Below are 143,334 nucleotides of genomic sequence, written 5' to 3'. Positions count from 1 at the left end.
AGAGAGGTGTCGACAATATTTTAAAAATATATTTTTCTTCTTATGTCGCTCTCCCTCTCTTTTCACAACTTCCCTGCCTCTGTAATTGAAGTGAGATCAAACACAGCCCACAGCTTGGCTGGATTACAGCAGCCTCAGATTCAAGTCAAACTGCACTGACGGACAAGTCTTTAAAAAAAAAAAATTAAAGATAATTTGTCCATTTTTTTTCTATTATTCTCACAACATCTACACTGAACCATCACAGTTTATCCACCTTGTGAACAATATTATCAACCTGACAGAGCTAACAGTTGGCTGGATCTTCAAGCACGCACAACGCTGCTGACTGACACATCGGCTGACAATTGAGGCTGTTGAATACAGCTCGGCCTGTCATACACCCAGGCTGCGCTACCGCTGGATCGCACGCAAGCAGCAGACCGTCTGTCGATCTTTGCTCGGCCTTCAGGGAGGTAACATCTGCGTTAAAGGGTGCCATCAGTCTCATCTTCGCCTGATGTCTAAATACTGTGCAATGTTGCATGTCACTGGCACTTCCATAGAAGAAAGTTAAGTTACTGACCAACATGTTTAACAGGCATGAAAGGAGGAGTCCGTTTTGCTTTTGTAATGAGAAACTGCCTTTGTCAGAGTGAAATTAGAGGAGACAGAGTAGGGTTTCTTACTCATGCATAGATTTTTCTACAAAAATGAAAAAAAGAGAGAAAACAATAGTTGGAGAGAACAACCTGCACCATGGAGCAAAACAAAAACCATCTGAAAAACAAGCCTGTGGCTAAGATCGTGTCTGAACTCACGCCACAGGAAAGGCCAGACACAAAAACAGGGGCAGAACTCTGGCAGAGACGCCTGGCTTTTACTGAAACGGCTCCGTAGTCTGCAAGCTCTGGCAAAGCAGAAGCAGACACACAAACCAGACAAGCAAGTAAAAGGCAGAGAAACCATTGAGACTGACTGCAAGGGGAGAAAAAAAAACAGAAGAAGTGGACACAAACTCTCTGTGATGCTCACATCACAGAAAGAGATCAAGGATATTCATGAACCAGCTCTTATGTCCAAGCAGCTTCGTCTGAGGCTAAAAACAATGAAGCCAATATAGTTAAAATTGTCACTTAAGGAGTGAATACTCATAGGATCCCATGTTATTACTTTATAGGATTAATGACCATGTTTACCGCCTGAATCAAAAAAACTGTTACAACATTAATGGAAATTGTCTGGGAGTGACTTGTTTTTTTTAAACACTGCATTTCCTTCACCAAAAGGATCTGTATTAAAGCTTAAAAGGTACACATTATTAGGGGTGTGGTCACTTTGATCAACTAGCAGGTGGCCAGAAGTCAAACAGCTTCTCGTTGTGTTATGCTGCCATACAGTGTAGTGACACACCTAGGGTCCACCTAGCTAGCAGAGCTTGCTAGTATTAGCTGATAACAGCACAGCACACCAAGCAAAGTCAGGTACACCTGTCCACATCTAATCAGTCAATCACATGGCAGTAAGTAGTGTATTTAGGCATGTGAACACAGTCAGGACAAGCTGCTGAAGTTCAAACTGAGCGTCAGAAAGGAGAAGAAAGGTTACTCAAGTAACTTTGAACATAGCATGATTGCTGGTGACAGATGGACTGGTCTGAGTTAGGGCTGGGCGATATGGCCTAAAATTCATATCGCGATATAATTTGAAGCATGTGCGATAACGATATATATCACGATATAATCTTTTCTTCTGTATAACGTATTTTCCACACTATAAAGCACACTTAAAATCCTTAAATTTTCTCAAAAATCGAGAGTGTGCCTTATGTATGAATTCTGGTTGTGCTCACTGACCTTGAACCGATTTTGGCGTATAGAAATCTGTTAAAAAATGTTTTAGTACAACTTTGGTAAGCCTGCTGATGGACTGCTTGATGGATTGTCAGAGCATTACGGCTGCCGTAGTGAGGAGTAATCTGTGTCCAAAACTCTGTCCCCTTGAGGTCCCAAAGTCAAACGAACACTGAGAGTTAAAAACAGTCTAAATTCTTTCATCTTTAATTAAATCATCAGCGTTGCTGCTTTATCGGGTGTAACAATTAAGTTTAACATCCATGCATCCATGAAAACAGAATTTATTAATTTTAACAGGGTTAGAAGTTAACAGGAAGTTAGCTCGCTAGTTTACACCTAAACCTTTTTTACCATGTTCTGACAGAGATTTTTGAAACTAATTAAAACGTACAGCTCTGCTACCACTTCCAACATAAGTGAAGACAGAAACACTAAACAGCAGTGGTGTTTGCAGGGTTACCGAAGTTGGACTACCTGGTATATAATGTTGTGCTACGTGATTGCTAGCGACACAGCTATGTTAGCATAACACTAGCACAATGAAGCTGGAGGATGAACGTCAACTTTTTTTCCACTCAATAAAAGTTAACGTGAGGGATTCTGGTGGTTAGGGACAAATGCAATCGCATAGCAGGATGCTATACACGGGCCAAACTTCAGTCAGGAGAACATAATTTACTGATGATAATGGTTGTAGCCGCTGTGATACTTTCTACCAAAACAGGCGCAGCTTGATGACATCATCAACATGCGATATCGCGATATAGTCAAAATCTCTATCGTTGGCCAAATCTATATCGTTTCTATCGTATATCGTTTATATCGCCCACCCCTAGTCTGAGTATTTCAGAAACTACTGATTTACTGGAATTTTCCAACACAACCATCTCTAGGGTTTACAGAGAATGGTCTGTCCAGTGAGCAGCAGTTCTCTGTGAGAAAATGCCTCGGTGTAAGAGGTTTGAGGAGAATGACCAGACTGCTGACATAGGCAACAGTAAGTCAAATAACCACTCGTTACAATCAGGGTACGCAGAAGAGCATCTCTGAATGCAAAACATGTAAAATGTTGAAGCAGCAGAAGATCACACCAGGTACTGCTTCTGTGGGCTAAGATCATGAAACAGTGGCTGCAGCTCACCAAAATTGGAGAAAACAAGAAAAGTAAAAGTGCTGCCTTGTCCTAATGTCTGCTGCAACATTCAGATGGTAAAGACAGAATTTGACATCAATAACATGAAAACATGTTTATACAAGGCAGGATGGATCCAAGTGTACCCATTCAGGTGGTGGTTTTATTACCTTCCTTTCACCCAATAGTAGATTCCTGACTGCTCTGACCACTAAGGAGGAAAGAATATGAAGGAAGGAAGGAAGCAAGCTAGCGTGAGGTGGTGTGTATAAGGATATGTTTCAGAATCAGAGCACAGTGTGCTGCCCTGAGGTTGCCTATGATGTAAGAATGCCCCCTCTGATTTATACACACAGACAAGTGCTCAGACTGTAAATAAAAAGGCACACATACGCACACTCATGCGCCCACCATTACCGTGCATACACTTGGCAGCTACTGAGACAACATGCAATTACCAATGGGCTAGCACGTGCCCACACACACAGTATGTATATGTTGGTAGAGGCTTTGTGCCAGGCAGAGCTTCATTAGGCTCAGTGCAGCCACGTCAGCAGCAGAGAAAGCCATCTTAAGCTCTTCACTCAAGCCTATTTGCAGCATCAGCACATACTGTGTCCAAAAAATTAAAAAACATGTAAAGATGCATTATGTAGAAGAACAGCTAGCAGCTACGTACCTGGTACTTTAGCAAATTGTTGTCCTTTTTTTAAAATTTGTTAATCAGTTGTATTAAAATTGATATGAACACAAATGTCTGTACAAAATGTTAGTTTAATCCATTGCAAAAGGAGATGTTTGAGTCTAGACTCCATCAGGGGACCAACTCACTTCTCGCTCTTTTTCTTTTTTTTTTCAAAAATGGAAATATTAAAATAAAAAGCACCCAGAGACAACTCTTACTGTGGATTGGTTCTACAGAAACAAAACTGAATGGACTTGAACTGTAACTCAAAGTTTTCACCAGGATGAAACTGTACAAGAGTAGAGGGAGCTGTGGGTATTTTCGGTCTGGGTGCATCTTTAAGAGGGACATGTAGTGCTTATTCAATTGTTTCTAATGACAGTGCCTCATTGGTATATAAGCTACACGCACCAACAGTGCAATGAAGCATTGTGTGTCTTTTCTGTTGCAAGCTTTTACTGCCCCACCCCCCAGGTCCTAAAGAGGGGGGAAATGTCCTTTGTCTGGACAGACACTGACCTAGCTGTCCAATCACTTTGGAGAAATGAGGGACAAACGCTACATACATCACCTGTGAGAACCAACTTGTAGCTGTATAACAATGGAAAACTTATTCTGCAACTCTCCAAACATTCCCACATGCCAACTGACACCCCAGGATTACCACAAGAATTATATCATTACAGTACTGTTTGGGAGAACATTTTGTTTGCTGTGGATCTGGAGCAGCACTTAGATAGTACTCATATCACTGACAGGGGATGTTCTGTATTAAAGCAATCCAAGTTTCTTAGTTTAAAAAAAAAAAAAAGAATAATTATTATGTCCTCAAAGTTAAGTGTTATCAATACATTTCATCTATGTTTTATCTAATGATATAACATTATATTTATAACACACCAACACTGTCACTAAATGTCATAAATGCTGCCATAAGATGGAGTCTGTCTGCTATCAGTCTGCGATTGAATGGGATCAAGCTGGCAATTTTGCAAGCAATCCATTTGTGATAATACAGCAATTGACAGATAAATCATTAAAAAAAAAAAAAAAAAAAAAAAAAAAATCACACACCTTTTGCTGTCTGCATAGACTGAAATTCACATTTTGGCTAAACAAGCTTTGCAGAAATTGCTGTCAGGCAGTGGAAAGCTCTGGTTTGCTCTCCAAGTGCAACATGACATGAAAAAAATGTTTTTTTCTATTGCCTACAAACTGTGTGTGAGAATCAGAATTCAAATCTTAAAAAATAAAATACCATAAAAAACAAATAATAATAATAATAATACTAATAATAAAGGGGGGATTACTGAATGAGCCTACTTCCTTTTGAATGCCTCTCTCTTACTGCTACTGCCTGAAATGATCCCAGTGCTGCTATAAAACTATGGAAAGTATGCAGGGCCATCTACACCGAGCACTCCCCACTAAAACAATCGCTGTCCTTCTGATATGGTCTGATAGTCACAGTAAAAGTGATACTGGAGGAGAACAGGCAATGAATGATGGGGCTTAGTGACAGATTAAACCCTACCTGCTTACTTAACAGAGACGGGGGAGAGAGGACACATGCAGGCCTTTCTGGAACTTATTTCTTCTTTCACATGACTCTTCCTTCTTATTCTGAGTGGGGGTGGTGGTGGTGGTGGGGGGGGGGGGGGGGGGGGGGGGGGGGGGGGCTTTCACATGTCCTTTAAAGAAACGTTTTGCTGTGTCGCTGATTTTAAATGCCACATTTGACTTGCAGTGACCACCAGAAACATTACCGATAAACTTTTGAGTCTTCAGCCCAAAGTGACAAAGCAAAATATTCTGATTAAAAAATAAATAAATAAAAAAAACAAGAAACAAAAAAACTTTGTTAATTAAAAACAAGCAGGCAAATTCAAATCATTTCTAATTAAGAGAAGAAATACTGTATTGATCCAAAAGTTGCTAAATTACTGTGTCATAGCAGGAGCCCATTAAACAGAAAAGACACAAAAATGAATACTTAGATAAATCAAAATCTTTAGAATTAAACTAAACTAAACACAGGCATTGTGGCATTAAATAGAAAAGATTTTCTATTATTAGAAAATCTCACTGAGTCTAATTATAGTCTTTATCTATCTCACATGCACAGTCCCAAAATTCAGTTGTGTAACAGGGTCTTTTTTCCCCCACTACGTCAATCAAACTAGGGTACGGTTTGGTGCCCAAAGGCTTCACACTCCCATTCAATGGCTGTGGTCAAATAACCTTCATTCACAGAGATGACCAAGCCATCAATATTACTATTGATCAGCTCATTTAATAATCAATTGTTTCTACTCTGACTATGTGGCTCTCACATCTGAGAGAAAACAAACCGCAACAATCAACAAATGATGACTAAGTGATGCATCAAAACTTTGTCTGTGGCCTTTTTAGCAAATTGAAGAGCAAACTGTATCTGCTGCCTTTATACAGATCCATCTCCAGTCTACTTTTTTTAAGCCACTGCAGGGTCAATAAATGCCACCATTAGAAAGAAACATAATTTAACATTAACCAATAATCAATTAAGTAATTATATATAATAATTTTTTCCACGAGCTTGAAAGCAACACCACACACTTTTAGAATACGCCGCAACAAATCTCAAAAATTAAGTGATTCGTCTCTGGAAATGTGTGTTTGTGTTTTGTCTTCCCTCTTTTTGAAATGCTAAAAATAGCAGCAGCTCCCTGTGGGGAAGGTATAATTACATCAAAAGCGCACAGTCGGGGGTGGTGGTGCTGCTCTATTTTTGAATAAACCCATTATGGGGGTCGATGATCTATGTTTAATTAGGATTGTGGAGCAATTTCTTCATTGGTTATTAGGCTGGATTTGTCTTTATAAATTAATCCCACTAACAACAAAACCTGCACAGCAGCAAACAACATGAAATATGAGGAAAGCTGGTGTTTAAAGCTACTCCAAGAAGGAGGGTTTTTTCCCTATGCAAATAATTATCATATGACTCTGTAGTTTCCCCGAGCTATAGGTAACATTTTAGCATCATTCAGCTTATTGTTTGGGTTTTACACCCTGGAGTTTTGCCATTTTAGTCAATGATTGCTAAAAGACCACAAATCAAATACTAAAACACAACTGTGAAGAGGGATGTCTGTTCAAACAGTACTACTCAAACAGCAGTTTGTTAGCAATACCATCTTTACATGATGTGCCTGACTTAACTAAGTAAAGAACATTACTTCTGCTGATATCAATGAAATTTCCTTAGCTCAAATGTAATAAAGTGTACATCTAGAAGTGGATTTATACATCCATTATCCAGCTCCAAGGTGATTCAAGCTTTAGCAGCCATTGTCTCTCTCTCTGCCAAGAGTTGATGGTTTTGCCTAACTAATAGGAAGCTGGATAGACAGATGGGTGTGTAGGGGCTCATTTCAGGCTTTGTGAAGGCCTTTTGTGAGGCAGCACTTTTTGAGCACAATGTTGTTCCTTTGTTCACTTGCAATGCTCAAGTACAGAGCATTCGCTGTATTGCTGGGAGGTGCAACCAGAAATGTACACTACTGATTTTGTTTTTGTTAGTTTAAATTAGTGCTGTAACAAAAGGAGATTTTCATTTTGATATTACTGTATGATCAGCAAAATAACAATATTTTCACAGAGTCAACATAAAATTAAAGGGAAGTAGTGGTTTCATGTCTTTAAGCATGCCTGGGTTCTTCGACACAGCCTGAACTCTCTTAGAAAGCTTTCTTCTAAGATCCCACGCTGCTTCAATAATGGTGAGGTCTGGGCTTTGCTGAGGCCAATCCATCACTGATGGTACATTTTTCTACCCAGCATAGGCAGTTTGTTTGGAATCACTGTCATGGTGAAAAATCAAGCATCTATAGACATTCGCTGTTATACCAGTTTCCTGATCTCTTCTGTACATATTAATGATGATTTGAACCAAAATGTTCAAAAATCTGGATTCATCACTCCACAAGAACTGCTGCCACTGAGTCAGTCCAGTTCCAGGGTAATTTGGTATACCTTTGTGTCTTTTCTCAGTTTCCCTTCATTAAGAATGGCTTGTTCACAGACACCCTTCAGCTAAGACCATTTCTGACGAGCATTCAATAAAGAGCAGCTTGATCAACTAAATGACCAGATCTCAGATAGTTCTGCACTCCATGGCGAGATACACCAAGTTTTTGAACAACAGCTTTTTGGGAATCACCTTGTTGGTGCAAAATACTACTTTATGCCTGTCAAACGTTTTCATCTTTGGTATTTTCAGTTAAAGAATTGGAACAAGTGAAGTGTTTTGTCAGTTATGTGTAGACAACAATGGTTCATCCCTTGAATTAGGTTCCTTTTTTATGCTTGAATGATTCATGGGTCAGTGTTAAGTGGCTTAAAGACAGACAAAAAAAATTCCAATGAGAATTGTCATCTGAAACTCAGCGAAAAAGTAGCTAATGTGCAAACAAAGAACAATTGCTCAATATCTCTTTAAAGGTGACAAGAAAGTCTGGCTTTCTTGCAATATATCAAGAAATGACAGGTGACTCGGACAACATTTTCTTTTTTTTTTTTAAACCACTGTACAGTTCCTTATACTACTGCTTAGGGCTGTTCGATATAACGATATAAAAACGTCTATCGTTTCCTATTATGCTATCGTTTGTTTCGTGGTGTCGTAAAATAAACTGTTTACAGCAATATTTTTTCATCGTTTTGATGGTCACTGTAGTGGCTATATTAATTTCTTAAAGTTCTCTCTTTCTCTTATATTTAAACCACACTATGGACGGACAAGCGCCTGTTTTTACGTGTTGTCGTTAGCAGCAATGACGGTAAAACCATCGCGTGGCTCCGCTGTCCGCTTGTTTGTTTTCCACGTAAACCTTTCACAATAAAGCTCAAGATCCTGTTGAGACTTTTCAAAATAAACTGAATCACGTGAAAGAGTATGCAGAGAGTTTACGGATGAGAAGCAAAAAAGAGCCGTCAGGTGCTAAAAAATAAACCTTAAGAGTGAAACTTTGAAAGAAAATGGTGGCCGTTACAACTTATGTCTAAAAATGTATAGTTTCATGCATCGGTTAAAACACTCGACTCCAGGTAAAGGCCCAGCTGGAAACACTTCACGCAAGTTGAGTTGCCCGAGATTCACAGAATTTACAGAAAATGTTACATTTTTGTGATTTATATCGTTGTCAGGACGATAAATGTGTTATATCAGGATATGAGATTTTGGTCATATCGCACAGCCCTACTACTGCTTCTTATAACAGAATTAAAATAAAAAATAACAAAATAAAAACACTAAATAACAAAAACAGACTCTTGGATTCAATATTTATATTGTTAGTTTGCCTTTCCCCCCCCCCCCCTTCTCTTTAAAACTAAGTAAATCATACAGCATAGAAAGCTCCCGAATTTAGTGATGAAGCCTCTCTCAGCTCCTAACAGGTTGTTTTTGTCTAGCCACCATTACCCAGCATGCCCCTGTTGTTTAATTTTGAAAACATACAATTATAGGTGTTACAAAGTGTCTGCCATGGTGTTTGTTCTGTTACAGTTTTACTTGTATGTGACTGACTGTAGTGTTAAAGTTAGAACCATAAGTAAGAAAGTTTACATAGTCGACAATATTACAGATTTCTGTTTTTCCATTAAAGAGCCACAAGAACCTTGCATAATTTATATTGTATGGGGAAATTGAAACAAGCACAGCCCAACACCATTTTCTTCTCATGCTTGGCGACTTGTCTGTTAATGTCCACAGATTCTCATGTGTACTCAGCATTGTAGGCTGGAGGTCGCACATACTTGTAACACACACACACACACACACACACACACACACAAACAAAAAGCCTGGGCTCCCTCGCTGGTTCAACAGTAACTAAAGTAAGGGGTTTAAAATTTCACACTATGCTGGTTGTTTATGAACATGGGTTCCAGGAAAAGTGAGTGCTCTTCTTTTCCCTTCATTATGTTCACTCCTCTGTGCCAAGGATCTGAGGCTTGTAAAAAGCCTATTGATGGAAAGATGTGTAACTCAATCAGCTGTACATGCTCAGTGATACCAAGCTGGGATGACGAGGCAGGAAATGAGTTTCAACTGGGGAGTTGCAGATGTGTATGTGTGGGTGGTACACTCATTAGGGGGGATGCAAAGACTCTTAAAGTGCCAGTCTCAAACCAGACCCACGGGCAAGAAAAGGGGGAAAACCTTCATGAATTGTCCAAGGACAGGTGTTCAGATCCCCATCTATACTGAGCACTAGATGTCAAGGCCAGTAAAGTCAGCATCATCTGCCAGTGGAAGGTGATACATGTAGGTGCAACCTAATTTAGAAATTAATGTGTGCTGTAAGAACAGCAGGAGACTGGGAGGTTAAATGCAAGTGATCAGTGATTCTTTTCCTCCCCAGTCTGACAGCTGCACATCCTTAATGCCAAGGTAACCCTGTATAATCACGGTGCTAAAATGTCACAGACAGTCTACCGTGACAATGTGTTCTCATCCCAGGGTGCAAAATACTGCCATTTCACCAGAAGACACTGCATCAGATACAGGCATAGCTGAATGGCTCTCTTATAAAGGTGGGCAAACTTTTGTGCCCGTAAGATGGTGGGAAGTTTCAAACTTGGCAGAGAGTGCTGTCCCATTCAGGAACTTTAAGTGCTGCAATTTGTTTATTTTTCACTTGCCAATTAGTTCCCTTTTCCATTAAAGAAACATTAGGCATCCATTGTGATTATCTATTGTGTTTATTCTTTATAATAACCAGAGACACCAACAGCATTTGGATTGTTGGCCTATAATTTTTATTTTAGTGCTACCACCAGCCTCACACTAGGCTGGAATTTTCCTGTGCCAAACCAGATTTACTTTACAACAAAGAGGAAGTATGTTAGCAAATTGCACAAATAAACCCAGAAGCTTACGCTTGATTTCGCTTCAGCTCTTTGTATGTTATTAGGTCGCCCTTCCCCGCAGCTGGCTGAAGGACCAACGGCACAAACAAAAGTATCGCAGAGTTTGTGATACTGCCACCGCTGATCATAAACACCTACAACGCGTAAACGATGGTCTGCAAAGCTGTCCACACGACCACCACAAAACCATCTTTTACCCATAAGACCATAAGCAGCCTGTGTCCCTACCAAATGTTGGCTGTACAACCGCATAGTTCTATCAAGCAGTGTAGCCACTGCCCGCAGAACAGGTATCCATTGAGGGACTGCCAATAGAAACAAAGAACGCATTCACAGATTCTCTTTCTATGTGGCTGTAGATACACTGAATCTTTAACAATGCCTCTAGGTAGTGAACCTAGTTATTTCTTCTATGTTGATGGCTGTTGCTAGATTACAAAGAAAAGTAATACTACCTACTTTGTGACAGTACTACATAATACCATTCAGCATTGCTACAGGGCCAAAAACTAGTAGATGTTAGGGGTTCAATTTGTTACTTTACTGGGGAAGAGTGCACCTTGAGCATATTATTTTTTCTTCTGGTCCCTGCCCCGAATTCAGAGGCTGCAAGGCATCTTTCAACTGGTTGCTTCATTTAGGTTCCCCAGCCTGGACAGCTTTGCCACATTCGTGAAAAACAATAATCCAAATTAGTTGATTCTGTAATCATTTTTCCCAAAAGCAAGTATGTGAGTGTGGGTATGGAGAAGACCTCAGGACTAACTGTTTAAAGATTTTTACATTATGCCCACTCTATTCTATTACATTTATTACAGCTCACAGTTTTGTCTAATGTTTGCTTGACTTCACCTCTCAGCCAGTCCACAGTTAATGGAAGTACAGCAAGAGCTGTGTGTATTCATACGTGAATAAAACACTATATAAATAAAGCTGGTTGTGGCATTTTACTTTAATGCATTACATAATGAAAGCAGCCATTATTTATCAACTGCACAACTGGGATTTAATGGCCAGGCTGCTGGTTAGTTTTATTTAGTTTTGAGAATATTGTAACAAATATGTTGACCACGTGACCACCTTTTCAGTGTGAAAATTCTGATTCTTATTTTATCCATCCATGCATGGAGCCCTACAGCAGAGCAGTCGCTACAACAACCCATCTGGACAGCGATGAAGGGCTAACTATTTGGCAACTTGGAGCGAGAGAAACTGTAACTGGTGTAAAGTACTAACAGTCCATTTCCTGATTTGGCCCGAGTGCCATGGATAAAGATGGTTAGGCAGGCATGATCTCACACATAGTGGTGCTGGGATTCGCGCTGGGAAAAGGTCTTGTGCTGTACGGGAACACCAAGACTGTGAGAAAGTGAGACACGGCTTGAAAGCTAAATAATAAAAAAACGACAGAGGAAGCGGTATCCTGTGGTGTGGGTAGTTTGTAACTCAGACTGTTTTGGGGGTTATTTTAAGAAGTCTGCTGATCCACTGTTTGGAAAGTATTGTTGAGCAGGCTGACATGAGGCACACAGCCTGAGCAGAACCAGAGGGGAGATGAAGCAAAAATAAAAAGTGGTGTGACATGGTAATTAGAGCAAGAGGAGAGTGAGAGCACCAGAGAAAGATCAGATAAATCCGGGGGTTTCACTCATAGGCCATTAAAAAGAGCGATAAACCTCAGCTAAGTGCACTGAGGGCAAAGCTGCCCAAATATACACCCTCTACCATGAGTGGAAGAGGCAGTTCAGATTTGCCAAATCACACAACAGTACCATTCAGTTCCTATAAGCATTTATTTTGAGATATATTACTTGGTCTCTTGCCTGGTAGTATTTCACAGTAATCCACAGATATAGCTCTTTGATCTTTTAAGTTATTATTACATACACATATAACCAATCAGGCTTACCAGTGACTAACTGATTAATCAATCATTTACATTCAAGCTATGCACTCAAACACACACATTAAAACCCCAACCACTTACTACAGCCATTAAAGCTCTACCCAGGTCTGATTAACTAGTGGATCCCATGCAGGGCTGCCTGGGCCTCTCCACCACTCCTTACAACTGGGTTTGTTCTTTTTAAGACAGTCCACTCTGCTCAGGGCCAGGAACTTTCCCACTAAGGCAGGCCTTCAAACTACCATGAGGTTCAAGGTCTGGCCATGGGCTGTCGATCATTCTTAATGCTTCTCCGGTGACCTCTGACAATGCGTTAAAGCTTGCTGGGACCTCACAACTCCTGTGAGCTTTTTAGTCCTGTCATCGAGTTTCCAAATCAGCATTTAAGGGCACTTGTGAAGCTGGGAAGCTGTCACGTTGTTAGACAGATATAAAAATGACAGTAGAAATACGGTTCTTTGTGCTGTATCTGTAGTAGAGACGTGCTAGCCAACAAAAAGATAATTATAGCAATTAATTTGTATTAAATTCAAGACTCAATAGTTCATGTCAAAGTGGAACCATAACAGTTTTCTTTTAAGGAGTCGCCAGCAAAAAGTAAAACTGTATTTATACAGCACCTTCAAGATGCTCATATTAAACATGCCCAAAGTTTCAGATAATGAGGTCAAGGTGTGTTCAAGTAACCACAGGCTTCAGACTGCTCTAAACATTAAGGGTCAGATTCAGCCCTACCTTCAAACCTTCTGTTTTGGAGGGACAGCCAATCAGAAGAAGGTTGGCAAATTGATGTGCTGCACCATGGCCCAGTATAAGATAAATAAGGATTATTTTGAACTTCGACTCATTCTACTAGAGTCCAAAAAGAATAGAGTTGGCAATGAGCTCAATAAGGTCTAGCCAAGAGTCTAGCCAGTATATCAGTGGGGCCCATGCATCAGCCGATATTAGCTCCTTACCGATATATTGGTACTGGTATTTATAACAGTCAAAATATAAATATTAAGTAATAAAGTAGATGTGAGAAAGATGTACATATATGTGTGTGTGTGTGTGTGTAGTGCGCCACAAATACAACCAGCAGAGTCGAGCAGAGCATATTGTAACCCTTGACGTTTGACAATAAAACTGCATTGTTATATTATCTTAATAGTGACTCATAAATAACACGCACAACAAAATGTTAGGGAGATCTGTTTGTGTTTTTGTGTGTTTAAAAAAAATATAATAAAAATTGTCCGATATTAGATATTTAAATAACTAAATATCTATCTCAAAAAATTTATATAGCTGTCAGGGTCTACAAGTTTATCTGAAGAGGGGACTTGAATAAATATATTTATTCCTATAATCTATTTGATGAATACAAAAGTAGGGGTAGGACATAATAATTTAACTTCAATCCCTTAGGAAGTGCATGTGATCACCATAATGCAGGCACTCCCCCACACACAGACCAGCTCAGTTGCCGAGGTGACTCACCAATCAGAGGGCGCAGGGGAAGGACAGTGACACACTCTCCTTTGTAGCTGAGAACAGTCACGGGGAGATGAAGATCAATGTGCTTACATGAAGATGGCCACGCTGAGAAACCACAGAGCAGCCACCTCATATCCTTCACCAGATGACTTGGAACAATCACGACAGCATGGAAGGAACTGATGAGCAAACAGGCTGCACAATCTTTAGCACAGCTGGCTTCAGCACATCGTTCTAGCTCCCTGCTTCATCTCACCATATTGACACCTGCATGAAACTGATCACAACAATAGTGCCTTTTACAGAGCAAGCTGGTGTAAATATAGTTACAGTTAATGATGAGTGGCATTAGAGTGGAAACTTATAGCACCATCGACACGTGGCAACAACAACTTGGGCTGATTTTTGACTTTGTGAAACACAACCCCACCTTCAAAATTGTTTTCGTCCTGAGCAGAGCAGCCACAGGTCACTAAGCCTGTTAACAAGTGAGCACTACCAGGAACATCAGCTTAGTAGGTGACATAACATTACAACAGAGAGGAATGATCCTGGTAGATCCTGCTGTTCTGTGAAGTCATTTAATAACATCACTATGCATGCTTGCCATAAACCTGTTAGGAAGTGCAATCCCTGCCAAATCAGGCAGGTGACACTACTGACCAAGCATGCAGCTAGAAAAATATCTGCCTGCCACACGAGTCTCGCACAGCAAACGTGATAGCAGCTAGGCCCGCTTCTTGAAGTACTCCACAGCTGGAGCCTTCACCCAGAACTTCCCAGAGGCTGGAGATATTCGAGCCGAGCTGGACGGGTTACAATCACACTCATCACTGACTCAGAAAGCTTACATCTGGGCTCACCTACAATAGCAAGCTGGCCTTTTAATCCCCTCATGTGGTGACATGATAGAGGCAAGGATTAAAAGCCAGCCAGCCATCCAGTCAGTCAGTCAACACCACTGCCCTGCCTGGCTGCGTACTTGCATCATCGTCCCCAGTGCTTCACTTAGCCTTTACTGCAACTGGGGAAGCACAGTTCAGCAGATGCTCGAGGCCAGGCTGTGGTCATATAAATCTATAATGCAGTACCATTACTCCTGCTATACTTCATCATCTATAAATAGGCTGCAAGCAACCTTCTGTGAATAAACACAAATACTGAAAAACAGTTGATCAGACAAATACAGTTCCAACACACTGCATAAATTTACATAACAGGCAGACTTCAGCCCTAAAAGTGTTCAGAATGGCATTCATCCTCAACTCAAGCTTTCTGGACTCTCTGCATCCCATGAACTTGAAACAAGACAACACACTTTCAATGAAAATTCAAAGACAGACATACATTTTAATCACACAAACTAAGCCATAACAACAGGATATAAAGATCAACATATAATGATCAGATATTTAATAGAGTGACTGCACTGATATTTGAAATAAATATTGATAAAGAGTTAACAAGTGTGACCAGAATGTTTACTTTCAAAGTAAAAAAAAAAAGAACTATTTTAAGTAAATTTTCACAACTACTTTTCCCCTTAATCAATAGTCTGTACCTTGCACCTGCATTCAAACTTGGCCTCCTCAGTAGCACAGATGTGGCTGTTGCTTTCCCATAGCTCTGGCTGCGCTTCCCCCTGCAAGCCCGGTGTTTCTGACTGCTCATTCTCTTCTAGATGCCGGCTCGCTTTGACAGTCTGAGGTACTTGAAGCCATCTGCTCTGTGCTGCTGTTGGTGTGCACTCCATTCTCTCACTTTACTACCAAACATTTGGCTAAAGGGTCTTTAAGCTGGGTTTCCTTCGGGGTTTGGTTTAATAGGATAGGATCACTGACGTAGTACAGGGTGTGGGTGGGGAGTGCATCCCACCCGACTTGTCCTTTCACCGGGTTTCACCCAATTTCGAGGCTTTCTGAAGCCAGAAAACACTAAAGTGGCATGTGTATTAGTGCAACAGCTGACCACTACTGATAAAGTCCACTACAAAGATAACAGGATATGCAACTGTTAATAAAGCTCCTGCAATCATTTTCTTATCAAATAAAAAATGTCCTTTCCTTGAACGTTGCCCTTTTTCTGTCCTAAAAAAGACCTTTTAAGGAGCAGAAAGATAAGACAACCACAGCTAAACAGTGCCTAAATCCACCTAAGGTATCAATTATAGGTGTTACAGACTCAAAGAGGTTTGTTTTTTATAAACCAGGTTACAGGGGTCACACATCGCTGACTACTGTTACAGCTAAGTTAGACCACACACCTGCATTAACTGCACAACTGCATAAATTTGACTAAACTAAAACGGCATGTCTGTTTTACAGGCAGTGAACTGTGAATAGTTTTAACATAATAATCTGAGGTCAAGCAAGGGTCATGAAGTGGCACAGAGGGACACCCAAGTGTCAATAATCAGAGCTTCTTCAAAAATAAGAAAGGTGTGTGCCACAATTAAACTATGACTGAAAACACCATATCCGAAAAATGGAAGCGGTCTGTGTTTTGCGTTTGCCACGTTGATGCTCAAGATAATGTGACACAAATATACACAAACCTACAAAAGCATGTGGGACCTCATGCTATGAGAGAGCTTTTAAATACCCAGTATCAGCACAACTTGTGAGAACAGTTGGATACTGTCGCCCACCTCCTGAGTCCTAAATATTTCACTTAAATGTCAGCCTTAGTGAAAACGGGTTTGAGAAAAAGAATAACATTCCTTCCCTTGTGTTATAAGCAGTGAAACGCATAATTTAAACCGTCAACGGCCGCCGCCGATTCAGCTTTGGTGCCAGCTAGCCTGTTAGCATCGTCACACAATGCCAGCTTTCCCAGCAAGCTCGCGCTGCGGCGAGGTCCTCAGTGGTGGTCCAGCAACAGCGAGGATATACAAAAGCACTTATGTGGAGGGGAGAAAAATGCCGCCTGGCTTACCTTTTTCATGCGAGGAGCCTCAGCAACGGTTCCGTCCCGGTTGACAAACGCCTCCCCGCCGTTCTGCTGCGGGTCCGAGCGTTTCATAGACGACGCTTGAGGCATCTTCGCCGGGTTTGGGGTGAGCAAGCCCGTGCCTCCTTCCCCGGCTTTCGCGGAAGGCTCCGCGGTAGGGGACGCGGCAGCCGCGGAACCGGCCTCGTGCGGGTCGTTTCTGGGGAGGTTCTTGCCCTCCGACGTGGGTGTCACCGGGGATTCAGCCGGCAGGTCTTTGCCGGTGGGGACGTCTTTGAGTTCGACCTCTGCCATTTTCGCTGCCACAACCTGGACTGACATCGCTGCAGTTTCTCAAAGTCCTTTTTCCAGCACGATAGCGAGTCAAGCGGATGTGAGCGGAGTAGCCACGACGGCCAAATGCATTGTGGCTCATGTAGTTCCACTAAGTAGCTCAATGGCCAACAGGACACCTCTCACACCAGTTATTCGTACATGAGTAACATTTTATTGGACGTCAATACATGCAGCAAAAGAACAATATCGTTACCTATTATTATAATACACTTAAATTAGCTAAAAAGAGAGTCCTAATAGACACAGACTACATTTCCCAATAGAGATAGCCGGGTTGTTAAATACACTCTGGGAAATGCAGTTTTTAATAAAAGAGGACGACAATAAACTACATAACAAACGTGAGCTTTGCAGATAATGCGGTTTCAAGAGAAATCTCATAAAATGCACACTTAGATCTTTTTTGTGAAAAATAGTCAATTTTCTTTCTAAAATAAAAGAATATTTACAACGTACAAAATCCACTTGTTTTGTCAAAGTAAGCAAGAGCAGGCTGTGCTATTACACTCTGTGTGTAGCGGAGTGTTCATCCACACTCTAGTCAATATACTGCATCACATCATGCGGTGGTACATAAGACGGGTACAAGACGAAGGTCAAATCACAAATAAGGAGCTGCACTGCCACCAAGTGGATGCCTAAGATATTAAAAAAAAAACAGATCCCAAGCACACTGCGTACAGTTCAAGGTAATGAAGAAACAAGTGTTTTTTATTATTATTAATATTTCAATTTAATTTCCAAGTCTCATTTGACACTTGTAAAACAGCTTTATCGAAAACAAACAAACATGTAGAGGGTGGTATAAAATCTAAGGAAAACAAATATTCACAGAAACAGACGTTGGTGACTTGAAGGCTTTTCATCTCTCCATCACATATAGTTCAACTGTTGTACATGTATGTGCAGCATTTCCGCAACTGTACATATACGTACAACTTCTTTCAGCATAGCTGCAATATCCACTGGTCTTTTTTTCCCTCCCCAGTAATTCAAGCGCATGACAGGAATAATCCGATTAATGCATTCTAAACTACAACAGGACAGGGGGCGAAAGCGACAAAAGGTTGCTATTTACATTCAAGCTGATGGGTCTGAGCCCTTGCTGTCCACCAGATAAATCTGAGGTATATTATTTACAAGGCTGCCATGCGGGTACATTCTTAAAGTACAAAATCAGAAACTCCAAACACTGTTAAAAAATACAGCTCTTTGTTGTATCATAAGCACTCTGTGGTGAAAAAGAAACATGTCTCTAAAAATGCAAACGAAAACACAGCAGGCTGTCAATCATGAAAATGTTCAGAGAACATGCATCTACTCTAACTGAAGTCTTGTGTGCTGTTTGTTTGTTGTTGTTTTTTTTGCTCATGTGCACCAGAAAGGGGACACACGTGTCCTCAAATCCACTTGGAGCTCCTTGTAACTTAATATTTGAGGATGACGCCTCAGTCCTCAAATATCCACAGGATGTTCACACCTGAGAGGCCCAGATTCACTCTCCTGAGGAGAATATGAGAACAATTTAACCACAGTACACAAGACAAGGTCAAAGTAGTCACTTAAAAAAATAAAATAAATAAAAGTAAATCTTAAATCTGCATCACTTCTATCGGGAAAATGAATCATCATTTCATGATTCTTTCTAATGGCTCTGTTCACGTTGGAGATTAAAATCTGACTAGCTTTGAATAAAGAGAAACACTCACCCCAGCATCCCTGACTCCTTGGTCTTGATAACATAGAGGAACATGAGGATTGTGTGGAACAGGTTGTTCCTGCCCTGTAACCGAAATCAACATAGGTTCACATCAGCGCAATAAAGTGTTACAAACAAGCAAGAAAACCTCAACTGTTACTGAACGATACGCCTGTTACATGTTGGCTCTTCCTCTAGGACGAGGAAGGCCCATGGATTTAATGTAAGTAACAAGAATTATTCTTTTATGAATAAAACATGGGTTTTTGATTTGCAAATCATTTTATTCAGCATCCCAACATTTGTGATAATGGCATTAGTATTTTAAGTTATCCTCCATGAAGGAGATTTTAATGTTTCCTTGGGAAAACAGAGGAATATGTAACAACTGCAAAATTATTGGCTACATTGTTAATTTAAACACTGCCTACAAATGGCCAACAATTTTACAACTGGTGCATTCCTAAAAAAAGAGAAGAAAATAAAAAGGAGTGAGAACCTTGGGAAGACTGTAGACATGTCCTTGGTAAATGAGCTGGTAGTGAGGAGGACTGGTGCTGCTTTGATGAATGCAGAAGAGGTTCTCCTTGGTAACATCTATGAGTTAATACAAAAAGGTGACACAAAAGGGAATAAAAAGCAATGCTGGATTTCAAGGAGGATCAAACAGTGGCCATCTTAAGTCTTTAAGTACTATTCTTCAAATCTTATCTAATGTTGTGCTCACCAGGTTTGTCTGGGGTGTGGCTAAAATGTTGAGAAGTGAAAGTCTTCCCATCTGGGTACTTTGGGTGCGGAGGCAGCCTGGAGTCCAGGTATGTGCAAAACACATGCATGAGGATCTGAGAAGACAGACACGTGGTTATTGTGACACAACTGAGCCACAGCGTGTGCAGTAAAAGAGCAAGGTCGCTTTGATCTGACGAGTAGAACAATTACGGTAATTATTCCAACCTTTGCTACTGACATTTACTTTTTAGCTCATTCACACCCCGTCCTTGTCCTTTAGAAGCATTAAAAAATCATTTATATGATGAGAACTGAACACTGGAGCAATTTAAACCCATTTTGAGTATACTCACATGTGACATTTATTAAATGCATATAATAAATAAATAAATTAAATAAATACAAGAGCTAGCATTTTATACTCAACATATGGAGATCTCTGTTGGTTCTGCTATCCTGATCTGATCTATCCTGATGTTCTTGTTGGGTTTGCAATAAACTGCATTTTAAGACAAATTGTTGCTCATTATGTCTGTGTGAATATCGCTGGGTGTGGTCATGTACACTCACAGCACAGTCAGTAGGAAGGTCTGTATCCCATTTCCTGTTCTTCAGGTCACCACCACCGTTCCAGCGAAAGGAGCTCATACAACCGCTGTGAGCCAGCTCTGACACAAAGAAGAAATAAAACACACAGCACATATGCAGTGAAGTCCAATCACAGGTCCACAGTGTTCATTTTTCATGGCTGAACATAACACATTTTATTTAGTTTGATGCAGGTATACCGGACTTTTTTTTATATATATATATATATATATATATATATATATATATATATATATATATATATATATATATATATATATATATATATATATATATATATAAATTAATGCCTATATGCTTTAATATTAAACGCACCCTTTATCCGGTCCACTAGATACTCCTGGTTGGGTGTGATATCCAAGTATTGGACAATAGAGTTCAAAGTAGGGATGGAGGAGGCTTTGGTCACTGCTGCCTGTTTCAGACTGCTTATGCTGGCCTCTGGTGGAGAAAAAAAGTGAAAAAGTAAAGTAGCTGGCATAACAGTGCCTACAGAGTGTCAATTTCAATTGATTTGGAAATATTTTGAGGCAACTCCTTACTACTCATCAGTCAATAGCAGATTTTAGAAGTTTACCTCCTATCTGGAGCTCTGGGCAGCCCATTCTCCTGAGCAGGCTATTAACCGAGTCTATTTCTTTGACCAAGGGGACCAAGATAGTATCACTGATCCACTGCAGACACACATATAATGATTTTTTAAAATTCAGATCAAATATTTCTGGACACCTGGAATTCATTAAATATATAGATAATCAAGTGAAGCCCTACTCACATTTCTAAGCTTGGCTGTCCAGCCATCAATGCGATCCAAAACCGGGCGACTGGTTGTGATTCTCGCCCACACCTACGTCAGAAAGGAGATAGAAAACATTTCCAAAAGAGCCAACTATAGTTTAAAGAAGAGACAAAAAAAAGGCTAATCTTTCAACTGATAAACCCCGCCCAAAAAACAAATACTGACACACAGACCTCCTCTGCAGCCTGTTTGGAGCCCAGGTCTGTCTCATCCTTGTGGGCAGAAGGCGCCTGAGAGCGGCATGCAGGCTGGTAAAGGAACTTCCTCAGGCTCTGCGCATAATCTCCCACCGAACGGTTGTAGTTCCAAAACGTAGGACTGTGGCTTGGAGACACAGACTCTGGACTTCCTACACAGGGAATGACGCCATCATGACATCAGAAGTGACCTACTATGTTAGAATGGGGAATGCTCATGCTAACCATACCCAAAGTTTCAAATAATGAGGATTTTCCACTCTTGGATCTGTACAATGTCCAAGAGAGGCGCTATCCTTCAAGGCTGTAGTTCAAAACTTGCTTGTGAGCATAAACCCAACTGTCTAATTGTATTCATTCATTCATTCATGCTTTAAAAATCGTGAATCAAACCTACAATTTCCTCTGTGATCTACTCTACTTTAGTTTAGCTACCTACCAAGCTGGCTCCGATGACTCCTTTCCTCCTCTGTTCGCAGAAACCTCTCCAGACTTTTCAGATCCTCCATGTAGTCCTCCTTGCTTCCAGGGGAGTTAAACACGGAGGGAGGTGTGCGGTAACGGGCCCTCAAGCTGGAGCCTTCTGCTGACCCAATAGTAGTGGGGTAAGGAGAGGAGCCAGAGGGTGGACTGTAGTTCAGCACCTGAAACAAGGAGAATCGTTAACGGAAAGGAAATGGAGTTATATAGTCAGCCATATTCAGTTTTCTTTTTTTCTCGTGTACTCATGTCACTCCTGGTTAAAAGTACCTTTCCAAAGGACACAGAAGGGGAAAAGGGGCCTCCTGCACTGTTTGTTGGGGATGGGTTGCTGAGTGTGGGGCTATATCCAGGAACACAGCTGGGGGAGAACTTGGGGCTGCTGGAGGCTGTACGAGAGGGACTAAAGCTAAGCACGCTCTGGCCCTGCAGAGGAGATGACTGGGCTGGAGCAGGAGCTTCCTTCTTTTCTGGCTTTTGGGGTGGAGATGCCTGAATACCTGCAAAACAAAAAACCAACTCTGGCTCATATGTTCATCTAACGATTGGGGGGGCTTCCTTTCTGCTACTTTACTTGCCACAAAGGGTCTTGAACATAGCGAGAACTGGACAAAAGGTGTGGAAAAATATAAACCATAAATTTGCGCCTCACTTGTGTTTCTCAGACCCAGAAGGTGATGCTGCTCAGGGCTTACAGCAATGGTGGACGGAGCCATTGTGTATTTGAAATACTTCCAGAAGTCAAAAAGAGCATTGAGGCTAAAAAGGGAGGCAAGCACCAGTTCTGTAAAAGAAGAAAAAAACTAAATAAAAGACTGTAGCAGAGCATGAACATGCAGGTGGCAAATTAAAAGACATTTCCCTGTATTCCTGGCATGATTCTTTTTAGCATTATATATGGCATTGTGCAAAATTCCTCTCATTTCTTCATATTTTACTAAGAAAATAGGTGCAGTGATCCATTAAGCATGTGCAAACGAATGGAAATACAGCATGAAAAACAAGTCTCTCAAGATACAATTTAAAGTTGTTGTAAAAGCAGCCAATGTCCAAAGAAAAACTTAAAGAACTTCAGAAAGTCAGGACAACTATAGCAAGAACACATTATAACCCTACAAGAAAGTCTGTTTGCTTGGAAGCAAAACATGAAGAAGTGAAGCCTGACTCAAGACTTTTCTACACTGTAAAGGTTACTTTAAGCACAGCTGAGAATAAATAAGGACTTATTCTGAACAGAGAAGCAAAACACAATTCTGATACGTAGCCTAATACGGTATATTAGGTCTGCGTTGCTGTTTGTGCAGTAGTGTAGAGGGGCCTCACCGATGTACCAGATAGGCCAGTAGGTAATGTTGTAGTATCGGCTCAGCAGCTTGCCTGACCTGACAGAAAAGTAAAAAATAAAACCAGACGAGTACATAACCACACCGCCAAGCACGCAGCATTATTTAACATTGAGGTATGTAACTTACATTTCAGTGTAAATCATGCCAGCAAGAGATACGTTTAGAACAGCCCAGGCAAGGACCACCTGGCGAGCCTGCTCCTCCCTCCTCATCCTCAGCGCCCTGTCTATCATGCTGGGCATCCCCTCCTTCGGCGGAGTGAACATGGTTTTATCCCACTGATCAGGCTGAGGGAAAGCATAAAGAAATAACTGTTCTCTGGCGCGGCAAGGAATAAAACCATGTGACAGTAATAGCTGTACTTGGCTCGCGACTACGGGTACCATAGCATAGTTTAGTTAGCCCGGCATACTAACAGGAAGGGCTAGCTAAAGTTAGCTAGCTTACAAGTAAAAACAGTTCTGAGTTAGAGGCTTGATTACACCTTATGCGCCCCTTCTCATTTTTAAATGTAACAACATTTGACCCAAACATGAATACAACCACAAAACAAACACAAAGCACAGGGAATTTAAGAAATTCATACCACGCTAAAGTGAATGACAAATGCGGCGCTGCATGATTTGTATTTCACCGGAAGTTGTAGGGTGCACTTCCGGTACCTTCTATATACGCAACAAAGCTGCTCAAATTTCCATCGTAAAAATAAAATATTATATTCTTATTATATATTAATGCAGGCACAATTAATTATTTGTTCATTTTCTGTAAGACTAAAGTAGCAGATTGCGCTTTAATCTTAGAAGATCACAGTTTGTTTCAGGTCATAAATATTGAAACATGTGATATTAATATGGCCAACTGGAGGCGCTGCCAATCTTGTTTTACGATTTTCATTCACGTTGAGTTGAAATAAGGCATTAATGGCTTAAACTAAGGTCTAATTTTGACAGACACACAGTCACAAAAAGACAAACACAACCCGAATAAAATATTAACAGAAGCTATTAGTTATAAAGTTATTCTATTTGTATTTAATATCTTGAACGACAGGGAGACAGGTGTAAGAGTGAAACTGCAAGGAGCAGAGGTGGTGAAGGTGGATGAGTTTAAATATGGGCTCAAAATGTGGTCATAAATATTTTGTACTTGTAAATCAGGATTTGTATTTGTAAAAAGAATTTGTGTGTGTGTAAAAAAGATTTGTATGTGTAAAAAAGATTTGTATGTGTAAAAAGAATTTGTGTGTGCGTAAAAAAGATTTGTATGTGTAAAAAGAATTTGTGTGTGCGTAAAAAAGATTTGTATGTGTAAAAAAGATTTGTGTGTGTGTAAAAAAGATTTGTGTGTGCGTAAAAAAGATTTGTGATAACCCTGCAAGTTACAAGTACGCATTTTGACCCTATTTTTCTTCCTTTCATCTGATTGGTCAATGTCATGTCAATCACAAATGTAACAATCCAATCAGAGAACAGATGGGTTTGCCTGTCGGAGGTGCGCTTTTTTTGAACTGCAGGTCTTTGAAGGGAATAAATGCCCTTTTACATGCCAACCCAGCGTTTTCCTTCATCACCACGAAGGAAAACAGTCTGTGGTCGTCCGAGTTTGGTGATTTTATGTGTCACAGGTCTACGTGTTTAATACAGGGACTTCCACAGCCTTTTCAACAGCGCTGCGGACCGCGGGGGGGTGTCAGTGTTTTGGAAATGACAGTCTTCATTCCAAAGCTTTCTTCGTTATGAATTAGCATACATGTTTTTATTGAACATTTGAAGAACTAGCAAAAAAACCCAGAAACTCTTGTAGAGGACAAAGTCAGAGATAGAAACGACAAGGAGCAGGTGCATCTAGTACAGGTAGAGCTGCTGCAAAAACCCACAGAGCCCAGCAGCCAGCGCAACAAATTCTGGATCCTTAGCTTTTAGTTAGCATTAGCAGCACATCCTGCGTCTGATGCATTGACTGTAGAAAACATGGACGACGCGACTCCGCCTCCTCCCATTGTGCAAAAATGAAGCCAAAATATCCCGCTTGTGGAGGCTGCCATCTTGCAAATTTGGAGCCAGAGTCTGCGCAGTAGTGACTTGAGGTGGAGCGACTGTGTAACGCTCCCGCCCACACACCCGCTGGACGTGACCGCAAACACGCCCCCCTACACTTTTTACGTAGCCCGGCTGCTCGAGTTTTTTGCTGGTTTACCGCGACTGACGACTCGTTTAATTAAGGTAAATACAACCATGTCACTGTTATAAAAAAAGACATACAGCTCATCATCTTATAGTTCTAAAATCACTTTGTTGTTAATTCGTTAGCTAGATTAGCCGCTAGCATACGCGCTGTGTTGGAGGCTTGTTGCTAGCTAGTTAGCGATGCTACACACCTGCTACTCTAATAGTCTGTGTTATTGAAGGATTCAGCACTTCTTATGTTTGTTTTTATCCATTTTTAGACAGCGATGAGATCAGCTGCACACTCTACAGAAGCCCAGAGTTACTGTTAATATCAAAAATATAATGCTGTCCTTTGAGATTTTAACATAAGACTGTGAGTGTAATGGATCTAAAACTGTTTAAATCTTCAGAGCCCTCTACAGCCTGGTAACATGGAAATTTTAAAAACATCAGCAGAACGTTTCAGTAGTGTGGTCTAATTTGTTCTTTTCATTTAAGAATAGAGTCCATATTATATCAACAGCTACATTCACCCTGGAGAGAAACTAGTGAGGGAGACCATCAGGACCAAGCTGGGTTTCCTGGGTGCAGAGGTTTGGAGAAACTTCTTCCTTTTCTTTCATCACAGCTGTCCTGTGCCAGATGTTCTGTTGACCGACTGAGAGAGACTTCATTTAAGAAACACCAGGAAGACTGAAGCTCATCGCATTGATCAAGCAGGACTCACGATCTTCACCAGCAGCTCCCTCATAGGGAAATCTTCAGCACTCCTCTGTAGGCCCGATCCAGGAGATGGATAAACCCAGCATTTCATGAACACTGTGATGGAGACCTTTGGTTTGTGTAATGTTATAAATACTCGGGTACTCCCCAGAGGCTCTGGATTTTTACATAAAGATATTATATTCAGTCCTGTAGAAAGTTATATATTTAAAAATATATGATCCTCTCTGGTTACTCTGGTATGAATAACTCTGAATCACTTTATGGTAAATAACACACTATCTGCAAAAAACTGTGAAAGAATTCCAGATGACAAGTTTGTAGTTCAACATACAAGTGACGACCTTTGACCTTCATCAGGTTTTATTTAATTGTGTCAGAGAAAATCTCATGTGCTCTTCATGCAGCTGAGTACATCAAGTGTTTAAAACAGAAGGTGTGCAGGTCTGAGATCAGCAGCTTTGTGAAACACCAAACTGAGGTCCTGTTAATGCTGATATATAGTGACACAGTTACATGAGTGATTAATCCTTTTGTTTTTTTGTCTTTAACTTTATCAATAAAGCTGCAGCTTTCACTACAGCACGTGTGGTACTTTAACCTTTGCACTGTTTTCATCAGTTCATTTTGCAGTTAACATGTGAACATGTTGGATGATCTGTCTGCTGTCACTGGGTGGTGCTGAGGTCTGAATCTGAGGGCAGCTCCTGTAATCACAAAGAGAACAGAACCATCACAAACTCAAATATAAATTTTATCCCTCAAAATTGAAATAAAGCTGATTCTTCTGTCCTCACACACTCAGCATCTGAAGTTCTCTTACATTTTTTCAGTATTACAGTACACTACAGTACTTTAATCCATAGTTCCTGATTAATGAGGAGTTACTGAAGTACAAGCTTTTAAAAAAGATGTTACTGTCTTTACAGATGTGGCAAGAGACTGAAAACATGCTGTTGTTTGCATATATTTAATATTCAGCTCTGCACAGGAGCTGAAGCAGAGTGCAGCCTGTTGCTTTTACAGTATAATACTTGTAATAAAAGTACAGTAACAGTAATTAGTGACTGATTAGCCCGGAACGTTTCTCTTGATTTCTTTAGTAAATTCATTCACCTGCACAGATTAGCTAAACGAACCCTGACAGCCGAGTGCTCGTCTTAGCTAGCTAGGTCTCAGGAGCTAGCTAAGGACGGTAGTTACGGATTAGCTTACAAACACGATTAACTTACCGAAAAAGTGCAGCGGGGCCTCGGGTCCTTCTGTCGGGTAGTCCAGTTTACTGAAGAACACCTCAGACTGTCAGGTTAAAACACTCGGTCGTGTTTTCGTAGCGTAAACGCTGGCCCGCCTCTCAGAGCCTACGCTCTATCTGCTATTCCCGAACAGAGATACGCAAGTTTCTCCGTGACTGCAGCTGTCAGTCAAAGCTGCTATGATGACGTTACACCCCAATTTAACATCACCGCGGTAGGAATTAGAATCAAACTTATGGGAAAGGAGACCCCTTGGACATCAATCAGCATGATGAGAACTATTGATAACAAAAGAAAGAATCTCTGGAAAAAAATTATCTAAGGAGAATAAATTTATTTTAGTCTGACCCCAGTCCCATCCGCTAACATGGAGGAGGCGGGGTTTATGACCTATACTGCAGCCAGACACCAGGGGGCGATAGAGACGTTTTGGCTTCATTTTTGGGGAGCTGTGGCGTCGTCCATGTTTTCTACAGTCAATGGTCTGATGTGAAAGGACTTTTATGCTGCGCACTGTGACTCACAGCAATGGTCCCGGGTCAGCCCTGACTTTGTGTTAAACTAATCCTAAAGTAATGATGGTATTTCTAACCACTGACATACCACAACTTTATCCTTTCAACAGCTGCTGAAAGTTAGCGACCTAGCTGCTATCGGAGATCCTCCAGCTTCAAACTGTATTACCCTTCAAGGACCTGCAGTTCAAAAAAGTGCCCCTCCGACAGCCAAACCCATCTGTTCTCTGATTGGATTATTACATTTGTGATTGACATGACATTGGTCAATCAGATGAAAGGAAGAAAAATAGGTTCAAAATGCGTACTTGTAACTTGCAGGGTTTTTTTGGCTAAGTCCACACACAAATCGTTTTTACACATACAAATCTTTTTTACACACACACAAATTCTTTTTACACATACAAATCCTGATTTACAAGTACAAAATATTTATGACCACATTTTGAGCCCATATTTGAGCCCATATTTAAAGACCTAATCCAAAGCAACGGAAAGGGAAGGTTTACAAAAGGCTTGAAACCCCATTAATAATTATAGGGAGAATCAGTCCCATACCATATACTGTCATGTTAAAATGTTTCAATGATCAACAACTCATGCAGGAGTAAAAAGTGTGACAACCAACCCCGGTCTACCCTACATCAGAGGGACAGCTAGGGATGAGCGGTTAAGAGACAGAGTGAGAGACGCAGGGCAGAAAATGTTTGTGCGAAGGAGCGACAGTGGATATACTGTACAATGGATGTTAAATATGGAGCTGTCAAATAGAAGGAAAAGAGAAAAAACGGCGAGAAGATTCCTGGATGTAGTGAAGCAGGACATGGTTGGTGTAACTGAAGGGATAGAAAAAACATGGTGAGATGGAGATAGATGATTCACTGTGATGATCCTAAAGGGAGTAGCTGATTAATTGTTCACAATGCAGACTTCTCAAAAAATCCACCTAGAATCAGATGTTCTTAGCATCACTTTACTAATAGTCTGCTGTTTAAGAAAGACTGATATTTGTGAATTCCAGCCAATATCTGGCAGTAAATCAAATCAATAAGGTCATATACTTTTATGAGTCGAACTACTTCGAGGCTTGTAGTTTAACTTTGATGAAGTACAAAACATTTGCTGTATGAAAATGTTAATCTGTGGTAAAATACAAAATATCAAGATGGTTTGCTGGTGGCGCAGTGTTTGCTTCCAACACCTAAGGTTAATCTCCATTTCTTTCTTTCCAGAAGGGCTTGTCGCAGGGTGTGCGGCATGCTGCTGGGAGCATGTAGATCATGCTGGGATGCAAAATCAGGCTGCACTTGTTCAAGTGACTAAAAGACAAAGAAATACACACGCAACACATGCAAAATAGACATGTTTTGATTCACTAAAGACAGTCACTTAACATTAAGGTGAATTATTCTCAACAAGAACTGTATACTATTCACAAACTCATGCAAACTGTTAGATGAGTGGTTAGAGAACTCCAGGCCTCAAGGCCAGGTGTCCTGCAGGTTTTGGATCTCATCCTTGGTCAACACACCTGAATCAAAGGATTAGTTCATTACCAGCCCTCTGGAGAACTTCAAGATATGTTGAGGAGGTAATTTATCCATTTAAATCAGCTGTGTTTGATCAAGGACAAGTAAAACCTGCAGGATACCGGTCCTTGAGGCCTGGAGTTCCCCACCCCTTTGTTAGAGTGTAGGTAGATCTAATGGCCTTCAGGCTGAGCATGAGGCTACCAGTATGGGTCATTAAAACTCATCCCACCTTTCTTTCATCCTGACCCTCTCTGGTAACTTTATTTTTTGATCCAATCACACAATTGTATTTGTACAGAGATAAGATGAACCAATCAAAGAATACTAGACTGCCCTAAACACTTTAAGAAAACAGTCTCTGATATTCAGAAAATCTTACCTCGCCTGTTGAGTTGGTGCTTATCTCCATGTTGACTAAACACAGACAGTGTAAAAGTACTAGTCAGAGTATTGTTGTAGTTCTGCTTCTAGTTTTGGTGCGTTTTCTGTTGTTTTCCTGGTTGTTTGCTGAGTTTCATCTGAGAAATGATTTTCTCTTGGACTTCAGATTAGAAATGAATCTACTAATCTAGAATTCTACAGTTTTATATCACAAACTGTATGCATACAAGAAGATAGAAGACAAAAATTCACATGTAAGTTAATGTATGTACACCACTACTTACATTACATTATGTGACCAGCAGTACCTACAGTGCACATATCCTACTACACGTATAAAATGTAGTGAACTACAGGACCTGGATTTTCCTGTGATGTCTAAAGGCCATATGTGGTGATTGTGCTTTAACTTTTGTCCATCTGTAAATGTGATGAAAAAAGAAATATAATATTTTACCTTTACTTACATAGTAAAACTGTATTACTATCCATTACATTCTCACATATCAATCACTTTAATGACCTGGATACGTGTGACTATAAATAAACCTTTTTTCTCTCAAAATGCAGTTTGAGATTGCAAATTAAGCATTGCATTTATTTCCCCCACTATACACTGACCAACCACTTTATTTAGAATGCATGTTCAACTGTTCAAATATCTTATCAGCCAGTCACATGGTATCAGCCAGTCACATGGGGCGTTTATCAATATGCGTACTTGTGCGTACTTGCGTTCTCGTGTACTCGTGATACGTCATCAGTCGGAGACCAAGTACTGTTCCAATTCGAAGTACGCATCAGGCCGAGAACACGAAAAAGTCCCGGATGTGTTCTCGATCCGCCCGTTTTATCGAGCATGCATCGGTGTAGACTTGGGACAGCTATATATCCCAGAATGCATTTCGTCCAAAACTCAACAGCGGACTCCCGGCACATCGTTTTCAACCCCCCCCCCACCGCTCGCGGACTTCTCACTACTCAGGTTAAAGAAACTCCAGCAGCTTCATAACATGTTACTCACAGTTAAATTAAGAGGGGACGGCAGTAAAAACTCCGGACCTGTGACATCATCACGTACGCAGGTGTTCCAATTGTACACATCGCGAGTCCGTGCTCGCGTTCTCGGCGGGTACGTACTCCCGTGCGTTCTCGGCGAGTACGTACTCACCGAGAACGCGAGTACGTACTCGCGTACTTGGGCATTGATAAACGGCCATGGTAGCAGCTCAGTGCTTTCATTTATGTAGTCACAGTCAAGATGACTTGCTGAAGATCAGCCTGAGCAGCAGAATGTGAAAAAAAAAAAGATGATTTAAGTGACTTTGAAGTGAACATCGCACGATTGTTGTTGCCAGACTGAGTATTTCAGAACATGTTGATTTACTGGGATTTTCCCACGTGACCATCTCTATGATCCCAAAATGAGAAACTGCCTTATTTAAAAGGCCAGAATACTTTGAGTTGTAGGAAGGCAACAATAACTGAAATAACCACTTATTAAAACTAGAGATGGCACGATACCACTTTTTTATGTCCGATACCGATATCATAAATTTGGATATCTGCCAATACTGATATGAATCCGATATAGTGTTTTTTAATCAATAAAACAGTTTTTTTTATATCTTGCTGCATTTTCTATAAGTTCATACTCAAGTTAAAAAAAAACAACAAAAATAAAGCTATTCTGTTGTACCTGTATGCAAAAAAAATAGTTCATAGTTTCGCAATACTGATCAATCAAATAAACGTAAACCTACACCATCCTCCCTATTCTGGTATTTTAAAGAGTACTTAGCGTAAATATTAAGCAACCTAACTAATAGGGTTCCAACTCCCAGCAACAACAACAACAAAAAAAAAAAAAAATAGGGAACCACCTCTCACGCTCCACCTCATGATGCTTAATCGACATAATCAACCTTAATTTGATGCAGTGTGGGGAAAAAAATGCACAGAAATCAATTATTTTTCAAGAAATTAAATAGATTCAACATCTTTCTTTAACAGAATTGCAGACTGCACAGCCTTCCCAAAGGAAAAAGTACTATAGCTTACTAGGGTATATTAGACTTAACAGCTACTATATACAGTAATGGACTTCTATTCATTTTACATCAAATTAAAACTTTGGGTGTAAGATTCAGATAATTATTTAATAAAAGCTAGACATTTTAAATGAGAATAAGAAAGAAAAGTATGTCTTTGTGCCCCCCTTTTCCCTGTTAATGCCCTATCGGCCCCCCTGGCTAAACTTTGCTAGATCCGCCCCTGCACAGTTACCAGCCGTCAGCTACGTAGAAAAGGATCCTGGTGTAGAAAGTAATATTAAATAAATTCTAACAACAGCTTATCAAGCTTAAACGTGCTGCTGTTGTTCAGCCGCTGGTTTCCTCTTTCTGGTGCAAAGTGTGCCAAAAACAAAGAATTGAGACGGACTCGCGACAGAAAAGCCGATCAGCTGATCATTAAGCAGTTTCACGATTGAAGTAGCAGCAGGAGAGGGAGAGAGAGAGAAGAGGCAGTCGCTCCATATATCGGTTGTTAAGCTTAACGTGGGAATGCTTTACAAACATTCAGAGATGAACTTACACACTTGCTTTTCTTCTCTCTGGGATAACTTTGTCGGAGATGAAATGCCGGGTTGTTAGCGAGGCTCCAAATGCTCAGCCAGAGCCGCTCTATCACGTGATGCACACTGCTCCGACGTGCTAACGTTATGAGGCGAGTTACGGCGTGTCGCAAGTTTTGTGAGGCGCTTTCGTGATATTTAATGGATCGGATTACATTTTTTATTTCTCTCCGATATCCGATCCAGTAATTTAGGTCAGTATCGGACCGATACCGATATGTAATATCGGATTGGTCCATCTCTAATTAAAACCAAGGTTATGAGAGTTAAATTAAACTAAAAATTAAAACCTGTTATGGAAACAAACATTTTAGTTAACTAAATAAAAATAAAAACTAGAGCTGTAAAAAATAAATTAAGATTAAATGAAATGATTTTTTGAATTTTGGAAGATTAACTAGAATAAATTAAAAACATGGAGGAACTATGCTTTGTTTTAGTCGTTGTAAGTTTGGTAAAATTTCTTATCACAACCTGCCTGATGAGGATTTGATTAACATGTTTGCAGAGACTTTGGATGTCTGCAAGATTGTGAGTTAACTGTCTTCAAAAAGTGTTTTGTATCACTTGATGATTCAGTGGCTTTTATTTTAATCTTGCCTTCAGCATATGCCCTCCATACTATATTAATAAAAGACTAAAACCATGACGCTAATAAATACTAAACTAAAACACTTTCAAACAATAAAACCTAAACTGTAATGGGCAAACCCACTCAAATAAAGTGAAAACAATTAGAAAGTAAAAAAATATTATAACTTGGTTCCCATCAAGATATGATAAAGAGCATATCTGAACACGCAACAAGGTAAACACTGAAGCAGATGTCAGAGGAGAATGGCCAGACTGCAGATTAGCATTGAGGCAGCTCGTCTGCTGCAGTAGCAGAAGACCATTCTTCTGCTTGGTGTGGTCTTCTGCCGTTGTAGCAGAAGACCACACCAGGTGCCACTCAGCAAAGAACAGGAAACTGCTCTTTACAATTTCCACAAGAAATGTTGTACATGAAAAAAAAAATACACATTTTGATGATGCCAGCAACATGTTTTAATAAATTGGGCTACATATAGCTCTGTGTTACATCACTGCTTCTTTTATCAACACTATGTCAGCTTTCAGAAAGCGAGGACATCAGTGCATTTGTAAGCCACATATGCTTCTTGATGTGGGATTACAGCAGATCAGTGTGTTCTTTATTTTTCATCTCAGAATGTGGTGAATGTTTTGAGAATTTGACAGGACATGAACTTTTACATTTGAGCCATGTTGTCAGAATGCACGCAAAGTGTGGTTTTGGCATTGTGTGCTGAAGTAAACAAAGCTTCCCCGGAAAAAAAAAGATGCAATCAGCATGGCGGCATATGTTGCTCCAAAACCTGTATAGATTATTCTGCATTAATGAGTCCTTCACAGATGGGGAAGTTACCCAAGACATGTGCACGAATGCTATCTCACACCATCACAGATGCAGGCTTTTCAACTGTCTAGCTATTTAAATGCAGGAGTTTTACAAAAGATTTTTTATGGTGTGGCATTACTGCTTTCAATAAAGTAAAGCAGCTCCTTCCCCCACTGCTGTAATAGTAATGATGAACTAATGCTGATAAACTTGCTTTGCCACAAACACATGCTCTTTCAAAACATGTTTTTTAAGTTGAGCTCCACTTGTGTTTTTATGCAGTTTGAGGAGGACACCTCAGCATCATTGCGTGCCCTGTTAGTCCCATTTCTTCCGTTTCCGTCCCCGGATGAGGGCTCTGTGTCTGAACATGCGGCTGCAATCTTTCCTGGTGGTCCCCTACTGATCTCACTGCAGCTGATAAACTTTATCGCACCCAGTCATCGCGAACGTTTGCAGGAATTCTCTCGCCATGCGCTGCACGAATGTGTAGCCTTGCGCAAACAGGAATAGATCAGCAGGCTTAATATAGAGTTTAAACTTGCTTGTCTGATTGTATTCTAATTTCCTTCCTCATTTTTCTTCCACGTGTTATTTTATTGATTGTTTTCATCTTTCTGTTTTTGTGACTACATAATTGAAATCTTGCTTAGGATGCTTTTCACCACATTGTAAGGGATATACCCAATTGTTCTGAAGCGTGTGTTTACTAAGGGCCCATGGTGGCCCTGTGTGACAAGATGTTTAAGGGACAACAATGTTTGTGCAGTTGTTTTTTGTTTTTTTTTAGTCCCTCAGATTCAAAAAACTGATTGTATAGGAGGTAAGCATATGGAACACAGTTTCCAAAAATAAAACACAATCCACATGATTCCTCACCACCCTTTCCTCTTTATTATGGGTTAAATCTCACGCACATATAGGCAACAAATTTCACACTGAATAAGAGAGGTGGCTCCAAGGAATCTGTGCAGGAATCCGATTAGAATCTGCCTGTGTACTTCAGGAAAGAAAACATCCATCATGGCAGAAGCTTTAGTAGCTTCAGTAGTAGCTTCATGTTTTCTATCTTCAGAGTGCCGCTGAACCATCAAGCGCAGAGTACCAGCACTTGGCTAATTATTGGGTCTAATTCACACACTGCACTACCAAACGCCTTTTGTTGAGGGTTTGTTATGCTTTAGTGGAAATCAATGCCATTCTCCCCTATCTGCACGGTTCAGTTGGCCTGCACTCTGCAGGGCTTTCCAAATCCCCTTTAACTGTATACAATATCGCTAATGTTTACTTTTTGGGGGTAAATTTGTGGTTTTGGTATTACAGAAAATGAGAAAGGGGCTGTTTCCATGCAGGCCAGCGGAGGTTGGAAGCATAAACATGCAAATAGTAGAAGTAGAGACGAATGTTTCTAGAGTTTCCTCTTATGAAGCTGAGGGTTCCCTGATAAATGCGTTCCTCAAGATATTAGAGGGCAAAAACTTCCTAAGTACCATGAGATATTAAGTAGGTAGGTGGTCTCTGAAGAACATTTAGGTGCAAAAAAAAAAGGAAGAAAGAGAGAGATACTTTCTTCTGAAGGGATGTTTCTTGCTTAAGGAGTGCTTGGGAAGCTGCTTGGGAAATGGTTTTGCAAACAACTGTTTAACACTGGCGAGAAATCAAGTGTGCTAATCTACAGCTGCACAAACTGCTTGACAATGCTGATTATTTATTACAAAAAATAAAAGTTAAATGCCAGAAAAAAAGCAAGGAGTACCTTGGTATTGTCAGATCATACATAAAGCAGTAAGATAAAACACTCAGAATGCACAGCTTACAAATGAGAAGCTAGATGTCATCATTGATTGCTGTTCATCTTCAGGCTTGGCTTAAGAAGGTTTTTGTCCACAGTGAAAACTGAGCAGCAAATGGCCTTTAGCACAAGATTCTCAGCAGTCAGGGTGGGAGAAAAGGGCTTATCAGAAGGGCTACAGTTACAACAGAGAAGCAACAGCAAAGTAAAAATCCTCGATTTTCTGTCATGGCCAAAAGCATTTTCATAGTTACAAATATATCAGGAAACTAACTGAATTCTTGAGCTCATATTAATGTGCGGCAAGTTCAAACGAAGTTAAATAACCACTTTAATGACAACTAAAGTGGTCAGTTGTTTTATATTTTCAACTTATTGTTTTATATTATTACTTAATTTTTATTTCTGGTTTTGTTGTGATTTTTATCTGTGAAAAGTGCTATATAAATAAATTTATTTACTTAACTAGTTCAGTAGCAGATTTGAGATTTCATTTCTCCCATTTTTTTATGACTATATCTATAGCCGCTCGTTCTTGAAACAAGATGAGACAGAGCATGTTGTTGTTAAATAACAAACCAAAGAGAATAAATTCCACTCAATAGAAATCTTGTGTGTCAAAGCAGAATGATAGCATCACCTTATTCCATTGATTAGAACAGATTTTCTGATTGCACAACCAAACTGCCCATGCGGGAGGCTCAGAAAAGTTCAAACAGCAGATTTTTTGAGTTGCTTAATCATTCAGTGCATGATTGTACATGCCACCTTAGACCTGTGCACGGGAAAGCCATTATTTTTTAACTTACATAATGGAAACTATTTATTTGTATCTATATCCAGCGCTTTAAAACTGAGGAAAACATTTCAAAGTAACCGGAGAGCAAAGAGACTGTCAACATGTGATGTGCACCCCGAGGTTCCACAGTAAAAGGTGAAATAAGCTCCAGCTCCTCCGTGACACTGAATTAAATAAGCAGTTAAGAAGGCAGAAGGATGGATAAAAATGGGACTCTGACACAGCGATGTTGAACCAGTGTTACATCATAGGCTACATACAGCTCGTTTTAATGTTAAGTAGGCTGGACCAGTTGAAATTTCCCTTTCCGTCAGTGGAAAGACATTTAGCTAAACATTTAATCCCTGAGATGTCTTAATATAACAAAAAAAGTGTTGACGATATTAAATTACAGAAAAAGTTCTGGTAACTATTACTGTTGACCCACTGTTTAAAAAAAACACAAGCAAACTTAAATTTCTATAGTGGATAAACAGGAACTTTTGTCACTGAATTGTTTATCTATTACATATCAATTGGCTGTGGTATGAATGATAATAGGGGAGGTTTTTAATCCAAAGAAAAAGCTATAAAAGTTATGAAAATACAGTTAAAAGTTCAAAATCTATGCACTTGCTTATAATTTCCAAAGCGTTCATTGGGCTGGACTGAGTCTTTGCCAGGCCAATTCTGGCCCCCTGGCCTCATGTATGACACCCTTGCTCTAAAGTCTCTCTAAAGAAGTTGCTTGTAAACATTTCGCACAGGGTTATGTTTTAGTTAAAAGTAAGCTCAGGAACCTTGTTGATACTTTTTAACCACAAGGAGCTTGTAACATGTGGCAAAAAAATAACTGAGCCTAATGATTTAAAAAACAACAACAACAACAACAACAACAACAACAACAAAAAAACCAACTCAATTTAATGATGAGATAAATGAGCTGGGATTATTTTGTAACATGTACCTTTTCCGAAAGTGAAGAAAGACATTATTATTGCATTGACTGCATGATATAAAAATAATATGACTCAATAATAATTACAGCTCATCTTTACTGTCCCTTTTTCCTTTTTACACTTTGATCATACACAGCAGGTCTGAGTGACAGGCAGGGCTATTTAAACAACATCCCCGCTTTCGCTTAGGCTGGTTTGGGTTTCTCCATCGCTGCTGCACTCCGAGCTCTGCTGTAGCCGCTCGAGTTTGCGCGCCCCTCCGAGTGATACCTCCACCCCGGGGACATTTACATCCAGCAGGCTCTGCAGGTGTTTGATATAGTCAATGGCCGCACGCAGCGTCTCCACTTTGCTGAGCCGTTTGTCGTCGAACTCGTGAGGCAGGTGCTCCCGGAGGCGCGCGTAACCCTCGTTTACGCAGCGCACTCGATGCCGTTCACGTTCGTTCCTTTTCCGGATAAACGCGGGCTCGAAAGAGTAATCGCACACACCGAGGGGTCCGTGAAAGGGGATGTAGGAGAATTGTCTGCAGGGTAATCTCTGTCCGTGCACGGGGTCAAAGTAGGCGTCCAGGTGGCAGGGCAGTCCGAAGCGAAGCGCGTCTTGACGGTGCGCTCCGCTGTTGTCCATGGAGATGCCGTGGAGAGCCAGCGGACGGACGAGTGAAATGTGCTCCATCATCCCCTGACTGTGGTAAGCCATTCTGCTGAAATAACAAGAAAATATATATATTTATCATAAAGTCAGAGGTTATTACATTGATTCAAACCATCCAGCACCAAATGAATCGTTTCAACTCACCTCGTCAGAGCCTCCTTACAACAACCATCACTGGTGTGTGTGCGAGTTTCTTTCTGAATTTTGCTGATGAAACGTGTTATCTTAAAAAAAAAGAAAAAGAAAAGAAAAGAAAACAACAACAAAGTCGGCTGCCCTCGATGTAGTCAGTGACAGCTTGTTTGTTGGGGGTTTTGAGGCTGCTGACATGGGTGGGTGTGATCCTGGGCGGAGATGAAGCCATGTAGCTTTTCTCATCAAGATAAAATTGTTTACACAACGTTTTCTTCCTTCCGCTAACAGCGTGAAGCAGTTCTCAGCAGGACAAAAAAAGATTGGAAAATTTTATTGGCTTATAAGTAATTTTCATTGTAAGTTATTCAACAATTAGCCTGATGGATGTTAATTAGGATTTATTTGGCATATTTTGGGATAAAATATCCCAAAGTCATCTATCTTTGTTTTCTTTTTTCTTTTTCAACAATGATAATAGCTGACTTTTGCAAGTGACTATATGTCCTTGAAATCCTAATCCAACAACAAAATATGAGTTGAAGTAGAGCTGGGCGATATAAGATTTTTTCATATCACAATATGTTTTTTTCATTTCAGGCGATAACGATATATATCACGATATAAGCCAAATAACTATATTTGTAAGATTTAAATGTGCCGTTGCTCACAAGTAAAATGTGAAATAATCAGCAGCTTGTCTTGATTTTGATATTTATTTCCCATAATAAGTTCAACAGGGTAGATGTACTTAAGGAACATGAGACTTTTTCAGATAAATAAAGGCAAATATTGCAAACTACACAAAAGGCAGCCGCTAAAGTGTTTACGTTTCAAAATAGAACAAACAAAACAGACTACTAAATTGTCAATTCCACTTAGAAACAAAATATTAATTCTAAAAATAAATCTTAGTTTGTTTTACAGAAGAACAGACAAAATTGACTAACTTTTGTCAATATCAAATAAACTGAGAACTAAAAGGAAATTTTCAATCTCTCCTTGTTGTATAGCTTTCTGAATCCTTTATCATCCGTAACTGAAAATAGTTGTGGATGATTACTATACCTTTCTAATATGACGTTGTTGTCCCTGGCTCTCTCTCTCTCTCTCTCCCTCCCGCTCTGTTCCTGTGCTACTGCGAGTGTAACTACCGCCCCTCCCCCCTCTTCCCAGCGCAAAGCACTCCGCACTCGTGTGCGGAGTGAAGCGGAAAAAAAAGTGCGAGAGAGAGGGTGAGAGAAAGAAAGAAAAAAAACCCCACGGCTCGCGATAAGGAGCCGGCTCGCGTCGTTCACGTCAAAGATCCGGCTCTTTCGTTCGCGACCGACACATCACTACGAAATACCTTCGCACTACGGAACTTCTATGGCCCTTCCGTTCGACAATCTCTCCGGCATTGGAAGCATCATCTGTTTTCTCTTCGGTAACCTGGTCACCCACGATCTCGGTTGATTTTTCTCTAGTCGGCACACTCATTTCCTCCATTACCGGGGCGGCACGGTGGCTGGCTACTTCCCAAACAACTACACGTGCAGCTTGGCACTTGTGCTGTACGTAACAAGTCACGTGACATGACGCTGCGGCTGTGATTGGTTCGGCTCTGCGCTACTTAATTTGGATTGGCTGTTCTTCTTTTCGTTTTCTTTTTTTTTTTTTAAGAGAGCAAGAGAGAGATGAGGTCTATCGCAATAGTTTAATTTTTCTATCGAGAAAAAGTTATTTCGCAATACATATCGTTATCGTTCTATCGCCCAGCTCTAAGTTGAAGGTAGCATTTGTAGGTAAAACCATCATGAAACATCATAACATGAAGTTATTTGTTCCATATGGTAGCATTCAATCTTTCAGTGCCAAAAAAAATTGGAAGAAATAAGGCCAACAACGCCACCTGGGGAATTGGACTCGTGGAAACTAATTTAATAATTGTGAAACTTATCACCAACTGGTAGTAAAAGCACACACACTCCTCAATGTCATGGCAGAGGAGTGTAAGATTAACTTCAAGTTTATCTGACAAATCAGTAAATCAAGAACAAGACTGGAGCAGCAATAGAAGAAGAAAAATCACAACCTAAACAAACCCCATAGAATTAGATAATTAAAATATTACCTTTTATAGTATTTTTTATTTAAAAGAAGAAGAATATGTCTCTTAGAATAGTGAAGAGTCTAAATAAGCTTTTACTAAACAGTAAAAAAGCAAGAACTTTTCTGTCATATCATTGTCTACTATTTACCTACTTTAGTGTATGAGTGGCTGTATGTGTGTGTGTGTGGGGGGGGGGCGTTCTTTATTAGCAGGAACAGCTGGAAATCTTATAAAAATGCAATTAAAAGAACAAAACTTTATACTCTCCACCATATCTTCCATCCAGCGTACCAGACTGGAGTCTTTGCCGGGCCGATTCTGGCCCCCGGGCCCTATGTTTGACACCTCCGAACTACAGCCTCTTTGCCGTGTTCCTACTCACCAACATCATTCCCTGGACAGCTAAACAAGCACCAAAGGAAACAAAATAAAGCAAACAAGCGTTTCCTAGTTACATTTTTCATTAAGAAACACCGCACAGATTTATGAAAACATTAAACAGCATCATATTATTAAAAACTAAAGGTAAATTAGGAGGAGGTTATCCCTCTTACTGACCTGTGATCAGCCGACGCGCCTCCATCCTTCTATGCTACGGCGCATGCGCTGGGAGGCAGTACTGTCATGGGCCAGGTCATGGAGGTATTGTGTTGGTATGTTGTTGTTTTCACGGCTTTTCCTTTTAAAATCATCAACGTTTCAGCAACAAAGCAACACTTACGGACGCGTCGAGTTACACGTGTAATACTGCCCAGCAGAAACAGCTCGAACAAAGCTAACAGTGCGGCCAGTTCGGAGATGTTGGGCTAACTAGCTAGCTAGTTGCAAAGCTTTTTTTTTTCTTTTAAAAAAAAAAAAAAAATCTGATAACGTTGACTTTAGTTTTAGCTTCTTTGTCAGTGTCATGCGCTTTAAGTTTATTTCAAGCCTGCTGTCTTTAATTCGCAGGGACAGACATGTAGGAGCACCACTCAGATGCACACGGCTACTGCAGGACCTCAGTTGTTAAATTCAGGTAAGTTTGTGCCCTTTGTACTTAATCTGTGTGCACATTGTGTGCTTTCTGTTTATTACTAAACGCTTTCCTTCAGAAAAAAAGACGGTCGCGAGGTTGATACAATAACCTTTTCACCCCCTCACCCTCCCAAAATCTGCTTATTTGTGTATGTTAGCTAGCTTTCTGGCTAAACGCTCAGGCTGCCTCTGATGTTGACTCTCCAGGATGAATGACATGAACCTCAGTCCTGTGGGCATGGACCAGCTCAGCGTGCCCTCAGTGAGTGCCAGCCACCTGGGTCTGCCCACCTCCCCCACGCACAATCCCATTCCCACTCCAGGTATGGAAGACGCTGTCTCCTGCTCTTATTGCTATAGCTGGTAACACATTAGACCGACTCGGTGATCTGTGAGGGTCGTCACATTTTGTCCTTTATAAACAAAACATACGCACTCCAGCTGTTCTGCTTTTAGTTCTGATTTCTGGAAGACCAAATAAGGGGAAAAAGTCACAAAGCATATTGTAATAATTATTTGTTATTGTTAAACAAAGTTATAATTATAAGAAATGTAGTTTTGTTTTCTAACTGATACTTGTAAAATACTGACAAATCATCAGAAGTTACACTTGCACTTAGATTTTTGTTAATGAAGGTATCAAGCTTGAAAACACCCTGACAATCCTCACATATTTACCTATATTTACAATATAGGTTGTGTAGAGGCCTGCTCAGACTCTTGGGGCATACACGACTGTGTCCAGATTTCTGTTGTCAGTATTAACCCGGTTTCATGTACTAATTAAACAGCTATTGACAGTTATTTTTCACTTTCTGGCTTGAGTATAAAATGTATATTTTTTACAGTTAGATCATATTTTTCGTTTGCATATTATTCTTTCTTGTCTCAAGCATCAGTGTGTATTTACCTGTTCTTTGGTTTGGGAGTTTAGGTATGCCAGTGGCCATCCCCAGTCTGGGTCCTTCCCTTGGTTCTCTCCCTTCAGCCTTGTCTCTGATGCTCCCCATGGGTCCACTGAGTGACAGAGGGGTGATGTGCGGCCTGCCTGAAAGGAATTACTCCTTGCCCCCTCCACCATACCCTCACCTGGAAAGCAGCTACTTCCGACACATACTGCCAGGTGGGTTAAGCTTTCACACTCGTCTAGAGGCGAGGCAATGTTTAATTTAAGTTAGTAAGTATAAGTATATCCCACACGGTCTCTGTCTTTGGTCTACAGGTATTCTTTCCTACCTGGCAGACCGTCCTCCACCTCAGTATATTCATCCCAGCAGCCTTAACATGGATGGGACCCTGTCTGTGCCCAGTAACAATTCCTCAGGTCTGGATCCCTACAGTGGCCCCGGAGGCCCACTGGAGCAGGGCCTGGTGCCCATGGACTCCAGACAAGTTAGTGGTCAGGCAGACCTTCACCAGACGGGTGCTCATGAGCTGGACTCTACAGGGCTGGCCATGGAGTCACGTGTCAGCAGTCCCATGTCTCCTGAGCGGATGGGGGAGGAATTGGCCTCAATGGATGGAGTCGGAGTAGTGCCGGTGCCTGACACCCAGCAGCAGCTCGGAGGGGGAAGGCAGCCCCAGCCTCACGAGGGCCTGACAGGGGTGGACTCTTCTGGTGGGGTGATGCCCCTGCATGGACCCCCTGTGCTTGAATTGCCAGTGGTAATGGAACAGGATCACATGGGGGGGCGAGTGGGCAACTCGGGGGGAGGGGGAGCAGGAGGACTTGGGGAGCAACTCCACACGAACGGGGAGCTAAACTCAGGCGTAGTAAGTGTGGTACTCACCGGCTCCATGGCCAACCAGAACCAGCTGGAGCCTGTGTCTCTGCATGGACATTCTGGGATGGGGCTGGAGGCCGTTAACGTGTCCCCCATAACTGCTGAGGTTTCTCTGGGGCCGGAAAACAACCTGGTGCTGGTGAACTCGACGCTGCAGCTCGAGGATTCCTCTTCCAACAAGGAGAACATGGTCAATGCTTACAGCATCTGTGAGTTTTTAACTTTAAGTCTCTTTTCTATAAAAAGATGGATGCAAGTAAAATCGATAGCTTATGGAGAAATCTTTAAAGCTAATGTGCATTTTTGCTTTAGGGTGCACACTGTGTGAGTGCTCATATACCTCAGACTGTCCTGAGCATGGCCCAGTCACTTTCATCCCAGATGCTCCCATCCAAAGCCGGGCTCGCCTCTCTCTCCCGCGTCCGCTGTGCCTGCGTATCTCTGTTGCCGACGAACCGCTCGGTAAGAAAAGAAACTCCTTTAAATATGGTTTTGGTGATTATTAATGAGGACAGACCTCAGATGTTACTCTAAGCTCATGTTTAAATGTGCATGTGGTCGCACTCATAGGAGTTTTTGCACGGGACGTCATTCCACCAAGGACCTGTTTTGGACCAATGGTTGGCCAGCATTGTAGCAACGTGGACCTCTCTGATTGGCCGGAAAAGGACACACCTCAAATATGGAAGGTTAATCTTGTGGCCCTTTGTTAGTAGTGCAGTTGCCACATTCAATACAAAACCACGATGAAAGCATGGGAACGCATGATAAACAAGCTTTTCTGTCACAGATGTACCACAACAATGTGCTAGAGTTCTGCATCGTGACAACAGATGAGAACGAATGCAATTGGATGATGTTCGTCCGCAAAGCTCGGTGAATGCTCGTGTTTTTATATGCCATTGTTGCCTACATTACCCACAATGCAAATTAAAATTAACACATTTTTGTTTGTGTGTCCAGGACACATGAAGAGCAGAATCTGGTGGCATACCCTGCTAACGGTAAACTCTTCTTCTGCACAACCACTGAGATCCACCCGGATCAGGAGCTGCTCTTCTATTACAGCAGAGACTACTGCAGGCTGATGGGTGAGCGGACATGACTAAATATGTCTAACCCTCTGTATAAAGTTAAGGAACCCTCATTTAGTACAACTGTGAGTAAACAGCTGGACCCATTGTCTGACCCTACACTGGTGCAGTGGGTCCTAGGTACCTCCTGGTACACAATAATCATATGGTGAGAGTATGCAGGCAGTTCCTGGAGGATGAAGAAATAGATGCCGTTGACTGGCCCACACGCTCAACTATCTAACTTCCTTTTCTTTGGTTTTCAGGTGTTACACAGGTACCCGAGGGTCAGATCTGCCAGTGTGGCAAAGAGTGCTCCTCCTTCTCTGACCTTAAGTCTCATCTTGGCAGCCATAACAGTAACCACAGCCATACCCAGCCTCCACACAGCCACAGCCCATCACAGCAGGACCACAATCAACAACAGCAACCACCAACTCAGCAGCAACAGCAACAGGAGCAGCAGCCACAGCAACACTCTCACCAGGAAGAGAAGTTGACAAATGAAACCTCTAGCTCCTCCTCTTCCCCGTGGCCCTGTCACAACCCTGCTGCAGGGCAGACAAACACTGACAACGGCGCCAGCAGCGGGGGCGGCAGTGATAGAAACTCTGATAACATTACCTCCAGGGCAAAAGGTCAGGGCCATGTGCGGGAGAAGAAATTCAAATGCAGCATGTGTACCCGGGCGTTCATTACATCCACTAAACTCAAGGTGCACTTCATGGGCCATGTGGGGATGAAACCTCACAAGTGCGAGTACTGTAGCAAAGCCTTCAGCGACCCCAGCAACCTCAGGATGCACCTGAAGATTCACACAGGTAGGTGTAGCGTAAATGGTGTAACTTCAAATGCTCGGCACACAGACTGATTAACACATGCACACATGTTTTCGCACTGACAGGTCAGAAGAACTACAGATGCACAGTCTGCGAGAAGTCGTTCACCCAGAAGTCCCACGTGGCGTCGCACATGCTCATCCACACCGGGGCGGAGAAGCTCAAGTGTGACCTCTGCGATCGAGCGTTCATCAGGAAACACGACCTGAAGCAGCACATGTTCTCTCACACTCAGTGCGTCACTTCATTGCTTTAAAAGTCAACAGATGGATTGTACTCTAAGAATCCAAAGTGTCTAATAGTTGTTTTTAAATCTCCTTCATTTCTCAATGACAGCGAGCGGCGGATTCAGTGCCCAAAGTGCAACAAACACTTCCTCAAGACCAACCACCTGAAGAAGCACATGAACTCTCACGAGGGCCGCCGAGACTTTGTGTGCGAGAAGTGCAACAAAGCCTTCCTCACCAAATACCACCTCACACGCCACCTCAAGATCTGCAAAGGGCCCAAGACAGAAAGGGGGTCCCGCAAGGAGCAGGACGCTGACGAAGACGAGGAAGAGGAGGAGGAGGATGACAGCAGAAGAGGAAGAGAGAGACTGGTTGACTCGGCCAATAGCGAAGACTGCGGTTTAGATGTCGGTGGATATGACTCTGAAAAGTCCCTGTCACCGCCTCAGTGACAACACTGTGCCTGTTGAGATGTTTTATTTATTTAAGTTCACAAAACTATCGATGTTTACCTCTCGTTTTTGCCAAATATAACTTTCTGAATATATAATAACATATTTGGCCATCAGTACAATTGAACTGCCACATTTTTGTCTAGTGTCTCACAAGAGCTGCTAAAATAATCTGAGATCTGACTGTATTTTCTTTCCTCTCATGACTCAGGCCTGTGTAATTACTGGTTTTCGGGTTTCATATAAGCTATCATTTATTCATTATTTTTCCCTTAATCTTAATTCTTTAGCTCACTCAGTAATGTGGCTGATAAGCCTTTTTTTGCTACACAGTAATATGGTAGGCATTTATGGTGCATTATCCCACACTGAGTGTTAAAGCAATGTTGCAGCTTTATACTGTGTAATGCATATTTTAATAAACGAACAACTGTGTTATAGAGCAGACTGATAATTTTTTTGTGTGTAATCTCATTAAGTTGCAAAGAAAATTTGGCAACTTTTTTTCAAAATCCTGCAAACCTGATAACTCAAGGACATCACCTAGGACTTTCAAATTAACACCATTCGCGCTTTACTGAGAGAGTAAAAGGTAGCACTGCTGACGTCAGCATTTTTTAGTACTGTTAACAAATTGTAGAGCATGTTTTTGTGACGTATGAAGTCGAGCATGCCAGCCAGGAAGTAATGGCTTAATTACACTTGAGTAAAACTAGGAATAAAAATAATGAGAACCATCAGTGCTGCCCCTCAGCCTCCTGGTAAATGCACCAGGAAATGATAAATACATTTGAAAGTCTTCTTGAGGATTTCCCTCTTATCAGATTTGCAAGATTTTCAGAAAAACGTTACCGTAAGGTCCAGGTCAATGAGATTTTAACACCTCTGAGATTTTTAGGTGATGCACCTATGGTATAGATTTGAAAATCCCTAATTGCATTGTTCTCAAGTTACCTTGTTCATGAAGTTGGGTGTCCATGCTACCCGTCTGCCCGCCTGCCAACAATACCTCATCAGCTTTCTACAGCGGAGTGGTAAACGTAAGTCTTGTGACTAGGAAAATCGTAGTGTTTGCTCAGTGATTGCACTGATTTTTTTTTTTTTAAATTCTGTGACCGACCATTTTAGATTGTAAGGCAATTGCACAGGTTGCCTGGTGGGACGCAACATGTCTCCAAACTGACTGCAATCACTCGCCCCATAATTTATAAATGCAAACTGATTCCCCACACACTGCAATCACTCTGAGCTAGAGGTCTGCGCGGGAATGTTTTTTTAGTCCCGCTCCCGCCCGCTCCCGCAAGGTTTTGTACCGCACCCGACCGCTCCCGCTGTATATTCAGTCTTTGTTCACCCGCTGCCCGCTTAGAATAATTTTCTACCCGACCCGACCGTTCCCGCTAAATTTAGATCTGGTTTCCAAAATCTCACATTTATCGCATTGTACAAAGGGTAATTATTTTCCATTTGCGTCTATGACGCATGAAAAAGACTCCCATACATCAGACTTGCCTGATGTGGGTTTCCTTAAAGTAAACTGACCGTTGTCTAATCCCAGCTGAACGTCCTTCAAGGAAATTGCATCTTCAGTTTGCTCTGCCATGTTGGTAAAGCGCGCTCTGATGCAGGTGATGCGCGCACAGAGTCACAGACTGTGCAAGTAAAATGCACGTGCAAAAAGCACTGATCCATGCGCTCAGTGCGTGTAACAGGCGTGAGCACTGGCTGTACCAGTGCTCAATTAGAATGAGGAAATCACAGATATGCTGTTCCGAAAAAATGTCGGGCACGCTATATTTTCAGACCGCCCGCTCCCGTTCAAATTACACCAGAGTTACCGACCGCTACCGCATTTTATTTGGAAATTTATTCCCGCGCCGCAAGAAATCGGGTCGGGTCCCGCGGCTCCCGCGGGACAGCCGCGGGAATGCAGACCTCTACTCTGAGCCAGCTACAACGAACGAGCCCAACTGAGTGCCTATTTTATTCTGAAGTTAAGCAACCATGTCACTATTAGTGGAATTTCAACATTCAAACACATTCATACTCCAATTGGAGAGAAACTTGGGGTTAGTATCTTGCCCAAGGATATTTGGCATGCAGACTGGAGCAGCCAGGGATTGAACCATCAACCTTCTAATTTGTAGATGTACTGCCTGAGCTACAGCCATCCCTACTTATTGTAAATTCCAGTAAATGCAGACAGTAATAGATTCTTTTTTAAAATTACAGCTAATCACAATATTTCCATAGAAAGAATGGATTTAATTGCCAGTTTGATTTCATTGAATGCAAGCAGACTGAAACCAGACTTACTGCTCTGAAGAGAACTCACTGTGACCCGGTTCCCATCTTTGAAGTAACCACTTCAAAATACCACCTTAAACCATTGTCCCCTCAGTGATTTCTCACAGTCCAGGCCCTGAGGTGGCAAAGCAGCCCAAAACCATGATGCTCCCTCCACCGTGCTCTACAGTGGGGATGAGGCTTTGCAGTAGAGGTCTGCATTCCCGCGGCTGTCCCGCGGGAGCCGCGGGACCCGACCCGATTTCTTGCGGCGCGGGAATAAATTTCCAAATAAAATGCGGTAGCGGTCGGTAACTCTGGTGTAATTTGAACGGGAGCGGGCGGTCTGAAAATATAGCGTGCCCGACATTTTTTCGGAACAGCATATCTGTGATTTCCTCATTCTAATTGAGCACTGGTACAGCCAGTGCTCACGCCTGTTACACGCACTGAGCGCATGGATCAGTGCTTTTTGCACGTGCATTTTACTTGCACAGTCTGTGACTCTGTGCGCGCATCACCTGCATCAGAGCGCGCTTTACCAACATGGCAGAGCAAACTGAAGATGCAATTTCCTTGAAGGACGTTCAGCTGGGATTAGACAACGGTCAGTTTACTTTAAGGAAACCCACATCAGGCAAGTCTGATGTATGGGAGTCTTTTTCATGCGTCATAGACGCAAATGGAAAATAATTACCCTTTGTACAATGCGATAAATGTGAGATTTTGGAAACCAGATCTAAATTTAGCGGGAACGGTCGGGTCGGGTAGAAAATTATTCTAAGCGGGCAGCGGGTGAACAAAGACTGAATATACAGCGGGAGCGGTCGGGTGCGGTACAAAACCTTGCGGGAGCGGGCGGGAGCGGGACTAAAAAAACATTCCCGCGCAGACCTCTACTTTGCAGCTGATGTCCCGTACCGTTTCCCCTCGAAACAGTGTTGTATATTTTTGTTTCTCCGTTTTTTTTATTTTGTTTTGTTTTTAACAACTCTTTCAGGATTGTTTCTTGAGAGAAACTCTTGTAATCTTTACAGGACACCCTCTAAAGACAGTAGCAGCAACAGTCATTTAGCTATCAACAGTTTGTCTCAATGTGAATTGATGATAATTCTTTTGTTCACTTTTCCACCAATGTGAATCTCTGTACTTCTTATTAAGTGATCAGCTACTGGTTGTAACAGATGGCTGCCCCTCCCTGATCCTGGTTCAGTTTAAGGTTTCATCCTGTTAAAAGTAAATTTGTCTTCCCACTGTTGCCAACTGCTAACTTGTTGGGGGTCGTGTGATTGTTGGGGTTGTCTTGCTAATAATATAAATATAAATATAAAACACCTTGAGGCAACTAGTTTTGTGACTTAGTGCTATATAAATTACATTGAAATGAACATAATTAAAACTGAGACATGGGCTAGTCTCTCAAATCTGTAAGCCTTTATTATAATGAGATTACTTTGCTTCAAGTGTCTTTTGGAGATGTCCTAAACACAGAGGCTCACTTATTGCACTTACTCAGTGCATTCAGTAACGGAAAAAAAAATTCATTTGCTCATGTGGTATCAGTTTAGCCATGTTGTGTCCATCCATTTCAGACAGTATCTCCAAACATGGAAACATTTCATTTCATAAAGAATCAATGCAGTGATCCAGGTGTATCTATTATTCAACTGTACGTCTACATACAACTGAATATATTCACAGGGTCTCTTACAGTTAGAATATGATTTACTCACGTGCCAAGCAAGCACATTTACAGAAACTAGAAGGCGTTACGGTTCAAATGAAGCCTCGTGCATCTTTTTCTGGACCTGCAGTTGTTATTTAATATACTTTTACATGTTAATTAGACGAATAGTGCAGGAACAAATTCGTGGAAAGGCTTGGATGTTGACATAACCATAAATGTGTCATCAGCAGCAGAGAGCATAAAGAGGTCAAAGTTAAATGATAGTAATGAGGAATTAACAAATAAAGTCTGTTGCTGAGTCACTGCAGCACATTCAACACGTCAATCAAGTTATTCAAAAACCTTCCAGTCAGGCTGGTTCACTGCACACAAAGCAAAGAAAAAAATAATGTATCATTTACTATCATTTATTAATTTAAATACATATTTACATGCAAATAACTGTATGATGTCCAGTTAAATGTAAGTTTGGGGTGTAATACATGTGTCAGCTTATAGTCAGCAGTTCTTCAGTGCATGGAGTTGATTGAGGAGAGCGTGTTTTTCCTGTTCTAACAAGGATATTTGACAGTTCTTGTTCTTCACCTCCTGTTAAACAGGAAAAATGACAATGTTACACAAAGGGACAAATCATAAGAACGCTGATGCAAAACTTATTTACGTAACTTTATTAAAAGCTGTTAAAGAAGATGTTTCAATATTTCATTAAAATGTATTTCTTCTACCTCCTTGAGGGTTGTTTCTTTACCTGAGTCAGTACTGAGTTGTGCCACCGGAGGTCACTGTCTGCCACTGCTTCAAGCAGAGAGGGGTTGCTGCTGGTCATGGCGTTGGGCTCACTCATCACAGAGCCCAGAGAACCGTTCACGCGCTGGATACGAGACCTGAGGAGGCAGGAGCGAGCCTGAGGACAGGCACACAGAACTGTTAGTGGGCTTAGAAACACCCGAATGGATGCCAAGCATAAGTCTCATCTTCATGATTGGTGAGGAATGCTCTCACTAACAGATGAAAATGAAATAGATGCTTAAAATAATGTAATTACAGGAAATGTTTGTCATTTAGGAATGAAGCTGAAGTCTTGCACATATTTTCAGATATTGACCACTAAACTTGGACGCTGTGCATGCTAAAATTTATGGTAAGGCCCGATCCTTCATCCTCAACAATAAGGCAGCCAGTTGTGATTCATGTTGCTTTTATACCACCATACAAAGTGTTACAATTACAAGCCTTTTCGAAGTCAGAAGGAAGTTAAGACTGTAATCATTCATCGTTATTAAAAATGACAGCCTCATGTCAGTAAAATCAAAGAGGCCCTTCTCTGTACCTCTGCTCCATCTTCATTTCTGGAGACAAACCCACTTCTGCTCTCGATGCTATCCTGCCAAGCCCTGTTCTCCTCCAGCCGCCGGAGATACCAGAGCCGAGCCCTCTCCAGAATCTCCAGACCAGACCACAGCGCGTCCTTCTCCTTCTCCAGATCCTTCAACCGTTTAATCTGTAACACGAAAAAAGCCAAATGAAATGGAAAACTTTGGATTTGTGGTGAGTTATATGATAGAACCAGTTTTGGTATGTCCCTGTGTACTAGGCTTGTTTGACCTTCAGTTTCATGTATAGAAGCATGTAAACCAGAGGCCCTGAGGCACTGTGCACCAGGCAACACTGAGCAGCAGGTGGCCTTTAGCTCTTTTGTCTATGCCCAGCGGGGTTACAGGCTCTTTAAATAGGCTGAAACAAAGACACACAGTGTTAAAACCCCCCAGAGGAACATGACATGTGGCGGTGGGGATTCATGACTTCAGAACATTAGAGTCACTGTAATCTCAACGACAGTGAGGCAGAAAAGGATAACAATTAGAAACTCATGTGGTTTAAGTAGATGAACTGACTCTATTCTCTATTTTAGAGTTAACAGTCTAAATTTATTCTGGATCGGCTGCTGATCGTTAGTAGATTTACTGCTAACAGCAAACTGGTTACAATGAGCCTTCAACAGGAAGCTGTGAAGATCGAGCTTGACATGTGGGAATGTGTCACTGGGATGACTGTAGAGTCACGCTACCCCGAATACAGCAAAGATAGAAATGACTGAACGCAACCTGACTCAACACACGCACTTTATACATACAACGATGCGCATCACATTTACGTGAAAATTCAGCTTGTCTGAAAAACACACAGTGAGTGAGTGTGCTGTTCAAATGGAAAACAAATTTAAAAAGCTAGAAGTATTAATGAGACATGCTCTTAATCTGAATATTGCTAACATGACCTCTTAATCCATGGCTGTCAACCTTATGTTATCAGTTTGCCACATATGATTCAGTTATGATAGTTAACCAAAATTGTACATTATGAAAACATTCAACTCTCTGAGAGCCTTGAGAAAAATGAGGTCAGGTTTAATACTATTTACATGTTTGTCACATTGAGTCGGCTTACTGTTATCACAAACAAACACTACATTTAAAAAAGGAGAAGGCATATACACCACTGGGCTGGTTAGCTGTTAGTGAGAAAACATGCACATTTGCTCTATAGTTTTCTCTGTTTTCTTGTCTCAAACATTTTAATGTTTAAAGGAAACCATTAGACTTGCGACTATTTCTATAGGATTGTGCCCTGACCACAACCCCTAGAAAATCCACATTTTTCCAGTTAGAAAATGTAAATTTCATGAGAAGTTAAAAAAAACGTGGTGAGCGTGATATTTTATGCTATACATACTGACATTAGCAGAATATAGTTTCCCTACCACAAGAGAACAACTGCAAAATATCATGGCACTTCCACAGACAGTATCAAAGATGAAAGTAGTCACCTTGACGTCCCCCAATTGTTTTGGACTCAGCTGCCATATATGGAAGAAAGGGTGGAGCCCTAATTTATCAAGCTAACTCTAGCTAGCTTGGTCAGAAAGCTGCATTCAAAACTGTTTGGGTGCAGGAATACATTAATTGAGCCAATTAATGCAGAGACTAACAAGCCAATTATACAGGCAGGTGAGTTATTAAAAGGAGAAAACTATCCACACAGGCCCAAACCCTATTTTGTACCAGACAGTAAATATGCTTTTTAATCTCTAAATTTCAACCTTTCAATATATGAGTCTGTGGAGATTAACTTCATTTTGGTGCCAGCCTCAAGTGGCAGCTACAGGAACTGCAGTTTTGCCACTTTTTCAGCTCTGGGGTTTGCCCCTTGGTAGCACCTATTAAACTTCTCTCCCATGGATAAAAATATAATGGAAGCACTGTTTAAAATATAGTTTTTGTTCTTCACTTTCTTTTTAATTATTGACTGAATGGTGACTGATATCACTGCACAGATATCAGGCTGATCTTATTTTTGATGCCTGGTGTGATTTTCTGATGGTTGTGGTGTGTTGCAGGGTACACCATCAAGACTATAGCTGTAATAACTAACTACAAACTATTTCAATAGTCAATCAGTTGTTTTGTTAATTAGGTCATTTGACATGGGTTGCAGGAGGTTGTTACTTATTATTTGGCTCATAAGCGTAAACCTTTTTTCTTAAATGTTAATAACGCAATAATAGGATAGTTTAGAAATGCTGTCATTACATATTTTATTCAGCAGAGCAGCTCCAACATTTATCTCAGCACTGTTTGCAGCACGTGCAGCAGAGTAGCATCGCAACTGAACAGAGGGTGGTGCATCATCATTATATGAATCCAAAATATGTCTTTTCAACTAACAAAGCAGTTCCCCAATGGTGTGTTGAGGCACACTTCTGTGCTGTGTGAGGCAAGTCTAGCTGTGTGCTGGAATTCAATAACAGTCAGAACTTATTACTGTCAGACAAAAAGATATGGATGAACTGTTAATTCACTGTTTCAGTACTTTGCAAGCAGTGTTTACCCGAGGCAAATCATGCAAAAAAAAGCTTTTTGCACAGCTGCCAAAAGTTGGATGTTATTACAGCATGACACAAGAAAAACCTGACTGACAGTGAGAGTAGAGAGCCCTGAGCCTGAGCCTGTCAAGTAACTTGAGTAATACTCCACCAAGCAATCTAAGGAGGCACTTAGAAACCACAAAATCCTCTTTTGCAAAACTTATCCAGCTTTAAAAATGCTGAATTTTAAGTGCTGAATCTGAATCAGTGTAGTAGTTTCAGTGTAGAATCAGAAGTAGTTTGTTTGATTGTGTCAGGGTGTTGTGCAGGGCTATAGAGGCATGGTATTCACCAGTTGAGTTTAACACACAACAGAATAAACGTAATAAAACCTCAGACGGCAGCAAAAAATGTGCAGATATCATGTTAGGCATACTATTAAAATTGCCTTTGTCTCACAGTGCAATCAAAGAACGAACTGAGGATATCTCGTGTGACACTGAATTAGCTTTATGCAGACATGAAGACTTAAAAATGTAAAATTTGCTTCTCCTTTAGAGCGCATTGGAAGTTTTTACCTCTTTAAATTTGCCTAAAAAGTTTAAAAACTTTTTTTGTCTGTGAGACTACACTTGTTTTTGCATTGTTTGCTGTCTGTTCAAAGATTAATGAAAAGAATTGTTTAACAATCTCAGTTCTAATCAACAGATAAGATTTCTGACATTTATGTCCCTACACTTTAGTTGTTTGTGTTTCTTGGCACTCGTTCCTTGTAGCTTGTGGCTTGTACCGGTTGAACTTACTAGTGAAATATGCTGCCATTTAGCCTAGATAAACTTGTCTCTTTATAAGAATACTATAAAATAATGAGTAAATGAGTCAAAATAAACACAGAAATGATGGATGTTACATTCCAGAGAAGTGGGAAAAGTCAGGTTATTGCAGGTTGGCCAAATGTACCAAACTAGTGACACTTCCCAGGAGACAGAAGAGGCCATAAACACATCAAAAGCATGTTTAGTATACAACAGTCTGATCATTCATACAACTGCTGAAAAAACCAGGGAGACAAAACAGATGATGTAAGTACAGACACACACAGACAAATACCACCTCTATCCTCACCCATAGGTAGAAGCGAAGTGCGTCCACGCTGCACAGACTGGTCTTAAGCGGGATGATAACCACAGTGTAGGAGCCAGAGCTGGAGGGACGATAGGCCATGGAGAGCTGATCAGTCACTGACAGCTACTACTACCCCATACAGCTGGGTTGACCGCAAACAACAAACCATAGCTTGCCACTGGCTGACTCAGAATAATACCGCGGGGAGAGAATGAGTGTGCATGAGTGTGTGAGAGAGAGAGAGAGAGAGAAGGCAGGACTGGAAAAAAAAGCAGCACGATACACAGGCGCGGGCAGCATGGTGCCCCCGGGGCGAGGTGATGAAAAATTCCACATGTCACTGACTGGTTGATCGACAACCAGTGACAAAGAGAGGGAGAACCGGGTTGGAGAGGGGGTGAGACTGGCACTGCGGGATTAAATATGAGAGAAAAGACAACAAACGGTGAAAAAGCACCCAGCAGGAAATATGAAAATGAAGCTGCGGATGGGAGATTTGAGGGGAGGATACACACTGTGGTTACACACTTATCAGCTCCTGATGTGTTTCCATCAGTGTCATCACAGCGGGGGGGGGAACGGGACTTGTTTATCCCAAATTTGCAGCAGAAGGCCAGAGGAGGAAAACAAGGCTGTGTTTCACAAACAATCTGAATTTTCCAAGAAGAAATGAAGACGTCGTCCTTAGCTCAAGGAAAATCATGCTAATCTGCAGCTAGGTCCAAAGGGAGGGCATGAAATCACTTTCTTGTTAGTTTCAGGTGAGCTTTCTGTCCCAACATGTTGCCTGGAATGTGACATAACCTGAGGATGGGAGATCAAGCACAGAGGTGTGTAGCACTGAATGGAGCTGCTAAACAAACTTGACTATGGCGAGTATAGTTTGGAGTTTGAGAGCAAGTACAGGAGATAGAGACTTCAGTAGGGTCAGTTTATTGACACTAACATCATTACTATCAGCGCTCAGCTGTTCAGTTAGTCGATGGCAACACAGAAAATCAGCAACACATGTTATTCATTAGGGCCTCAGGCTAAAGTGGCTGTTATGGATCCAACAGCAGCCCTGTTGGAGAGATTTTAGTGCAACTTGTGAGGGAAAAATATATCTATAGAAAATAAAATCCCCTACTGTGCCCTCTCAGATTGGTTCTACGATTAACCTCTACAAAAATGTGTTAAATATATGTTATACTAGCGTTTTGCATCAAGCACAAAACTACCATCAATAAACGGACAAAACCAAACTTTGGAAGTACCCCTCCTGTTTTGTGTGAGGGCGTTTTGTGTTCAAAAGAGAGGTCATTCATTAGCTTGTACAACTACGCTATGGACAAAAATGCTCCCTTTTAAAGTGGACACAAAACACTACATGCATAAAGGCTAATTTACATCATGGATCCCTGCTCTCAAAAACTGACACAGATGTAACACTGTCTGTGAAGCTGGATTTAAGAAATAAGGGCTAAAAGTGGGAATTTTAAGAACATATTTAGCGCCATCTTCATTCAGTACAGAACGTGACCTCACCAGGTTGGTTGCTTGCTGCTGATAGACTTACATTAGTTTATGTTGGCTAAGTAGAAACAGAACCAATAACTCAGTGGAATATAAGGAGACTAAACCTACAAATCTGTTTCACTTTTGTGCTGCCCCCTGGCTGCTGCAATGAGTTTTATGTTAGTCAAATTAATTGGATTTTGTTAAATGGCAAAATTCAGCTGTTAGCTGTAATGTTTGGGATTGTGAAGCACCTTATAAATGAGACTGTGTGGAGGAGAGCTGAGTGCAGAGTATAGGCTGACTCAGAGCTCCACATCTCCTCTAGCATTAACAGGAACGTAAAAAAACAGTGCATTAGTCCATCAAATCAGTGCTGACTTCCTTTCTTATGAAATGAACAGATTTTTACTGCATTGCATCTTGGCTGATGATGGGCACTAGTCAGATATGATGACGTGACATGACAGTGAAAGTTAAAAGCTGTGTAAGTGAAGATGTTTCTTCCAGCTGCGGTGGTATGTGCGTGTAATTCAAGGTAGCAGAAGGCCGGAGGATCGTTTGAGCTCAGAGCCTCTGAGCTACAGTGGACTATGCTGGTCGGGTGTCCGCACTAAGTTCGATATTGATATGGCTCCTGGGGGAGCCCGAGACCACCAGGTTGTCTAAAGAGATGTGCACTAGCCCAGGTTGGAGACAGAGCAGTAAAATCCCCTTCTCGCTCAGTAGTGGGGTTGAGCTTTGGATAGATGCTGTGTTGCAGCCTGAGTCAAGTGTAATTTTTCTCTCTGCTATAAGATGAACGTGTCCTAACCCAGGGAGGGGCCGCTTGCCCCTCCCTTTCTTCCCTCCCCATCCTCAGCTGCCTTCCTCTTCCCGCTCTACCACACCCACACACACGCAGGGCTTGGGGTGCAGGTGTGTCACCAGGGTGCAGGGGAGGCACTCCCCCTCTGTCCCCTTCTGGCCGCCTGTGCCTCAATTTTATTCCGCAACCTAGACATCCGCATTACTCATACTCTCATAACACACACATATAGGGCCTTGGGGGTGGGCACGTTATACAGCATCCAGAGGATAGTCTGTGTATTCAAACCCACCTCTGGCGCTGGTGCCCTACCCTCAATTTTAAATGCATATAGACACTGAGGGTTTTCAGGAGGAGCCGTGCTGCTCTCTGGCAGGAAGCACCATGCCCTCCTGTGTTTTAAATGCACTTCTTCACTCACCCTCGTTCTGTTAACCGTCGGGGCTGGGGGGCTGGGAGGAGGTGCTTGTCGTCGGATTGGGGTCTGGGATGCGGGGCCTCCCTGCTACTGCAGACAAGGAGGCGATCTGCTTTCCTCTACCCCAGAGAGAAGGGTTACATCTCCTGGGTCTGGGTACGGTTTGCCCCTCTGGGGGCGGGGGTACCCGGACCTGGGATATAGAGTATGTTTGGGGAGTGTGAATGTGTGTGCAGTGTCTATTTATGTCTGTCTCCACGTCGGGTGAGTGCTGACTATTTGTTTGTGTATATGGGGGTGGGAATGCACGTTTGTGTCTGCGTGCGCCTGTTCGTCTGTGTCTATATGTCAGCTTGGGTCTTAGACTCCACCTCTCTGGGAACATCTCAGGCTCTCCGAGGTATGGAGGCCTATTTCCCCTCACCACACTCCCTGCCAGTGGCTGATGCCCTCAGACGTTGGTGTGTTGGTGGTTCTTGGTGTCTGGGGCTGGGCGCTCATGTATGTACCAGCTCACTCCCGGTGGCTGATTGGTGGGGCCTGGCACCTGTGGCCCGGCTGGGCCCCTTCTGGGGGGTGGGGTGCCCTCAGGCCTCTGGCCTCTGGGCTTGAGGCCCGGTCCTCTCTGGCACAACTGGCTGCCGGCAGAGCCTGCGGGCACGTCACCGCAACCCCCTCTGGCCTCTGCTCCGTGGCTGCTGGGTGACCTCTCGTTTGGGGCTCTCCTCAGCTCTTCCCAGGAGGGTGGCACGGTTGCCCCCCTGGTGGTCCTCCTTGGGTCATCATATTCTGGGGCCTCTGGATGTCTGGGGCCTGGATCTCCTCCATACCTGCTTCATGTCCTGGGGGACGGGGCTATGACTCCCCACACTCCCTAGCAGACCGTTACATGGAGAAACCTTTTGAATACAAGCGTGCTGATCCACACAGGTGTACACACGGGTATTCACAGACACAAACTACACCTTTCTTGGCTGCCACCTCAAAGCACATTTTGCGCTGTCGATCTTGTGTGCTGCACAATAACATGTAATATTTAGTATATACTGTTATCTACTGTTAGCTAGTTTATTGTGATGGTGTTGTATTTATTATGTTGCTCTTTCTTGCTTGTTTTCTCTTCTGTTTTTTCTTATCTCCATACAGGTGATCCAGGTGTTTTGTTTGTTTTTCTTTCTTTTTTCTTCCCCCCTTTCTCACCATCTCTTCTCCCCTCTATTTTCTTTCTCTCCCTCTCTTTCTTTCATTCTTTCTCCCTGTCCTATCCCCCAGTCATGTCTGTCCCGTCTGTAACAACTGAAAATCAAATCAAATAAATACATAATTATAATAAAGGTCAATCAAATGGACCAATATGGCAAGGCCATGATGATCCAATTGGTAAAGTAAAGCCGCTTGGCATCTTTCTTGGCCTTCAACAATTCTGATGGCTAAAGATCCAAACCTCTGTAACAACAGCATGATCCGAACATTTTAGATGGCATAGGCAGCCGTCCTGAATTTTTAATTTCACGAAACCACAGCTGCAGATGTGTCAGGGTGGCCGAGCGGTCTAAGGCGCTGCGTTCAGGTCGCAGTCTCCCCTGGAGGCGTGGGTTCAAATCCCACCTCTGACAGCAAGTACCTTGTCTGATACTGTTCAAGTAACGATGCTGGTGTTGTGTCAGGTCTAATTCACGTTGATGTGTCTTGTAATAATTGACACTATGCTGCAGCTGACATGTACAACAAAGCAAGTCATTAATTTCATGTCACTAATATATTTACTGAAGTCATATAGTAACTGTGTCATGTGCACTGTGCTAACTATTTATTAAAGGCACTATCACATACTGGAAGAATCACTCCCTTTTACACAAATCTGCAAATTTGAAATCACTGGAGCAACTTTATTGTTATTCGAGCATTATTGGTAAAATCAGGGCTGGCCTTCTTTTTTTTATTTACATGATCATTTATACCATTAAAAGGCAAGTTAACCACTAAAGCTAATATGATTCATTCTGTTTTCCAGCCAACAGCACAATCCTATGATTTCATTCCAGCTAATTTTCTAATGGCATTATTTTGGCAGACTCCCATGGTGTAATGGTTAACGCTTTGGACTTTGAATTCACTTCAAAACACATTGGGATCTGCTTTTATGAGATCAAAGTTCTAAGCACCAACCATAATATCATATCTGTAACCTCTGTAACAGCAGCATGTATTGAGGGCTTAAGATGAAACAGGAAGCTCTGTGGAATTATCAATATCACCAAAAAGTGCTGTGGAAGATATAGATGGTTGAGCAGGTTAAGGCGTAGATTCGACTGCCACTACTGCATTCAGGTGTTTTCAATGCGGGAAACCGACTTGTTCAGATGAACAGGGTGCTACTATTCTTAGTGTTACTCTGACAAAATGCATTTGAGATCTGAATTTCTCATAACACAGGTCTCTTAGTTGTGCATTGTTCAACCCTGCATAGTGACTGGTTTTGTAATGATGAACAGCATCTTCATCTTTCATTTGCTACATGCAAGAAACTTGCTATCAGAAGTGGGATTTGAACCCACGCCGCCGTAGGAGACTGCGACCTGAACGCATCGCCTTTGACCGCTCTGCCATCCTGACACAATAGCCCATGAGGTTTGGCAAAATGATAAATTCCAGACAGCTGCCTATGTCATATTATGCTGTTGCTACCGAGGTTACAGAGTTGATAATACCTGTGCTGGTTAATGGGAGGGCAAGTTCATCTTACTCTGGAAGACCTGACAAAGTCACACCTTTCACAAAGTCACACAATTCAGACAGACATTTGTAAAAAACTGAGAAAAACCTCAGAAGTTAGCCTCGGGTTTACAGTTTTCTTCAGTCTTTGTGGTCTGCCTCATGAATGTAAAATTGCTTGTGTAGCCAAACAGAATTCCTGCAGTTTGATTTCCATCAGTGTCCTGAGTTTGTTATTGTTTATGTGATTATTACAAATCCTTGAATGTTTTATTGTTTATCTGACAGTGCATAAACAAAATGATCACACACACACACACACACACACACACACACACACACACACACACACACACACACACACACACACACACACACGTCCTTCTGCTAATTAAGAAAATCTCATATCAGTCGTTATTTGCTTTGCCATTACTTCCATTATTGATGGACACTACTCTGATGTGATGACGTTAATAGTTAAAAGCTCTGTGAGTGAGGCTGCTTCTTGCCAGGTGTGGTGGTGTGTGCCTGTAATACAAGCTACCAGGAGACTGAGGCTAGAGGATAGTTTGAGCTCAAGACCTCTGAGCTGCAGCAGACTATCAGGTATCCTCGCTCAGCATGGATATGGTGCACCTGTGGGTCCTGGTACCACCAGGTCATCTAAGGAGGCCTGCACCGGCAGACAGAGCAGGTGAAAGTAGGATCAAGCTCATGAATAGACGCTGAAGATCAGCCTGAGCAATGCAGCAGAAGCGAGTCTTTATGCACTACTGATTCACACAATGTTTTGTGTTCTCAGTGGATGAAACATTAAAAACTGGCAATTATTCCCAGTGATACCCATTTAAGATCTGAGTTTCCCATCAGCTTTCTTACAACTTATGTGTGAGAAATAAATCCATGTTTACAAATTTCTTAAATACTGAATGATACAGATCTTCATTAAGATGCTGGATAATACCAATACCATCATTTGAAATGCTTCGTCACAGGAGCAGGATTTGAACCCACGCCTCCAAGGGAGAAGGCAACCAGAACACAGAGCTTTTGCTCAGCCACTGAACACTGATTACAAAGATGCTTGAGCACACTTTTATCTGTCAATATAACATAATATACAATTGAATGATCTCGAATGCATAACCCTAAACTGAATGGAATCTGAATAATGTATTTAAACTTGAGGTAAAATAGCCTTAGAAACAAATAGCAACTCAAACATGCACACACATGCATTCCCGATGAACTGTTTCCTGCAAGACCTAAACACAACGCCTTAGACCATTCGGTCATCTTGACTCCAGGTGGTGTGAAATTAGTTATGATGGTAAGCCAAGACAAAAATAATATCCACTTATTCCACCTCCTCACTGAAGGCACACCTGAATAAGCACAACACATAGCCACTGGTAATACAAGAATGCACTGAAAACAAGAGGAAAAGAAACAACCTTTGTGGTAGTTACGGGTTCAGGGTCTGCCATCACCATTTTTCTTATGAAGCTGCCAACAAGGCTGGGATGCAGGAGCTGGTGTGTCTTCAATGAAGCTGTCCCCACCCAGCAGTGCAGCTTCCAATAAATTTGTATCATAGTAGTCTGCAACTATAACACACACAAATATACACGGGGCAGAAATATTGATGAATATAAACAAGTATAAAATGTAATATAAAAGAATAGATCACAATACAGAGAGGTGTAAGAAAATTTGCATTTACTTCTGAAGAGGACTCTGGACTCTGTATAACAGGGGTGTCAAACTCAAATACACAGTGGGCCAAAATTCAAAACTGGAACAAAGTCGCGGGCTAACATTAATATTTATTGAAAAAAGAATCTTCCTCCAGATATAAGAATGAATCTTTTCTTATGGACTCAAACAAGTTTTGCTGAAAAACTGAATATGGAACAAGCAAAGCTTAATACTAAACAATATATATATATTAGCTGTATAATACCAGTAGGCCAGCTCTAATAGTAATTTGGTATGGCTTCGCGGGCCAAATGTAATTAGGCTGCGGGCCAAATTTGGCCCGCGGGCCAGAGTTTGACACCTATGCTGTAAAGGTGGCTGGAAGAAGACCTGCACAGTACAAAAATTATAAAATACTGGCGTGTGCTAGTTCTACTTCTCAGTAGACACACCTGTGGTATCAGTTTAAAAATCCTATGTTGCCTCATTTTGAAGTTATTGCATTCACAGGATTTTCAGAAAACTGGACCTCTGACGTTGAGATCACTGAGATTTGAACTTGTCCAAAATTTTTAGTAGATATACTTATGATATTAATTTGAAGCTCCTATGTCACTGTGTTGTCGCGTTATTGAGAAACCACCAGGGTGATGACAATACCCTGTCAGCCTTTAACATTTCAGGGGTAAAAACAAACAAGCAACACAATTTAAGTCATTAAAGATGTTTGCTACACACCCTGAAACCCCCCCACACTATCATGACATTCATGTGCGTGATGACTGCATTTAAATTTCTGACCACAAGTGTATGTCTTTGTGCAGTTTAGTTTCTTTCTCTTTGAAATACTTTGGTGAAAAGACTGTTTGCTATTACGCTGCCGTATAACCTAAACAAACTTGCTGTGGGTGAGGTGTAACAGAGATAACCCCTGAGAGTGATACCATAGTAATATTTTAGCTGGAGTTCTGATGCTAATCAAACAATATCAAATTATTATTAGGATTGTAAGGTCTCACAATCTCTGATAAACGAGGACCAATATTTATAAAAAAGAAACTCAGAAAAAACAAAACACAACAAACCATAAAACCTCTTTTAAGCTGTTACTGTAGGCTGCTGGGAGACTGGCTATCACATTCAGTACATACTGTGTTTTGATTATTCAGTGGGTGCGGTTAAGCCTGTTTTGGCACTGTACCGACAGGGAGGTCCATCAACACATGTTGATGGACCTCCCTGTCAGTACAGTGCCCACCCATTTGTCCCACCCACTACATTATCACAGCGCTGTACAGTAAAGAGTATCACAGAGTATCATGACCTGGGTCATAACAGATAACACACTGATCTGAGCCATGCCAGCTTGAATGCACTTAAATTAGGAGTTTGGGTCAAATGCAAAGAAATGCACTGGTATTTAATTTTGACAATACAGTAGAATAGCAGGACTTGTTCATCTTGTCATCTACAATATATATACTCACCTGAGACTTCATACCCCTTCAATTGCTCATTAGTGCAATCACATGACAGCAACTCAATTTATTACATGACTTGAACAAACAGAATGGGGATGAAAGGTCACTTAAGTGAGTATTTCAGAAAATTGAAAATACGTTTTTGGTGTCAGAGGTCACAGGAAAACTGCCAGACTGCTTCAAGCTGATAGGAAAAAAGTAACTCAAATAACCATTCCTTACAACAGGTTATGTAGAAGAGCATCTCTGCATCTGTGTGTAGTTTTCTGTGGGCTTCAGTAGAAGAGCAATAGAAGAGCATATTCCTGTCAGGTTAAAAACAGAAAACGGGGACAAAATTGGACAACAGAAAATTAGAAAAATGCTATCTAATATTCTCCATTCCTTTTCCCTTTTCCCCACAGCCTACTTAAGTGTGATATAGGTTATGAACAGTAGAGGGAGCTATAAGTCCAAACTGCCTGCTGAAGAATATAAACTGTTACAGTTTTTCTCAAATGCTAAAACACATTTCACAAACGTTTCCACCATGTTCCCCAATGTCTAAACACAACACCCTTTTCTAAAGCTACATAAACACAACCACACCTTCCCACTGCAAAACTCAAACTTTCACACCAAAAGAGCAGCTCGAAGCTTTCAAAAATGTAAACACTATACACATCATTACACACTACAGCAAAACAATTGAAAACACAATGCTCAATTTGTGAGAAGGTTCTTTGTTTCATAACTGCCAATGCATATTTTTCGAAGCTATACAGTAACGGATCGTCGAAGATCTCTGCAGAGGATTAGGCATTTAGATTTGTGAGTTTCATATAAAGAGTATAAATCTATAGAAAATCCTGCATGTACGTACACTACTGTAACACAACTCAATGCAGAAACAGAATCTATTGCACACAACAGTACTCTTGAAAACATGATCAGGGTGTGAAGTTTTTTTATTTACTTTATTCACACCACAATCACTGTGCGGCATCATGTCGCTGAGCTGCATCGGGCCACATCACCTCATCCACATCGCAGGCTATATATATGCTCTCTCGCCAGGCACCGCGGGAAAAACGCCCCGGAATGGCGAATCCACCCTTGGAAGGCCTCCGCTGGGATGTCAACACAGGCCAGCTCCATTGCCCTTAGGAGGTTCTCTCTCTGTATAAATTATTATATTGTCTGTCATAAACCTTCCATCTCCACGATGAGAAGAACTCCTCTATAGGGTTCAGGAAAGGGGAGTAGGGTGGCAGACAGACGTTTACAGTTTTTGCCCGTTGCTTGAACACATTTTGCAAAACTTCGCTCATTGTGCCAAAACTCTAAACACAAGTAAACATGACACAACACTGGGAAATATACCATCCACATTTGCGCCAAATTGAAACTCTGCTATCAAAACCTAACATTCCTGTGTCAAAATGTAACTCTCTTGACAAAATGACACATACTTGCATCATATGCAAACACTTTCAGATCAGGGGGAACACACTAGTCTACTTTATATAAAACACTGCAGTCTTTAATTTTCATTGTTTATTCAGAAGGCATATTTTCAGGAGACACATTTTCAAACAACCAAAAAAGCAAATAGGCCTACTCAATATTGTACATTGCAGTACCATGAAGTCAGATAAAGCAAAAAACAAAAACAAAAACATAATACAGTAATAGAAAAAACACTATCATGTAAACACAAGAAAAATCATGACAATTGTGCATCGTGGGCTCATGGATCCCGCCGTCTGTTGGCGTCCTCCCCCAGAAGGTCTTCGAGTCATTCTAGAGACATACAACCACATATTGTCATAGGTTTGCTTATTTTTCTTACAGTACTTTACTGTATATACTGTATCATCCACTGTACAACACTGTACTTCAATATAAGTAATCATGGTATGTTTCACAAAAACTACCATTTTGGCTGCAAAAGGAGCATTAGCACCCTGCAATACCCTGTACACTTGATATGGTAATGTGATATACTGTAGAACAGTGCTATAGAAACCATCTGAGTAGAGTAGAAGGTAGAGAGGTGACGACATACCTGTTTTCTAGTCTGAATGTTCGTATTACAGATGCCACTGTGAAGCGGCTTAGATGTGGGTGGACTCTCTGCCCAGCTTCCCTCATGGTCAGGCCATGGTTGATGACATGGTCCACCAAAGTTGCTCTTATGTCATCACAAATATGGGTCCGTGCATGGCCTCTTCGACCTCCACCTCCTCCTCCTCCTCTTCCTCTTGCTCTCCCCCCATCCATGCTTACAAAGTTCTTGAAATGGCTAAACTGAGGGCTTTTTGTAGTTGGCTAATTGGTGTTCAGTTTTGCAAGTAAGTGCATTCAGGTATGTATTTGAGTGGTTGCAATTACCCGATGTGTTTTGTATTTTGGATACATGTGTTTTCCAAATGGCACCCTGAAATTTCATTTTTGAACGAAGTGTCTTATGTATGAAATAGAGTGTAGTATGCAGGACCATGTGTGTTGCATAAAGGAGTAAGTGTGTTGCATAATTGCAACTAGAGTGCAAAGCAGCGCTTTTGCTTAAGGAATGGGTACATGTGTTTGAGGTATGGTAACAAAAGCTTCAAGTTGTGTTACTTTAGTCTAAGCATGGGTTTATAGTGTTCAAGCAACGGGCAAAAACTGTAAAAAGTGGTCACTGTTGGTGGTGAACCACTCTCTGATTTGGTTTGTTCTGTGGAAGCGGACATTGTCCCAAATGATCACATAAATTTGATGTGCGGGCCCAGGATGGTGTTGTTGGCGGTCCAGGAGGATGTCTTTTAGCTCCTCTAGGAAGGTGAGGAGAAGTTGGGTGTTGTAAAACCCAAGGACAGCATGCCGGTGGACATGCCCCTCCAAACCCATGGCCGCACAAAGAGTAATATTACAAGTGTCTTCAATTTTGAGTCATTGTGTGTAATGAATGACACCAGGTGTGTTAATTGTGTTCAAATATTGCTGACTGTGGCAAGCATGTTGCATCACATGAGCTTTCATTTGAGAATATGAGCAGAGTTCTTTTGCAACTTGTGTTTTAGCAAGGCAAAATGTGGTTAGATTTATGACAACGGGGGATTGTGTTCTGTGAATTGTGTCTTCATGTGACATGTGTTTATGATATTGGTAAATGATGGCTAGATTTAGTAAATGTGTTTAGACAACTGGTCATTTGGTTTAGAGGTTTGGCGTTTGTGTTTTAGCATTTGAGAAAAACTGTAAAAGCTGACATTTTGTATTATATTCTCATAAGTCTGTGCCGCAGTAACTTCAACAAAACACCAGATGGAGCAACACAATTAAGTGCCAACTGAGAGACTTCCTCAAAAGTATGTCAGCTATTTTAAACCTTTCCTCACCCCCATTTTTTAATGGGGATGTTTTCTTTCATGAGGAACAACATGTTCAAACTATAGCTATGAAAAACCGACTGAACCACTTTTCTTCTCCTAAACGATGCAAATTTAGACAGAAAAGAGGACCAGATAAGGACCCAGAAAAGCAATTTCAAAATATTTAGATATAAATATTACATTTATTTATATTCCTTTATATAGAAAAGTTACATTACAGAGGGAGGATTGTGTGTTCCATCATAAGACCTGTGAGTCTTGCCAAAATGAAGCCTAAAGCTTCATGAGCTCATGATATCCTGAGCAACAGATGGCCTGTTTTTTTGTACACAGCATATATGGTCATAAGTAAGACAACATACGATCACAAAGGTTTCCACTGTGGGCTCCCCTGAGGAGTGAATTCACCACATTTATTACATAAACGGTGCAAATTTATTCACACAAGCTGCAATATGTGCATGCATGTTTGTAGGTTATTCATATTTAGTCTGAAGTTTCTAGCACACACACAGACAATTTTATACCCAAACACACAAACACAACAGTAACTCACTTCCCCTTAAAGTGAATCTTTTTAGTCACTACTACTACTTTGTGGCTGAGAGTGGGCCCCTGGTTGCTTCCTGTCTTGCTCTCTCACATACACACTTTCTCGCACACATATTTGCTCCCTCGCTGTCACTCCTGTGTTTCATGAATACTTATAGAACTGTTTGCAACAAAAAAAAGAAGAAGAAGCAGCTGACATGTACTAAATGGACAGGCCACGGCCCCTCTTTATAGCGATGTGAAACAGTCATGAAGAGTAACTGTCAAGCGGAATGGAGACATTATTCCCCGCCAAGTAAGCTGGACGCTTCCTTCACCTCTGCAGCCCAATATCCAGTGCTGGCCACTCTCGGCTCACTGTTCCAGATCATAGTTTTGTGGAATCTTAAACATATTTTCCCCCCAACCCCCCTCAACACACACGCACACTTAAAACCAGTGATGAAAAAAAACGACATGTCTTTGCAGTCTCTCAAGGGAGCTCATTACAGACTGGCTCCTCCTTGTCCTAAGAGCCAAATATAAGCAATGGATAGGAATGGAACAAACAAGTGGTTTTGAGATGAAACTCAATCCTGAATATGATGTGTTCATGCCAAAAATAATATTGCATGATGAGTTGCAGGAAGAGTGCTTATACATGTACAATATATTGGCTGTAATCTGACCTATTAAGGCCTCATGGATTTAGTTTAGGTATGGGATAGCGCGCCTACAGCCGGCACTTTTTCTCAGACATTGAGCTTCTTTTTTATTAGAGACTAGATAGTGTCATTACCTTTACTCTTGGAACTTAGTCAGTTTATCCAACATTGTTCAAGCCCACGAAACTTTAAATGAAAGTCAAGAATTAAAGCTGTCAAAGATACCAAATGTGTCAAACTACACTTTTTTTTAACAGCACATCTCAAATTTTGTTGCCCAATCGATGTACTTTACACCACAAACCACATTCCCCCCGATTCACACACACACACACATACACACACTGTAATTGGCGCCTGAATTGTGCACATACAGTACTTTCTTTATCATAAACACACATCGAGGGCAGTTTATTTTAAGGAGGGTGTTTGAGGCCTTACGGATGTTTCTGTGTCAGAACTTAATGTAGAAAAAGATGCTGTTTGTTCAGTTTGTTTGCGATATTATCTGCAGTTTGTGCAGTATAATGTAGCAGAGCAGCAAATGGTGAAGTTATAAATGGGTTTGTATAATACTTTGCCAGAAAGGTAAAAAATAGCACCATCATTTCCCCTTTACAATATTACTCTAAGATAAAGTATGTATTTACATGTAGACTTACTGGCGACTATGTTAGGTAAACCTGTGAAAATGCTCACAGTGTATGTCGTCGGCCAATTACAACGCAGGAACTTAATGCATTTAATGGTTAAGACGGCCAGCTGAAGTTCAAGGAAGAGTGATTAATGTGACTTTGAATGTAAAATGGTTGTTGGTGCCAGACAATCTGGTCTGATTATTTCAGAAACTGCTGATCTGCTAGGATTTTTCCATACAAATATCTCTGGGGTTTTTAAGAGAAGGTCTAAAAATGTGAAAATATTGTCAGGAAAAACTCAAAGCACGCTACAGCAGCAGAAGACCCCACTCCTTTCAGGTAAGGAAATTAGATCTGGAACAGGGAAGCCAACACCAACACTAACTCTGATTACCACTCATTACAGCCAAGATACTCAAAAGAGCATCTCTGAATGTACAACAGACTGAACCTTGAGGCAGAAGCAACAGAAGACCACACTGGGAGACACTCCTGTCAGCTAAGAACAGGAAACTTAGACTACAACTTTCTTAACCTCACCAAAGTTGGACAACAGAAGATGGTAACCCCAGCATCTGTTGCAGCACAAATGGAGACGTCAACCTAAACGTGAAAGCATGGATCTGTCCTGCACTGTAGCAAAGAACATTTGCTACAAAGAATTCAGGTTCTGAAAACAAAAGGATGTTCCAACCCAGTACTAGTGGTGATTAAGAGATTTATTATACCATAAAAACAAGAAAACACAAGTACTTCAGAAAGCTCTGGACTGAAACTGAAAAACTGGACTTTTTTCAGAAATTAATCAGGCATAATATTAAACCTAAACCACATTTGTCTGTTCAGGAAAGTAACAGATTTAGATTCTTATTAAAAAATAATACTATCCTTTTTTATATCTGTTTTTATTATTTTAGCATTAAAATATTATTTCGAGTCAAACATTTGTGTGACAACCAGTGAGGCGAAGGATTTCAGTGATTGACATACGACCTGGTAGTAAACACATTTGAGGGTACCCAACACAACTGAAGTCTGGAACTTCTGCAAGAAGCCATCCGTCAGCTTCAAAGTCACGAACGATGAGCAAAGTGCTTGCAGTATAGATGCAGCTTTGGACTACAAAACTTCAAGATAAACAGTGTATTACAATATAAAGAGACAAGAAGGATGAAAATCATTTTAAAAATCACATTTCCAAGCCTAGAACCACTTTTTAAAATCTCATATTAAGAGATATTGATCAACAAAAGGTGGAACACATCTTATCATTTACTCTATCTAATACAATATATATGCTGAAAGGTTCATACAGGCTTTAGAGGTTGTTCCTAAGCAACCCAGCTGGCCTGCTTACCATGAACACCCTGTGGCCCCAAATCGAGGATTTTTAATACAGACTCCTGCTGCCCCCTTAAAACCCAAAGGCCTTTTCTTTTTTTCCCCCAGAGATGGACATCTTAAAGATTAATCATCATATCATCTGCTCACAAAGGAAGAATCTTGGCTCACACATAGGTTTGATGGTGCTTTTCGTACTTAATTTTACAACTTTTTTGCCCCTCCTGTTTTCCCCCAGTCATGGTATAATACTTCGCTTTAAACTGAGGCATAAAAAACAGGACTCAACAGGTTTCCATTGAAGAGATAAAGATGCCAGCTCACTCTTCCATGCAGATTTCTGGTGTGATCGTCTCCGGTGTAAAAAATAAAAAAAAACTTTCTGTGAAACAATGAGATTAATCACATCAGCAAAGATTTGTGCCTAATTTGTCACGGCAGCATTGAGATTATTGGTTGCAGGCAAGGTTAACACGCACGCACGCACACGCACACGCACACGCACACACACACACACACACACACACACACACAATCTTTCTCTCTTTTCAGCAAGTCATTAGCTCACCCCCTACCCCCCCAACTCATTCGTCCTCTCAGCCAGCCTGTCACGCACACTTTATCGAAGCTCACGAACATATTCCATACCCTCTCCTCTTCCCTTTCTCTCTCTCTTTTTTGCACTATTGTCACGCTCACAACCCAACCCTGTTCCACACGAGCACAGTCAGATGGAAACCAGATGTTCACCAGATGTAGATAAGGGCAAAAGCACAACAGCTGAAGCACCTTTTTTTAGCTCAGCTGCAGGGAGGAGAAGCAGACAACCCTCCTGGACTTATGAATGGCACATAAAATATAGCTTCACTTAAGTTTCTTAGTATATTCCATGCAGTTATTCACCATGCAGTCACATTAAGCCTATATGCATTTGCAATAATTCAAATTTTGCTTTGATTTTACTTAATGTTTCATATTGCCTTGCAGTGACTTTTGCTCTAGTTTTGACATTGAATTAACCTCAGTAAGACCAAAACAAGTTCCTCACACACACACACACACACACAGTCTGGTTTGCTATCCTCGTGGGGACATCCCATTGACATAATGCTTTCCCTAGCCCCTTACCCTAACCCTAACCATTAAAAATGAATGCCTAACCCTAACCCTTACCCTAAACCTAACCATAACCTAATTGTAACCCTGACAGTAAAACCGCATTTTGAGTGTGAAAATTGCTTTCAACCCCGAGGGGACCTGGATTTTGGTCCCCACGGTGCAGAAAGTCCCCACCAGGATAGTAAAAGTCAGATTTTGGTCCCCACCAGGATAGTACGAACCCGTACACACACACACACACACACACACACACACACACACACACAGAGGCAGAGATGAAAACAAAGGATCGATTTACAGCAGCCTCGCCCCGCCCTTCAGCCTTCCTCCTCCCTCTCCCCACGCCCACAAATACACTCTGCAGAAACAATATTTCAGAAAGCACCGCCTCAGAGAACAGGCTGTTCTTGAAAGAACAAGTAGTACTTTAAGTGTACAGATAAAATGCAAAGTGGGAACACGCTGGGTGCACACTCAGGACACTCATGGTGCATGAGACACTGCAAGTCTGAAAAAATAAATCTTAGAGTCTCCTGTCTGCATCTTTTCCCCCCAGCGCTAGCCCCTCGAGGAGCCCCCAAAACAAACAAAGTCAGGGTCTCTTTGGGCAAATTTCATCTTAGAGTCATTCACCGTGACGACCAAGTATCCCCCCAGTGAGCAGCTCTAACTAGCTGCCACCCTGAACCCTCGGTCTCTCTAGACCCAAAGCAAACTCTCTCACACTCGCTCTTTCAACATAGCACATATATGAAAATAGTATATGACTGACTCCTCCACCCTCTGTGACAACCCCACCTGCGGCCTCCACAAGTGGGTGTACACTCCCATGGAAACTCCTCACATATTTTACACTCACATAGTTTTTTCTTTGCTTTTTTTTTTTTTTTACAGCACTAATGTCCTGATTTGATTTAAACTCCACCATTGGCTTTGAAGGTGTGTCACCATTCAATATTAATATCCTGCTAAGAACAGATTTTATGGTTTGCAGAACAAAAACATGCAAGTTAAGGTGAAAACCAGGCAAATGAAGAATTTTAGATGCTAAATATAGCAGGGCTGAATACTAGGGGAATTACAGTCATAAACAAAGTTGTAAAAACTGCACTGCAGTTTGAAAGTGTCACTTAAGCCTTTGTGGGCTCCAATGATAAACTGCTAAACTTTACAGCATTAAAACAAGTGTTTAAAACTTGGTAGAAAATCAATTTGGGTTTCTGTGCCACCCCCACTCCATAAGCACTCTGAATGAGGTGATCTTTTTTTTAACATTCACTTGGAATAATTGCGTTAGAGGCGTGGCAGGTCTGACAGGTGGATCTCACCGAGTAGGCTCAGCCTCATCAACTTGCCAGTAAACTGGACCCTTTTACTTTCTGTGCTACTGGACTCTTTTGGGTCATTTTAAAAGGATTTTTTAACTTCCTGTGTCGTAAAACGCATCCAAGAAGTTTTTGCATTAACTTCCAGTAGACTATTAGTCTAAAATGATTTTCTGTCTCAAGCACTTTCCTGCTAAATGTATGGGCTAAGTAGCTCATTTTGGTTTAAAGTGAATAAAACATTAAGTCTATTTTGTAACAATTGGTCACACTATATTTCAAACACAATTATCTGTGTTATGGTCATAGGCTAGTCCTTAGCAAATAAGCAAGCTGGTTTCAAAATGAAATCATTTAGTGAAATCATTTAGGTTGTGCTTTAATTAACAGATTCTAATGAGTTAGCTAACCTATAAATATTATTATGTTAATTAACAAACAAAGTTTGTTATATTTATTTTTGAAGTCTTTGTGCTAAGCTAAGCTAACAAGGAAGTAACTTAAGTTAGTAGTCAGTTGGTACGGATAAATGAGTTTCTCATGAACCTCACACCAAGACAGCAAAGAAGTATTCTCAAAAATTTTAGCTTATCACTGAACAGCTTCACAGTCACTGTATTTGGGTGTGTAATTTTGATGTGCACTAAAAAGTAACTACAATGATCTTCCAAAATATGTAGCTTTGTTCTCTAAACACATTAACTTTTCACCACCACCATATTACCTGTAATTCACCAGCCCGTCCTTACTGGAGCTGGCTTGTTATTGTTATTTTTTAACTTTATGTAACATATGCACGGTTGAGGCCTACAGGTATCTTTACTGCTTGTATGGCTTGTATGTTGGTGTAGATCCTTATCTGTTGCATGAACGTTTGTGTGTACACATTTGCATATGCACTTGTCAGCACACAAAAAAGCGTATATGCCCCGTAGGAAAAACGCTTAAAAGTCAAATGATTGTAGACTGTGCCATCGTACTGTTGAACTGTACAATTAAATTTAGACAATTTAGATTTAGATCCATTTTCAAAACAACGTTCAGTAAACCACTGATTATTTCTCAAGCAGGCCCAAATCCTCTTTGACACAGATGATGCTAATGTTACATAGACTCTACAAACGAGCTGTCTGGAGGTTAGCTTCTAGCTTGTGGACATAAATGCAAACAAATGCAAGGCTGTAAGCAGGCAGCTGTGAAGCCTTATGTCAGTGACGTAACACGCAGACCAACTTCCCGTAATTCACTGCCATTCCTCTACTTCTTGTGCAGTTAAGTGTCTCTTTTTCTCCTTGCCTGCATTTTGTTGTGGTATGCCAGGAAATAATGACTGATGTAAACAATCTCCTGTCTGTGGTAAGCCTCTTCTCAGCGCTTGCTTCCGGAGCTGAAGGGTAGAAGGATGTGGAAACCCCCGCACTGCACCTGTGAACCAACAACTTCCTCTCACCAGTTTTTCTGTCCTCCTTATCTCTATGAGAGCATCCCCCTTCACTAGAGACACTTCCTGCTCAAACGAGACTGGAGTACGGTACGTGCCGTACGTTCTTTTGGTGTTTTCCTCAGAGCATCTTTAGCACCAAAGCTTCAACGCTGGAAAATTATCTGTAGACACGCACCTTTCTGAAACCTCAATCTCATCCGGAATGAAACCAAACTGCATTTTAAATTCTGCATGGCACAGTATTTGGTAGTTAAAGCAGTACTTAAAATAATGAAGGTACAAAGGAACATGAGCCTAACCTCAGTGTGTATTGTGACACCTTCCTACATATGCTATATGTCAGCACGGGGAATAATGTGACTAACAGTATTTAATTGGTAATTTAATGCGATTCTGTGGCTTAGTGAAAGTCAGTATTATTGTCAATATTATCAGATAAATGTGAAGGAGGTGTATTATAGGGTTCCTAGTGGACTCTCTGTTGTTTCCTTTGTTTGTGCACTGAATCAGTAACATTATAATAAAAAAAAGACTGTATTGTTCTCTTTTTTGCAATCACAAGGCTCACCATGACAGTTTCCAGTCTTCTGACCAAGTCACATTGTACTATGATGACTGTTGTTTTACTAAGAGTGCTAATATATTCAATGGGCACTGACCGTGGAGCCATTACAATGGGCTTAATGACTGCATATGCAACTGCAAAATAAAGCACAGGATTAAGAATGGGAAAAGGGGGCGGGCGCACCAAAACACACACACACAGGACTATAGACAACAAGAAGAGGATTAGGAATTAAATGTGGAACAATAAGCTGACTGTAAATACAGGTCACAGAGCTGACAAAACAGTGAGGGATCATGCTGCTGAGGACTCATTGTCTGCTGCTGAGTCCTCAAATATTACAGTGTATAAAAAGGCCACCTCACACACAGATTAGTAGGGCATTAGGGAAGTGGGCCACAACCCTGATTGACTAGTGTTAAAATAAATGAGACCTAAAACAATGAATCATTAAAAAAAGAAACACTGTATATTTCCATTAATGTGACAAAGATGCTTGGCTGAGGGGACACTCGGTCCCCTCATGTAAGTATTCATGCGACAGATATTTTTCAGTGTAAACCTTCTCCAGAAACGTGAAACATAACCGTAACCTGGATGCTCTATGGAGCATGAAAGAAAGGCAGTTACTATGAAATGTATTGTTTTAACTTGTAGATCTACCTCTCCACATAACTTTGCACACTGGATAACAGTTATTTCTTGTACAAATGGAAGAATTACATATGTGTAAACCAGACACTCAGGGTAGAATTAACAGGAAATGGAGGGCCTTTTCTTCAATGGTACAATATTTTTGCCTTAAAGTCAGGCAGTTTAGCATAGGAGTCAATGTGATTGCTGTGAATGCTTTTCAAGGCAGGGTCAAGTCGCCATTTAAAGACCTTCACTTCTTGACACTGCAGCACTGGATGATGATGCTGGGCTGGTACAAGCACAAGGCAGGCTTAAGCCAGGATGATACTTTCTGGGTTGGAGTAGGGTCTGAATGAAGTAAATTGCACCAATTGCACATGCACCCCAGGCTTCAGACTTCAAAGGAGTATAACAGGAATGACTGCTTGCCTGTCGGGTCTCCAGCTCTCTCTGTCCGCCACAGAGTATAATCGAGGCCTTAAGGAGGTTTTGTGGTCGCCACACTGGTTGTGTCGCGAGCTATCTGTGACATCACCACAGCACGATTCATATCTTCACTGTGAGCGCATCAGATGGGATGCAGTATTCTGCTGAATGACAGGTCTCACCACAGAAACAAAACCTGTGTATCAGTACACGAGTGGAGAAAGTAGACCCCGGAAGAAAACATGGAGGTTTGTTTCTGTTTTCCATGGAAAGTCTCATCTTTTCAAGCTGTTACAGCATCTTCCTGTACATAATCTGGCAATCGCTGAGCTTCTGTACTGATATGCCATTGAATGTCTACGCAACAGTACAAAAAAAGGTACACAAATTGGTCGTTTCTTTTCTCTTTTGGTGTGTGCCACTCTTCGTGAGGATGATAGCAGTCTAATGGACCCTTTAAAGTTGCATTCACACTGGAAATGATTCACTCGTTACCGCATTATTGACCAGAAGAGCTCATAAACCTCTGTCTGCATCTCTTACTGAAGGAGGGAAAGCATTACTTGTGTCACACTTGAATAACTCATTGTGCTAAACAGTTTAAAAATAGTCCGTGTATGTGTTTGCAAATCCTTGAATAACCTTTGGGAGTGAGGGCCGTTGGCTGGCTAACAGGCCCCTTGGATGACTTCTATATTATGTCACTGATAAGCAATAAAACAGTAAATTTTCTGCCCATGCGAAGAGGCACTGCAGTAATAGGAAACGGGACAGTACAACAGGAAAGAACAATAATATTTTTTAAGTTAAGGGAACAAATGATGTGTCAGAATAGGTGTCAGAAAGATAAAAGAAGCAAAAGGGATGCAAAAATACCACCAGTGCTCACTGACACAATAAAAACGAAAATAGAAATAAAAGGAAGGCAGGCAGGAAATAGTGATGACAGTGATGATGCAGATGAAAAAAAATTGTCTGCGTGTTACAAGTCTATTGATGGATGTAACTAATTTCTTGAACAAGAGCCACACTGAAGGGGTCCCTGAACATCACTAAAATCACATCATATATAGACAAGTGGGAGGAATCCAAGTATAAAGTAAAAAGAAAACACTTGTATGGCAAGAAAGAGGTGGGGGCTCCAAATGAACTGCTCCGTGGTTTATTTGTAGTGTGAATGTGAAGCAACTCAACTACCTAGTGTACAATGCAGGTTTGAGCTAAACACCTTTCCATAGCCTTGTTTGCTTTGCATTCTGGGATGCGGCAGGTTACCATCAGTGTTGGGAAGGTTACTTTTAAAATGTATTCCATTACAGAATACCGAATACATGCCCCAAAATGTATTCTGTAACGTATTCCGTTACGTTACTCAATGAGAGTAACGTATTCTGAATACTTTGGATTACTTAATATATTATCATGCTGTTTACAACTACGTGAATGTACTATTGCTGTGATTTATTACTGTTACTGAAGGTCCGCGGCTCCGAACCGTAGTAAAGGGACCTCTGGCTAATACGTCGGGTTCGTGTGGGGCTCGTAGCCGAAAAATAACTTTACTTTGTTGTCTGGGTCAACTTTGCTAGAGAGAGAGAGAGGCGTTGAAAGGCTGCTCCAACGGAACTCTTTTTTTCCGGAGGAAAACACGAACACAGTGTACAGTTGAGTCTTAATAGCTTACTTACAACTGGGCTCGTCAGGCACTCTTCTTGGCTGCTGTGGTTATTATTATATTTACATGCTTCCAGCTCCCGTTTTTGCTCCGTGACAACTCGGACTTTTCCTTTCTCTCCCTCCCTCGCTCACAGACACATAACGTGTATGGTAGTCCATTCTCGCTGCAGCACGGACTACACTGCCCATGAGGCTACATTCTTTAGGGCAATGTTCCCTCTAAGCTGCGCACGTGCGCAATTGCGCACTGCTGGCACGGTCTCTGCGCAAAGAAAATCTGTGTTGCGCACAAAAAAAAATCTAACCTGAATTGAAATTAAAATTAAAACTTTAACAATTCTGTTTTGCAGTGTTAGTCAGTAAGTGACTGGCTGCTCCTGTATGGGATTAGAACGATGCCACCTTATCCCATAGTCCAGCCAATGATGCGATTCACATTGGTATATACGCAGCCAATCAACGTCGTTGACAGGCTATGACAGCGTACTTATGTGCCGACACCGGTGTTTTAGCTGGCAAAGTGGCGTGGCTGATGTGGAGTGAAGCCACGTTAATGACAACGTGTACAACCATTGGAGAGGTGAGCAGGACAGACGGAACAATTGAAAAAGGGAAACGTGTGGACTTTATACCAGTTTTTAAATTGTGTTGATAGGCCACGTAAAACCAGAGTTATGATAAAAATATATACAATGTTTGGTTTTCTTCCTGAATACTGTCGTTGTTTATATTTACTGCGGGAAGAAACGGTAAAAACGGCGTTTTATAAGGAAAGCACTCTCCGCCTGTGAGCAAAAACACCCCCCCCCCCCCCCCCCCCCGACCCTTTCCTATTGGTCGAAAAAAGTACCATGTCGACCAATCAAAAAATGATATGGCAACATGGCATCTAGTTGTTAAGAAACGGGGGGAAGTTTTAGGAGTGACAGCGGTGTTTTGAGATGTGAGAGATTTGCGAGGTTTAGCACAAATCTTGTGTAGTTAGTGTGTAGTGTAGTCAATAGTTTTGTTGTGTGTGTCAGAACAATGAGGCGACTGCTGAATGTTACATGTGTTACAGGGGTGATACATCTCCTGCTGTCAGGCCTGCAGGTATCAGGCTGTTGTTCTCCTTTATCTCATAGTGGACAGAAATAATTTTTTTTTTGGAGTGGCACAAATAATTTGTGTGGCATCAGATTTGATGCAGAACAGCTGATTGTTCTGTAAATAGTTTGAAATAGTTTGAAACGCATTTTTATTCACTAGCTTTTGACTCAGTGGTTGACTGACTTGTATTTACTTATATTTTATTGTTTTCGCTATGTTTATTATTTTATCGTATTTATTATTCTTATGGTATCTATTATGTTTCTATTGTTCAGCACTTTGGTCAGCCTTGTATGTTTTTAAAGTGCTATATAAATAAACGATGATGATGATGATGATGATGATGATGATATGTTTATTTAAAAACGCCTTGGCTGCATTAAAAAAATAGCTGCAAAAAACTTTGTTGTTTGCAAAACTCAGTAACGTTTTTGAAGAAGTAACTATATAATTAATTGCCCAACATTGGTCATTATATACTGTATTTTTCAGATAGAGAGTTACAGGACTCTCTCCCAGACCATAGACTCATAATACAAGTCAGAGCTTTATAAAAAAAAGAAAAAAAGAAAGTTGTGTTTTCAAAATCGGAGTTCAAGTTATTTTTACTTCCAATAGTGTTAACATACTACACAGGTCATGAACAAGATTTTTTAAATTTTCATTTATAAGTGGGCTAAAGCAGTTAATTAAAAGTAGTCTAACATAAATGTAAATGCTGTAATTTGATTATTTTAATAAACCATGTAACTTGGATGGATTCGATGCCGGCGTGACCACAGTGCACACGTCTGATGTCGCTCACAGTGGTCCAAGGGTTCGCTCAGGGAGTTTGTGTGTTCGCTCAGACACATGAAAAATTAGAGGGAACATTGCTTTAGGGCCATGTCTGTAGCATTCTGCCTTTTAGCTTAGCACAACAACAACAACAAAAAAGCGCTCTCTCACCCAGGAAACACGCAGAGAGAGAGAGAGCGTCACCCTGTAACCATGGCAACCGTAACGCTGCCGCCTGGAACAACAGAGCGTAGCTGTCAAACAAAACCCAAACAGTCCTGACCCGCCACAATATGAAACAGGAAAGTACCGCCGTGTAATCCATTTATTTCAACAAAGTAACTGTATTCTGAATACCACCTTTTTAAATGGTAACTGTAACGGAATACAGTTACTCATATTTTGTATTCTAAATACGTAACGGCGGTACATGTATTCCGTTACTCCCCAACACTGGTTACCATAGATGTGCAAAGGTCATTACGGTCTAGTAACTGGCTGTGAAATGAATGTAAATTTTCCATGTTCTCCAGTACTCCAGAGCACAGCACCGTCATTACTCTATTTACTTTTGTTGCTTCACCAGACACGTGTGGCCAAAACAGGCTGAACATCTTCACAAGGTTTGAAATTGTGCATTTTGGTTCACTTGGAATTCCCTTGGCTTTTTTTCTGTGTGTAAAGAAATCAAACCACTGGGGGAAAAAAAGCATAAATCGAACTAAAGTAAAAGAACTATTTAAAAAAACATGAATGTTAGGGTGTGTAAAAACACCCTAACATGCACGTTCTGTGGAAGGAACCTGCAGGGAGTTAAAGGTAATAGATTTTAAAACTGGCAGAAACAATGTAATAAGACCGTATAGTATTATATGGCACATAGTCTCAGACTATTTTTTTTAACAGGGCTGGTACACGCTTTATCTTGAAACGTGACTGTGGTGTTGGCAAATCATCTCTAAAGTTAACACCGGCCTCTAAATCTTTGGACATTATTTTACAATCTGAACTTCACCACCTTAAAGAAATCATTGGGATCAATAGATACATACCTGACAAGAGAAACCTGATGCTTTACAAGAGCTGGAGGGATAGAAATATAACTATTACAGAAACATGTTTATGCTAAAAGGCTAACTTTGTATATTTCAATTTACTCCAAATTTTTGCTTCATGTTTATTAAGGGTGAAAAATCAGTTTTTGTGACTAGATACAAATGTAGGTGTTACTTTTTGTCTTATACTGGATTCTGTTTACCATTATTTAAATCTCCTATCAAAACCACAACCAGTGGATTAGTAAAAATGCTCTTATTTCCCAAAAACTAATGAATGGTTTCGATCCATCCAGTGATTTCTTCAACCGTAAAATTTGGTTTTGAGTGCAATTAATGTGTTTTGTATGAAGGTGTTATTGAAACAACAGAACATATCTTTGTTTTTGCACTCATGCTCAGTTGTTCTGGAAACAATTCATTGAATGGTACCAACAACAACAGCAACATAGTATTATGTTTACTCCTATAATATATTATAACACCAAACAACCCAATAATGGGTCTACTGTTTGGTGTCCTCCTCGTTAATGGTTTACTCATTGAGCCAAAGGTCTTTACTCACAAGGACAAAGTTTATCCAAGCTCCACCCACCCTGACTTAACTTTGTATCAAGTCTCAAAAGTTATGCACGTTTTACATAAACGGATATATGATTTAGTGTCTTAAACACCTTATTAATTTGGTCAGCAGACAAGTTGTCAATGAAAACATCATATGTGATGGCATGCAGTACAATGTCGCGTCATTTTTTCAGAGCTGCACTGGACCATTGCACAAGATTAAATCTAATTCATTTTCTTCTTCGGGGTCAGAAAGCATTAAGTACATTAGGTTCTTTTCAGTATTTATGATAATAAGTTGGTCAAGAGGTCAAGGGGTGAAGTAGCAATTGAGTTAAAAAAAACAAGTTCCTCTTTTACTAAATGCATTGAATCCTGTGAAGTAAGTTCGGGTGATTTCTTTTTATTTTATTCCCTACTTGGTTGGAAATTTGTATTCAACTGGAAAAATGTAGGGCAAGTCCAAATGAGTCAGTCTGTCTGTCTGTCCAGCCCTGTCACGTTGCAGCTCAACGTGACTCGAGGATACGGGCACGTCGCCAAAATAAAACGTGACGCAAGCAAACACGAGAACTGTGTGTCACATTTGAGAGACAAAAAAGGGGAAATGGCGGCCACTGCCAAAATATTTGACCTACTTCTGAGCGCCGAGAGGGAGAAGCGAAACACAGTGGCGCGGGGAGAGCGAAGAGGGAACAGGTTTGGAAAGAGAGCAGCGAGGAATTTCACATTTTCGCAAACATATCAGAGGTAAGAAGTTCGTCTTTATTAAAATGTATTAGAATTTTTATTAATGTATTTCCTGTAGCACGTTTATAGGTGTAGGTGTTTTTTGTGTGTGCATTTTTTTTTGTTCCCAAAAGAAGTGCAACGTGCTTTCATATTTTAATCGCGCTAATAAACTATTATATCGTTACTAACCTCCTGGCCTCGCTCCATCAACCATGTTTTGGTGGCGACCACGTGACCGACTTCTCGCGTAAGGACGTCCCCTGTCTCTTCGCAGTCCATAACAAACAAGTCGCAGATAAGGGGACAGGACCGACCCACCCGTGGGTAGTGTCTGAGTGAAACTTTGCAGCGTGACAGTGTTTATGTCCGCGAGGGCTGTCACACAGCAACACCGTTAATTCCTCAAGCCGGTGCGACAAAATAGCTGGAGCAGTCAAAGCGACACTTTTACCGGACTACTCTGAGATACTGACGCCTATGGTAAGATAAAAAATAATAATGATAATACTAGTATTAATATTGCTGGTGGTCATTATAGACATATAGGCTAGTTTTTATTTTTTTGCTTTTTCTTAATAAGACGCTAGCTTTGTTTTAATTTTACTTTGAAGCTAACAGAGTTTGCTCGCCTCACTGCTTAAATGTAAGCGTTCTGTATGCTTTCGGAAGAAAAAATAGTGCGTGTGTGTTGTTTTGTGTAGCAAGGGCGAAGAGGCTAGAAAAGACATGAGGCTGTTTGTGTGTCGCATCTCATTGACCCACATCCTCGTTTAATGTAACTGCGTCACGAACTCTGGCTGCTCCCTTGTTAACCCGCAAAACCATAAAAAAAATAACACCCTCCGCTGTGCGTTTACCCGCAGTTTAATGCCAGTGTTATAGTGCTGCAAAGGAAATAAATGCATTTTAAAGTGGAGGGATATTTATTTATTTCTGTTTAGTTTGAGGAGTGGAGGATTTTTTTTCCCCTCGGGGACACCGAGCATAGTAGAAACCTGACCTCCAGCACACCGCGCCCACTTCGTTTTCGACGCAAACAACTTTCTCTCACGGAGCGCAATCCTCTTACTGAAAACAAAAACTGTTATGTGCCCGTTTTTTTTTTAAATGTTTTTGTACGGCAATGTGAGTTAAAATAGGTCATTGAAGTTATAAATATGTAATACGCACTCACTTAGGAAAGTGTTTGAATTGTTGTGGTTTGGAACATTGTAACGGTTCGTGTGGGTGTGCAGGTGCCGTAAATGAATTTAAGTGTACGTGTGAAAGCATTAGCATTATAAAGTATTAGGTGTCAGACAGTTGCGCAACTCCCTCACCCCCCAACCCAGGGTCTAATTGCTGTCTTTCAGGCTTATCTTCGCCCGATAGAGTGCTGGTATGTTCAAGAGCAGAATAGGCGAATTTGTAAAGTGCGTTTTCACCTCTAGAAAAGCAGAGCAAAGTGTCTTAACGGAGCGCTTCTAAATCAGTTATGCAGGAAGGGGAAAAAAAAGGCAATTCATGACCACAAACCAATTGCCCGCGCTGGGCCCTCTTCCAGAGGATTTTGACCTACATTTGCATGGGCAAAATCATTTAGTGTTTATGTATTTATTTTAGCTTTAGGTCTACCTTCAGAGAGGAAAGACAACTTTTTACGCTGCATTAAGTGCGTGGCAATAACTGCCTATCCCAAATACCATGTTTGTTCTTTTTAAGCCCTGGGCAGTTAGTTGGAGTTGTCTGTAAAATGTTAACTGGGTTTGGCTGGGAGTTGGAAACCAGCAGAGGCTGCGCTCAGAATTCATCAGTCTGCCTCTAATGAAATGTCACAAATGCAGGGGAAACATTTTTTTGTCGACCTTCTGACCATTACTGTCGACCTTTGGCCTGTAAACACCAGAGCAGGTGTCGTACTAGGTTCACTTTGAAGCTGCGGGCCAGTGAGGGTTGCTGGGGATTTATTTGGCGTTAGCTCATGTACCTGTTGCTGCAACAGTTACTCAGCAGGTGAGGGCACATGTGTGTGTGTGTGTGATCACATAAAGCATGTGGGCGCCCAAGAGGCCGATATGGGTGAGGGCGGGGGTTTGGGTGTTCAAAAGCTTGAGTGTGTGCATGTGTAATCTGTGCCAGTAAAACCCCAGATCACACCTCATTTGGAATTCCACAGGACTAATATATCCATGTGTGTTTGCTCTCTGATAGGGACGTGGCGATGGCCTCTAAATCAATACCGGAACCAGCTACGGAATCTGACTCAGAGCTTTCGCGCCTGGGAGGCATCGAGGCCTGGAAGTTGAAGGCGGGGCCGGTGCGGAAGAACCTCTTCGGGCCCGTGGATCACCAGCAGCTCCAGCAGGACTTCCAGCGACTGTTCTGCATGAGCGTGGAGGTGGCCAACAAGCGCTGGAACTTTGACTTCCAGAGCGACGTGCCTTTAGAGGGCTCCAACATCCAATGGGAGGCGCTCAGGTGTCAGGACGTGCCGGCGTTTTACCGCAGCTGCACGGTTCGACCGCTGGCGAGGTCTGGAGCTGAGAAGACAAAGGAGAGACGGCGGACGTCGTCTTTGTCGGGCGAGGGTTCGCCTGGGTCGAGCGCCTCGTCTGGGTCTGGGGACGAGTACCTAGAAGTAACCACTAGGGGGTGCTACCGGATCCAGCGAACGGGGAAACGCAGACAGGCTGCGATCACAGGTGAGTTCGCCGGATTAGCTTGATTAAGACAAGGAAAGTTAAACCTCTGTGGTCACACTCATAACTGATTTCCACTCTGTTCTCTCATTCTGCAGATTTCTTCAAGGTAAAGAAGACGAGGCTCCTGCATAACAAGGCTTCCTCTCGGCAGTAGAAAAAGCACAGTGAGCGGAGGATCACCAAGTGGTCGACATCCCTCCTCACATCACCTCATATGCATCACATGTAGATATGTAGCAATATGCAAGTGACTGTCCACAAGCTCATACATGCATGGGCTTAAAAACTTCTGACACCACATACCTTTATAACTCAGCACAAGGAAGCTACCATTGCCCAAGTAAATCAGACTCTAGAAATCGGTTTTTGTGGATAGCTAGAAATAATAATAATAATACTGTATACTCTTCATACTGTTAGCTTTTTTTGTTAACTATACTGTGAAATCATTCTGAATGCACTCTTGCAGGATCCAACAGAAAACAGGCTCTAGTTTGAAGAAGTTAATGTTCTTCTAAATGTGCCTTAAGTAGTATTTGACCTCAGCCCTTGACCTTTTTTTTTCTCCCCACCCTCCCTCTTGCTGCAAGTCATAAGTGATTTTCATTTGACAAGTTTAGCCTTTAGTCTAACCCCACAGCGCGTGGGGTCAAAACCTCGCCCATAGTCGAAATGTAGCGACGTGACTGGGATCAACCTTTGGGGCAAAAGGTCAGCGGTGGAGGTTTCTTAGGGAATGTGGCTGTACGTCAGGGTTTTAAATTATAATAATGTTTCATATATCACTATTTATTATTCAGATTGTTAAAAAAAATAAAGGAATGTGTAAAAGCGAGGTAATTAAATTACAACTTAGACTACAAGCCCTTATGGCTTGTAAAACACTCCACCGTTGCCACTTAAAACTATCTGAAACCATCAAAACATAGCAATAAAAAAAAGTACAAACTATTTTCCCTTTTTTTGCTTCATATTATTAGCATCTTTTTGGCAACAGACTATAAACATATCTTAATGGTTGGCTTAAGCTTTTTATTAATGTAGCATGTTCCCACTCTTCGTGTGATATTGTAAATGCGCCTCTTTCTCCATGAAGGGAATGTAGTGTTTTTATCACTGTGGTGCAGCTCAGAGGAACCAAATCTTCTGGTTCTACCGTTGATCTTTTTTTTTTTAATATATAAAAAAGTGTCACATTTTCTGTTGCTGTGCAGTTGTATAAGGCTTGTATATAGAAGATACATATATGTGTGTGTGAGTGTGTCAATGTTTTTTCTCCCCTTTTATTTTGTTTTTTCGTGGGTTTTAAAAGTTGCGGCAGCTGATGCGGTCCGACCAAAGGATTAAGTTGCACACTGTTTGAGTGACCAGTTGTGGGTTACAGAAAGTCTCCAACACTTAAAAAAAAAAAGAAGAGTTTTTCTGTTGTGATCCGTTACTGCATGTTTTGGGACTCAAATAGCATGCGGCTTTCCCTAGCTACAGTGATTCTAATTTGTATAAGGGTAAAAAGCCATAGCCTGGGTTTATCTGTTGTAACTACCTCATCATAATTCAATAACACAAATATAAGAAAATCAGAAAAAGACAAAAAAAAAAATTAATCAATGTAGCTCAGGTTGTTTGTGTCTACAGGCATGAAAGAGAGACAGACTCAACGAGGGGGAAGTTGTTATTCTGTTGTGGTAAAAACCTGTTGCTTCGTGTCGGGTTTCTCATCAGGTGAAAGAGTCAGTGTGTCAGAGGGCCGTGCAGAGGAAACTCGCCGAGGGGCGGTGTGGGGTTAGCTTTTGTTGTTGTTCCCTTTACTTTGCTTTGACACCATTCCCAAAACACACGAGAGGAAAACAACAAGGGTCAGATTTAAGCAGAACAAGAGGAAAAATGTCTCAGATCCTATCTGGATCAAAGGATTTCTCCATCCAGATGATGAGTGGTCTGTAAGTGGCCCCCCCTCCAGAGTGTGTCTGTCTCTCTTTCATGAATCAGCTGCCTCTGCCTGTGAAAACTCACCATGAAAGTAGTTGTTTATAATCATGTTGGGTTTGACTTTCATGATTTTGCACAACTGTATTTCACACATTTCATAAAAGCAGAAATTGCTTCTTTCTTTTTAATTTTTTTTTACTTCATCTCTGTGTAAGTTTGAATGTGCATCTGTTTTCTCAGCGTGTTTGTAGTAACTTATTTTCAGTCTTTGTCATTTGTTTTCAGAGGGACATCATTTTTAAGTTCCCCATTCTTTCTTGTTGTTTTGGTTTAGTTTTGTTTTGCTGTAACTAACTAATTGTTTTTCTTTGAAACCATATCATTGCACTACTTTAAACATTTTTGACAAAGGAACTACTTTTTTATGGTAATCTTCAAAAATAAGGAAAAAAAATTCTTAAAGAGAAACAGACATAGAGTAGATAAGATAACCTTTATTAGTCCCACACGTGGGGAATTTGTTTTGTGATGTGTCCAAGCAGATCTGCCATGTTGTTGAACGTGGCTTCTAACAGTTAAGCAGCATTTTGTAGCTTTGCTTCTCAAATCCACTAAGAGGAAAAATAAAAATAAATTAAAATCTAAGAAAAATTTGGACAGAAATATAATGAATCTCCAGTGTCTCACTCTGCTCAAGCAACCTCTGCTTTCCTAACTCACCTATCGCAGCTATATTAAAAGGTAGTGTATACTTTGTATATGCATGAATGTATGACAATATTTCCATACGATTTATAATAATTTTTTTAAAACTGTAATTTAATACTGGTATATGTATCTCTGCAACATGTAAGAAGTGTAATTAAAAGAGATTAATTGCTGAGTTGAATGAAGGTTGTTGGTATTTTAATGTGCTTCAGTCAGTTAAATGTTTATGAATTATATGGATATAAACTGAAATTATCAGCACAACACTTGTTTCTACTTAAACAGGAAAGAAAAGGGAGTGAAGGTTTAAGTTTGCATCCAGAGCACCCCCTGGTGGATTTGATACAACACTGCACAGACAGCAAACCATTCATGAAATAAAAATTGCATTTATTTAAAACAAAAAACAGTTACATTTGTTAAAAATTATATGGAATCTCATATGATTTTTTATTTTCAAGAGACAAAGAAAATTTCTTAACATGATTAAAAAAAAAATTGCAATAGCTATTCCTAAATGTGCTTTACACAATCCTATATAGCTATATGCAAATGTGCAGCTAATTTGCTCTTAAGCAGAACAAATTGCCCACCTTGCAGATACCATTGCATCTGAATTAAACATATTTACCTACACTGGCTGTTAAAACCTAAATATGGACATAACCTACATGGATTTACAGTTAAAAATCAGTTAAAACATATGCAGGGCTCCTGATGCACACAGGCAAACCTTTCCACCATGGTAGTGTGTTTTACAGTAATAAGGCATGCTATGCTGTTAACACAGAGTTTAAGAACATTTCTGCCCATGTGTGCAAGTTAAGACACTAAAACTTAAGGTGTAAACATTCGAGCAAACAGTAAATGGAAAAAGGAACAATAAAAATCACACGTACACAGAATGAAGAGAACCAGCCCCCTGCCATGAAAAGGCTTTACAGTAAAACATTAAAACACAATTACAAAAAACTGTACATAGGTGAGATTAACTGGCAGTGATCTGGAGCTTTCCCAGACCTCTAAAAGTGATTTATTAAAATGTTTTAAGGCTTGTGCCTGATTACTGTGAGAAGAACATAGTGCAATATTTAAAACGACTAAAATAGATACATATCTACAAGAACTGATTACAGAGTTCTACTTTACAATCACTGTTCACATTCCTTAGGCATTAAGCTTTCTCAAAGAGTCAGATCTTTACGGTAAGAAGCTCTAGTTTCTATATTTGGCAACATTGAGTCAAATACATCAACATTTACATCCATTTAAACCCTTAAAATATACACATTAGTACATTCTGGGATGTTTTACAAGGCCCTGAATATACAGAACAGTGCAACCTATTGGGGTTTTTTTCTTCTTAAGGCAAGGACTTCAGCTCAAACTCCAAATCTTACATGTACTGTAAGTAGCATCATCTTTCAACAACCACAAAATCACACCAGACCTGCTGCACTGTCACTGATTAGAGTAAAAACTGATGGTGGTTAAGATTTTTTACAGCTGCCGTCGCCGGGCTCGCCTCTCTGTCCACATGGCCCGCAGCTCTCTGACAAGCAAGGGAGTGATGAACACAATGCTGCCCGCAGTCTGTAACACGAAGAGAAGAAACCTTAAGCAACAAGCCCAAACTGTATATAAAAGATGGATGGAATCTCTTGGACTGAAAAATGCAACCAAGTGTTATGCTTCGTGATGGTCAGCAGGGGGAGTTTATAAGAAATTCAGCTTACATCTCACTTGATTTACGACCTCAGTAAACACTTTTCTGATTAATTCAAAGTTAAAATCTTATTTAACATGTTTTGTCCTTTTAAGGATAAGAATGATCTTACCATGACAATGAAGAAGTAGAACACGCTCATCCAGCCCAGCTTGCTCTCTATCAGAGACACCAAGTACTACAAGACGAGGGAGAAAATGGCCAAATTAAAGGTCAATCTGATCACTCATGTGTATACAGTCAATGTCATAGCTGTGTCACAAAAAGGCATCAGTGGAAGCAAACATGCTCTCATGCAGCCATATTCATTCTGATTAATTCCCCAATTAGATTTTTTTTTTCAGCTTTACCTGTCCTGCAGCAGCTCCTATACTTCCAGTTCCATCCACTATACCAGTGACAGTAGCCAAGGCCTCCTTACTGCCCCTCAGAGCATCCTGCCTGCCCAGGTCAGCAGATATGGCCGAGCTGATCATGTTGGACGGCCCACCGATGAAGAATCCGGTAATAGCTAGCAGCACACCGTTTATCACCTGGTCATTAGGTGATCCTGAGAGAGTGGATTTTACACACAAAATTAATCGTGTGAATTTTAAACCTTAAAGTATTATTGTGAGTTTGACGCCTTGACTCATGAAATGCAGCTTTTTTTGTTTTATTATAATGACGAAGAAGATATCAGATCTTGAGCTGTTGTTAGCTGACGTGCATGTACTTACGGCTGTATCCCACCAGGGCTCCGATTGCCAGGATCAGACTGATGACCAGCACCGGCGCTCTTTTTCCCATTAAGTCAGAGATCAGACCCTGAAATGTTCCTCCTGATACAAAAAAATAGCATGATCAAGGCAAATTAGGAACTGACAAACTGCAAAGTTATTTACCAATGAATACATTACACGTGGGGCTGTATACATTACAGCTCCACTTCAGAACCCTACCAAAAATAAATGAATATTCAGACCACACATAATTTTGTTTAAACCACCATTAAATACAGTAAGGCTCAAAATCAGCCATGCAGCAGACCTGTCCAGGGTGTACTCTGCTTCTCACCTTATGACAGCTGGGATGGGCTCTAGTCCCGCCCCCTACACTGAATTAGACAAGTGGAAGAAAATAGTTGGATGGAGGATCCAAATCAAGTTATGATGGTGCCCCCACCTCCAGAGGCTGCATGCCCCACTGTTAGAGAACCACTGCATTACTATAAGTTGTGATAATAACATTCTATTATAAAGCATCATACAAAATGATGAGTGATAAGATATTTTAAACAGGACCTTTAATGCTCATTACCAGCTCCATGGTTTTATTCTTGGACTCTATAAGAGCAGCTTTGCATTGATCCCAGCTCCAAACAATCTCACATTGGTCCCCAGCTCATCAGTTCTCTGAAACAAGCTGTTTTAGTTCCTCTCCATACATACTTCCTTTAAGCAAACTTTGCCCTGATTGGTTGCCCCTCGCAAACAAAGTGTAAAGAGCAGGAGGGATCTGAGATGACCATATCAGGACTATGGTTGCACAGCCAAAAGTCGGGAAAAACATTTTTGGAAAGAGTGTTCAGAGAAGTCTGAAGCCTGAGTGTTTAGTCACAGGGATGACTGACTGTTTCTTTCAAAATAGAAAGTCAAACCTCAGTTTTATAACAGAACTTTTTTTTCCAAGCAGCTGCTTACCGATGATTCCTCCGACATCATACCACACAGACAGGCGGTCGGCCTGGGCTTCTTTCCACTTGTAGTTGTTGCTCAAGTAGAAGGGAAGCCAGAAGAAGAAGGAGTAGTTGACCAGCTTCAGACATGCATAAGCCAGGGAATACTGCAGTGCAAGCGAGACAAAGTCATCACACTATAAAAACATTGTTATATAGTTTTATATAGTTCGTCTTCTTCACACTCACAGGCAACACCCCAGGAAGACAGAAAGCCTTTAAGAAGCCGATGGCCTGTGGAGACTCGGCTGGAGGCTCTACAGGCTGCTCGACAGACTGGCCTCGCCTGCTGTACTTCTCCACCTCATCCTCCTCGTCGCTCATCAGAGGCTTGTGGCTGTCCGTGTCTGTCTCAATGGGGCCGAGTCCAGTTTCTGACTCCAAGCTCAGACCTGACACACACACACACATTAAAGGAGACCATAAGTTTAATCAAAAGTTTAGCTTATTCAAACTGTTTCTACTTGAGGTAGAGACGAGTTCACACCTCTCATGGAAAGAAGTTATAAAAAGTAAAGATACAAAGTTGGTGGTATTGTAAAACAAGCTGAAACCTGATCACATAGTATATGCACCAATATATTAAGAAGAAATGAGGGTTATAAATTTTCAAACATTATGGAGAATATGAACACATATGCAGCATTCTGGGAACTACTTTGAGTCACCTTAATATAAAGTATGCAAAAACAACAACAAAAAAAAAACAAGCAAACACCCTGCAAATTTTTAACATTTTTAACATCTAACATGCTTCCTGAAGTCCTTACCAACTTCCTTTGGGGAGGTAAGCAAGCCGAAGAACACGACCACCCCTCCCGCAAACTGCACAACAGAGGTCACCAGGAAGGCGTACTGCACACAGCAACAGTCAGCACATTATTTCAGTGCTTAGTTGTTGGCAATGTTAAGTGGGGCGGGGGGGGGGCAACAATAAAACATGTTTGTCTATGTGTGCTTCACCTCATATCCATATTTGAGAACACTGGAGGCAAGGAAAGCACCCAGGATGTTGCCTACAGAGGCGCATGCACTCCACAGGCCAAACACAAAACCACGGCTGAAAAAGAGATAAATGGCATCAAGTTTATTTATAGAACAGCTTTAAGTATTTTTTACTCTGTCACTCGCAGTTTTTAATATGAGCAGAACATGCCCTGCTGCAGAGCAAAACTGAGTCTAAATAGGCCTATGTTCTCGCTGTGGCACCAGTGAATGGAGGCTATTGATGGCGAGTGTGAGCATCTGTATTTCCATTTGGGTGTGTATCATGAAGGTCGACTTGGCAAATATGAGCCTGACTAATATTTCTGGGTTGGACAGATGCTGTGTCTGTGATCCAAACTCATCTGGTAGCCGTTAAGGCAAAGATAATGACATTCACAGAAATGACACGCACCCCGCCTTCCCGAACCAGTTGCCCATGACGGCCACCACGCAGGGCCAGACGGCCGACTGCAGCAGGCCGTTAAGCACCCACAGGCTGCTGTACAGGTAGATGTTGTAGATGTGGAGCCATTCAGTCAGAGTGCCAAACACAAACTCCTGCAGAAACATGCACAGCTGTCTTGAGTGTTTGGTGTTATAGTTGTCAGAAATTTTAGTTTTTGTGTGGATTTTATACAGATACCAGCAATGATTAATGCAAAAACCACCGCCCTAATAATCAATCATATAATTCTGTACTATGTACTAACCACTGCAGCAGAGCCACACAGGCCGAAGCAGAGCACATAGCGGAGGTTCACTCTGTCTCCAATCATACCACTCAGATACAGACCCTGTGTGGACACGAACAAAAAAATGGAGAAAATAAATAAATAAAAGTCTGATCTGATTTTCTTCAAATTACAGGCATAATGTACTTTCTCAGTGAGTTCCAAGAACAAATCTGATACTTTGAAGTAGTGTTACAGAGATGCGCTGGCCTTTGTTTTACCCTTATCATAACCCACACAGGTCACCAGATGATTCAAATGATTTCCATTCCTGAGTAAATGCAGGCCCAACTTGGCACGGGGTCGATACACAAAATTATCTTCTGCTCACAGTTTTACCAATTTGTGTGGCAGACGCATCCTAATAAACAATGAAAATCATGTACTCACCACTGCATATGAGAAGAGGAAGATGGAGTCCAGAATCCCCAGAAACAGAGTGGCCTGCTTTTCATCCTCAAACAGACGATTATCCTGCCATGTCTGGGACAGTCAGAGAAAACGTGATTATGTAGAGTTCATACAGGCTATTAGACCAAGGACGTGACTGTAAAAGTTTTGCTTTTATGCATTAGGGATTAAGTTAAACTGCAGAGAAGCTAACTTACTGAAGTGTGCACATTGAGAAACAATAACACACAAAAAAAAGTTTACAAAAAAAAAGCCTTTACTTTCGAATCGTGGCCAGCCAAAATAGCTCCGACTTATTTTAATTTCAGCGTTGTATATGTGGGAGACACATTGTTCTGTGCTGTATGCTCATTACCTCGCCAGCCGAGAAGGCAGGTGAGCTGTCATTAAGAATGGAAGGCGTCCACTGAGCTGAGATGCTCACTTTCACATTGCTGAATGTCTTCCTGGACGCATGCAGCAACACGTAGCTGGAAAGACAGAAAGCAGTTTTACTCAGAAAGGAATGACAAAACATATGAGGACAAACATTTACTGAAAGTGCAGTGCAGTTATTTCATTATTATTTAATATAATGGATCAATTAAAGGTTACATTTATGAGTTTTGAACATGCTTTTTGTTTTGAACATGGATTTTTGAGGGCTCTTGGGTACAACAGCTCTCTAGTTGTAAATAAAAAGGTTAAATTCCAAAGTAATGTCATTTCAGCTGTGCAAGAAACACTGAAATTACATACTTAAAAATGAAAACGAAAAAAAAAAAACCCCAAACAAAATCCACTTCCAAAACAACTGAATGCTTAAGACCAATTTATTCTTGTAATAAAGATTTCAAGCACAAATATCCGATGCCATGGCTACAGCAATTGCTCCATATGACTTTTACTTGAGCCAAAATAAAGCAAAGCCTATTATATGATACACACTGTCTATTTAAAATGACATGAATTTCTTTACTAGATTTGTTAAATAAAAGAAAACAAAAACTAAAACGAAACGTTAGTAGCAAAAATAGAGTTACAGCGAACAACTAATAAACCTCCACAGTGAATAGGGATGTGCATTTCCGTGCATATGGTTTGATCAAAAAATGTAAAAAACAAACAAGAAAATGGATACATTTATTTTTTCCTACACTCTAATGTGTTTCAGAGTATGATAATAAAACAAGACAGATAGGTCTGATCTGATTTAATCTCTCATAGATCTGTAACTTGACCTCACAGCTCACATGTATTCACACTGCATTAACTATATGGCTAGATTGGACTTGCTGGGATTAAAACTGCTGCAAAAAATGTGTGTCAATTTCATCATTCCAGATATAGTTTCAAGTGGCCGATTAAAAATGTAACCAAACACAGAAACCGTTCTCTGCTACATTGTGCAGCTCTCGTCAGTTTTCTGTTAGTCTGTGGATATCTCAGGTAGCACACGGTTATCTAGACACCGCCACAGGATGATATTTGCATTCCTACTCAAGGCTTACAGGAAGTTCTATAGCACGGGGTGACTCCAAATTACCTAAAGAAGGTGAGAAGAAAGACAACCAGATGATGATGAGTGTACTGTGACAGAGAGGCACAGCATGATGGAGGCATCACAGGAGCGGCCGAAACAAGAAAGAGGAGGAAGGTGTTGGTGAAGGTCTTCGAGGACAGGGAGGGGGTTCAGCTAGAGTCTTCCACTATACCACATGGGACAAACACATCACTAGGCGTGCCTGGAGAAGAAAGAAAGCCAATGTCAAACTAAATAACGTATTTATCATTCAGCACTGATTATAGGACAGGGCTGCAGACACAGACCACAGGGGAAACTCCTCTGATTACATAAAGAAGGCAGATTTTATAGAAGTCTATCGGAAAACAACCCCTCAGCTCCCCTTATCTATCACCTGTGTAAACACTTTCCTCATGAGCTTATGGTTTCAGCTGACAGTCAGAAGTTTTATCTAATAAAACACACTGTTTGTGTTGTAAATTTTGATCCCAACAAAAGTGAAAAACAACGATAAAGCAGGGTTTTCTTTAGGGAAGGCCTAACAAGACTGACCAGTATGGTGCTCGGCCCTGGTTTTAAAACCAGGATGGGTAACATCACTCTGCTCAAAGCTTCACACCAATACACCCTGACCTCACTATCCACATGGTGGGTACGTCCAGCTATCATATACAGTCTATAGTTCAATGGAGACTGTGGGATAAATATTATTGTAGCTCATTAATTCGTTTCAAGTCTCTGATAATTCCAATATGGCAGCCAGTCAGTACTTTCTTGTTAAAGAACTATGTCCCCATAGGTTAAAAGATAAATATAAAGTAATGTACCTCATCTGAAAGCTGGGATTTGTGTGTTGCTTTAAAAAAAAGAGGGCTCAATGGACCCAGTGTGCACTGACTGTCTTCATTCCATCCTGTTCAGCTGTAACACTGCTTTGCTTCATCTTTATAGCGCTCTACCAGCTCAGAATACATGGACCGAACTGATGGCAAAACTCTGGTTAGCTGCTGATGACCTGCTTGCTTAGCATGACTATTTTAATGCTTGGACCAATTTCTCGAAGTCAGTTTGAGATCTGAATTTTCTAACTCTCGACACATTTGATAAAAGTGGTCGAAAGCAGGTGTGAAAAATAAAAATGAAAGTCACTTCGAGTACTTGACACGGGAAATCCTGAGGCACAACACCGGCAGACAAAATTTATTACACAGTATCTACAATAGTTTGTACACCCTTGTTTAAACTCTAGTTTTAAACTAGATGCAATACAAAAACAAAACTCTGTAACAGTGGCAAATGAGGCGCATGAGAAAGTTTAATCGTGGACACCTCTTTTCATTAATTTTGCTGTTATAGAACCTTCATATAGGAGAGAAAAGTGTCTGACAAGCTCCCAGAAGACAAAAAGGATTTAACAAAAATTTGTCCGCAGTGTGGGCTATGCTGTGCACTTAATACAGCACACTGGAGGAATATGACCGAGACGTGCTGTGCTGACAAATTTCGATAGCTCGGAACAGACGGGCTTTTGTTTTGAACTAAGCAATCACAATTTTATGGACTCCGTGGTTAAATAATGATTTAAGTCTTCGTGGATCAACGACACATCTTGCCACTGAAGTTACAAACCCTCCACTGTTGTTCTGCCAACTGAATTAACATTTCTTTTGTGAAAAGAAGCTACTGCTACACCTACAGAGCAGTTTCTCTCCACCTCGGCTTTCTTAGTAACAAGGCACATACTGGTTCGAGCCTTTCGAGTCAGTTCCGGGTTCGTTGCGCCTTAAAAATCACCACAAACATCTCCGAAAAAACAGCTGACTGCTACTAACGCTTTAAAAACAAGAACATATGCTGACCTTTCAGCTCTGAGTCCCGTTGGCTAGCTTGCTCTTGATGAAGCGTCAGTTTTGTGTTTACTGTGGGTTGCCCCGTCACTCCAAACGTCAAAGTTCGCAGAGCGTCAAGGCGCGCTGCTGCCACCAGTAGGACAGGAGTGGAATTACAGCTCCCCCCCACCGTCCAAAAAATAACAGCTGGGAATGACTGTTGAAAATAAAGTGAGCCAGCTGCTCTAATTTCACCTGCTGCCGTGCCACTTGTTCGCAAGAACCCAACTTTCATTGGCTACAAGCAAATGTATTTACAGTTTAAAAGCTGCAGCGCCAAAAAGGTCAGTTTACAGCAGGGTTGCAGCACTTGAACTTGGACAGCACTACATTTCTGGTAAGCATTTGGCAATTATGTAGATTTATCATATCGTATAGTTCACAATACATATGTATGTAATACTTTTACAAAGCCTTCTAGCTTCTTCATATTCAAAGATCCAAAGCTTCACGTCCATTCACGTGCAAGAGCAACGTGGTACGCGGTTGGGTGTGGTGCTAAAAGATTTGAGTAAAATTGAAGTTTAAAAGTTGAAGGATTTAAATCCACGCTTATATGTAGCAAATGTAAATAAACACTCCCATAAATATTTATATCAAGCATTTGCATAATGACAGTCAAAAGTACAAACAAATGTAGAATTTTCCTTTTTTACATGTTCTCCTATCAATTTCTGTATGACAGTGAACGTAACGTCATTGGAAATCATTGGAGGGGGGTTGTGCAGCTGCACGAGCAGCTGGAGTGAAAAACAGTTCCAGTGAATTTCAAATTTGGAGGGAAAAGCCGTAATATGATGATGTCTGTCCCACATTCCACAAATTTCCACACAGCTTGTCGATGTAAAGTATGGGATGATATAGTTTTAGTTAGCATCAAGAGACATCCATCCATCCATCCATTCATTCGTACACAGCTCGTTTCTGAAGCCAGCTCTAAGTGAATCAACAGTAAAGAAAGAGAGAGAGAGAGGGAGAGAGAGGGAGGAAGTCATATCCAGGGTGAGGGGAGAGAGAGGGTGATTAGAGGCGAGGCAGGGAGAGGGGGGCACGTTCAGCACTGTGTCTTCAAGGCTCACTAAGATAAGCAGTCGATGAATTGTTTCAAGGCTTAGAAAATCTATTTGAACCTGGACATATAAACTGTACACTACAGCTGTTTTGGAGGTTATACCAATGGATACTGTTATAGCAGCATGGGATGCACTGTGCTCCCATTCCACTGATGAACACATGAAAACTGTGCAGCGAAAGGAGGTAAGAGACCGATTTAATGTTTTAATTTGAAAGGAGATAATGTTAGAAATGATCTGATTTCAGCAGAATATGCACTGTGCCAATGAGTTTGTCTTTGCCAGAAGAAACAGATTACTGCAGAATATAATTTCACTGTATCTAAATATACACTCCTACGCTTTGTTTGACACACCTGCTGAACTGCTTGTTAACACAAATATCTCATCAGCCAGTCACATAAGAGCAATTTGGGCCATTTAGGCATGGTCAAAACGGCCTACTGAAGTTTAAACTGAGCATCAGAATGAGGAAGATATGTGATTTAAGTAACTTTGAATGTAAAAGGGTTGTTGATACCAGACGGGCTGGTCGAGTACTTCCAAAACTGCTGTTCTACTCATATTTTCCCACACACCAAAGAGAAAGTATGCAGTGAGCGGCAGTTCTCTGGGCAAAAATCCGTTTGTTGATGCCAGAGGTCAGAGGAGAATGGCTCGACTGCTTCAATTTAATAAGACAACACTACCACAAATAACCATGTGTTACAATCAAGGTATGCAGAATACAGAATACAGCAGCAGAAGACCATACCGGGTGCCACTCCTGTGAGCTAAAAACAGGAAACTGAGGTTACAGTTCACACAGGCTCACCAAAAGTGGACAAAAGAGAACTGAAAAATCCTCTACTGTGACACTGAGCTGGTAGTATCAGAAGACATAAGAGCATGGATCCATACTGCACTGGATCAACAGTTCAGGCTCGTTCTGGTGGTGTAGTGATTTGGGGGATATTTCTAGCCACACTTTAAACTGAGCGTCATTTAAACACCACAGTGTACCTGGCCAAAATCTCTGACGGACGTTTCCAGCACCTTGTCCGTGAAGAACTGAGGCCATGACGGTAAAAAGGGATCCAGCCTGGTACTAGCAACATGTACCTAAAGGGGCCACTGATTGTATGTTTGCTAAGAAAGTAAGATTAAAGTGTTGTTTTTCTAATTCTAACTAGTATTGTGTATCTTGTTGCCAGGATGTATCTTCTAGTAAATGGTGTAGCTCTAAATGGCTTTTTTTATAGCCAGTCAGCTACCCTACAGCCTTAAGGGTGGTATGTAGTCCTTATGCACATCTGTCATATCATTTGGAGTGTATATCAATAAACAAATGATGGCAGGGGCCTCACATATGGGAAATCACCAAGCCCTGTTTTAGAGGACGCTGAACTGCAAGAACATTGACCTCGAAGATGTGAAAGTATGAGAATTTGCACAGCAGCTTTGTCACTGCAGGGGTCAAATGTTCGCCTCCTGTGAGGACAAAGTGGTGGAAAAATGAGTATACTACAATACACTAAAGGAGAGGAAAGAAAAAGGCAGGCCCTAAATGACTGCTGAATGAAGTGTTAGTTAGTGTGATGAACTACTTCGGGGAGTTGCACTTGAGTCTCTGGCTGTCATGGTTTCTTTGATTTTGCCCAGCTGTCCTGTGGCCCGAATGCTGAAGTTTACCAGCTTAATGTTTAATCTACTAAAAATGCAATGTGAAGACTATATAACAGTGTAAAGCCGGATAGCTATTGTCAGTGGGAGCAAAACCACAACCGCTAATGTGCAACTCAACGAACAAGCAAAATCAGAGAAGATGCTGACAGAAGTTGCTTCTATGTCTCTCTTTCTCTCTCTCCCAGGTGTGCAGTGATCATGGAGGCCGCTGAGAGAATGAAAGCAAAGGAAGATTACATCAACTCATCTGTCAACAGGTTTGTATCTGACCAGGTTTACCAGTGAGGCATTAAAATAGGACACGGGCCTTCACAAATTTCTCCCTGAGCCCTGAGAAAATAAGAAACCCTGTTAGGCTGCCCTTTAATCATTACATCCATTAAGGGAAAGTCAGAAAAGGTCTTTCAACTTAAGGCTTCCCATTTCCTCCCGTTTATTTATTAAAACATAACAGTTTGATGAAATGGGCTCCAATCCAAGCATGTGTTTATTTAGCGAGGCCGATGAGAAGATGCTCGGTCATAGGCTTGTCCTCTGGCATTTACTCTCAGGATGGATTTTCCCACTGTCCAGAAAAAGACTGAATGTCCCCTAGCTGGCAGTCACCGTGACCATACTGGGAAGTTCAGGGAACTCTGCTAGCAGTAGGTTATTCTTTAATTGGCATTCCATTTATTTTCAATTTTTCTGATTGAATTCGGGAATGTGGAAAAGTATGCATTAAAAAAATCCAAATAAATGTTAATGTGTTATTCCAGGAGACCCGAGCTCGAGATGGTAGACTGTGTTCTACAGATTTACCCAAGCCTCCAGTTCACTTTATATTTTCTTTGTTCTTCCAAGTGGAAAGGTATATTTATTTGACTTTATTGCAGATGCTTCAATTTTCCATCATAGCTAAGGGGTTTTTTCCACACACTAGGGGACAAAAACACAACTGTGCTCCGAAAGCCATTCTTTTCTATGGTTTCTATTCCTGCTGGCCGTGGCGACGTGAAATACGTTCACACAAGCCATCCATCCATCCATCTATCCATACATTTGCTTCCGCTTATCCTTTTCAGGGTCCACTGGGGCGCTGGAGCCAATCCAAGCTGTCTTAGGGCAAGAGGCAGGGTACACCCTGGACAGGTCGCCAGTATGTCGCAGCGCATTCACACAATCATTATATATATATATGACATGCATAAACTGCATGTAAACACCCACATGTGGTTGAAAAAAATGACATAAAACTTGCAGAGCACAGCAGCCAGTGCAAGACACATTTTGGGTTGTTCGATTAACCTGGAAGTTATCATTGCATCATGTGATAATGTGCGATTTGCTTATGTGCTTTTATATTTCAAGCATTTCTAAAAGGATTTCCTATTTTTATTTTTAGGCTAAAGAGGGGCTCTCCGGTGGGGGAAAGTGCTTTCTGTTTCGCTTCAGTAGAAAACAAGGGAGGTGAGCACAGAAGAGAGGGAACACCAAAACACCCCTTTACCCCACTGGAAAACCTCATTAACCAGAAGGAAGAATCATCCATGATGGCCCACAGGAGGTCGACCTTTGACCCTCAGAGCAATGACAATGCTCTCTTAGTAGGAGTCAAGCTGCCCAGATCAAATGGCTGCAGCATCAGGGACAAGATTTCACTATGGGAGGGCAAGGAACCCACTCATTCATCTCTAACCTCAGATAACGTGGGCCAAAGTAGCAGTTTAAAAAGGACAGACTCGCTGCCAAAAAGCAACAATAAATGTATAGAAGACAAGCAAAGTGCAGAAAGTTGCACGAAAGTAGCCCATAAGGAAAAGCAGGATCTTAGGAAGGAAAATGTAGGAAAAATTGGAGATTCCAGGCCTTGTTCACCGGTTGAACCTACAAAACAGCAAAGAGGAGCATTCAATATCAGTAAGCCTGGTGACAACCAAGTGAGGGAAGACTGTAAAAGAGTTGTAGTTCACAAAGAAAAACAAGAACACGAGAAAGAGAATGTAGAAAAACTTGGGGATTCAAGGCCCTGTTCACCTACATCAACAGATAAACAGCAGGTGGGAACCCTGAAAAAAAGCATTGACAGGAGAGCAGCAGAACAGACGAGTCATGAGAAGAGAGCTGTATTCAGTCTTTTTAAAAAGCTGGAGGCTATGGGGGGGAACCATGGAAAAATGCCCCCAGAGCTTGGAAACTACTTCAGCCCACCGAGCAAGGACAAGCAGCTGGAGGTGAGGAAAAATGAATCTGAAGCTTTAGCTCAAAGAAGCACAGTTGCAAGATCTGGGACCAAAGAAAAGAAGGAGCAGCATGAAAATGTGTACACCGAGCCAGGTGCACCCCCCATCAACCCCGTCCCTAAACCCCAACGAACCTTCCAGCACCCAGCTACTGCCACCCTGGGAAGGAGGCAAGGCAGAGGGCAGAGGAACCTCCCGCCACTGCCGTCAGTAGCTTCGAAAACTTCCTTGAAACCTCCCTCTGGCATCTACGGAAGACCCAGAGGTGAGAGAGTCCGGGACAGCTTCAACAGGTATCCATGGATTAGAAAGATTATTTGCTTGGTGAAGTTATGCCAGCTGTATGTAATGTATTAACTCATGCTTTCATCTCATGATGACAGGAGATCCTTTGAGTTCGAAGACCTTGCGGGGCCAAATGGCCTGCTCTTCTCTCGCTCGCTGTCTCAGGAACATCACTATGAAGACATCCTGGGTCAGACACCAACCTGCATTATCCTGCATTTAATGCCTTTATGAGCAAATTGTAGTGGAAGTGTAGTTAGAGGGGATGCAGTTGATTCCAGAGCTGAGTTTTTTCCACTTCTACATGCTAATTGTAACATGCAGATACAGTATTCAGCAGAAAACAATCAAGTATGAGTACAATTTTTGTTAAACGTGTAAAAAAAACCCTCCTCAAAACTGCCAGGTAAACTACTTTACTACTTTTACTGCATCAAAAATTAAGTCCAAAGTGTCATGGCAGGCCTGCAGCCCTGCTTCACTGTAAAATATTGAATAATGTTAACTTTGTGCACAATTATCAGACATGCTTGAAAACTTGCATCAAATGCGTCACTTCTGGTTTTTCTGCAGACTCGTCAAATGAGAACCCGTATGAGGATATAGAGTTGGAGAGCCAATGCTCCCAGCAGTCTTTACCTTCCTCTCCTGGTGCTGACACTGCTAAGGTTAAAGTATACCCTGAACTTGAAGCAGCAACTACTTGGTTTCTTGGTTTATTATTTATTTATTTTCTGTCCATAGCCCTCCAGACCAGGGTTCTTCAGGCAGAATTCAGGCAGAAGCTTTAAGCTGCTGGACATGCGGAGAACCAACCAGCAGATCCATAGCACTGGAAGCAGTAGAGGTGTTTCATCTCCACCCCAGCTCAGCCCTCCATCTACCCCCACCGGGCCTGAACAAGCCTCCTGGCTGCCCGGGGATTCCTATAGCCGCACCTGCCGGAGGATACCGACGGTCTGTGTTTGTGCATGTTTTTTTTTGCTGCAGAATCTTATCACATCCATGTTGAACAGTCGGTTTCTTTTATGAAGCCTGGCAAATTATTAAGCACATACTATTTTGCCCGGGCTTCAGACTAATTTGCATGGTTAGTACTAGTTTTTTACTGGAATGACAATAGCTGGGCACTGATTTGGTGTTATTAATTGGAAAAAACAAGCACTGCACTGTTTTGCTAGTGATGCATTAGTAGTTGTACCTCGCTAAAGAGCAAAAATAATCCTTTCCTCGCTTTTTCAACTTTCCTACTGGAATGTACTGAAGTCGGGGGTGACATTGCTCCCAGTTCTGATTTCCGAAGCAAATGGAACGTTGCATTAGATTAGGTATCACTGTGTCGGTGTTGTTCCTGGATAATCAAAATAAATGTTGATCCAGCTTCTGCAAGGGACCAATCATGTCATAAGTTTGTGACATGGAAACATCATCACACCACACACCATAACCATAACCCTCAACTCCAATCCTAACTGCCTCCATTTTTGGATATTTTCCTATACATCAGATACAGCCTCTTTGGACACAGATATCACGCAGTAGTATTTATTGGCACTGAGACATATTTTTATTTATTTCTTTGGACAGGTTGTACTCAGGATCAACAGCATATTTGAAACTCGGTCCAGGAAAAAGCATCTCAGAAGGATCTATCATTATGCTGAGACAAGCTCGGGCAGAGGTGACAATGTTAAAAGGAATGAAAATTGATTGTAATATTTATTTTACTGTCTAGTAAGTTTGTATTTTTGGGTTTTAATTTACAGTAACAGATGAGAACAGTGACTCTGAGAGTGAAATTGAAGAAAGAGCAAAAGGTAGGGTTCCAATTATTCATTTATCTGTCATTGTTTCTTTATTTTTCACACTGAGGTGTATAATAGTGCTCTGGCTTACATCCTTTCTTCCAGCTCACCGCCAGCGTCTCGTGTCGGTGAAGTCTATACTGAGCCAGCCGAGCCAGGCTCAGGTCCACACCAGAAGACACTCACTCGAACAGGAGCTCCATCAGCGCAAACTTTTTGAATATTTCCTGGTTGTGTCACTGCAGAAGTCAAAGGCTGGAGGGCACTATCTACCAGAGGTCACACAGCAGTTCCCTCCTAAGGTCCTTGAATCATGGCTCATTTTTGTGGTAGTTTAATTTAAGACCAAATACATTAAAAAAGAAGAAATGCAGGAAGTGGTAACTGATCTTAAGTTTCTCACCTCATTTTAACTGCAGCTGGAGCGAACTTTCAAGTTCATGAGGGAGACGGAGGATCAACTGAGGATCATTCCTCAGTTCTGCTTTCCTGATGCTAAAGCCTGGGAGCCGGTGGAGAGATACCCAAGGTGAGGAGTGTGAAATGAACAGGGCGCCACACTTATCTCAATATAATAAACACTGAAAATTCAACTCTTTATACCACGGGAAACATTATCAATTTCATTATTAGTGTTGACTTTTACAGTATATGTGTATTTTCTCTTTGAATAGTAAAAATACACTAATTACATTTTTGTCATGGCTCATCCCTCGCAGTGAGATGTTCTCATTTGTTTTGACTGGAGTGGATGGGAGCCGAAGGTTTGGATACTGCCGGCGTTTACTGGTAAATAGAAATCGTGTGCCGTCACCGAACAGGAAGTAGCTAAATACCACAATGACGGCTGAGTAAATAAGCATACCAGAATAGTGTGCCTGCGCCTGTGGGAAAACAGCCCATCTCAGACTCTGGGCGGAAATGTGTGAGACTGGGAACTGTGTATGTGCGGGTGCGCATGTGTTTCTGCTTATGCATTTCTCTAGGAGGAGTGTGTGTATTGCAATACTGTTGATTTATATACTAGTCTGTCCTTATGTCTAGGAGTACACTAGTGAGTATTATGTGTCATATTTTCATCTTTTTCTCACAGCCTAGTGGAAAAGGCAAACGTCTGCCAGAGGTCTATTGTATTGTCAGCCATCTTGGCTGCTTCAACTTGTTCTCCAAGGTAAATCACTCCTCCGCAGATAGCATTTCTGCCCTTTATCACCCTATATTGTCATTGTCCATGTCCAACAAAATTATGGGTGCTCCACACTAACTGTGTAGGAATAATGTATAGATAGTAAGACACTGGGAATAAATAACAAACAGGACAAATATATACAGTCAAGATGGACATATACAAAAAAAGAGAAAGGCAATAGGAAATAGTGGGAAGAATCTGTATATTAGCGGCCTGAGTGATGAGGGTTACTCAGACCATGGCACAGATTAGTATTGTGAGTGAGCAGGGGTGGGGTGTGGGGGGATAGTGCTTGTTAACAGTCCAAATGGCCCAGGAAAAGAAGCTGTTTGTGAGTCTGGAGGTGTGCGACCTGATTGACCTGAGGCACTGACCAGGTTGCAGCAGGCCAAACAGGTGGTGGGCGGGGTGCAAGGGATTACCTATGATGGCTCTGGTTTTGCTGAGAGAGGAGGATCTGGCGATGGCCTCCAGGGGTGACAGAGGGCAGCCACTGATTTTTTTGGGGGCGGTGTTAATTATCCTCTGCGCAGCCTTCCTGTTCTCAGTAGTGGCCCCTGTGTACAAAACACCCAGGCAGAAGGAGAGCACCCTCTCCACCGAGGAGCGTTAGAAGGCCAGCAGCAGCTTCTGGTCCCAGTTATTCTTCCTCAGTACACGGAGGAAGTGCAGCCGCTGCGGGGCTTTCTTTAAGGGGCGTTGGTGTTGTGGGTCCAGGTGAGATCGGTGGAGATGTGGGTGCCTGGAAAAATGAAGGTGGAGACAGATTCCACACGTTCTCCACTTATGATGAGAGGGTGGTGGACCTGCCTGTGCCTCCTGAAGTCCATCATGAGTTCTTTTGTTTTAAGGATGTTCAGCTTCGGGTAATTTTCTGAGCACCAGGGGGACAAGTTCTCTACCTGCGCCCTGTACACTGTCTCATCTCCATCAAAGATGAGCCCAACCACAGTGGTCTCATCAGCATACTTGACAATAACACTGGTTAGATGTGTTGGTGTAGAGTAGGGGGCTGAGAACGCAGCCTTGCGGGGATCTGATACTGAGTGACACCAACAAACAACCTTTATTTGTCACATACACAATGTAGTGAAATGCTTGTGTCCGAGCTGCAGCATTCCAGAGCTTGTTTTTTTTTTTTTTGGGGGGTGGGGGGGGTGGGGGGGAGGGGGGGGGGTATTTAGCATGGGGGGTCTAGCCAGGACCCTTACTGGATAGCGAGTGGGAATCAAACTTGTGACTCCCGCTCCAAAGGTGTGTAGTCTTACTATCCAGAACCATGTCTGATCAGTTTGATCAGAGCCTGTACATCACTCATCATCGAAGGTTTTTTGGTTAGGAAAAACCCAGATGGTTTTGGTCACTGTCACATTCTCTACGCAGCACTTACTGTAGAAAAGGACAGACTGAGTAAAGGTTTCCACATCCTGCTGTTCGAAGATGGACCAGTCTGCCAGTTCAAAACAGTCCTGTGGCTGGAGGATCATCTGACCACATTTAATGACCTGGGTGCTTCAAGGGGTTTGTTTCCTGAGCAGGGTGTAAGCAGGGATGAGGAGCAGAGAGTGGTGGTTAGATTGTACTAGGTGGGGAGAGCGTTGTTGCTCTGTACACCTGCTTGATGTTACTGTACAGATGGTCCAATGTCCTTTCCCCTCCTGGTAGGAAACTTAATATGTTGGTGGAATTTGGGGAGTACAGATTACAAATGAAATCAAGCTTGTTTTATATGCACGCATTCTAGGTGCTGGATGAGGTGGAGAGGCGCAGGGCTCTGTCTCCTGCGTTGGTCCAGCCTTTCATGAGAGCCATCATGGAGGCCCAGTTTCCAGCTCCTGGGAAAACCATCACCATCAAAACTTTTCTTCCTGGTTCAGGCACTGAGGTGAGCGACAGTGGAACCCCCCCCCCCCCCCCCCCCCCCCCCAAAAAAAGTAACAAACTGTAAATAAAGGTCAGATAAAATAGATAAAAATGTCTTTAGTAGTCCATTTGAGCAGTGGTTTCCAACTATATGGAATCTTAAGCATAAATCAAATCATCTGCTAAGAACATTGGCATGATTTTTGACCAGATTTTGAAATTTAAATCTCACTATACAAAATTCATCCAGTTTCTTTCATCTAAAAAACACTTCAAAAAATTAAACCTTTATTGACACCCAGTAATTTGGAACTTTTACTACATTTTTTCCTACACATGTAAAAATTTGACAAAATATTTGCTGGCTAAATGTTTTTGCATTTTTGCCTAGCAGTTATGGATGGCTTATACAGTTCGCTAACCATAACTAACAAATGGTGAGCTGAAAGTAGTTCAGATCCAGATTAAAATGACTTGAAATGAACATATTTAGAACTGAATGGTGGAATGGATTTGTCAGTCCATCAGACACAACTTTGGTGTTACATTGAGTAAGCTGACAGGATCAAATCTCTGTTGATTTCTCAGGTGATGGAGCTCTGTCGACCCTCTGACTCACGCCTGGAGCATGTGGATTTTGAATGTCTGTTCTCCTGCTTGAGTCTGCGCCTGCTTCTCAGGGTTTTTGGCTCTCTGCTGCTAGAGAGGCGAGTCATCTTCACAGCAGACAAGCTCAGGTTTGTCCCTTCATTTAAGCCATATTGTCTGTACACCAAAATCCATATCTTCCAGCTATATATGAAGCTGTACTGTTTATGCAGTTATGAAAATGGCAAATATTAGTTGAAAGCAGCAGGGGTGTTTTACGATAAAGTTACAGGATATGTGGGTGGTCCAGACTCACAATTTTAAATAAATTTAAGGCAGTCCCAGTTTTATTCAGGGAACATACCAGAGAGCTATTTTCAGGAAGGCCGGCTGAGTTGTTGACGTGTTGGGACTGGTTTATTTGCTCTGCTGAAAGCCACTGGGAGTCAGAAAGATCAGCCACAGTAGTAGAAGACAGGAATGCAAAGTGCAGTGATGTAAATGAAAGAAGTATGTAGCCTTGGTTTTCTCTCAGGGCAATGGTATTACTTTAGAGAATGGCTAGTCTCTATTTAGACTGTGGTGCCCTCATGCGGTGAGAATAACTGATAATTCTCTCCTTTGTCTCATATAGACTAAAAGGGAAAGTCAGTTTTGTTTGTTTTAAACATTAAAATTCATTAAAAGCTCCATTTGATAATATTCCACTGTTGTGTTCTCTGCTCCCTCCTTTAGTACTCTTTCCCAATGCTGTCATGCAGTCGTGGCATTGCTCTACCCCTTTGTATGGCAGCACACTTACATCCCAGTGCTGCCCTCAGCTATGCTCGACATCGTCTGCACACCCACCCCTTTCATTGTGGGCCTGCTGTCCAGCTCGCTGCCCCAACTCACTGAGCTGCCCCTGGAGGAGGTCAGAGGAATAATGCAAGTGTCACTGCAGTCATATAGGAATACATTACTTATGAGCTGCAGAGAAATAACCTTTTTTTCTGTGTACAGGTTCTGGTTGTGGATCTTGGGAACAGTCGATTTCTCAGACAGGTCAGATATTTTTAAAGGCGTGTGTGTGTGTGTGTGTGTGTGTTTATGGTTTGTCACAGTCTGTATCTGTGTAGATGACATTGTTTCAGCCTCACCCAGACTTTTTTAAAAAAAAAAAGGGTTGTAGCGAAAGGGTTTTTTTGTTTTGTTTTTTTAAAAAGCCTTAAATGTGTATTGTTTTTCAAATGGTCAGTGCTTATGTGACTTCTTATAGAAGCCTGCTTCCAGCACTGGAGGTGTTTTCTGTCACCCATAAGTTTAAACTTCAGATTACTTTCTAATTGCTAGTTATATTCACAGAAGTCTGAGTTAGTAAGTTGAGATTTTAAGATAATAACCTGAAACTTTGACTTCTGGGCGACAAAAAAATGTTTGTTTTTACAGTGGCAGAAAGTTTCCATAACTGTTCTTAGCTAGTCATAGAGCAAAGAAATCAAAGGTGGTTATACCATAACATAAGTGCTTTTGCAGCAAGAGAAAGTTTACAGCACTTTTTGTATTGACTTCACTTTTTTGAGATCTAGAGGCTATAGTTATCTTTCATAACGTTTCTAAGGTTACATCTATCTATCTATGGTTTACGAATACATTTTCTTTCCTGTTATCTCACATTTAGTTGGACGATGAAGACTCCATCCTGCCACCTAAGCTTCAGACGGCTCTGGAGAACGTTCTGGAGAGGCGAAGAGAGCTTGCTAATGAGCGAGGAGGAGATGCAAGCAGCGGTGAGTCAAACTGAGGACTTTTTTCTATGACTCTACAGTGTCATAGAGGCTTCTTTGGTGGCTTTGAGGCTTCTTTATGGTTAAACCTAGAACACAAACATGCTTGCGGTGACAACGCTTATGTGCTTTAATGTGGATCTGCTGTATATTTACCATGTTTACCACCAGGTTTTAGTTGGTGCCAGAGAAAAAGTCAGTAGTCACTGTAGTTCAAAGGCTTGATCCCCTAATAATTTGGAATGTCATGAAATAATTCATACTGGGGTAAAGGGATAGAAAGACTAACTAGAGGATAAAAATTTCTGTAAAAATCTTTTTGAACATTATTTAAATGGTTGATCAGCAAGTCGACTTTGTTATGTTTTATATTACCACGTCTAACATCCCGTCTCCAGACTCAGGCCATCTTAGCACCATTGTGTCCGAGGCCTTTGTTCGATTCTTTGTGGAGCTGGTAGGCCACTATCCTCTCTTCATTACCGGCGAAAGGGAGGACGGCTACTCCTCTTCATCCTCCTCCCCTGCCTCATCCTTCTTTCAGCGAGAGGGTTTTCGCAAAGCCATCCCATCCAAAACCGTGCGCCGCTTCTTGGAGATCTTCATGGAGACGCAGATGTTTGGCTGGTTCATCCAGGAGAGGGAGCTTCATAGGCAGGCTCTCAGAGGTACAGAGGCACAGCAGAAAGAACAGAAATTTTGTCCCAAACTGTGTTTTTTCCCAGAGGTTTCTTCCTGTTGAAAGGGAGTTTTTCCTTCCCACTTTTGCCAAGTGTATGCTCATAGGGGCTCATCTGATTGTTGGGGTTTTCTCTGTAATACTGTAGGGTCTTTACCTCATAGTAAAGCCTTGAGAGCACTTTGAGTTGTTGTGTCCCCCATTTTCAAAGGCTCAAAAGTAATTGGTCAAAGTAATATAATTTTAAATCAAAAGATTTTTTATACTTGGGTCAGAATCCTTTTGCAGCCAACGACTGCCTGAGGTCTAGAACTCCTTATCTGGGGCCTTTCTGTGTGGAGTTTGCACTTTCTCCAGTTCTCTCCAAGTACTACATCATCTTCCAGTCCAAAGACATCATAATTAGAATAACTGGTGACTCTAGATTGGCCATAAGTGACTGGTGACTTTTACAGACAGGTTACTATGAATTTGAGAAACTGGATGGATAAATTTAATGGGTATGGATGATGGGTTCTTCTAGCTCTTCATGATTGTTTTTGTTTTGCTTCTTTTAATCTCACCAGGACTGTTTGAAGTGAGAGTGCAAGAGTATCTGGATTCTATCCATGATAATGAACATAGGAGGGTTAACAGGTTTCTCAAAGGCTTGGGTAAGGAAACAACTGCTTTATATACACAGCTCAAAAAAAAAATAAAGGAACTCTTCTTAATGAGAGTGTAACATCAAGTCAGTGAAACCTTTGGGATATTGATCTGGTCAGTTAAGTAGCAGAGGGGGGTGTTAAACAGTTTCAGTTGCTTTGGTGAAATTAACAACAGGGCGACTTTTTTTCACTAGTTTTGCATTTGGCTAGGGTCAGTGTCACTAATGCTAGCATGAGGTGATACTTGGACCCTACAGAGGTTGCACAGATAGTCCAACTACTCCAGGATGGCACATCAATACGTCCCATTGCCAGAAGGTTTGCTGTGTCTCCCTGCACAGTCTCAAGAGCATGGAGGAGATTATAGCAGACAGACTTTACTCTAGAATGGCTCTTAATCTATCAGCAGGACTGACATATAGGCAATGGCACTCTGACTGCCATTAGGTATTGGGATGAAATCCTTAGACCCGTTGTCAGACATTACATTGGTGCAGTGCGTCCAGCCTAATGTGGTCAGAGTATGCAGACAGTTCCTGAAGGATGAAGGAGTTGATACCATTGGCTGATTCCCACATCTAGGAGCTCTGTGGTGCCATGGTCCAGACCTGGGAGGAGATCCTCCAGGACACCATCTAGACCATGCCCCAATGTTGTCAGGCATGCTTACAAGCACATAGGCACCATACAAGCTACTCACTACTATTTTGAGTTGATAAATGAAATTTCAGTAAAATGGACAAACCTGCTGCATCATTTTTTCCAGTTTTTTTTCCGATTTTTGAAGTCTCTTTAAATGCAGCCCTCTGTAGGTTGATACGTTTTATTTTGATCAAAGATATGGCATGCATTTATTCCTACCACATTACCTTTCAAATTGTTCCTTTAATTTTTTTTGAGGAAAATATTGTTTTGGGCTCATTTTCACTTTTAATCACTTTGTGTGTGTCTTTTTTTTTTTGTTCCAGGAAACAAAATGAAATTTCTTTCAAAGAAATAATACAACAAAGAAAGCACTGAAACCAGGAAAGTCTTGAAGAACTACTAATGTAACAAAGAAAAAAAACAACCAAATTTTGTTTATCCTGATTTATGTCACTGAACGAGGGATTTTGCAAACAAATTAATCCTGCCAAGGGAAAAATGCTGCTGTATGCCACACAGATGAAAAACCTTGTTGATCCTTTTTATAACAGGATTCTTCAGACATCATCAGTTTATGCATGTCTGGTTTTGTGTTTGGTGTGTTGCTGTGAGCTACATATGGCTGAGGAATTAACCTGGATTAATGAGAAATAAATAGACTGATTAGTAGTAACAGTGGTAGTCTGGATTTGAATATAAGTTAATGTGAAAGAAGCAATCGCAGTAATCTTTTAAATGCACCAGGGGGCAGTAGTATATTTTTTCTGTTCAGACATATTTTGACAGTGACTGACCACAAAGTTACACCAAATAGCATTTCAGTTTTCTTTTATTCATAACATGACAACATCACATGCACTTTGAATAAATATCCTCTGGCTATGCTGTGGTGATTTATTGTCTTGATGCTGTCATATTTTTTTCATTGCCATCAAAGCAAATGCCAATATGACATACAACCGTTGCATTACATGTTTAGATTCTCGTAAATGCCTTTTCTCTCTCTTCCTCCTCCAGTTTGCACATTTTCAAATGATGAGCTTACTTTATGGTAAATACAAGATGTATCCAATGACACGGTGCAAATTTTACAATTTCCGTTTGTTACACGCTGGGAACAAGAGAATCAAAGCCGAGGGAATTGCACTCACTCAGCATTTGTGTGCCAGTTTTATAACATGAGTAATCCACATGCCACCAGTTCCCTAACTATTGGCTGATGTGTTTGTATGTTTGAAGGTATTTGGTTCTTTCCTTTTCTTTCTTTCTGTCTTTCTTTCTTTTCTCTTTTTTTTTTTTTACTACAAAGAGCCTTGGTTCAGGGTTGGTGGCAGCTTTACTATTTTAGTCTCTGAGTCATGGAAACAAAGCAGATCCTCAGCCCACAAAGAGGAAACATCTTTGTCAGCAGGAAAACATAACACAGGTGCAGAGCAGAGCATAGTAGCGTATTGTCTTAGGGATGGTGTGTTCAGTCCTTGCCTGTTGGGCACGCCTGAGAGCCCCTAACCTGTTACCTTGTAAATGGCAAGTTCACACACAGGCCTGCTGACACACTTGCTGATTCTAAACACAGATGGCCAAAGTGCAAAATCTATATTAAACAGACACACCAGACTTTGAAACCCACACAGTTCACATTTACTTTAAATCAGTACTTGCCTATCACCCTTTGGGGCTGAAGTGTAGAGTACAAAAGTGCCAAAAACTGCAATTCCTCATATGTTAACTCTGAGAAACTACAGTGACGTCACCTGTTGTTTGGTGAAATCCCATTGTGAAGGCTTGAGATAAACATTTTTGACATAATCTTAGGGTTTTGAAACTGGGTCTAGATAAGGAGCAGACATGAATGCGAAACCATATAATCATTGGCTGATGACCTGGCAAACACAAATTGGTAGCCTATCCTATATAATGCTCCCATCTAACCCTTAGAATGACCATAATTTACTAAATGGACTGTCGGTCCTGAAATGAGCAACTGGCACCATCAGCTCAGCTGGAAAGAGGTTAATGAGATTCTGTTAGAGGGCAATAGAGGCCAAAAACAGTTTTGTTCTCTGTTGCCCATTTTAGAACCCAGCCAAAATTTCAGTGATTTAGCTTTTTGAAATTGAAAAGATTAAAAAGAAACGGAAGAAACACCTTAAAGCAAGCTATGAGTTTTGTTATTGCAAAGTTTGCTGCACCAGAGGGCGCCCTGCAGCCCTGCTTTCCTGTTGACATGAAAATATTTTAGAAAAATACAAAGTCACATTTAATCAACAACATTATATAAGATCCAGTTCAAAGTCAACACAAATACACAATTTGAACATGGAGATGAGAGACGATGAAGGGATAGTTAAGCACTTCTGACAGGGCTGTGGGGGCAATAAAAACACGTGTTCCCTGAATACACATGTTCAGTTGGGCTGTCACAGAGTAACAAATGTGAAAATCATACCACAACTTCCTATCTGGCTCCCAAGGTGGGAAGGCTGCTGTGCTGTGGGACAGGAGTCATCTCAGGAAGATGAATGGATGTGGTGAGAGAAGAGCACGGACGGCGGCTGGAATGTTTGTTCAACCCACTCAGGTTCTTGGAGTTATGAGTATGTGTGTGTGTCTGTGTGCGCTTGTGTGTGTAGAGAGGGGTGAACCCCAAACCCAATGTATCACATACTGTTTCCTGCTTAACACCTGGCTGCGGTTCAGGACAACCAGCTCGTTAGCGAGGAGGTAATTATGGTTCCGATTAATTCCAGTCAGCAGGGGTTGACCCCCGAAGCCTTACATCCTGCACTGGTGTATTTCCACAGCAAACCTCCCAGTGGAATATCTCCCACTGCTGCAAACACAAATGTCATGTGTTTTCAGTCAGCGAGAGAGGACTCTTATCTGCCACTTAGAGGCAACAATAGCTTGTTGAAACTTCGATAATTCTCGCTAAGTCCCTTTCACGGGTGCCTAATACCTAACTGCATTCCACCTTTAAGAGATGCTACACAGTGGTACCCTGACTTGAGCACAGCTACCTGCTGCAAGGCTCAGCTTGGCAATACAATGTAAGCCTGCAGGTAGGCTCATTATTCTCAGCAGAAATAAAATCATACAAATATCATGGCCCATTAAAACCAGCAGCTATTTCAACTGGAAAATCTCTTCAGAGATACGCCGACCTCATTTCGAGGCTTGAAAACCAGTGTTCGCAACTCTCTTGAGGCTGCCTCTGCTAATTACATGATTTATGGTGTCATTTATGGAGGCGTGGAGGTGTGGCAAGCAAAAGCAGCACTTTGCATTAATCAAAATGAAAACTGCTATGTCATTTTCTGCCATTTTGTTTTCAACTTTTTCTACCTTCTCTCCCACAACCCTCAATCAAAAAGGGCATTGTGGTTAGACTCCAGACGGATTTGGATTTTTTTAAAAAAAGAAAAAAAGCTCAGGGTGTTTCTAAACCCCAGGTGCTGCATGAAATTTTGCACAAATTATGTGTGCCTAGGGTTTTCAAGTTATCACTACACAAATATGGTGCCTGGGGGGATGCCTATACAGTGCGCTTCCTATTTAGTCCAAAACATCTCACACTAGTTCAACTTGCTTGATTCTGGCTGAAGAAAAGTAAGAAAGTTAAAATAAAAGAGGTTCAGAGAGGAATAGTTCGGGGGGGGGGGGGGGGGGGGGGGGGGTGTTAAGAATTTGATATCTGAGAAACTCTGATTGACCATGCACACTGAAAAATGCATGCAGATGTGCACTACACACACACACACACACACACACACACACAACACACACACACTCAGATGCACTGAAAGTTTCCTGAACTTGCACCCGTCAGCTTGTTTTTCAGAGCTGCAGGTGCAGTGTCCAGCTGCAGCACTGCCATACATGCCAGCGGCTTGAATCATTTCTCCCCCAACCACCCCTCTTCTGAGGAGGAGCCATCAAAGCATATGGAGAACATAACAGCAAGGCAGGAGGAGGTGGGGAAGGAGAACAGTGGAAACAGTGGAAAGAGGAGGAAAAGAAGAGGTGAAGTGGTAGGTGTAGAGGAGAGAGAAGGGGATTAGGAGGGGAGCGTTTCCATTCCCCTGCTGCTATGCTTGACCAGAAGCTAGCAAAGAGGACGAAAGAAGTGTAAGGAGGGGAAAAGAAGCGAATGGGGTGCTGAACATGTAACACAAGGGTAGTCTGAGAAGAGGAAAATAAGTGTGGATTGTGTGTTTGACCTCTTTTTCTTGGCCTCTCCCTTTAATCTCAGATTTTGAAAGGAGGAGAAACGGTGAGGCTCAGAAATAGAATTCGAAAGGGGGAGAAAGAAGAGTAGTGGGGGGGTGGGGGGGCATTGAAGCTCAGGCCACACACATAGATTTCCAGGCCTGAGGGTGCGTCAGTCAGGCCTGTCTGCATGTGGTCTCCTATACGTGTCCAAGTTTATCCACACCACTATTACACCACCATTAGTCGTGGCAACTGATGACAAGGGTTAAGATCCTCCGCTCATCCTGTTTTGTTTTTTTTTTCCTTCTATAAGTCGTTCAGCTCGAAGGATCTTTTAAAGGGTCATACCCCTAATTTCTTTTAAAGTTTCCTATCTCACCACTGTCTGACTTTGTGTCTCCGCCGAGCACGGAGAGGAGTCAGTCTGGAGCCTGCAGAGTGGACGTGGACAAACACACTCATGCACACATAGACTAGTTGCAGGGGATTGTTTGTCAGGATAGTTACAGGGTGGTCTGGTGTTTAAGTGTCGGTATGTCGGCTCATGTCTCTCTTAATGTGGTTTTGAATGTGTGGACATTGTGCGTGTCTGAGGACTCTGAGCGGTTATATTAAGTCTTGTGGAAATGTAATAAGCACGAGGATTCAAGCGTTTATTTTTTTAGGTTTTCCTCGAGAAAATTCACTGGCGTAGAGACAAGAAATGAAACAAGGTGAAAATCATGTCAGAAAAAAAAAATCACCCCTTATCACCTATGTGGTATACTAAACCTTTAAAAAATATATCTTCACACAGTCTAAGTGTAAACATTTTGTGTTTGAAATTTCCACAAGGAATGAAATTTTTAAGTTATTTTTGCAGATATTTATAATAAGTTTAGCGGAAAACAAATAGAAATCTTATATAATGATAGTACTAAATGAATTAATAATAAATTAACAATTAAATGTACATCTGTATCTGTATCCATCTAGTGGAGAGATCTCACCTGAAAACAAAAAATTAAGCAACAGATTGTACATAAAAGATTGCTGTAGTCATATTACCAATTGGTTTTAAAGCCTCAAGTTTTGCCTCTTGGCTGTTGCTGTTTCTTTGAAGTCAGAAGTGACCATATTTAGAAGACAGGATTTATTTTGCGCTCTTTTTACCTCTGAACTCAGATGATGGAGCAACGTCACAGAGTTTAACATAGTAAAGTCGAAAAAAATGGAAAAACTGGATTTGTTTTTAACGCATCACTAGTAATAGAGAGTAATGCCGTTTCTTTTGCACTTAAAAACATCACTCTAGCTTATTTATGGATAGAGCCTGGTCAGTGTTCTGTGTGTGGCTTATTTAGCAAGTCACAAATACAAAATAATGGCTCATTGGCTAACAGATTACAAGTCTTAATTTTTTTTACTTCTATTCACGTTTACTGCTGCCATCTTAATTAACAAAACTCAAAAGTACATGGATTCAGTAACACAGCTCATCTCTCCTCCCTCATCTGAATCAAGCAGAGACTGACTACATATAGGGCTATCAATTTCTCTTCAGTTAGTCCAGCCAGTACCACTAACTTGAGCTGAGGGATCTAAAACTCTACACAGATGTCTAAAAATAACAAAAAAAACCTCCTCACTCTTCTAATTAGCACATTTACACAACTAAATAGCTGTATGTATGAAAAAATGATTCAACAAATTCCTTTAGACCTTGAAACAAACAAAAAGAAGCATTTCTATGGTAGAAGAAACCCCTCCTCTTGGTTTGCCCTCCTGATGTCATGTCTGACATCATCAGTACTTTAAAATCAGGAAATGCTAGGCAGGCCTTTCAGCTAGCTAGCTTGGTTAGCAGACACAGAAACCAGTTAACTAGTGCTAAGTGACATACAAATATATAGTTTGGGAGTCACCGTACCTAGTGCTCCGATTACCACTGGGACCACCATTACCTTCACCCTCAACAACTTCTCAAGCTCTTCTCTGAGCCCTTGGTATTTCTCGAGCTTCTTGTGTTCCTTCTTTCTGATGTTGCTGTCATTGGGAACCGCTACATCTATCACTACGGCCATCTTCTTCTGTTTGTCTACCATCACTATGTCCAGTTGGTTAGCCACCACCATTTTGTCCATCTGTATCTGGAAGTCACACAGGATCTTAGCTTGGTCATTCTCCACCACCCTAGGTGGCGTCTCCCATTTTGACCTCGGGACTTCTTGGCCGTATTTGGCAAAGATGTTTCTGTATGCTGTGCCAGCCACTTGGTTATGGCGTTCCATGTATGCCCTGCCTGCTAGCATCTTGCACCCTGCTGTTATGTGCTGGATTGTCTCAGGGGCATCTTTACACAGCCTGCACCTGGGGTCTTGCCTGGTGTGATAGACCCCAGCCTCTATGGATCTTGTGCTCAGTGCTTGTTCCTGTGCTGCCATGATTAATGCCTCTGTGCTGTCTTTCAGTCCGGCTTTGTCCAGCCACTGGTAGGATTTCTGGATATTAGCCACCTCCGCTATCTGCCTGTGGTACATACCGTGCAGGGGCCTGTCCTTCCATGATGGTGCCTCCTCTTCCTCCTCATTCTTGGGTTTCTGCTGCCTGAGGTATTCATTGAGCACGCGGTCTGTTGGGACCATCTTCCTGATGTATTCATGGATGTTCGTTGTCTCATCCTGGACCGTGGTGCTGACACTCACCAGTCCCCGGCCTCTTTCTTTCCGCTTAGCATACAGCCTCACGGTGCTGGACTTGAGGTGAAACCCTCCATGCATGGTAAGGAGCTTTCTTGTCTTTATGTCAGTGGCTTCTATCTCTTCTTTTGGCCAGCTTATTATCCCAGCAGGGTACCTGATCACGGGCAGGTGGTGATAGCCCGGATCTTGTTCTTACCGTTCAGCTGACTTCTCAGGACTTGCCTGACCCTCTGCAGGTATTTGATGGTTGCAGTTTTTCTAGCGACCTCTTCATGGTTCCCATTTGCCTGCGGGATCCCCAGATACTTGTAGCTGTCCTCCATGTCTGCAATGTTACCTTCTGGTAGTACGATCCCCTCAGTTCTGACTTCTTCCCTCTCTTTGTTATCATCCGACTACATTTCTCCAGTCCGAATGACATTCCAATATCATTGCTGTATATCCTGGTGGTGTGGATCAGTGAATCGATGTCTCGGTCACTCTTGGCATACAGCTTGATATCATCCATGTACAGGAGGTGGCTGACAACTGCTCCATTCCGTATTCAGTATCTGTAGCTGATGATCCCCATTGAGTTTCTGATGAAGGGTCTTAGGGTCCTGTTGATCTTGTATAGTTCTTTTTTTTTTTTTTTTTTTAAAACCTGTCCCGTTTGGTTCTTTTGCCATCAGAATTATTGTCTAAAGGCGAAGAAAGATGCCCAACGGATTTACTTTACCAAATGGACCATCCCAGCCTTGCCGTAATGGTCCATTTGATTTACCTTTTATTGTTTATTTTATTTTATTTATTTTTTTTTACTTGCTAGATACGGGACAGGGGAAAAGAAAAGGGAGAAAGAAAGAGGGGGGAAAAAACAAAACAAAACAAAAAAAAAAACAGCGGAGAAGAGGGACGGGGATAAAGGGCAAAAAACAAAAACCAACAAAATAAGCAGACAAAAAATACATATATCGATCACCTGGATCACCTGTTGAGAAAGAAAAAAGAAAACAAGCAGAAGAAAACGAGAGTAATAGAATAAACAACATCACAATGATATATGGGAATATAACACTAAATACTTAATATTAAACATTATTGTGCAGCACGTAAGATCGACAGCGCACAGTGTGCTTTGAGGTAGGAGCCAAAAAGGGTGTAGTTTGTGTGTGTGATCACCTGTGTGTACACCTGTGAGCATGAGCGCGCTTGTATTTAAAAGGTTCCTTAATGTAATGATCTGCTAGAGGGTGTGGGGGGCCACAGTCCCATCCTCCAGGGCATGAAGCAGGTATGGAGGAGATCAAAACTCCAGACATCCAGAGGCCCCCAGAACACAAGAGACCAAGGAAGACCAACAGAGGGGCAGCCGCGCCACTGTCCCAGAAAGAGCTGAGGAGAGTCCCAGATGAGGGATCACTCAGCAGCCGCGGAGCAGAAGCCAGGGGGGGTTGCAGTGACGTGCCCGTGAGCTCTGCCGGCAGCCAGCTGTGCCTGAGTGACCGAGCCCCAGGCCGAGAGGCCGAGGGCACCCCACCCCCGAAGTGGCCCGAGCGAGCCCCAGGTTCCAGGCCCGGATAAGCAGCCACCAAGGAGTGAGCCGGTGTGTACCCGGACGCCCACCCCCGGACACAAAGAACCACCAACGCATCGATGTCTGAGGGCGTCTGCCACCGGCAGGGGAAGTGGTGGGGGGAGATAGGCCTCCAAACCTTGGAGGGCCTGAGATGTCCCCAGAGAGGTGGCGTCTGATACCCAACCTGACATATAGACACAGACATACAGGCACACTCAAATACAAACATCCATTCCCACCCTCATGCTCTCATAGGCAATTACTCCACACTCAACCAACGTGGAGACAGACATAAAGAGAAGCTGTACACACAATCACACTCCCCAAGCGTACTCTAAGAACCGGGTCTAGGTACCCTTGCCCCTGGAGGGGGAAACTGCACCCAGACCCAGGTGGTGTTACCCTTTTCCCTGCAGTGGGGAGAAGCAGACTGCCCCGACTCCGCAGCAGCAGGGAGGCCCCACACACCAGACCCCAGTCGGACGGCCAACTCCTCCTCCTAGCCCCCCCGCTCCAGCAGGCCGCAGAGACCGGGGGTGTGAGAAGACTCCAAACCTCCCTCTACCCGCTCATATGTAGTGTTGATGTATATGTGTTCTAAGGTGCAATTAAAACCCAGGAGGGCATGGAGCTACCTGCCAGTAGTAACTATCTTGTATAGTTCTAGGCATTCCAGGATCCAGGTGTGAGGCATTGAGTCATAGGCCTTCTTGTAATCAACCCAGGCAGTGCACAGGTTGGTGAGCCTAGTCTTGCAGTCTCAGCTGACTGCTCAGTCTACCAGTAGCTGGTGTTTTGCGCCTCTAGTATTCTTGCCCATCCCTTTCTGTGCCCCACTCATGTATAGACCCATGTGCCTGTTCATCTTAGCCGCTATGATGCCTGACAGGAGCTTTCACGTAGTGCTGAGGCAGGTTATTGGTCGGTAGTTGGAGGGGACCGGTCCCTTCTGAGGGTCCTTGAGGATCAGGACTGTCCGGCCTTCGGTTAGCCATTCTGGTTACCTCTCGTCAACTAGCAGCTGGTTTATTTGTACTGCCAGGCGCTCGTGGAATGCAGTCAGCTTCTTCAGCCAGTAGGCCTGAACCATGTCAGGGCCTGGTGCTGTCCAATTCTTCATACTTGAGACCCTTGCTGTACTTCTTAGGCACCTTCTTCATCACACCTTTCTGCAGCTCCGATAGTTGGCTAACCTCCCTCCGTGCTACCTTGATCTTAGCCTGTAGCCTCCTTATCCATGGAGGGTACTGCTCCTTTTGGCTGTTCAACTTGAAGCCAAGCATCTCACTGATCACTACTGCCGTGGTGTAGATCAGCTTGTTAGTCTCGGTAATGGTGGCTGTAGGTATCGTCCGTAGTGCTGCATTAACATCATCTAGCAGACCTTCTGAGGGTACTTCACGTAGTCTTGGTAACCAGATACGGGGGATCCAGGTTTCAAGCTTGGCCATGATCTTATCTTTCAGGTCAGTGAAACCAGAGAGAACCAAGGTTACAATGTAACCGTACGTTTAGAGCTAGCAAGCATGCTACCATTTCTGATATTCATCAATAGATGAAGAATCGTGCCTCTAATTTTAAGCCAAACTGGCAATTTATTTTTAAAAAAATCTGATGTCATGAAAAGGAGAATTACCTTTTTGTACCAGCCTATAAACATTTAATTTTGGCACTGAAGTTGAGCATTTTCACATGGGAGTCTACAGGGACTGAGTTGCTTTTGGAGATAGCCAAAACAATGGCTTTGTTGTACAGGTTGTTGCCTTGGTGATGCTAGGTGAGTGGATCAGCATTGGGGTTCACCATTGGACCTAATAAATATCTGTACAAATGGTTTGCTGAAGAATGTGATGCATATTAAAGCTTACAAAGATGGAGTTCACAGGTACACAGGTATTTTTTTAAAATGTGATTTTCTGCTTTTGTTTTGAAATAGATGCCTACATAAAAACTAAAAAAAAGATGTCAAGTGCTGTCAACATGTGGTGATTTAACCCAAAGGGAAACCAAATGTTTTCTCTTTGTTTGTTCTTCACATTTTAAGCATTAAAAACAAACAAACAAACAAGCAAACATGCTGTTTACTTGTGGACAAAAAACCCAAAATACCTGTGCATATGCTCAGATTACATACCTGTACCATGGAGAGAGTTAATATGGCACAAGTGAACGCAATTAAGACAATAACGATTGTGGGAAAAGTAAAAAAGGAAGTGAAACAGAAGGGAAAAAAACACAGGAGGAAGTAACATACAAAATAAAGAAGGGAGTGAATGGAAAGAGGCATTGAGCAGGAAGCACATGGAAAAAGAAGAGAGCAAATCGAGAAGTAAAGAAGGATCAACACAGAGATCACGGTATTTTGGTCTGGAGCAAGGTGATGGCCCAAGTAAAACGACATAGGTTTAAAAGCCTGTCTGTACAAGTTTCTTTTTCTTCACCCTCCTTCTTCACCTTCCTTCTCAGCATTCTGACAGCTTGCCAAAATGAACAACGTGACTGCCAATCAGAGTGCACAACAATCGTAATATCTTTTCCTGTAAAGCCTACCATCTGTTAAAGTGATCCAGATGAAATGTGATCTTTTCATACCTGCGATGGCACTCAGTGTCAAGGCACACTTGCAGTTTTACAATGGCCAGCTTAACATAAAACAGCTTGAGCGACTAGTACTGCTTGCTATAAATAGGGAAGATATACAGTAACATATGTTTTTCACATTAGCACAAGCCCTGTATTTTAGTGTGTGTGTTTTATGTGTGTCAAATTAGGGATTGCCTTGCCACTATAGTGCATTAAGATCTTATTTCTGCAATAAGTGTGATTGAACCTTTTGTAACTTTTGTTTTGTTGACTATAATTTCTTCAAACTGCAGTAAATGAGGGCGTTTTCAAAATCAGGACTACTGTGCAGGCATGCAGCGCATACCGAGTGCGTTGAGAGAGTGGTGCTATTTGCAGAGAGGGAAAATTGCCTGACAACTGTATGCGCCTGTGAGTAATGTTGCTATGAGGAAGTACGCCCATACAAATAAGCTCTGTCTTTAAGCTGTCACTCAGACATTCATCAGCCTGTGTATTTATTCTCGGGGATTAGAAATGCTTATCTCGTGGTGGTCATGTTTATTTTCCACTAGATCCGTCACACAAGCGCTTTTTCCTTCTGTCAGTTTTGTACATCTAGGATTATCAACACCCCCACTCAGGTGTAGCTTTAAAAAAAATCTCTCTATATTATTATTATTATTATTATATACCTGTTTTCCTTAGTTGATCTAAATGGTCTCAAACACCACCATTCAACAATATTTGACTTGCATTTTGGGCTCCTGTACATTTTGTCCAAACAACCTTGAAACTTTCCTCAGGTTTGTCATTTGTCCTGCCAAGGCACTATCTGATGAAATGCAGTATATGCCTTTGCTCCAAATGGTGTATCTTTACCGTAATACTCCCTGGCTCCTGCTGGTCTCCACTTAAGATGACAGTAATAGAAAACATGCTGCTATGAAAAAGACATGCTTCTGCTTTATTTTGGTCCTCTTCATTTTCCACTTCAGCCAGTCCCCACGGTGATTTGTTCTCCTGTAGGCCTTTAACTGGCTTTGGTCTGGAAAGTTCTGGAAAAGGGGCTTTTTCCTACTGGGGCAGGTTGTGAATTGTACTGAGTCACTTATGGAGGGAACTGGATAGGATAGGACATTATGTTTTTGTGATGTCACCCAAACTGAACATCGACTACTGCAAAAATGAAGGACTGAAATTCACTTTAGAATAATAATAATAATAATGGACTGCATTTATATAGCGCTTTTCTAGACACTCAAAGCGCTTTGGAATCCCATTATTCATTCACTCTCACATTCACACAATGGTGGAGACAAACCACAGTTGAAGTAGACACAGTAGAAGACCTGTTAAGTTTTAAAAAGTGGGAGGAGCATTCACGTTACACAAGTGTAGTGTGCAAAAATAATTTGTGTCAAACAGACATCAGAGAGACATGTACTGTGCTTTGGTAACTATAATTCTGTGACAGATTAATCTTAAGAGAAGTTTGAAAAAAAAAAAAAAGAAGCAACAAAACAAAAACGTGGGGTACCCAAATTTTAGACTGTACACAAAAGATGGATGTACCTACCATGGTGATGCCCATTAGCTTGTGAACTAGTGTTTATGAGCCTCAGCGCTAGCATTTTGGCTGCTACCGTGTTGGATCTTCAAGCCAATAGTAACCATATTTGGGTGGGCGGGTGAAGTTTTCAGTTTTCACATAGTGCAATAAAGTAAGTAAGTACAGATGCCTGCCAATTAGTGCTAAGCAACAGAATAACAAATACTAGAGTCTGACTCTAAAAAACAGTGGTGCCTTAAAACTGGTGTTACCTAACATTACAGCTGCCTACAGTATATCAGTAAAAGCAGCTATACCCCTACCTTTGAGCTGAAACAAGATGCACTGCAATAAGCTATACAAATTGCAAACCATGCAGTCATGATGAAGGGGAAACAAGAGCACTGTACAAACCTGTTGTTCGATTATACTGTAAATATGCTTTTTGAAGCCCGTACGTTGGGTATTTTAAAGTGGGAGATTATTGGGATTTGCTCAAAATCCAAAATGCAAAGCCTGGTAAATGGCAGGGTTGAATCAGGAAGCGGATCCATCTGCTGTGGCAAAATAAGGGACGAGCCGAAAGTACCAATTTACTCTGTTTTGGAACAAGCCTCCAGTGGCCACTTCTGGAACTGCAAAGTTTGGTATTCTGAGTTGTTCTTGAATCCTGGAGGTTGCTGCTTGGTGTGCAGACTACACCATGTTTACTAGCATTAGCTAAAACTGTACATGCCAACAACTGTATTCATATGACGGCTTTAAATGTTTGGCAGCCTGCTGTTTTGTCATTAATATCACTGCAGACCATTAACTTTGTCAGTATTTTCTTTTAATACGTACAAAGCTTTCTCTTTATGGTATATTTGATATATACCATAAAGAGAAAGCTTAAAAATACATAAAGAAAGCTTGCTGATAGGAATTCTTTAAAAGCAATTTACACCACAAACAGCCAATGTTAAAGTCCACACTAGTGGCCACACTACAGTGGCACACTTCATCACAGCTGCACAGGTTTTTGGGAAAAGCATGAATCTACTGTTCCTGCAAGCAGGATTACAAGATGGGTGCGTTGACTTTTTAATAGTGCAGACAATTGTTTTGAGTCCAAATTGACAAAGAGTCAATATACAGTCAGCCTCTAATTTGTGGTCATTTGTCAGTGGATGGCAGGTTAAACAGGATGTCAGATTTACTTGACTGTGGTTCCAAGAAAAAATGAGCAAAACTCATCTCAGCCTGGGCAAATGCTTCTGTGGACAGATAATATGATTTCATTTCTTTCTGTAAAACTTTTGGAACACAGTATCTTGCTCTGAAGATGTTGACTATCCATCTCCCATGTAAAGGATACATGTGGAAAATGTGTTTCTGTGCAGTCCAGCTCCTTATAGGCTGCCAGACTCTTACAAGAGAAAACAAACTATGCTGCCCTTCCAGTCCAGCTTGAAAGCTTTTCATTCAGTGTTTTCAAATCAGTGATAATCCTATTAATAAATGTAGAAAGTTGTTTATATAAGTCATTGACTAAGAGGAAAATCAGAGTTTATTTGGGTGGGTTGATTTTTCAGTGGTTCTTACATGTGGCATACTGTATTTTATGTATAGTTAGCATGAGCTGGACCTTGTTTTGATAAATGTGGGAAAAGGGGAAGTGGCTGGGCTGCATATTATCTTATCTGTGTACTGTCCAAGCCACTAACTGAGCTGTGTCCTGGGAGTGACTAGCACAGTTGTGTGTGTGTGTGTGTGCTTGTGTGTGTGTGTGGTAGCTGGCAGCGTGTTTCTCTGTACAACAAAATGAGCCTGAGAGACGGTGCAGAGGGTTTTCAGCTAATTCTCTCCAGGATGTTCCAAAGCACTATGAGTTGATATGTACAGAGCTGTCTGGAGTGAGAAAACAAATGCTGTAACGGAAAGTACAGAACTCATAAGCTCGTATTTGGCTAAAGAGCACGCCGAAGACATTTAATGACTACAGGACATATGAGACATTTAATGAAATCCTCTGAATGACATATGAGGCAATTTGGCAACAACAACCCTCGGACATTTTGTTCCAAAATGCGATAACCATTATTGGAAAAAGGTGAAACTATGTCTTGCCAAAGAGCACACAGTGAGATAGTAAAGAAACTTCCATTGATAAAACTTTTACATGTTGGACTCTCTTTATTTTAGAAACAGTGATTAATTACAGTCTTCTCCCTCCTCTAAAGTTTCATCTTGGAAGTAGACATTTTCTCCTGCTGCTGCAAAAGCAGCCACTCCAGCCAAAGCTTTTCAACTCTGGACTCAACACGCTGATTGATTGACTTATGGACTCTGGCCAGCGTGTCCTTGTGTGAACCGCTCAAATCAGAATGGCCTCCACTGTGGTGGGAGATGAACTCGTCTCTCTCCAAAACCACAGCAGGTGGCCTGTGTTTGGGTTGTACACAAGCTTAGTATCACGTTACCTCCCTATACACATGTTATCAATTAGTATACTGTAGATCCTCAATGTGGTCATTGCTCATAGCTTTCTGTCTCCTCTTCCAAACCCAGAGATATGAAGAGAGGGCTACAGTAGTAAACAGAAAACCTGGCCCGACATGCAAAAATGCAGTTTACATTTCAGCAGCTTTTACAATCAATTAGGTGTTGAAATGTCAAATAAACATGGGAGAGGGTGGTCTAATGGTTGAAGTATCACGGGTTGCATTAATAATTTCCAGGCAGCCATAACTGTGCATCATGTTGGTGTTCGTTATTAATGAGTTGTCCGTGCAAACATAACAAAATTAGAACTTAAGCACAGATAGTGATACATGGATATGAACGTAGCACAGTGGTGTCTGCAGATAAATTCCTGAGAAGTGAGGCAGGTGTCTGAAGATCTGGCTGGACCCTTCACAGAGGGAAAAGTTGGGATTCCGAAAATCATCCGTCACTTCGCCTCATTCAGAAATATGTCTGGGACTGGTCTTATGTGAAACACTTGTACAAACACAGACTCTGTCCTTTTATACAATTTGGCTGTTGGTGGCTCAGAGAGCTGCCTCCGGGGAAGGGTCTCCTTCCAGGCAGTTTCCACTCAGAAAGAACCAAAATACATCCTGACTTGGCAATGGAGACCATGACATTATAGACTGTTGGTACACAAGAAACTTTTGTCACTTTTTGTATGGGTCTATAGGCAATGAATATGACTAGTCCTTTATCATATAGTGATGATTACAACAGGAAAAGAAAAGACTTAACTGCACTGGATATTCATTCACTGATTAAATGGAGAAATTTAATGAAACTGGAGATAGTATTAGTCAGCTGATCCACCTGTATTCATGTTTATGGGATTCTTTTAAAGAAATGCTCCATTTTATAAACTGTATATGAAAAATGGACTGGCCACTGTGATGTCACCCACTGGAACTTGCTTAATTCTCAAGTTGTCTTTTTCTTTATCTGTTTGTTATTTTTAAACTAGATGCAACCATATTTGGATGAGTTAATGTAATGTCACTGACACTTACAAAACTTTATGATATTGAATGCAAATTCTTGCTACATAAACCACTTTCAGGGAAAATTGTCTTAAAAGTGTCTTTTAATGCAAAAGAACTTTAACACAAACTGCCCAACTATATCTTTTTACTTAGCATAACTTGAAACATATATACAATTTAGATGACTGAGAAGTGCGTCCACACAGTTGTTATGGAGGTGGGAAATTTTGCCTCAGGTGGAAAACCTGTTTCCGCACGGGAATATACAGAGATTCAAAAAGGGGAATTCTGGTTTGGGTCTTGCAAGGTGTCTCTAACAAAGTGGCCAGTGATTACATGTCTCACATAGTGTATTCTTTTGAAATACAGTTTAATAGCCTTTATGACATTTATTCAGGAAAAAGAATGCATTTTCATTGATTTTGTTCCATCTAGCATACTTCTGACTTAGACAACTTGTTTGACACTCATTAATTTGGCTGCTATCAAGCAAACAACAAGTCTATGATTTTGTTCCTGCAAACATGTCTGCAAGTGTTACTAAGGCTGTTTTACAGGCATCCGCCATGAAAACTGATTAGGTGTGCAGGATGTTTCATTAAGTCAAGTAAAGTGTCTTTGATCGTGCAGTTTATCTGTATTATGCAGCCCAGTTTTGTGGCAGGAAACTGTGGCAGGAAACTGGCTGCACACAAAGATAAAACTTACCTTTAGCTCCATCACTTTTAGGCATGCCTCTTCTAGTTCTATGTCTATCTGAAGGTTTTGCTTTCTATTTATGAATCCATACCTTTGCTGTATGTGGACTCAAAGATTATATTCTTTGAAATTAGAAGATGTTTCATAGCACACTCATTAACAACAAGGCTACTCAGTCTACCAAATTGTTGAAATGATCTACCAGCAACATCAAACTTTCCTTTTTGTTGCATTGCGTTATCCAGCAGGAACTGTGGAGGTGTAACTGTCTGTTTAGTCTGACGTGTGCATGGGGTGCGTGTTTCTGCACAGACATTAACAACTACCAGGTGGGCCAAAGTTTACTGAGAACCTAAAGTGATATGCCTTCATTTTGACACATGTTAAAATCATTCTCGTCTATTAATATGACCATACGCATCTGCTTTGGTGCGTCTTTTCATTTTTACGCCCATATTACTCTAGCTCTTTAGTCTGAACCGATGCCTTATACAGGCAATGGAAATGTCCATTTCTGAAACATGTGCTGCTGCTGTTTTATGATATTTACTTGCATGAACAGTTGTAATTGTGACTCATTTTTCAAGGGGTGTGCCGGATCTGTTGTCAGATGTGTTTGTGTGTGCTGCTTTTATTTGACCATGACAAAAACCCCTTTTAGCGTTTTTTGGTAATTAAGATGCCGTATTAATAGAATTTCCACACCTGCGGGAGCTTTATGTATATACTTGTGCACGTACCACAGTTTGAGAACCAACTGCCAAACATAAAACAAACAGCTGAAGATTGTAGCCCTTATTTTTTTGGAGACATTTTGCTGATAAATACGAGGCGGTTTGGACAAATCTAATAACGGTGTAAATAACAGTCACACAAATTGTGTTTTATTGCCATTGAATCCAGATGTTCTGTTATGGGAGCATTTGGGGTAACAGGTAGGGCCTGTAGCCTGGTCAGTAATTCTCCAAATCCCTCGGCTCTCGGCACTGGGCCTGATACAGCTCATTAAACTGTGATTATACTGCTCCCAGGGGTTTGGGCTCTGGACCAGCTCATTATTAAGGCAACAAAAAACAGAGCTTGTGGGATGAATCTTAATGCAATGTGCTTCCAATATGGTAGTTTTGTCTCCAAACAAAAGCTTCTCGTTTGAAGAAACATATTGCCTTATGTAGAATGTAAATGAACATAAAGCTGAAAGCCAAGACTTTAAATGTGAACCTGGGCTAAAATATGTAATAGAGTGCATTAACATTAGTATTAATTGTAGGCTGACCTCCAGTGCCCTTTCAACCTTCCCAGCTAGTAGCATGCTACACAACTCACCTTTTGCAGTTATAGGGGACCTGGTAGCACATTAGAAGAGGGAGTCTGGTTAAATTAGCTCAACCTGAGCAAGAACAGATTTAAAATGCAAGAAATTCCCAGGAGGTCTAATTCTATTTCTGCTTGTCATTTAATCATAGTGTTTGTCCATTTCATGGTAAAGAATTAGACGTAAAAGTGTGCAGGTTTATTATCGCAGCACTGAAGATTATTAGCTTTTACTGGTCATTGTTGCGCTTCGTTTAAGCCATTTATCCCTTGTTAAATTCATGAAAACCTTATCTGTATTACTCTGTTTTAGTCAGCATTTATTTGGAGTTTGGTGCCTGAACACCTGTGAATGCAAATGCAGTTAATTTCTTGCTTTACACTACCACATTGGATTATAAATTAAACAATCAAGATGCAAAATTGCACCCAGTTTCAGAGGTTCAAAGGTAACTTAACAAACAAACATTATTTTAAATACGAGGACAGGTTTTAATTTTTGGATTAAAATGCTTTTGCAGGGAGTCTAGAACTCATGGACATCACCGAATGTTGTGGTTCCTCCACAGAGATGCTCTGCTAGGCTTCACTTTAGCCACCTTCATATGCTGTTTCTTTGTACCTCGTTCAGTTTTATATTTAATAACTGAAAAGCATTATGTTCTGTTCGACGGAAGCATGGTGTTGTGTTGTTTTAGCCCCATCACCTCATAGCACCAAGGTCCACGGTTTGAATCCACTGGACTGCTGGGGCCTTTTTGTGTGGAGTTTGCATGTTCTCCTGTGTCTGCACGGGTTCTCTACAAGAACTTTGCTATCCAAAGCATGTCCAATATCATGGTTAAATATGGAGGCAGTTTGCTAATCATGCCAACTAACCACTGATAGCATTAGCTGATAACTAATCAAGTTTCCAGTTTGTCTAAATATGGTTACGTTAGGTTGAAGTAGCTAACTTAACTTAACTAACTAACCAATTAACCAGCTAACTGACAACTAATTATGGTATACTCATACCGTCAAAGTTTCTGTCACACTGGCTATTGTATCCATAGTGAAAAACTACAGTGCACACTTTTCCAGTGTGACAGTTTGTATTAGGAGGACCTGAGCTGAATTGTAAGGGTAGCGTATACAGAAGTCACTCGAACACATGGTAACTCACAGTTTAATTTTACTACTTGCTCTAAAATCCATTCACTGCCCTGAACAAGCATTGCTTTCGCAATCTCTCTCCCTCCTTGTCTGTTCCTCTGTTCACGTCTGGTTGGTATTTCAAGCAGACAAAGATTAGAAGTGGTGTCAAGTATCCTGCTCTACGTCTGGCAGTGTAACATCCCTCCTGTGTTTTGACAGTCATTAATGAGTGCAGTTAATGCAGCGACTAAGAGCGCTAAAGCCTCTAATAGAGAACACATCCAAATATATGCCAAAGCAAGCATTCTTTGTGAACAGAGGACAGGATGTTACTGTAATACTGCTGACTGGTGCCAGACTGTGGGGATTGGCCTTGATGATAGCTGGAATGTAGTGAATGCCAGGCTGAATACCAAGACAGTGAATTTACAGACAATGCAGATCGGGGAAACAATGGCTTTAGCAGATACTAATGAAACCTTGAAAAGTCACAACAAGTTCTCAGAGTAATTGATCACCCCATCTAATTTCCCTGCAGAATGTGAACTTAACCAGCTGTGTTTTTACTCCCTTATTCTCTACGGACACAATGTTTGTCCATCAATCTGACCATCACTTTAGTCCTGACTAAGAAGTTGTAATACCTATTTGGGATAGCCTTTCTGTTTGCCCTTACCATTCATCATAATCATCCATCTGATTAGTACTAATACTAGTCTCACAACTTGGCTTATAAACTAAGATGGTGAGCATGGTTGAAGGGGTCGTATTCTAACATTTCCAGGCCCCTATTCTTATTCTTGAATGCTATTAGAATAGCTTTGCATGATTGGCAGTTCATAATAATTCATATCTATCATATGGACCTTTTCTTCCAATGTGTGAAAAAAACAGCTTCCCCCTCTTAGGCCACCCTGTCTGACACTGACCTTTGCTGACATGTGGGCAGAATTGGGCCACCAGTCCAGCCCACTGGACGGCTTTTCAAAGCGTAAAGATTGCAGAGAAGATTAATTGTTTCTCTGTATTTTTACAAAGAAGAAAGTAAGGCCTTAGGCATACCTTGCCTCTTACCCTGTGACAGCTGGGATAGGCTAGACCCCTCAATGTGACTTTGAACAGGGGTGTATCCAGGACTTTTGAAATAGAGTGGCACAGCGAGGACCAACCAGAAATAAACTCAGTGTAGTAACTGGGTAATGTGCAGGCCTTGTAGATTAGCTCAGCATTCACTACCATTGTTCCTTCAAAGCTGGACAGGAAACTGCAGGATCTAGGATTGAGCCGCTCTCTCTGCAGGTGGATCCTTAACTTCCTGTCTGGCGGACACCAAGTGGTCAGACTAGGCAGCATCACCTCATCCCCCGTCATAATGAAGACTGGTGCTCCACAGGGGTGTGTACTGAGCCTTCTCCTGTACTCACTCTACACCTACGAGTGCATGGCCACTAGAAACTCCAACATTTTGTGAAGTTTGCGGAAGACACAACAGTGGTGGGTCTTACCACCAAAGGTGATGAGACAGCTTACAGGGAGGAGGCCATCACCCTGACACTTTGGTGCCAAGAGAACCATATCACTCTCAACACCATGAAGACAAAAGAGATGATAGTTGACTTCTGGAGGTATAGAGAAGCACATACCCCCATCACCATCAACAGCGCTGCTGTGGAAAGAGTGAGCAGCTTCTGTACATCTGGCGGAGAATCTCAAATAGTCAGTCCACACGAACAAAACAGTGAAGAAGGCGCAGCAGCGCCTGTTCTTTCTCAGGAGACTGAAGAGATTTGGCATGAGCCCCCACATCCTCAGGACCTTCTATTCCTGTGCCACTGAGAGCATCCACACTGGATGCATCTCTACTTGGTATGGCAACAGCACTGCTGCCAACAACCACAAAGCTCTCCAAGAGCGGTGTTCAAAAAGGATAATTGGAGGTGAGCTTCCCTCCCTCCAGGACATCTACAGGAAGTGGGGCCTGAGGAAAGCGTGGAGGATCATCGAAGACTCCAGTCACCCCAGTCATAAACTGTTCAAACTGCTTCTGTCAGACAGGAGGTACTGCAGTATCCGGTCCAGAACCAGCAGACTGGGGGACAGCTTTTTCCATCAGGCCATCAGACAGCTGAACACTGACCACTGACCACCAACACTTCATAGACACTTCACTTATTGAAACTTCGACACTTATGCACTCTATATGTACATAAATGCAATTTTTGCACAATATTCACCTGCTGACTTGTTATATATATGTATATACACGCATTCAGACATATATATATATATTTATATATATATATATATATATATATGTGGCGTGGGTGTGGTCTCTGGCCGGCTGCAGAGGAGGGGTGATGCAGTGAGCTCCCGGGGCAGCGCAGGGGCGGGGTGAACAGGTGTTCTGAGAAGTGAAGGTGATCACTCTTTATATGTTCGCAGTGACAGTCAGAGGCGGAAGAGCGGACGTGACAGCGGAGAGCGGGAGTGACTGTGTCCCAGTGAACCTAAAACCACAGTATTAATAAAAGTATTGCTGTCCCCACACCTGTGTCCCGTGGATGCTTTACAGGACAAACGTTACACTGGTGCCGAAACCCTGGCGCAATGTCCGATCCCCAGCCCGCTCCACCTGCTCCCCCGGTGCCGCCGCCCGCCCAGCCGCTGCAGATCTTGGGCCAGATGATGTTGGACATGGTGGCGATGGCGGCTCGTCAGGCTGCCATGCAGGACCACCAGCTGGCGTTGCTTCGCCAGCACTCGGAGCAGAAGACCGCGGCTCTGGGGTAGCTGCTGGGGACTGCGGCCACGCCGGCGCCCCCCCCCCCTCCACTGTCGGTGATGTTGCACCGGATGAGGGATGGGGAGGACCCGCTGGTGTTCATCGAGGCTTTCCAGGCCACAGCGGTGGCCTGTCACTGGCCGGAGGAGGAATGGGCCGCCCGGCTGCTGCCGCTTCTGTCGGGCGAGGCCCAGACGGCGGCGCTGAGCTTGCCCCCCGGCTCACTGGGGGGTGTTTGAGGATGTGTGTCGGGCGGTGCTGGATCGTTTGGGCCTCTCCCCGGAGGATTACCGCCATCAATTTCGGGCCAGCAGGATGACGGGAGGGGAGCGGCCGTTTGCATGGGCTCGGCAGCTGGAGGATGTGGCAGCGAGGTGGCTGCGACCGGGCCCCTAGGCTGGGGAGGCTCGGCTGCTGAATCTGATCATCCTCGAGCAGTTCGTGGGGGGCCTGCCCGAGGCAATGGCTTGTTGGGTCCGCTGCCACCGCCCGGCAGATCTGACGGTGGCGGTTATGCTGGCGGAGGACCATCTGGCGGCCAACCCGGGACCCAGCTGTGAGGAGCCGCTGTGAGGAGCCGCGGCGAGGCCACCGGCGGCGGCGTCACAGCAGAGGGACGGCGGCCCTGTGGGAAGCGGGGTGGAGCCCCAGGAACCCCTTCCGGCCGCTGCTTCCCGCCGGAACCCTGGCGGCCGCCGAGGTTGCCCCGGAGCCACGGGGAGCCGCACAGACGCCGGGGGCTGGACTGCTGGAAGTGTGGGCGGCCGGGGCACCTACGCCGAGAATGTCCGCTCATGGAGGTGGGGCAGGTGTTCTGTGTTGCTGGGGCTCCAGCGCCCGCCCCCGGTCCAGGAGGGACATACCGCGTGCCAGTAAGGTGTCAAGGGGGTATTCTCCATGCTTTGATGGACACGGGCTGCATGCAGACCCTGGTCCACCAAAGTTTGGTTCGCATTGTTGGAGGCTGACTGGGTGGAGGTTAAATGTGTGCATGGGGATATTCACAAGTACCCGGTAGTGTCACTGTTGCTGAAATTCAGGGGCAAAACGCATAGAGTGAAGGCGGCGGTTAGCCCGCGCCTGTCGCATCCCCTTATTTTGGGTACGAATTGGCCGGGGTTCCACAGCTTACTGGGGCAGTACGCGGGGATGCGATCGCGGTCTGTGAATTTATGTAACGTTTGCGCGGCGCTCAGCGGTGACGCGGGGTCGACCGACACTGACTCTGGGGGGGAGGAGGTGGCGGGGACTTCCACGGAAGCCCCACTGCCTCCTGTTGTGCACCCCACGGAAGATTTTCCACTAGAGCAGTCTCGGGACGACACCCTACGCTCAGCCTATGACCAAGTGATGGATATTGATGGTCGCTTGGTGCGCCCTGATGCTGCGTGGACTTACCAATATTTCCAATTGCGGAATGATCGGCTTTATTGAGTGAGCCGCGACACTCACACTAATGAGATCCGCACACAGTTGTTGGTGCCGCAAAGCCGCCGGGAAACAATTTTCCAGGCGCATAATGGCCCGACATTTGGGCCGACGTGCGCCGCTGGTGTGCGTCGTGCCCAGAATGCCAGCTGGTTAACCTGCCGGCTGTGCCGAAGGCGCCATTGCGCCCATTACCACTGATGGAGATCCCGTTTGAGCGCATTGGCATGGATCTCATCGGGCCATTTCACCGGAGTGCACGCGGCTATCGCTTTGTATTGGTCCTGGTGGATTACGCAGCGCGATACCCGGAAGCAGTGCCGCTGCGCACCATCTCAGCAAAGAGCGTGGCGCAGGCACTGTTTCAGGTCATCTCCAGAGTCGGTATTCTAAAAGAAATACTGACTGACCAGGGCACGTCGTTCATGTTGCGCACATTGCGGGAACTGTACGAATTACTGGGCATTAAATCTGTTCGGACCAGTGTCTACCACCCTCAGACTGATGGGCTGGTAGAGAGGCTGAATAAGACTTTAAAGTCCATGATTTGGAAGTTCATTCGCGAGGATGAACGCAATTGGGGTCGCTGGTTAGACCCTCTGTTGTTCGCAGTGCGGGAGGTGCCCCAGGCCTCCACGAGATTTTCTCCCTTTGAACTGTTGTACGGCAGAAAGCCGCGGGGGGTGCTCGACCTGATTAAGGAAAACTGGGAGGAAGGTCCGAGCCCTGCGAAAAGTGAAGTTCAGTACGTGCTGGACCTGCGAGCAAAGCTGCACACACTGGGGAAACTCTCAAGAATTTGCTCCAGGCCCAGCAGCGGCAGCAACGCCTGTACAACAGAGGGGCTAGGCTCAGGCAATTTTCACCGGGAGATAAAGTGCTTGTGTTACTTCCTTCTTCCAGCTCTAAGTTACTCGCCAACTGGCAAGGGCCCTTCGTGGTCACACGGCGAGTGGGGGACGTTGACTATGAAGTGGTGCGGTCGGACAGGGGCGGAGCCACGCAGATTTACCACCTCAACCTCCTCAAAGCCTGGAGGGAGGCAGAGACCGCTTCTCTGGTGAGCCTGATAAGAGAGAGAGATGAGTTGGGGCCGGAGGTGCCAAAATCTAACATCCCCGCCTCCCTCCATTGTAGTGACCATCTCACACAGGCCCAGAGGGCGGATGTTGCTGCATTGCAACAGCGCTTTGCCGATGTGTTCTCCCCCTTACCCGGCCGTACTTCTCTCATAGAGCACCATTTTGAGATGCAGCCTGGCGTGACGGTGCGTTCACGGCCCTACAGGCTGCTGGAACATAAAAGACAAATTCTTCTCCGGGAATTGAAGGAAATGCTGAGGCTGGGAGTAATAGAAGAATCGCACAGTGCTTGGTGTAGCCCCATCGTTCTTGTGGTGAAGAAGGATGGGTCTATTCGGTTCTGTGTCGATTATCGCAGGGTGAATGAGGTGTCACGTTTCGATGCTTATCCCATGCCCCGGGTCGACGAGCTCCTGGACCGGTTGGGCACCGCTCGCTTTTTCACGACACTGGATTTAACCAAGGGCTACTGGCAGATTCCCTTGTCTGCAGAGTCCAAGGAAAAGACGGCCTTCTCCACTCCGTACGGTTTGTACTAATTCGTTATGCTTCCGTTCGGCTTGTTCAGGGTCCCTGCCACCTTTCAGCGCCTCATGGACCGGGTGCTGCGGCCCCACGCTGCCTATGCTGCCGCCTATCTAGATGACGTCATCATCTACAGTGACACATGGGCTGAGCATGTGCGGCGTGTGGCCGCGGTGCTGGAGTCTCTGAGGCAGGCGGTGCTCACGGCCAACCTGAAGAAGTGTGCGGTTGGACGGAGGGAGGTACAGTATTTGGGGTACCACTTGGGGGGCGGGCAGGTGCGACCTCAAGTGGAGAAGACGGCGGCAATTGCATCCTGCCCGCGTCCCAAGACGAAAAAGGAGGTGAGACAGTTTCTGGGGCTGGCCGGCTACTACCGGCGGTTCGTACCAGGGTTCGCGGACCTGACCAGCCCTCTAACTGATCTCACCCGCAAGGGTGCCCCGGATCTGGTCCAGTGGATGGAGCGGTGCCAGGCGGCGTTTGTGCAGGTGAAACGGGCTCTCTGTGGAGAGCCGCTGCTGTTCACACCTAACTTCTCCCTCCCTTTTTGTCTGCAGACTGACGCCTCGAACAGAGGGCTGGGGGCCGTTTTGTCCCAGCAGGTAGGGGGAGTTGACCGGCCGGAAACTCACGGACCGCGAGTCACGGTATAGTACCGTGGAGAAGGAGTGCCTAGCGATCCGGTGGGCGGTCGACTCCCTTCACTACTACCTCCTGGGACGCCCATTCACCCTCTGCTCAGACCATGCCCCGCTGCAGTGGCTCCACCACATGAAGGATGCCAACGCCCGGATCACTCGGTGGTATCTGGCTCTGCAGCCCTTTAAGTTCAAGGTGATCCATAGGCTGGGCGCGCAGATGGTCGTGACCGATTTCCTCTCCCGCTCACGGGGGGGGGGGGGAGTAGATTCGGCCAGATGGGCCCTGGCCTCAGTCGGGCGGTGGGGATGTGTGGCGTGGGTGTGGTCTCTGGCTGGCTGCAGAGGAGGGGTGACGCAGTGAGCTCCCGGGGAGGCGCAGGGGCGGGGTGAACAGGTGTGCTGAGAAGTGAAGGTGATTGTCACTCTTTATATGTTCGCAGTGACAGTCGGAGGCGGAAGAGCGGACGTGACAGCGGAGAGCGGGAGTGACTGTGTCCCAGTGAACCTAAAACCACAGTATTAATAAAAGTATTGCTGTCCCCACACCTGTGTCCCGTGGATGCTTTACAGGACAAACGTTACAATATATATATTACATTCTTATATTTGTACATATATTTATTCTTATATTTCTCATATTTCTTATTCTTATATTTTGTTTTGTTTTTTATGTTTCTTGTATTATGCACACCACTGTTGCTTGTGAAGCTTGCGCGCAAGAATTTTACTCACATGTGTTGTACCAGTGTACCAGTAATGTGATGTGACAGTAAAAGTGATTTCATTTGATTTGAAACAAGGTGACACACAAGAGTTTAAACAAAATCTTATGTTGGAGAAGACTTTAATTAGTTAAGTTTTAATCCTACTTAAATAGCTTAATAATGTAAAAAAATATATAATCAAAATATATTTAAAGTACCTTAAGTAAATGAAATAATTATGTGGAATAAAAAAAAGTCCCTTCAGGTGATATACATTATTGGATCAAAATTATTGATTTATTGGTGTGTATATCTCTTTACTGTTGCAGCTTTTGATGATTTTAATTACTTATATATTTCCTGTTAGCTTGATCCATAGTACTGTAGTTACACTGCAAAATAATAAGTAACTTATGGTTTAAAATAGGTTTGGAGTATGAAGTTTAATAATTTAGAAAGAAAGTGGCATAACATGGAAATACTTACAGTGCAAGTACATTAAATCTGAGTAAAGTACTTGAGTAAATCAATTCAGTTACAATGCTTCTGGTCTTATCCATGCTCTCGTCTAATGGTACTGGGAATTACAAGACTAGAGTACACTAGTCAAGTAGTTTTGGTAGGTGGGGAGTCAGATTTCAGTTGGAGGCTGTTCCCACCCCATCTCCCATGCTCACAAATATGCTGACCCTGAATTGGACAAGTGGAAGAAGACGGATAGATGGAGAGCGAAAGCAAGGCTTATAAGCCAGGAAAAGACTTTTTTTTTTATTACAAAATACATATTATTATTATTATTATTGATACTGATAATGAGAGTATTTTTACAGAAAGTGGAAAAACCTAAGTGAAATTACACTTGATTTGTTGCTATGGCAAATAAAGCTGTTTGTCACGCTGAAAGAGTGGAGTTTTTTATTTCATATGAATGGTTTTGCTTCTCCAGCACTCTAGAGGTCAGTGGTCAGTAAACTAAAATGAATGTGACACCTCTGATTTAGAGCACTTAGAGAAACTGATCTCTTGGTTCAGATTACTCGTACAAACCCTGACCTCATTATATGAAATTTTGGCCATGTATAATTTTTGCAACCACTGTTGTAAAAGGATATATGCAAGAAAATAAGGCAAGACATAATGGGCACGCTTTATTCTATTCTACAAATATGACAAATTATAAACATAAGTAGCAAGTTCACAGTCAAAAAAGGCTGCATCACTTTACTGGGACATTACTCAAGTATCAGTTTGCCCGTTTCTTTTTGACCTCACATTTAGTATTTACTGCATAGAGTATCCACACTGATTTTCCACCCGTCTGTTCAGCTCCAGGTGTCTCTTCAGTGTGTCTGCAGCATGACTCAAAGCATTTTTTTTTTATTTAACTGGAAAGCCTGCTGTTGTTTATCACATAATATTCCTAATGTGTTTTTTTCTGCAAAATGAGATAAGAAGGGGAAAAGGGAGTTGTTTTTGAAACGGGCCAGATTTAAATGCGCCGCACGGCACATTGCATACCACAAATGCCGGCGGGCTTGAGTAACCAGGAAGCCAGGGCCTTATAAATGAAAAGCTCTTTTAGTGAGACAGTGTGAAATATGATGGATACTCCAGAGCTGAGATGCTGGACCGCAGCCCTGAGCAGCACTCCACCTCATGTGTCATGTTCTCTGGGCATCGAGTCAAGTGTTAAACAGTGCTGCAGCTACACCATGAAAGGGTGGTAACCATTGTCCTGTTAACAAAACCGAGCCTGTGCACCGGATGTGTTTATTTTAAAATCTCCAGTAATTACTTAACTATGCCTTAAAGATATGCTAGGGAGAAAAAGAATGCCATGTGTATATTTAGAGTAAATGCCGGGATAGTTACAGTCAAAACACTATATAGCAGCGCTAATACACCACTGACATTAAAACGAACGGCTTCCTGGCACTAATGTGCTGGAAAGTCATTCAATGGAGACCTCTGTGCTCATTTTCTATTAACATTACACAGAACATTTGCAAATCTGCACTGCTGAGAGCTGCGGTTGGTGTGCCATCGGGAGCACTTTCAAACAATGGACAGAATGGGTTTCCGTTGCTTTATGATGAGGAACCTGAGCCGTGGCCGCCTGCCATCCACAGAGTCCCGGCCACGGTTAACAGGAAAGGACCTGGCACTAAACCTAGAAATGCGAGGGCACATGCTCAGATGCAAAAGTACACATGTTGCTTTGATCTTCAAAGGAGTTTGAAGGTCTTGCTGAAAAGACAGTGTAATCTGGTTTTTCTGGTGTGTTTTATGCATTAGAAGCAAAGTCAGGGAGCAGACCTAAACAGTGAGGAAAACTAAAAAAGCAACTAACATGAAGGTAGACTGTTAAACCAGTAATCTTTGAAAATCTTGGTGCTGCAACACCGTGCAAGAACCTAAAATGTCTGATTTTTCTTTTCTTTTTTTGGCAATATTGTGAGTGACCTGTCATGGGAGGTCCAGACTTCTCACATATGCCAGGCCTGCATCTGCAGGAAGCTAACAGCTCTGCGCACTGGGTATAGTTGGATTCATCGCATGTTTCTGCCTTTTGATACTTGACCCAAAGTGCTGACTTGTCTTGTTGCATTGTCTTTGTTTTAAGCATTTAATAAAAGATTTGACTAAACAGGAGCCAGTTCTTTTTTTGTTTGTTTTGTTTTTTTCCATCACACAAATGCCAAACGGCAGTGTCCAGGCACTGAAAACCAGGTTACCATGGGAGATTGATTTTATATCTTTTACACCTTTTATTCTAACATAGCAATAAAAGCACATATGTTCAGACTGTTTTGATTAAAACAGGAATTTCTGCTCTATTGCTTCTAGATTTATTGCAACTTAAGAGATGGCCTTCTAAATCTGTAGTGGCAACGAAGCGTTTTTTCCACCCAGCTGGGATGTTTTTCAGCAAAGGACGAATTTGAAACTGGGCGAGATGTTATTATTACTATGATTTTTTTTTTTCCAATCGTGGCCTTTAACGGTTCCAAATCCAGATTGCTTACATCTTTCCTCTCCTCTGGGTTGACATGCGAAGTGGAAGATCTTCAAGTCAACGTCTCAAAAAATACTGAAAGAAAATTATTCAAACCATATGATGCAGATGAAAAATTAATGCATGTTTTTTTCCACTCTGCGCAGCTGTGCAGGCTGATTAAAAACACTGTACACATTTTTGAGTGATTAAGAAAACATGAAAGGGCTTTTAATTGGAATCTTAAGGTTGAATCTAAAACCTCATCTCCAGGCTGTAGAATGTAATAAAACAGTAAAGGTTTCAAACACGGCTACTCTGACAAATATTGTGCTTGGAGAGCAGCCAGATTCTTGTGCAGATGACTCTGTGCCAGAGGCAAAGCTCATCCAAGCCCAGAGTACTCTCAAGTGGGCCTGAGTGTTGTTTTGGAGTTTGAGGCAAAAAAGAATAGGCCAACAGCTCCCTGTGAGATAAACTATTATAATCCACTCAAAATGCACACACAAACACGAACTGCCCAAATCTGTGTTTCTTTGGAATGTATCAGCAAACTGTACGACATGAGACAGATCAGGCTTTTGTTGAATTTTTTTAGGCGGTGAATAAGTTACTTGTGTTACAGCCCACATGCAGGTAATCCTAGTTTAGCCCAGACTCATCAAGCTCGGCTTACTCAGTCATGTACTGTGTGCTGCCCCATTGTTCTAGTATATCCTGGTCTTTGTGAATGCTTCAACTTTCACCAGAAGGGAATTTTTTTTGTTACTTTGTGTGTGTGTGTGTGTGTGTGTGTGTGTATACCACTGTTTTTTGTAGCTTTTATGCCAGACATTGTTCTGTTTTTTCATGCATTTATGCTTCTTTTTTTTTTAGCAAAAGACATTTGACACAAAATTTGACTTTGTCACATTGTCCACAATACATTGTAGGAATGTTGATAACAGACTTAAAATATACCTTAGATAGGTTTTATCTCTGACAGAACCATCTTAAAAAATGAAAAACAGGATTCATATGTAAATAATAACACATATATTTTTTGTTATCACTACTTCTATGGTACTGATAAAAAAATTAAAAAAAAATTGTCAAAAATGTCAAAATATGAAGTCTAGATATCATAATTTTTACTTAATGGATAGCTTCAGCAAACAGCCAGCTAGCTTAGCTTAGCATAAAAACAGAATGCACTTTAAAAAAGCTAGGCTCTGTCTACAAGATAGTCTACCTTTTTATATAATAATGAAAAAAATACTGGTTACAAAAGTGATAACTGGTAGCTTTAACCCCACTTCTTTCCTGAGTTAAGCTTATACGCAGAATCATGCATACTGTTGCCAGATTGAGTAGCAAATTAGCTAAGCATAAAGACTGGAAACAATAGCAATCAGCTACCAAGGCACTGTCTAAAAGATACTAGCTATATTGCGATTTTGCCGTGATATGACCACTAACCATGTGATGTTAACTTGTCCACCTTTTCAGACTAACCATCTTGCAATCACCAGTTGTCACGGGAGAAATGTATATTTCCATGAATGGTTGCTGTAGGTTGTGTCAGTCGCTGTGAAATCAATTGGTTGTTGACCCACTAGTAAAAAATATTTGTTTCCCAAAGGTTTGTGAAAACCTTCTTGCAATTGCGTTTGATTTTTAATAGTTTGAAGGTCTGTGTTTGCAGGCAAGTTGGGGTCTTCTGTGCAAACTAAATGTGACCACGGCAATCTACCGGACATCAGAAGGAGGGTTTTGGTTCAAGTTGCTAATTTAATCTAACAACTTCCAGCAGCTAACCAGAAACCGCTGTCCGACCATACTGGGAATATACATCTTTTTCCCGCAACTAGTGTTTGTATCATGTCTAATTTGGGAGACAGCTGTTCAGCAATGTGCACACGATGTCATGCAAGAAACCTCTGTGCTTAGGAAAAACAATACTTTAGCATTAACTATGAAAATTTGTGGTTTTAGTGCTTTTCTAACCTAAACTAACCTTACATACAGAGTTGCAGACATGAGAATATATCATGTATTTTAAGTATTGTTTGTGGCGATGTCTGTAATTACAGTCCAATATGTTTTTAATCTACTAAACCTCGCAAACTATCTAATCTTGGCCCCGGGGTTTTGTGTTGTATCTTTCCCATGCCCCACTGTCACACAAACACAAAGTCACGTCTCGACCTTAGGTATTTCCTCTGTCATTATTATCATTATTAATAATATTTCTTTTCATAGCGACCTGGTGAGGACCCCTTTGCTTGGCCGCATAGCTTGCATTTTTACACACACGCTGTTTATACAGCTGCGTATCCTTCGGAGTCTGGTTCGGGCCGAGTTGGGTAACACAGATGTTTGGGTTCTGCCTGATGCCATCTGGTAACACTGGCTCCCAGAAGAACTCAGCTGGACACGGATTTCATGGTTGAACAGGAGGGCAGAAGGGAGATACAGTGTCAGGGAGAGGAGAAGTGGGATAGAAGAGCGAGAGGAGGAGAGGAACAAAGATGGGAAAACAGGTTAAAAAAGAAGTGTGCTCTTTCATGGAGAGCTGCAGAGAATTAGAAAAAAGATGTGATGGAAGAAGGGGTTGAAGGGGTGAGAGGGGAGTAGAGGGATTTAGGTGTGTAAGGGGGCAGTAAGTGGATACAGGGCATTTGGATGGCGGGAAGGAAAAGGGGTAGTGGGAAAGACACAACTGGATGGTGGGAACTTAGCGTGTGAAACTGTGGGCATTGGGAAGCAGGAAACTGCAGGGTGACGGGATAAAGTACAAGTGTTACACATGGTGCTGCAGTAAAAAAACACATGCATATGCGTTGCATGCTCATTTTCTCAGAGTTGAAATATAACATTTATCTATATCTTGATGTACGCCCTGCTTCAAACACAGGCTGTTCAGAAAATACATCATATCACATTTATTTAAAAAAATCTGTGGTGACAATCTAATTGATGCAGTCCACCCTTCATTACTGTAATTCAAATCAGCATGGCTTAGCATTTGCTAATTAGCATTAACATAAAGTTACCACTGAGGCTGAGTGGAATGTCATTTGCAGGAAACTGGCCATAAACCATCAAGTAAACACTTAACGGCCGATCTTTTTCGTCTTTAAGCCAAACGCAAACTTATGGGAAATCGCTTAAAACATCACTTATCCGAGAACCGTTCCTCGCCATATTGAAAAGATTATACATTTTGATTGCAAACATATTGCCAGGAGGTTTTTGTTGGGTGAATTAGTCAGTCAATCAGCAAAGCTGTATACAGCTGTATCATGTTAAAAGAGGGTCAGAACTATGAAACATCTGGACAATTACTGCTCTCTCTGCTTTTGAATGGCAATCATGTGACTTTGAGACCGAGCGCTCAGAGTGCCATCTGATTTATGATACTTGTCTGAGGGTACTGTACAAATAACAACTGAAAAACATGATTATGTTGTATACAGTGCTCAAGAATATGCGATTAGTGGAGGGTGCCCTGCTCTCGCCTTCACTGCTTGTGACTTTCTGACAAAGTCCATTAGTAATAATTTGGGCTCTCTGGTATTTTAGACAGAAATATAATTGGAGAAGGCAGTTTTGCAGTAGTTGTTAAAAGAAAAGGTAAAAAAAGGACTTTTGTTAAAACATGGGTGGGAATGTGCCAGACGTTTGGTGAATAATATAGAAAATTATTTATCTTTTTCTTAAGCCCATCTGCTTTAGCACATATATTTCATCATAAGCAAACCAATGCAGTGATCCTTGTCACAGTACATACCATGTTTGCCCTTCATAAATGAGTTTGATTTCCTTCCAGACGACAACCTGCCCACATGAGGAAATGGAGTTTGCTGCGACAGACATGTTTAAATGCCATATCAGCCCACTCCATTTAAAAGTCCACGTACTGTCTGCAGACTGTAGCCTCTGGCTGCGTCAGGTCCCTCCCTCTTTGCTGCCCTTCCTGTCTGTGCCACTCTTTCATTCAGCTCAGCTGTAATAACAATAAATCAGAGGTTTACAGGTTGTTTAGGATGGAGGGGGGTTCGGAGGTAAAGAAGGAGCAGAGCTTTATTTCATTCAACCTTTTTTTTTTAACGGCATCCATTTGAGATTAGCAAAACTCCTTTGTCAGGAAGATCGGGTAATAAATAAAATGCGCTGCACACAAATAATACAGTCATGTTTTAGGAAGTAGGAAGGCAAGCGCGAACTGGGGAATGGTACT

General features: G+C 41.9%; 8 protein-coding genes and 1 non-coding gene across 14 annotated transcripts in view; 4 read left to right on the top strand and 5 right to left on the bottom strand.

Annotated features, from left to right (window-relative positions):
- The window catches only part of ahcyl2b (adenosylhomocysteinase like 2b), a 49,808-nt gene extending 32,526 nt beyond the window's left edge, over positions 1–17,282 (bottom strand). Inside the window, exon 1 of one of the 3 annotated variants that reach the window (XM_063500607.1) lies at positions 16,890–17,282. In XM_063500607.1, coding sequence (XP_063356677.1) covers positions 16,890–17,225 — 336 coding nt within the window. In that variant the 5' untranslated portion in view covers positions 17,226–17,282. Of the gene's footprint in view, positions 1–15,516; positions 15,732–16,889 lie in introns of those variants that run through there. The other 2 variants (XM_063500606.1, XM_063500608.1) reach the window with 2 other exon arrangements.
- Positions 17,283–17,424: 142 nt separating this feature from the next.
- tmem209 (transmembrane protein 209) lies at positions 17,425–23,739 on the bottom strand. Its single transcript, XM_063501004.1, has 15 exons — positions 23,686–23,739; positions 23,226–23,386; positions 23,077–23,135; positions 22,406–22,537; positions 22,024–22,253; positions 21,713–21,917; positions 21,250–21,425; positions 21,053–21,124; positions 20,855–20,951; positions 20,593–20,718; positions 20,239–20,336; positions 19,667–19,781; positions 19,439–19,536; positions 18,950–19,023; positions 17,425–18,743 (listed from the first exon to the last, which is right to left on the bottom strand). Exons 2-15 carry the CDS (start codon positions 23,363–23,365, stop codon positions 18,689–18,691), a joined length of 1,677 nt encoding a protein of 558 aa, XP_063357074.1. The 5' UTR covers positions 23,366–23,386; positions 23,686–23,739; the 3' UTR covers positions 17,425–18,688.
- Positions 23,740–35,924: 12,185 nt separating this feature from the next.
- On the bottom strand, positions 35,925–38,371 carry LOC134647162 (achaete-scute homolog 4). Its single transcript, XM_063501380.1, has 2 exons — positions 38,042–38,371; positions 35,925–37,946 (listed from the first exon to the last, which is right to left on the bottom strand). Exon 2 carries the CDS (start codon positions 37,940–37,942, stop codon positions 37,403–37,405), a length of 540 nt encoding a protein of 179 aa, XP_063357450.1. The 5' UTR covers positions 37,943–37,946; positions 38,042–38,371; the 3' UTR covers positions 35,925–37,402.
- A 2,348-nt stretch (positions 38,372–40,719) lies between these two features.
- Positions 40,720–45,947, top strand: prdm4 (PR domain containing 4). 2 transcript variants are annotated; one of them, XM_063500853.1, is made up of 12 exons: positions 40,720–40,774; positions 41,070–41,136; positions 41,343–41,458; positions 42,070–42,258; positions 42,358–43,128; positions 43,232–43,381; positions 43,490–43,608; positions 43,710–43,795; positions 43,883–44,010; positions 44,259–44,813; positions 44,897–45,065; positions 45,168–45,947. In XM_063500853.1, the coding sequence occupies exons 3-12, from the start codon at positions 41,344–41,346 to the stop codon at positions 45,511–45,513; spliced, it is 2,628 nt and encodes an 875-aa protein (XP_063356923.1). In that variant the 5' UTR covers positions 40,720–40,774; positions 41,070–41,136; position 41,343; the 3' UTR covers positions 45,514–45,947. The 2 variants fall into 2 exon arrangements, with proteins under 2 accessions (XP_063356923.1, XP_063356924.1); XM_063500854.1 differs by having other exon boundaries at positions 41,294–41,458.
- A 3,274-nt stretch (positions 45,948–49,221) lies between these two features.
- sapcd1 (suppressor APC domain containing 1) lies at positions 49,222–81,516 on the bottom strand. 2 transcript variants are annotated; one of them, XM_063460859.1, is made up of 4 exons: positions 81,226–81,516; positions 50,817–50,987; positions 50,235–50,390; positions 49,222–50,074 (listed from the first exon to the last, which is right to left on the bottom strand). In XM_063460859.1, the coding sequence occupies exons 1-4, from the start codon at positions 81,313–81,315 to the stop codon at positions 49,985–49,987; spliced, it is 507 nt and encodes a 168-aa protein (XP_063316929.1). In that variant the 5' UTR covers positions 81,316–81,516; the 3' UTR covers positions 49,222–49,984. The 2 variants fall into 2 exon arrangements, with proteins under 2 accessions (XP_063316929.1, XP_063316928.1); XM_063460858.1 differs by lacking the exon at positions 81,226–81,516 and adding an exon at positions 54,477–55,148.
- trnal-cag (transfer RNA leucine (anticodon CAG)) lies at positions 58,733–58,815 on the top strand. The gene has a single exon. It is a non-coding gene; the product is annotated as a tRNA-Leu (tRNA).
- Positions 80,884–86,535, top strand: cdkn1d (cyclin-dependent kinase inhibitor 1D). Its single transcript, XM_063460857.1, has 3 exons — positions 80,884–81,054; positions 83,227–83,717; positions 83,813–86,535. The coding sequence occupies exons 1-3, from the start codon at positions 80,912–80,914 to the stop codon at positions 83,869–83,871; spliced, it is 693 nt and encodes a 230-aa protein (XP_063316927.1). The 5' UTR covers positions 80,884–80,911; the 3' UTR covers positions 83,872–86,535.
- Positions 86,536–86,723: 188 nt separating this feature from the next.
- slc37a3 (solute carrier family 37 member 3) lies at positions 86,724–95,396 on the bottom strand. Its single transcript, XM_063460856.1, has 14 exons — positions 95,290–95,396; positions 93,452–93,650; positions 92,282–92,396; positions 91,906–91,998; positions 91,495–91,578; positions 91,197–91,342; positions 90,761–90,857; positions 90,568–90,652; positions 89,987–90,189; positions 89,763–89,904; positions 88,800–88,901; positions 88,431–88,630; positions 88,193–88,258; positions 86,724–87,947 (listed from the first exon to the last, which is right to left on the bottom strand). The coding sequence occupies exons 2-14, from the start codon at positions 93,526–93,528 to the stop codon at positions 87,855–87,857; spliced, it is 1,503 nt and encodes a 500-aa protein (XP_063316926.1). The 5' UTR covers positions 93,529–93,650; positions 95,290–95,396; the 3' UTR covers positions 86,724–87,854.
- A 965-nt stretch (positions 95,397–96,361) lies between these two features.
- LOC134647070 (DENN domain-containing protein 2A-like) lies at positions 96,362–110,620 on the top strand. Of its 2 annotated transcripts, none has more exons than XM_063501217.1 (20): positions 96,362–96,576; positions 98,243–98,314; positions 99,442–100,572; positions 100,663–100,754; positions 101,138–101,232; positions 101,309–101,521; positions 102,152–102,245; positions 102,331–102,381; positions 102,475–102,671; positions 102,789–102,898; positions 103,089–103,158; positions 103,463–103,540; positions 105,303–105,443; positions 106,010–106,158; positions 106,745–106,922; positions 107,012–107,053; positions 107,670–107,778; positions 108,174–108,443; positions 109,021–109,107; positions 110,070–110,620. In XM_063501217.1, exons 2-20 carry the CDS (start codon positions 98,256–98,258, stop codon positions 110,099–110,101), a joined length of 3,198 nt encoding a protein of 1,065 aa, XP_063357287.1. In that variant the 5' UTR covers positions 96,362–96,576; positions 98,243–98,255; the 3' UTR covers positions 110,102–110,620. The 2 variants fall into 2 exon arrangements, with proteins under 2 accessions (XP_063357287.1, XP_065325558.1); XM_065469486.1 differs by lacking the exons at positions 96,362–96,576; positions 98,243–98,314 and adding exons at positions 98,816–98,907; positions 99,122–99,188.
- The last annotated feature ends 32,714 nt before the right edge of the window (positions 110,621–143,334 follow it).

This window comes from Pelmatolapia mariae, linkage group LG17 (assembly GCF_036321145.2).
Source record: "Pelmatolapia mariae isolate MD_Pm_ZW linkage group LG17, Pm_UMD_F_2, whole genome shotgun sequence".
NCBI classification, from domain to species: Eukaryota; Metazoa; Chordata; class Actinopteri; order Cichliformes; family Cichlidae; genus Pelmatolapia; species Pelmatolapia mariae.
This window is presented reverse-complemented; position numbering and strand designations above follow the sequence as displayed.

Excerpts from the sequence above, each read along its gene's own strand:
- cdkn1d (XM_063460857.1), top strand. The coding sequence starts at position 80,912 with ATGGCGGCCACTGCCAAAATATTTGACCTACTTCTGAGCGCCGAGAGG. Across the intron at positions 81,055-83,226 it reads TTTTCGCAAACATATCAGAG|GGACGTGGCGATGGCCTCTA; the intron begins GTAAGAAGTTCG and ends GCTCTCTGATAG. Across the intron at positions 83,718-83,812 it reads CAGACAGGCTGCGATCACAG|ATTTCTTCAAGGTAAAGAAG; the intron begins GTGAGTTCGCCG and ends CTCATTCTGCAG.
- LOC134647070 (XM_065469486.1), top strand. The coding sequence starts at position 98,832 with ATGGTAGACTGTGTTCTACAGATTTACCCAAGCCTCCAGTTCACTTTA. Across the intron at positions 105,444-106,009 it reads TTCCTGGTTCAGGCACTGAG|GTGATGGAGCTCTGTCGACC; the intron begins GTGAGCGACAGT and ends TTGATTTCTCAG. Across the intron at positions 106,159-106,744 it reads TTCACAGCAGACAAGCTCAG|TACTCTTTCCCAATGCTGTC; the intron begins GTTTGTCCCTTC and ends TCCCTCCTTTAG.
- prdm4 (XM_063500853.1), top strand. The coding sequence starts at position 41,344 with ATGAATGACATGAACCTCAGTCCTGTGGGCATGGACCAGCTCAGCGTG. Across the intron at positions 43,129-43,231 it reads GGTCAATGCTTACAGCATCT|GGTGCACACTGTGTGAGTGC; the intron begins GTGAGTTTTTAA and ends TTTTTGCTTTAG. Across the intron at positions 44,011-44,258 it reads AGACTACTGCAGGCTGATGG|GTGTTACACAGGTACCCGAG; the intron begins GTGAGCGGACAT and ends TTTGGTTTTCAG.
- LOC134647162 (XM_063501380.1), bottom strand. The coding sequence starts at position 37,942 with ATGGCTTACCACAGTCAGGGGATGATGGAGCACATTTCACTCGTCCGT.
- tmem209 (XM_063501004.1), bottom strand. The coding sequence starts at position 23,365 with ATGTTCACTCCGCCGAAGGAGGGGATGCCCAGCATGATAGACAGGGCG. Across the intron at positions 22,254-22,405 it reads TCTGGGTCTGAGAAACACAA|GTATTCAGGCATCTCCACCC; the intron begins GTGAGGCGCAAA and ends TTTGTTTTGCAG. Across the intron at positions 20,952-21,052 it reads GGACAGCCAAGCTTAGAAAT|TGGATCAGTGATACTATCTT; the intron begins GTGAGTAGGGCT and ends GTGTGTCTGCAG.
- slc37a3 (XM_063460856.1), bottom strand. The coding sequence starts at position 93,528 with ATGCCTCCATCATGCTGTGCCTCTCTGTCACAGTACACTCATCATCAT. Across the intron at positions 91,999-92,281 it reads CTGCCTTCTCGGCTGGCGAG|ACATGGCAGGATAATCGTCT; the intron begins GTAATGAGCATA and ends TGACTGTCCCAG. Across the intron at positions 90,190-90,567 it reads TACCTCCCCAAAGGAAGTTG|GTCTGAGCTTGGAGTCAGAA; the intron begins GTAAGGACTTCA and ends TGTGTGTGTCAG.
- sapcd1 (XM_063460858.1), bottom strand. The coding sequence starts at position 54,575 with ATGGCCTATCGTCCCTCCAGCTCTGGCTCCTACACTGTGGTTATCATC. Across the intron at positions 50,391-50,816 it reads GAAATGAAGATGGAGCAGAG|GCTCGCTCCTGCCTCCTCAG; the intron begins GTACAGAGAAGG and ends GCCTGTCCTCAG. Across the intron at positions 50,075-50,234 it reads ACAACTCAGTACTGACTCAG|GAGGTGAAGAACAAGAACTG; the intron begins GTAAAGAAACAA and ends CCTGTTTAACAG.